Consider the following 144179-nt stretch of genomic DNA (forward strand, 5'->3'; position numbering starts at 1 on the left):
CCCAGAGCTCGCCGTGCGAGAAGACGCTGGCCGAGGCGGGGGCGTGGACCCTAGAGATGACAGCTGACTTGCGGGCACTTGGCCAGATTGACCGGCTGAGACGCGCCGAGGGGGGCGGTCCGCTGCTGCGGCGGCTGAAGAGCCACCACCACTCGCGCATGGGGCGCATGCTGATGCTCTACGAGGAGGTGGTGGGCCCCGTGGACGCGGGACCTCGTGGCCCCGCTCCTGCTCTGGCAGCTGACGTGCGGCTGGACCTTCCGGGGCTGCACAGCAAGCGGCGGACGCCCCACTGCGGGCAACTGCAGCTGGCCCGGGGTGTCGTCTGGGGCGACCTAGACGGCCACGCCCTAGTATACACAGATGGCTCGGTGCGGGAGCAGCAGGGGTCAGCCGCAGCGGCCGCCGTGCTGGGAGAGGTCACCCGACAGGCGCGGCTGTCCTATGCCTCTTCCTCGGCCACGGCTGAGCTTGTGGGGGTCGGACTGGGCCTGGACCTGCTGCTGGAAATGGAGCCCTTGCCCGAGCGCTGCGCCCTGCTGTGCGACTCCCGAGTGGCCCTGGTGCGTCTTCAGGACGGAGACTCGCACTCCCTGTTGGTGCGTGGCATCCGGGAGAAGGCGGCACAGCTGGCGGACCGGGGCACTCAACTGTGCCTGCAGTGGGTCCCCGCCCACATTGGTCTGGATGGCAACGAGCGGGCGGACGAGCTGGCCGCCGGGGCACACGCGCTGCCTCCGTCGGACATGGTGGCTCAGGCGGCAGCGGACGACGCCCGCCTGCTCATCCAGCGACACATCCGGACCAAGCATCCGGACCCGCGGCTGCGTGTCGGAGGGGGCCTACCGCCTGTGCGGGCCTCACGCCTGCCTCGACGACTGCGCTCGGCCATCCTGCGCCTCCGAGTGGGGGACGTGTGGACGGCGGAGCGGAAGCACCGTCTGGGGCGGGCGACCAGCCCCTCCTGCACCCATTGCCGAGCGCCCGTGCAGTCACTGCCGCACGTGCTATACGAGTGCCCCAAGTTTGCGGCAGGGCGGGCAGAGCTGCTGGTCGTGCTTCACGGAGCGCGGCCACTTGAGGATCTGCTTTGGCCCCCGGGCAGTGCTAGGGAGCGAGACAAAGTGCTCGAGGCCCTGGGTACATACCTGCGGGCCTCGGGGCTGCACAGCGCACTCCACTACAACTCTGCCTAGCTGCCCAGATTGTGGAGCAGTGCTGCTGCTGAAGCAGCTTCTGTACTTGTGTGTGTGCGTGTGTGACCCCTTTTACAAGTGTGCTGTGTCCTTTGTAGATTCATGTGTTGTCTATATCTGTAGTGTTTCTCTGTAATGTTAATTTTCCCAGTGTGTAACCCTTTTTTTCTCTTCTGTGTTTTATATTTACCCTTATTCCCCTTTTTCCTTTTTTTTCTCTTTTGTGTTTTATATTTACCCTTGCGCGAGTTACATGCATTGTAATGTCAACCTTCTCCCCTATCCTCCTATTTCTATGTATTCTTTTCTCCCTATCCTCCCTCTCCCCCCCTACACCAGCAGGCGTTCCGGTGTCCGCCCCCTAGGCGAGACAAATTACGCCTGTTGGTGGCTTTTCCTTTTCCCAAGTACAATAAATACATACATACATAATCGCCTGCATTGCGTCGGTGCGTCTAACACCCTACAATCAATCAAACCCTATTCTAATTTCGTCCAAGATTTCGGTCGATTCCAGCTTCTCTTCTTCCGGTTGAACGTTATTCTCACGGAGAATAAATGTAGCTGAGCGACTAGTTTCAAAGTTACGCTCGGGAAGAGCTGTATAACAATTTCTGGCCAAATGGAAAAACGATGGTGAGGCCTCGGGAAGCTTGATGAAGGAAAGCAAAGCGCAAGCAAGTATAATTCAAGGAAAAGCAGGCGAAAATGCGTTGGGGAACAACGAAATTGAAAATCACTACGCAAGAGAGACAGTAAGTGATCACGGCGATTCGTGGTGACAGAGAAATGGCTCTTACCCAATCAGGGGATTGGCCAAGAAAATGGTGTTTAGTGAGATAAACTAGACTAGGCTTTTAGGAAGAGGAGGAAGAAGAGGAAGAGGAGTAAACTTTATTGAGCGGACAAACACAAAATAAAATAAAATTAGGTGGCCTCTTCTTAACTAATGTTTTTAGGAAAAAGTAAAATATATATTTATTTGCATGAATGCATTGTTAAAAGTAGGTACGTATGGAGCCAGGAGTGAATAGGGTATGAACAGAAATAAAAATTAACTAACTTGCAAGAAAAGTAGTAAGGAGGAATGCATTTAGTATCAGGGGGGCATGAATGCTCTGTTGGGGAAGAAGAAGGAGATGAAGGAAGGGAGGAAATAATCGAAAAAAGAACACTGTTCAATGTTCGATCACTTGAAATGGTGGATGACATTTTAAAGTCCGTGAACATATAGTTCGAAAATTTCGTGAAGAGATAGGTGCGACGATTTTTGATAGGTATCGGTCCAGGTTATTACAGCAACTTGTAGAGACTACTGGTTAGTGAGTATTCAGTAACTTTCTCAGGCACTGAGGGGTCCTCTCGATAGCGTTGCAGATGCGCTTCTTCATCTGCGGATGGAGAACCGAGGTCCAATAGTGGCTCGCGACCGGTCTTGAAGTGCGCACAGTGCCATATCAAGTGGTACAGGTTAGGGATACACTTCTTGTAACAATACGGGCAGCGTTGGATGTGCGAGCTGGCTCCGTGGGTCCATTTATGTAGTACATGAGGGGTTAGGGCGGTGTTAGCGTAAATCTTATTAGCTACCACCTCGCCCGAGCATGTGAGCGTCTTGAGCGGGCCCAGCACGCCCACCGGGGTGGTATCTTGCAGCCTCTTGCGACTCTCTGCCTTGAATTCCCGCAGGTAAAGTTGCCAGTCTGGTCGTGGTAGGTGTTGCAATGGGGCACTGGAAACCACTGGAGGTGTGTCAAGTCTCTCCCGGGCGGCGGTGTGAGCAAATACAACGGAACGAGAATCTAATGCAGCCGAGGCAGTGAGCAAAAACGCGCGTAAGTTTAAAAGGGGAATCCGGCATAACCAAATGTAAGCTAGCACAGGAGCGGACCTGATTCCAGAATGTATGCGTGCACCGCGCTGCAAAGATCGCCGTGACAGAATTCCAATACATTCGCCCCGAAAGATAAAATTAGTGAAGTAGACAGAGGGAGGTTTAACCAATCGCATGTGCTGTTGTGCTTTCTGCATACATTTTGAAACGGTCCTCTTGCCTTCGCACAAGCACTGCGTGGTCACGAGGGACTGAAGGTTGAAAAACAACCTCACATAGTTCGAAATGACCCCGAATTCAACTGAGTTCTTGCCTAAACTTCCCCGGTGCGGTTGAGGTCCGAATACCCAAGTTCGACTCAGCAGGGGCTGAACACCATAGATGTCACTTCGAACTCAGTTCAAGAGTATTGCTTCGAGGCGTTTTCTAGTGAGAAGTTTGTTCTAATAAGCTTTCTTCGAAGACATAATGGACTTTCCACGGTGTGAAACTGAGGGCACATGTTCGGAAAGCGACGCGTTTTCCAGCATGTTTTTATCTCCTGTCCTAAACCCGTCGTGTAGCCAGTCTGCATACGTGCTCCTGGCCGCTTCTTCCTGGCCGCTGCTTCCACCGGTTTCTAGAGAGGGAAAACGCGTCGTTCTCCGCATATGTGTTAGGTCCTCTAAGGTCCGTTCACACTTGCGACTAAAGCGACCAGACGCAACAAAAGGGACGCGATTTTCGTCGCGCTTGTTGCCCGGCATCGCTTTCGTCGCGCGACAAGAGCGATCAGTTTCAATCTATTTTCGTCGCCGCCGTCGCCCTTGACGCGGAAGAAGGAGGCGAGAGTTTCTGACGTCATATCCTGCCATTGCACTTGGATACTGTGCTCACTGAGTTTCACGACTGTGCCATGTAGAAACCAAAACTCCTGTGAAGTCACTTTCCAAGCGAGAGACAATAACACGAGAAGCAAAAATATGTCATCGCTGTCACTCGTGTCGCGTGCAAATGTGAACATTGAGTGTGGCGGTCGCTCCAGTCGCATCGCTCTCTGTGGTCGCTTCTGTCGCAAGTGTGGTGGTGGTGGTTGTTGTTGTGTGGGATCAGGCGGGGTTAGCCTGACTGGATATTCCGGCAATTGCTCCGCCCAAGCTCCTCCTAATTAGTCCATGTCAGGGTCCTTTCACCACGAGTTCGCCAGTTCCGTCTCCTGAAGGAAGCTTAGTAGAAAGCGCGACACGTCTCTGCGCAGCATCCAATGACCCCTTGGAAAGACGATATTGTCCAGAGTGCTGTGTGGGCTGCCTTTATACTCAGAGAGCTTGGACTCCTGCCATGACCAGCCAATGGCCTCACTTTAGAGGTGCTTGTGCGAACCCTGGTTGCCCAGTCTGTCATCGCAACAATGCAGAGGCAGACCTCCACCACTTACTGTGATCCTGCCTCGCCTTGAGTGCGGTGTGAATCAGACATCTTGCCGCGACGGGACGCCGTGTAGACAACGCGTCCTCCCACAATGCGGGGATACGGGGGCCCCACCATCTTTACCCAATGGATTTAATTTTAACGACGATAATCTGTCATGGGCTACTCAAACCCAGAAATTTTTGTCTGTCTGTCTGTCTGTATGTCTGTCTGTGACTCGATTCAGCCACCCGGCCAAAGTGAAACAAAGTATGCGCAATAGTCTTATATACTCACATCTAAATCTAAACGCCTAAGGTTGGTGTCAATGTTCATACTTGTCAACATTGTTGAACAAGAACAAGACATTGCGCAAATATCAGGCATAAAATCAATACACACGGGATCTGTACTGTGCTCCTTTATTAAAATTCATGGATGCTTGGTTTTTGCGATAGCAAATGACATACTACATCTACTGCAGGAAGTCCGCGCTCCTGGCGGCATGTGAGAAATTACAAGGCAACAGCAACGAAATGTTCAATAGATAGGTTTCCCGTTCTGCTTGAAACGCACGTGGAGTAGGGCAACGAGGTTTTATAAACATTGAAGTAGGGCGCCTCGATTCACGCGCGTCTCCGGCGTATACTGCAGCGCTGGCATCGAGGAACGGGGCCTGTAACAGTGGAACACGGTAAATTTAAATTGATTTCAGCAAACCTTTAGTGTGTTTACTTCGGGAGGAGCGTGACGGAAGAGAAAAAGCACGACTGGTGGTGAGCGAGAAAGTAAAGGGAACGATTTACTTAGAAAATGTTAACAAAGACACACACATTCATATATGCCCTCCGGCGAAAATCGTTAAAAAACGAGCAGCAAAATGGGAAGAGTTTTCAATAAAAGATGGAAGAAAGCAATCTCCACCTGCGACATTATTTTTCAGATGAGTTGAGCCCGAACGAATAATGATTGCAATGATTAGACATAATGCAAATTACCAGAGCGGGTACGCCTAATGTAATTGAACAGGCTCGTTGAAAAGGTGTCTGTGCTCAAGAAATGTCTAAGATTTTTATTAAATGAAAACATACTGAATAATTCATACAGTTACGAAGGAAATGTCGCTATGTGGAGTTCATCAAATGAAAAGTTTGATTTCTGCAACTGGTTTTTATTTGAGATTACATCGAATATGATTATAGCAAAAATGCGAAAATTTCATTGGCAAGGTTGGTGTGCGGATAATACGCGGGGTTTTTCTTTAAGTGCAGCTTCACGGCAATGCGCGTTGTGCCGGGAAGCTCCTACGCAGTTATACTGACTAAGCCATCCATGTCAGCGGTTGCGCAAAACATACAAGGACAAGGAAGAAAAAACAAGGACGAGCGCACTCTAACAACTGAAATTTATTAGTGAATTGTGACTTTCGCATTGCAGTCAGTGTATTCTACTTGCTAAATATACGCTTTTTCTTTCTGTCTACATAGTATGCAATGTATTGCTTGAGCAGTAGCTTCGGTGCAGCCATTCCTGTATCAAATTTGCGGGCAATACGCGAAGATTTTTTTTCTTTTCCAGCGCGCTGAAAGGGGGGGGGGGGGGTGCGGATTATATGCAGGGGCGGGTTATACGCGCGAAAATACAGTCCGTGTTGGCTCATGTTGAAAGACACTAATGCAGTGTTTGCGATTGTGATAGAGGTAAGTACATGCTGTGGGAAATTAGGAGGGGTTTTAATGGTAACTCGCAGCCGAAATTGAGTTTTTCTTGACACAAATTGTGTACATAATTCCCATTGTAAATGTTTGTCCCTGAATCACCAAAAAGCCAAACAGATGCGCGGAGGACGGACGACACGCTTGCGCACGCATTTTCCCTCCGCGGAAAACGTTCCGGCAGCGGTGAGGAACAAACGTGAGGGCTGCAGGATAGCTTTTTAAAGCGAAAGCTTTCGTTGTGGATTGACGGTGGGCTGCCAAAGCGGAACTAACGCATTTGCCCATAGAGTGGTCGGCCGACCGATCAGCAGTAATAAAAAAAATACTGTGGATGATTCCTCGGTCATAGGAACTGGTAAAACACGAAAGTGAAATGTGGTCGGTGACTGTCTTGTGGGTGTGCTTGGCGAGCAACGTCCGGCTGGCGGGTCGCTTTGGCAAAGGTGTGGTGCCGTCAGTTCCACGACGAATATGACGTCAGTGAAATCTTGGTGTATCACCCGGCATAATACACTTTCGTGTGAAAATATAAAACTGGAAAACGAACAACCCAAAGTAAAAAGCATTCCTTAGTTTGTAAGGTTGCTTCCCCGCAAGAACTCCCTTTGTGCAGGGGTGCAGCCTTTACAGGCCGGTTGCTTCGTTCTACTGGCGTCACTTCCATGACGGATATGACGTAAGTGAAATCTTTGTTAATCTCTGAATATAACACACTCGTGTCCAAATTAGAACGGGGTGCTAGGACCTTCATATTTTCAAGACAAGATGGCTAAAAGTTTTTCTAAGAAAATGTTTTCCCAGCACTGCATTTGTGTTTAGAGGTGAAGCCGAATATAAAGGTATCGATGTGAGCTTGGTTTGTGGAAGCTGGCTTTCCCAGCTTGCCTGTAATGCAGTGAAGCATGACCACCTACGGAAGGCGTACGATTCCAGAAAACGGTTCAAATTCTTGTGTTATCAAAAGTATCTCGAAACAAATTATATGACAATCACAAATTACGACGACTCTACATGCGCGAAACGGGGCTTCGATTGTGTTAAAACGGCCAGTTAAAAATTGGAAAAAACGGAACGGCTATAGATAACAGCGCACACACATCGATTATGAAGAAGGAGTACAGTAGTATACCTTCATCTCATAAATTACGCATTGGTATACATTTAGATCGTTCGTATGGGCGCATACTCATTGCGCAAAAAAAAGTCGTCTCTTTAGCGCTTTTGTCAACTTTCTGGAGGCAGGGATGGTAGACTTTCCGGAAAGGAAAAAGAAAACGCGTACGGAAACGCGTCGCTCGCCGCACATGTGTCATTGTGCACATGCACAATATTGCAATGTTGCACTGTTGCACAATGTTCCAACATGCAAGTGTTGCAGGGTCCCTAAAAGGGACCCTGCAACACTTTTTTAACTTTTGAAATAATAAATAAACGTATTCACCCAACACACCCAGTACTTAGATTAATTTAAGGGGTCGCAAAGTAGCTCAGCCAGAAATTACTGCTCAATGCCCATCAGATAACTTGGAAACTCGCTCAAAAGATTTTTCTCTCTTTCCCGGCCTTAACGTTCTTCGACGGCCCGAATTACGTCACTGAGGCTATGTTAGCGGCTGTTGGCCGGTTTTCCTTCAGTTGCTGCAGCAATGAACGGTTTTCGACAGCAACTTTAAAAAAAGCCACAAAAAACAAAGCATAAATGGAAGGCGCATCTGGAGCGAGGAACAAATCACGCAGTGCCGTTCCGTGCTGGCGATAACTGTAGCTTTCGCAGTGCTTCCATACACCAAAGAAAGTGTGAAAGCGTTTATTGAAAGCTTTGCAGGGTCCCTTTAATTCGTGCTATTCAGGAGCCAGCGCATTCATCCGGCCCGTCCACCGCAGCCGAAACCACTCAAATCACAAAGCCAGGATCTGCCCGGTGCAGTCGGATGCAAAGCCGGAGGAGACGTTCGCTTCGAGCATCATAACACGCCTCTGGGTAAGGCTGCTGCAAGCGCGGAGCATAAATTTCCGCGGGGAGGGCTTAAAGGTAGGGCACAATCACCTCAATGGGTGGTGTATTAGCACGAACTGCGCTCGAGCTCACGGCCGAATTCCGTAACAATCGCGGCCGGGTCCGGCGAAGAAACAACAGAACGGCCGAAGGAGAAGACGGAGCATTGAGGGGGAGGAGCGGCGTGACCGGCGCGCGGCGGCGGCGGGGAAAGACATGCCGGAAAGACCGGCCCTGGCTGCCAGCGTCGGCGTCGGGCCGCTTTCTTCTTCTCGGGGCCGGCGCAGGTGGCTCTCGCCGCGGTTCCGCGGGGCCCATCGATCGGCCCACGACGCCGGGGGCCCACGCAGCGGCGCACTCGCCGTTGCCCCGGAAACGGCAAAAAGCAGCAGCGGGAAGAAGCAGCAGCGTGCGTGCCTAGTGTACGGGCTGCCGTGTCTGGCGGACGCCGCGTTCGGGGCCTTGGCGAGTGCCCGTGGCGGCAGCGAGGAGTGCTTTTGCGCCGGGGCCCCGTTGGATTAGGCCGCACAGAGGCGGCGGACGAGCGCGCGGCGAAACAGCGGCGGGCCCCAGAGGAGCCGGCGAGCAGCCATGCCGCGTCGCCTACGAGGCTCGCCTCCTCATCGACCGGCGAGACGGTGACCTGCCATCGGCGCCCCGTGTGAGTAGGCCGTACGCCCCCCCTTCTCGCCCCGGGAAGGGGGCCCGGAACCGTGGCCCGAGCCGCACGGCGAAAACAGCGGCCTCGGCCGCTTTCCAAAACAGTGCACAGCGCAATCGGGCTGCAGTGGAGGCGGGGGAGGAGGGCGTTTCGTTGCGGACTGTGCACCGGTCGGCAGTCCGGCCAGCCAGCAGCATAACGCGCAGTCAGCGAGAAACGAACTGCGTGTGTTCGTGAATATGCGTGCGATTATGCTCCGTATACGCTAAAGCTTGCATCGGTCAGCGACGGGAAAAAAAAGTTGGTTCCCGGTGATTCGCCATCGATCCCGTAGCCTCCTGGTAGGATTTTACCTCTGTGCGCGAGGGAAAAAAGGCTTTTAATGCGCTGTTCATATCTCACGGCTGTCGCTGATTGTAGGAAATCTATAAAACTATCAGGCAGTATGTGCAATGGGTCTGCATTTAATTGCTTCCTTGGCGGTCTTTAGTCACGTATGTGTCGCCAGGTGCAGCCTCTGGAACTCAGGCAGGCGGCTAGAAGACCTTCTTAATCTTGTCGCAGTATACCGCCACTAGGCCAAGCTTGACGGCGCTAACAGCAACGGTGTCAAGAAACTCAACATTTCTTCCGCCTTCCTTTATTTGCCCACCACAAGCCACTGAAACGAACAGGGCGGCTCCTATCGCATGTACCACAGGCGCCGAATGGCCGAGTGGCGCCGATGACCAGGCATCGGATAAGGATGGCCGTTCCCAGGTTTCCCTCTATGTGTTTAAGGGGTAAAAGAATTCCGCAGAGACGAGGAGTCACTGATTCTCTTTTGAGCCAACAGAAAATGTTCCACTTTAGAGGCTGCACTCGTTCAGAACGCGTGTGGCATTACATCATCGGGGTTTTTGATGACGAGGCCGTAATCGGGCGCCTTGTACCGTATATTCTATCGTTTAACGCGCTGCCACATATGACACGCCTTAAGTCACGCGCATTAGGTTAAAAAGAAAGAAAGAAAAAGTACATTTGGCTGAACTGGCGCATCACAACGGATGGTATCAAGAAATTAAAGGTTAATCCGTTTTTTAGCCCGTGGAATACGCTGTGAAACGCTTCTAGCACGTGCGGTTTCATGCTAAAGCACCGCGTCGAGCGTGAGGCATTCGAAATACTGGTACACATTCTCATACAGGTATTTACGTATTTTTGCTCACTGCGCATCCATATCCGCAATCTTTCGCTTGCCCGTGACGGTTGATATTGTGTTTGCGTTTATTTCATAGCTTAACGATTTTGTCGATCAGAAGCAAATTCGAGCTATGTACAGGAAGCTAGTTTAGCACCCAGAATATAGCCTGGCAAGGCACAGTAGGTAGGACTGTAGAGCCACAGGTGCTGCAAATCCAGGCCTGCCACTATGACGTGTTTTTTTCGAATGTCCTGGGTCCCCCGGTATATTACATGATAGATGGCGAAGGTCTGCCGCAGTGGTGGCATCGGAGCAGGTCGGGCATTTTACATGTCCGTGATAGTCGCCGTTCCATCCGTGCGTGCCAGCCGAATCTTTCGCAGGACAATTTCTTGCGTCCTGGGGAGGTCGAGCGGGAGGAGAACAGAACGCGGAGGTATAAGGGCACGCGTGGGTTTTGGAAGGTCCGCCTTTGCAGCAATTTGTGTTGGTGACGCGTCTCTTGGGAGAAGGGCGGGTGATGGCGGGCTGGGTGACAATTCTTTGATAGACTGAAGAGGTCAGCTCTGCATAATGCTGGGCTTGCCAATTCAGATGGTTGGTGAATATGTAGAGAGGGTAAATGCTAAAATGAATAGTAATAATAAAAAGAAAGGAAGAAAGAAAAAAAAGCCACCAGACGAACACATGCAACACTTGCACAGGACATAGTGAGAGAAGCAGCCACAAGCTGGCGTCTAGCCCAGAGTCTCTAAAGAAACGTACAAGAGCTTTAAAACCTCGCACCGCAGTGCCTTTGCTGTTACAGGGGCCTAAAAAGTTCATTATGCTTGATGCTAAAGGAAGTCAGCCCGTTCATTGCCTACAATGTTGCCGTTACTGGGTGTGTGAAAATTGCCAGTGTTGAAGGACAACGAGGCTGTGTCGCTGTTCCGACGAAATTTTGCTGCTCTTGGGACATGCGCTCTCTTGGTTGACTCTCGGCTTTCCTATACCACTGCCTATAGTTTACTTTAACACGAAGGTTTTTATCCCGGGATACACAAAGATTTTACAGACGTCATTTCCGTCACGGAAATGACGCCAGTACAACGGAGCAAGCGGCCCGTAAAGGGTGCACCCCTGCACACAGGGTCTTCTTGCGGGGAAGCAACCCTCAGTACTAAAGAGTACGTTATACTTACGGTTAGTTTTCGGGTTTTGTATTGTTACACGAAAGTGTTTTACACCGGGATACATCAATATTTCACTGACGTCATATCCGTCACGGAAATGACGCCAGTACACCTCTACCGAAGCGAACCGTCAGCAGGACATCGCTCGCCAAGCACACCCGCAAGACAGCCGCCGACCATCAAATCATGCTCAGCTGCAGATTTCGCTGCACATTTTACTTTCGTGTTTTACTGATGCCCATGACAGAAAAGTCAACCAGTTTTTGCACCCTTTGCTTGTGGGTCTGAAATGCACGAAAGTTACGGTACCTTATACGTAAAGCAAACGAGAAAAAAAGTCGGCAAAGGGCTCGGACGCACGGGCGAATATCGACGCACGGGCGTTTCCGCGTTTCGCCTCCATTAGCATGCGGCCGGGAATCGTACCCGCATCCTTGTGCTCAGCAGTACAACGCCTTCGCGGCGGGTGAGACCTCATTTCATCATCACAATCATAATCATCATCAGCATCGCCATCGCCACCATCATCATCATCACCGCCACAAATCATCATCATCATCGTCGTCGTCGACCTATCTACGCCCACTGCAGAGCAAAAACCTCGCCCATCGATCTCAAATTATCCCGGTCCTGTGCTAACTGCGACCGATTTATCCTTGCAAACTCCTTGATCTCATCTGCCCATGTAATCTTCTGCCGCCCCCTGCCACGCTTGCCTTCTCTAGGGATCCACTCTGTTACCCTTAATGACGAACGAGAGAGAATAACTTTAATGGATACCAGCGATGTTAGCCGAGTCGTCGGGCTGGCTTGCTACGCTAACTGAGAGATGCCTTCGCATTACATGCCCTGCCCACGTCCATTTCTTCTTCTTAATTTCTACTAATGTGCCCTTAACACGCCTTTGTTCCCTGACCCACTCCGCTCTCTCCTTGTCCCTTAACGTTACACCTATCATCTTCCGTTCCATTTCCCGTTGAGTCATCCTAAACTTAAGTTGAGCCCTCTTAGTGAGCCTCCCAGTTTCTGCCCCGTACGTGAGTACCGGGAAGATGCAGCTGTCGTACACTTTCTTCTTTAGGGACAATGGTAGGCTGCCATTCATTATCTGAGAATGCCTGCCGAAGAGACCTGCCTTTATTTCGGGCCATTTTCGTGTAGTTTGGTGTAGCATGAAGGGGCTGGTAGGGATATTCGAACATGAGAAACTTCAGGCGAAGTTTGCGTCTTTTCACTTGTGCCAGGAAGAACAAAGTCGAGCGCAATAGCCGCACCCGCCTAGAGATATAAATTTTCATAAACTTTTAAAGGGCCTGAAAAAAAACAGTTTTTCATGTTTTTCTTCCACAAAAATATCTTCCACTCTAGTTTGTTATCTGATCCAGGTAGCTCGTTGCCTGTTCCTGAGTGTTACTCTTAACATTATTCGCTCCATGGCCTGTTGAGCCGACCTAAATTTGCTGTCTATTTGTTTAGTAAGGCGCCAAGTCTCCGTTCCGTATGCAGTCTCCGTATGTCATCACTGGTTGCAGATTCTTTTTTTTTTGAGTGTCAGGGGTAGCTTTCTTTTCATTGTTTGGGAGTGCTTGCCGAGCGCTCCCCAGCCCGTACCTATTGTGCGCCTGAGTTGTTCCTGGTGGAAGGGACGCGAGTGTAACCGTCGACGGCGAGCCAATACTAATACGGCAGCCGACGAGCGTGCCCTCGAACCGGCACGTAAGCGACGGGCGAGAACCAACGATGCATATCACGAGTGAGAGAATGGCGTTGAGGTGTCAGCTCGGAAAGATTCCTCTGACATAGGAATCGGTAAAACACGAAAGTGAAATGTGCAGTGAAATCTGCAGCGAAATGAGCATGATTTGAGGGTCGGCGGCTGTCTTGTGGGTGTGCTTGGCGAGCGACGTCCTGCTGGCGGGTCACTTATACGAAGGTGTACTGGCGTCATTTCCGTGAGGGATATGAAGTCAGTGAAATCTTGGTGTATCGCGACAGAAAACACTTTCGTGTTAAAATATAAAACCCGAAAATGAGCAACCATAAGTATAACATACTCTTTAGTACTAAAGTTTGCTACCCCGCAAGAACACCCTGTGTGCAGGGGTGCACCCTTTACAGGCCGCTTGCGTCGTTGTACTGGCATCACTTCCGTGACGGATATGACGTCAAGTAAAACCTTTGTGTATCCAGGCATAAAACACTGTTGCGTTGAAAGGCTTTTTAGGTCGCCATTTAGGCTCGATCTGTGCGACGGGCTGTGGTCCCATAACGACCTGACCGCAGACAGGAAAGCCCGAAACGCGCTCCCCGGAGAAGGGCCGCGGTAACTCCCCCCCCCCCCCCCCCCAACGCATCGCTGGACAGCCACCGTCACGTAGAGGAATGCCCGTTGAAGACTTTTTTAAAGTGCAGAGCACTTTATAGGCTCGCCCTGTCGTCTTAGCTCGCTAATGGTCGATGCGACTGCCGGACTCAGGCGGCTCCGCGAGATAACGGACTCAAGTAGAGCCTTTTGTACCGGGGCCAGGGAGTCACGCTGAGCCTTCGAAAACCACGCGGTTTAAATAGTCATAACCGTTGAAACCCCGCAAACCGCTGGCGCTTGTCATACACCTCCCCGTTATTTAGAGCAATGAAAACTGCAGGTACATTTCAGGCAAAAATCTGTGTATATAACCGGCAGCCCCCGCGTTCATTTAGTTAGAAACGCTCGTTGGGTTGTTTTTTTACGATAGTAAGCGAAAAAAGCGGCCGCGCAAGAAAAACATGGCGCGTTCGAAATGACGCAGAAAGGTTCCAGCCACGCAAGAAAAAAAATGGCGCGTTCGACATGCTGCAGGAAGGCTCCAGCCGCGCAAGAGAAAAATTACGCGTTCGAAATGATGCAAAACAGCTTCAGCATACGAAATTAAAGCAAGCGCAAAAAAGAACAGAACTCCCGCTGGCGCAGTTTCAGGCAGGGGGAGCGCGAGAACTGCGAAGGCGGGAAATTTGAAATGCAGCAGTGAGCGGATAACGGCGCTGCAGCCAATTATGGCGAATCACTGCTCTGCACTTCCGACAGTGTTCACATTCAGTGGAACGGCTTTAATTTTTCTCCCGTGCATTCCTGTTGCGCTGGCTGTCTTTAGACTGTCCGCGATCATCCAGAATTATTCTGGACTGGTAAATCGGAGAGACAGATAATTTCATCTATAACTCGTGAGGCCATTGAGGCACCTTGCACAGCGCAGTAGATGTTCGTTTCAGTGTCCTCTGTTGCGGATGTTTTGATCTTGAGGTCTCGTTTGCTGCACTGATGACGACAGCGGCGACAGTTGAGTGACTTTTGAAACTGCACATTTACAGTGAATATATTGCGAGGAAGAAATAATTGCCCGACCCTTTTGGTTATGCAGGACATCGGTGCGCCTAAGCCATTTGCCGATGCGGAAAAACCTTGTGCTCAAACGATGTGGTTTATATCAGGCTGCATAGAGGCCGTCGGTAAGTTGGGAATTGTTCGTCGCTCTACCGACCTCCTCGTTCATTGCACGCAGGCTTTTCTATAGCATCCTACAAGTTTTGAGACACGGATGCAACTTCGAAACAATGGTTGCTGCGTGGTTTATTTATTTATTTATTTATTTATTTATTTATTTATTTATTTATTTATTTATTTATTTATTTAATCATTTATTTATTATTAATATAATTAATTAATTAATTAATTTTCAGAATACTGCAAGCCAGAGTGGCCCTAGCAGAATCGAGGGGCAAAAAAAAAAAATCATACGCATGAACATTGGTCGCTATCAGCAACCTAAAAAAACATTAAAAACTTACCCAGCAAAACTATCAGGAAAGCATAACATACTAAGCAAGACAGCACTAGGCAATTCTAATAACCAGGCCGAAGAGAGAGAGAGAGATAATAGTCTCTATTGATACTGGTGAGGTTATCCTGGCCAAGGCGCCTAGCGGGCTGCACCAGATGTATGAAAAAAGAGAAATAGATGAAGTGGTGATGATGATGATGAGTATGATGACGGTGATGCGCTGATTAATAGAGTCCTGTTAAGAGAGTCTGATTCAGTCATGTGCTTCACAGGAAAGACATTAGAGGTTTTGTCACTCAAGACCTCATAGAGTTAGACCAAGGGCCTAACACGTCACTTAGAGTTAGTCCTCTAGAAATCGGAAGGTTCAAGGATACTAAAAGGGACGTCCTAGCTGCTGTATACCGCATATATTCACACAATACGTGGTTCAAGTCCTTGCGCACGCCCCAAAGAGTGCAGAAGGGGGAAGCAGCCAGTTTCATCTTGAAGCGAAAGTAACTTGTGTGAGCGAGGTTAAACATCAATTGTACCGATAAACTATAACGCACTGATACGAGAACTAGATAACAAGCGCTGCATTGCAAAGTTCCATCAAATGTATTGGTTCAACTAGAGACCTGCTGTTCCAGGGCTCTAATAGGATTGTCAGCAGCTAGAATAGACTCGAGAAGTAAATCACAGTCTGCTGTGGTACGCGGCATGTCCCGTCGACGCCGCACCTTCGCCTAACTGAGGGCTTCCGTTTCGTGACAATTGGAGGTTTTTAAGTGCGAATGCACTTCTTAAGCGAGCCTGAATCGTCCGCCGCCGTAGTCCGCATAGCAACATGCGGGTGCGCGCGCTCCTCGTCTTCCCTAGCAACGGGGGGAGATGGGCGCGCGCTGCCTGGCCGCGTCCCCATGGCTCATTCTTGTTGTTGTTCCTGCTGACATGGCACATACCCACGTGGGGGATTGGCCAGGAATCGGGCGTGAGAAGGGCTAATGCACCCGCTTAAAGGAGTACTGACACGAAATTTCAAAGCTGAGATCCGCTCTAGCAATCAAGTACAACGACAACACAAATAGGTGTCTGTGAATAAATGCATCTTTCTTTCTTTGTAGTTGTGTGTGTGTGTGTGATCTCTCTTTCGCGAACATTACCGAACCGCGCAAATTCAACTCGTGCATTCGCACTTTCACATTCTTCCCCTCGGGGAAATGCGGGGAATTTTTTTCTCTCTGAAGGAGTCTCCCTTTGACACTGCGTCACTGCCGGGCCCATCAGTTCCACGTGAAGGCAGCGCACTGGTCATGAGGTCACTGAACGGGACGTACTCTTATGCGAACATCCCGCATAATCACTTTGTGACGTCACAGCTCCTGTCCCAAATTCGTACCGACACCCTCACCCATATATGAATGGGCGTTCCATGCGGGTGCAGCCTGTTCCAGTGGAAGATGATGGGGGACTACAGCGCAGCTTGCACACGGACACAAGGGAGAACTAGACACACACGAGCGCTGAGACCAGCAGTGTATCGAAAAAAACACACACACATACATCTGAGCAGTAGCCACGCTATACTGATTAAGAACGCACACGATTGGTGGGCTGAGACAATGACGTTTATTGGAGAACGGCTACGCCAATCACAGCTCAGGCTCTAGTGCGCGGCACAGGCGGCTGTCGAAGAGCGCGCGGCAATGAGCGATGTCAGGGGGAAGAGATACGGCGCGCGTGGCAAGGAGCATAAAGGATTAAAAAATTCTGCAGAAATTCAGAGAATCATCTACTAATGCGTAACATTCTTATGCCGCCTGTCTTGAGTGTCAGTTTTTACAGTCAAAGGTTTTGGCTTTTCTAAATCCTGTCCGACCAATTACCTTCATTTACGCCACTAGAACGATTCAAAGTGGAACATTCGCGAAATCTGTATTATTGTGGAAATGCAGGGCGTTATACGGATTGCCATTTTCGGTGATTGCTTAATATTTTCTTGTTCTTTATTTACAAAATTCCGTCCCACCAATTATCTCCATCTACGCTGTTATAACTACATTTGGAACTTTCGATAAATCTGCATTTTTGTGGAAATGCAGAGCTTTGCACGGTTAGCCTTTTTAGTACTTTTTCATTTATTTTTCTTTTTTCAGTGACTCAAAATTTCTTTGTGCCACTTATCTAATTTACGCTAATATAAAAATTATAAGTGGAACTTCCGCAAAATCTGGATTATTGTTGAAATGCAGGTCGTTATAGAAATCGCCCTTTCCGTATTTTTTCACATTTTTGTTATTTACTATTTTTTCAAAATTTCATTCGACCAATTATCTTCATTTACGCTATTATAACTACTACAAGTGAAATGAATTTTCTCGAACCTGCATTATTGCAAAAAAAGCGGGGCGTTACACGGTTCGCCATTTTCAGGAATTATTTATATTTTCCTTAATATTTACTTTTCTAAAATTTCTTTCGCTCAGTTATCTGCATTTCCGCTATTAGAACGACTACAAGGGAGACTTTCGCGAAATCTGCATCATTGTGAAAATGCCATGCGTTAAAAATTTTGCTATTTTTCGTAATTTTTTTAATATTTTCCTTATTTTTTAGTTTCTTAAAATTTCTCCGAACCACCCATTTCCATTTACGTGATTATAACGATTGAATATGGAACTTTCCCCAAATGTGCATTATTGTGAGAATGCAGGGCGTTACACGGTTCGCCAGTTATCGTAATTTTTTAAAATTTTCTTATTTTTTTAGTTTTAGAAATTTCGTTTGACCAATTTGCCAGCCGAAACCTTCTTATCAAATAATGTTCCTCAGTTGTTTAACCAGCTCGTAGAATAAAATGTAACGGTGCCATTATGCTGTGATTGGTTTTCCATATCTAGTTGTGTAAAATCTGAGCTACGCTACTGTGCATGATCATTGCTGCCTTGCTTCGCGTTTTTTTTTTTCTGCCTTGGTCCCTACCGTCTTATGTGCCATATGTCTGAAATATGTACTGATTAGCCCTCTCTTGTTCTCTGGTGTTTTCTTCGATTGTTCATTGCTTATTTCTTCGTGCTTGCAATTTATATTTCTTTTCTCTTCCTCTTTCTTTATCTTGTTTAAAACTGGTTTTCATCATTGATGTATAAACAAACCACTCCTTCTTGGGCCGCTCGAGGCCTGCAGTATTGTATAAATAAATAAATAAATAAATAATGAGAGACGATGGAAAGCGTGACCGGTTTATTCGGACACTCAGACGAAAAACCCAATTAAGTGGTGATGGTGATTATGTACAGGTGATTATGATGCCGGGGCCATGAGAGCTAGCACTGATGATAATGTACCGATTACGAGGAAATGTCCTTAACGTGTTGAAGAGCACAGAGTTGTGGTCGGGGTGTCTCACAATAAATAAATTATGTTCATTTACGCTATTACAACGATTACAGGTTGAGCTTTCGCGATATCTGCTTTATTGGGGAAAGGCCATGCGTTATACGTTTTGACATTTTCCGCAATTTTGAATGTTTTTCTTATTGTTTAGTTTTTCAAAACTTCGCCCTACCAATTATCTCCATTTACGCTATTACAACGATTGCAGGTGGAACTTCGGCGATATCTGCATTTTTGCAGAAATGGAGGGCGTTACACGGTCCTGGCTGTGGGGGCACTTGACAAAGAATGCGACGCATTAAAAAAGAGGCGGGGTGTTGGAGTAGCGTCTAAAGAGGGGCTGTTACGATACTCCCTCTGTAGATTTCCATGCTGCACTGCAGAACACAGATGTGGGAAAGCCAGCTGTCAAGGACAACGTTTACACCGATCCGCATAAAGTCGCCTTCACCTTCAAGCACAAAAATATCGATGAGAAGACATCTTTATAAGCCACCCTATATCATAATGTGGAGGTCGTAGTGCTTGTTTTTATTCCTAAGAATTTTTTTCCATAGGTTGAAAATTGTTGGTCTATGTTCGGTCTGTCACCGGAGATGATCTGCTGGGTCCTTGCTATAAACGACTTCATTGTGAAAATATGCGCAAACAAGTTTTGCGCTGATTCTAGAACGGACAGCCTTGGCAACCTGTTCGAACCTTTGCGGGGGAGCCCTGTTTGCGAGCGTTTACATGGAGGGAACCTGCGACACCTTCCCGTGTAGCGCGCCTAAGTGGACACGCCGTTTAGCCGGCGCTCAAGTGCAAAAGCCGGCAGGCACACATCCGAAGATTAGAGTGTCGTGAATAGAAACATACCGCTCGCGCCAGTTGCTTATTAAAGGGACCCTGCAACCCTTTTTGAATTTTTTTTTTTGAAATCTTAAATGCATGCAGAACTTAGTCACCCAACCCACCCAGTACTTACATGAGGGGTCCGCAAAGTACCTCAGCCAAAAATTACTGCTCTATGCTCATCAGATAACTTGTAAACTCTCTCAAAAGATTTTCGCTTTCTTTCCTGGTCTTGAAGTTCTTCGACGGCCCGAATTCCGGCACTGAGGCCAAGTAGGGGCTGTTGGTTGGTTTTCGTTCAGTTGCAGCAAAGAAGGCTTTTCGGTGGCAACTTTCAAAATAAAGCCACAAAAGCAGTTACGGAAGGCGTATCTGGTGTGAGAAGCAAATCACGCAGTGCCGCTCCGCGCTGGCGATAACTGTAGCTTTCACAGTGCTTCAGACGCGAAGTAATGAGTGAAAGTGTTTATCGAAAATGTTGCAGGATCCTTTTAACGCAGAAAATGCGAAAGGCGTAAAATTAGGCATCACGCCATCAATTCACTTTCCCCAACTAGTGACATCACGAATCGCGAATGCGTGGCGAAACGGGATTGGGGGAACTTGTCGACGCGTTCTTCTGAATCAAACACTGACGCAGTAGGAACGCTTAAACGGAAAATAAATGTATGCGGGAACTATTGCTTAATCCGCGTCTTTCAAAAGACACAGATCTAGGCTGGCAAACACAATAAGGTCAAGGATGTGACGGAAACCCGTCTGGTCTGGATGCATAGTCGAGAATAAAAGGCCAGTGCGCCGACCACGACTGGCTTTGTGGTAGTCGTGCCGGCCTTTTATTCTCGGAAATACATTATAAAATAGTATGCTTTATATGAAACACTCCAAGAAGTTCCCGCAGGTCTTCACCACAGCGTTCCCGAATTACCAATCGAGGTGATCAATTATGCAAATTCGTCGAATGACGAAGCCCAACATTATATTTGACTAAAAAATTGTATGTGCGCAGGGATAGCACGCAAGGCGTGAATGGCGTTTAGCATTGCGCAGTGTCCCAGCGCAGATGCCATTTTGTAGCGAAAGCTACACTACGCTACCTCGGGCAGTCTCCGCGGGGGTGACTATTGACCTTGACAGCTAGCGGTCAAACCACACCCCCTTCCGCAAGCATCCGGCACGGAGCAGCGGCCCCATGGCGGGGAGAGATAGGCGAGGAGGGAACGGAGACCTGCGTGGGACCCGTGTCGCCAGCTGGCAGACGAAGGCGAGGAGGCCGCCGCAACAGCGAGAAGCGCGCCACGAAGGAAGGCAAGGAGGCCACGTGCGACGCAGAGCCACGTGCGATGAATGAAGACGAATATCCATCTATACTCGGTGACAACTTAAGAACAGCACCAGAAATTGCCGCTGTGCCTTATCACCGTAGCCGGATGTTTCTCCGCGCGGCGCAAGTAGGGCGTTACTGGGAATATTTTGAACATGGCGTGAGCCGTTCCCGTGATTTTTTGGACTTAATATGCTTATAAACGACTCCAGTGACGACAAACAAACTGCGTGAGACAAGGCAGACGATATCACGCATTCATAGCAAACCCCTTTCAAAACGCGCGCGCACTCACGTCACGGGTCCGGCGCTTTGGCGGAGTGATACACTACATGAAGTGGTGCCGTTCTTGAGTTGTAACCTAGTATAGCTGTGGTCGCTCGTACAGCGGCGAGGACTAAACAACGCCGTGAGGCGAAATAAGATGATGATTAAACAGTGTATTCATTGCGAACATGTCTGTATATCATCGCGAAACCACACTTCGAATACACCCGACAATGGGCCTAGCTAGGACAGTGAAGCTTTCGCTATCAACTAGGGTTAACCAAAGTTAAACCACACCAATTTTTTCACTCAAAGTGAACGCTCGGCCCGTCATTCGCCGCATTTGCACACTAGGCAACTCGAGTCGGAAAGTATGAAGTATTGTGGTAAAGTCGCCCTCAGGGCACCACTCATAGTGTAGGCAGTGAGATATATTCGTCAGTTTTTATTTCGTTGAAATGTTACTTTTGCGTTATAAGAGCAGTCGGAATGTGCATGTCAGTAAACGTGAAAACCGCCTGAATACTACTTACCACCAACACATAAACGTACAACATCCAGCGGCAAAATATTTAAGGGCTAGCGGCTATACGCTGCCCGGTGGGACGGCCGTTAACTTTATTTATGGCCAATTGCGCGCGTGTTTTAGTCTTCGCCCAGGCCACAGTGGTGCTCTTCAATATGCGAGTCTCGGAATCACCGCTGATAGCCCGCGGGTAGTCCAAGGATTCTTCACACCATTGGAATATATGTGAAAAAAAAAGGCTGGATTGCTTTTCGGGGAGTCCGCAGTGAGACCGGAACTGATAATCGAAGCGCCCAATACCTCAAGCGAGGGCTTGCCCATGGGCGGCATGGAGCGCTGAAGCTTGATGACCGTATGGTCCGAGGAAGGACCGCCATAACCAAGATGGCGTCGAAGAGACTCTTTCTGATTGGCTTTCAATCACTGCGACGAAAGTGGAAGACAATCAGAAAGGGCCTCCAAGAAGACGGCGGTGATGGAGTGAAGTCGAAAACAGTGCCCTGACTGGCTGTGGGTCCTTTTTGACGTGCTTTTTAACGTCACGAAAACTGGGATGGAAACGGGAGAGGGAAATCACAGCCTAAATTATTTATTCCTTACCAAACAATGCATCGTAAGCCGTCGAATGAAAACCCCAGAGGGCTAGCGAAGCAATGTCTTGCACTTACAACAACAACAAAAAACATGACCTATTATTCTATGAGAAAGGGGATGACCAGCCAAGCTAAGCAGACGCAGAGTTCTTGAAAACAGGTACAATAACTCGGTACAGTGATAGATTTACCCCGCGCTACTAATGTTGTAGTCTTGGAACGACCGTGGGTGAAAGTTAGCGCCACAACAACGTCAACGGTGCGGCTCTGTTGTCGCGTCCTGGGCCGTGTTGTGCCAGAGAGCCCAGCCCAAATTCCCTTCATCTGGCGACGCACGACGGCGGGGCCGATTCTCTCCTCTGTCAAACGCCCGCGGCAGACGTTTCCCAACTCGCAGGCGCCGCAGAGTCGCCTCTCGTTTTCCCTTCTCAACGGCTGGGCCGCATCATGCCTCGGACGACCGGCCTGTGGCAGATGCGCAGTGGAATGTCTTCCCTTTCTCCGTCGTGGCGGCTCGGCTGACGCGATCGCTTCGCCTCCATTCGTCGGATTCAAACTTCGGCCAGCGAGAGTCCTGATTGGAATTCACACCGCTCGCGGCTCCAACGGACCCCCGGAGGTATAAACCCAGCTTGGAAGTAGCACTGCAGCAGTGAGCGAGGTACTTTTCGGAGGCACCGAGTGGAGAAGTGGTGTCGCCTTTGTGGGAGCCATGTAACGCAAAGGCTTTGTTATCCTTGTACATACAGTATATAAATGTTGCTTCAACTTTTAGTCGGCTCGAGAACTTCATCGCTCTTCTCTGCGCCGCGTCGATAGTGGACGGAGCAAGGCAACTTTTCTACACCGGTGACTGCGCTCGCAACTGCCAGTCGCAACATCCGGCAGAGGGGTGCCCCGGCGGACGCTTCCTTGGGCCGCGGCCGTCCAGTAAGCACACAAGCAACCATGCAGGCAAGAAAACAAACAAACAAACAAACAAACAAACAAACAAACAAACAAACAAACAAACAAACAAACAAACAAACAAACAAACAAACAAACAAACAAACAAACAAACAAACAAACAAACAAACAAACAAACAAACAAACAAACAAACAAACAAACAAACAAACAAACAAACAAACAAACAAACAAACAAACAAACAAACAAACAAACAAACAAACAAACAAACAAACAAACAAACAAACAAACAAACAAACAAACAAACAAACAAACAAACAAACAAACAAACAAACAAACAAACAAACAAACAAACAAACAAACAAACAAACAAACAAACAAACAAACAAACAAACAAACAAACAAACAAACAAACAAACAAACAAACAAACAAACAAACAAACAAACAAACAAACAAACAAACAAACAAACAAACAAACAAACAAACAAACAAACAAACAAACAAACAAACAAACAAACAAACAAACAAACAAACAAACAAACAAACAAACAAACAAACAAACAAACAAACGCTCACACACGTACACGCCTCGCGCTTCAAAGACACGTGGAGCCTCGGGATTGCGTTCCAGCGTGCATGACTGCCGCCACCTTGGGCGAGCCGGAGGATACTAGCCACGTTCGTGATTGGAGCGCGGAAAAGCAGGGGAATGCGTCTTTGTTGAAGCAGAACCGCGAGGCAAAATTATTAAAGCGAAAGCTTTCTTAGTGGGACTGACAGCGTCCTGTCAAAAAACTAATGCCTTCCCCATAGACCGGTTGGTCGACTGAAAAGCTCTGACAATACCTCCGGACACGCAGCACGTGTGTGAAACTGGTCTATCACTGTGTCGAAACGGTTACTTGAAAAAATGGCCGCGTATCTGCGCCTTTCGTTGCAAATGTCGCCGAAAGACGATAGTCGACTGGCGTGCCTGCCATGTAAAGGCCTCCTTTGCCTTTCCCGCTCACCTCTCATGCTGTTCCTTTCCCGTCTCGTTCCTCCCAAGATAAGACACTAGAGGTTTCATCAAGTCAATTTAAATTTACCGCGTTCTACCGCTCCAAGTCGGATGATGATCATGATTATTATTTGTAACGGGGTGGCGTTGCACTTCCCATTTGTAACGGGGTGGTGTTGCACAGCGGCCTTAGTAGCAACGCCACTGTACAATCACCTCGCAAAAAATACAAACAAAATAAATAAAAAAATATTATCAAAATAAAAAGAAAATACTTCTACGAAATTTTTGCGCTGGCATCGGGTGTATCGATGCCAGCGCTGCTGTACGGCGGAGACGCGCGTGAATTAAGGCACCCTACCACAACCTTTATAGAACCACGTCTCCCTACTCCACGAACATTCCAAGCGGAACGTGGATCCCATCTAGTGGGACCTTTCGTTGCTACTGCAGTTTGATTTCTTAAATACCACGTGGAGGTAGCGCTGGCAACAGCAGGCGACGATTTTCAGCCGTTGATGTAGTATTTTATTTACTATCGCAAAAACCAAGCACCCATAAACGTTTTTAAATAAAGGAACACTGCAAATATCCCTTATGTATTGATTTTCTGACTTATATTTGTGTAATGTCTTGCTCTTGTTCAACAATGTTGACAACTATGAACACTGACACCAAACTAATACCCCGGCTACACTAGGGTCTGAATGTCATTTGAACCAAATGTCATTTGACTCGACTGGGGTGCTTCGAGTGCCATTCAGAATCCGCAATGCTAGACTACAATTTCGATGGCATTTGAAAGCTTTCACAATTGCACGCCGTGCTGTAGTGGCGCTGTTGTCGCCCTGTTCCGTTTTCGTACAATAATGTATCATTCACACAGCCGTTTTTCACCCCGTAACGTCACCGTCACGTCACCGTCTTCCGTCATGGGCGACGGTTTCTCGGGCGATTTGTCGCCGAAAGCGGTGCGGCGGTGGCGGGAAGCCGAGCACTACGTTTCCGTTCCGTCAACGCGACGGGACCCCACCCCGCGGTAAACCAACCAATCAGAAAACAAATTTTTACGGCTAAATTTAGCGAAAAGGGAGCGCACGTAAAAATCTAAGCCATTTTCGTTACATTTCAGATTAAACACGCTCAATGCTAGGCTAAACTGATCACTAGGCAAACGACCCTGTACACTGATGGAGAGCTCCAGTACGAACGCTAATCCGTTGACGTCTCCGTCGCGGTTTCTTGACGTGAGGGTGTCGTGATGGAGAAGGTGACGGCTGTGTGAATGAGGGCTAATACAGCAACCAAATTTAGGAGCAGTCTAAGGCAGTAAAATGATATCAAATTAGAAGAGACACCAGTTTTGACTCTAATGTGGTGGCTGTTTGCGTATTATTATTATTTTTTTGCAACTGACCAGCTGGTTTTGACAGCATCAAAATTAAATATGTTGATTTCATATTTTAAGTAAATCAACAGTGAACGAAGTTCCACAAACAAAAATATGTTGTTTGTTTTACGTGCGGAGGTATTACAATTTTTATTGCCAATCGAAGACGCTGCGTGCGAGAGTGCTAGAAATGGCATTTGAAATCCCAAATGTCTCTCTAGGTGCTCATTTGGCTCGAATGTCATTTGAGCCGAATGGCATTTCAAAATCTAGTGTAGCAGCACAACTTGGCATTTGAGTCAAATGACATTCGGTTCAAATGACATTCGGACGCAAGTGTTGCAAGGGTATTAGACGTTTAGATTTGGCTGTGAGTATATAAGACTATTGTGCAGCTTTCGTTTCCCTTTGGCCGGATGGCTGAATCGAGTCACAGACAGACAGACAGACAGACATACATACAGACAGAGACAGACAGACAGACCAAAATTTCTGCGTTTAAGTAGCCCAAGAAAGGCTATCGTCTTTAAAATCACGAGAGCGGAACGGTTCTAGATGAGACAATACGCGCATCGATCATAAATGAGGAGTACAATAGTGTGCCTTTGTCTCATACACCACGGGTCGGTGTACATTTAGATCGTTTGTAGATGAAAGATCGTCGCATGGGTTCGCTCTTCGTTTGCGATTTGGGTATTTGATGGTTTGACGATCGATTAGACGTGCTTTCAGCGAAGGTTGGAAGCAGTTTTAGCTTTCGCAATTCTCTCAACTTTCTGAAAACACCGTGGGCGAAATTATTTGAAAGAAAATAATGGGAAGGGGGGGGGTAGGGCAGGGGGGAAAAGGGGAGGGAGTACGTTATGGAGAAAAGTGGAGTCACGAATTGAACCCTAGGGCCAGGTTCCAGCAGAACTGTTGACGCAAAACAAAACTTGACCAAGTTGGTAAGAAAAGTGACGTCTCGGGAGAAGCATTTCTTTATTTTTGACTTGGTCAGTGACCCGTGTGCCATCTTTTGCGTGAAACTATTCTGACCAGACGGTATGCCATCCAATCATATGTAATGTTACGTTTGCAAGGGAAAACCCTTAGGCCGGGTTCAGACTGTTGTCGCAACTGTCGTAATAACTGTAAAGAATGACGTCATTGCACGTCTGAGCCAACTGAACTGCATGACACGCCGTTTTTAACACGAAAGTGTTTTACTCCGGGATACGCGAATAGTTCAGTGACGTCATAACCGCCACGGAAATGACGCCAGTACAACGAAGCAAGCGGCCTGTAGAGGGTGCACCTCTGCACACGGGGTCTTCTTGCGGGGAAGCAACCTTCAGTACTAAAGAGTACGTTATACTTAGGGTTGTTCAATTTCGGTTTTTACATTTTAACACGAAACAGTTTTTTTGCCGGGATACACCAAGATTTCACTGACGTCATATCCGTCATGGAAATGATGCCAGTACACGTTTGCCGAAGCAACCCACCAGCAGGACGTCGCTCGCCAAGCACTCCCACGAGACAGCCGCCGACCCCCAAATCACGCTCAGCTGCAGGTTTCGCTGCACATTTCACTTTCGTGTTTTACCGATTCTTATGACAGATGAATCAACCACAGTTTTCTTACGTCCGTAGATCACGATATGGCTTTTGCTTCTGTGGTCTGAACATAGCTTTGCTAGCCACCAATTGTGTTTGGAAGTTTTGGCTCTTACAGTGCAGGAATATTTCCCGCTTACGATTTGCATAAGCTAATTGCGTGACCAACCTGACAACGGCATTCACCACTGTCGGTAAAGTTCGCCATTATCAAATAATCCAACTCCGAGCGTTAAAATTAGGGACATTGTAAACGTTTTGCTTCATTGATTTTAATGTTGTAACATTATGCATAAATTGTATTGAATTTGGGATTCTCAGTACTTATTTCTGAAGAGTAAAGATGCTTTCGCTCGGAGTTTCACGATCAGAATTCGTTCGATTTCAGTTCTATTTCCTCCGTAGAACATATTTCTCAGGAATCGATTAAGTGGGCATGCCCATCTATATGCCAGACCAGGGGTCTCGGGAGACCATCTACTGAGCTGTGCACTTTTTGTTCAGCACGATCGAAGAGCAAAGCCACCGGAGCCAGCGTTGCCCAAGACACAATTCAATAACTTTTTCGCGTGGTTCGTACACCAGCAAGCGCTCGTTTGCTGTTCATTCGGCAAAACAGAGCGACGTGTTTGAAAGTGCAAGGTAATTGGACGAAGCAAACAAGTAAAAATCGTTCTCCTTCCACGTCGTTGACTTTTTCGTGAGGATATACGCTAAGAATCTACGGCTATCGGCACACAAGTTAGCTCGGCCAGTTGCGAAACACGCCCGGGGTCAGAGAAGATTGTTCGCTGCGGGCAAACAGGGCGGTTACGAAAGCGTCCACCGCCCCTCCCCCATTATCTTGGCGGGGTGCGACGGCAGAGCAAACGAACGGCCCTCAGCCGCGTCACGTAAGCGACTTATTATCAAAGGCAGCGACTCAGGTTTCGCAACAAGGGGACCCGCAGCACACGGTGTGTCGTTCCGTCTGGGGCGGAGTTCTCGCGTTTGTCCGTTTTGAGAACGTCCGTTTAGTGTCCGTTTTATTGTGACGTACTTCCAGTTGTAGACGGGATGGGTTGACTTTTGCGCAACTGTTGTTGTAAACACATTTTAAAGGAATAAACACATTTTAAACTGTATTTTATGTGTTTATTGTTCCTCCAGTGAACCAACAACAAGACGACAAAAAATCGTCTGCTCCAAATCGTCTGCTCCGAGAAGCCGCGCCTCATAGCTCCGCCGTGCTTGCAAGGCGTCACATCCGGGTGTTCGATTTTAAGCCAATCAGGGCTTGCTCAAAATGGACACTTAAGAAACGGACACAAAACGGACAAAACATCAGAATACCGCCCGTGGGCTGACGCCGCCACGCCACCAGCAGCGCAATCGATTCGTCAGTGGCGGCGGCGCCAATCAATCATTCAGCTGGCGAGACGCGCGCTCCGCACTCTGCGTATCACGACGCTCGGAATCGCCGTGCCGCTTTCCCTCTAATTGGGCCAAACTGCGCCCCTGCTGCGGTGTTGGGGGAGCAGCGCCGCTGCAAATCGAATGGGCCGCGCCGCCTTCCCCTCGGCGATCGCAGCGTGCAATCCGCACGAACTCTCGGCGTTCCGCGTGGTGGCGTGGTATGCGCTGCCATTGTTGCCCGCGCCGGCATTCCGCGGCCGTCAAGCGAACTCAAGCTTTCGAGACGATAGGCACGAGCTCGTCGCCATTGTTTTGCCGTTGTAAAGTAGGGGAGCTGGTAGAGTGTACCGAGACGTGTTCCCTCAGAGTAGAAAACGCCTAGTTGCAGCCTCGAAGGAGCAGCGTGCTCAGGTGACCTCCTCGTTGACGGGTGCCGTGCTCGTGAGCGACGGTTTCTACTTCGCATTGGTGCAAAACAGCTATCGGTAGCGGGAACCCGACAAAAAAATTCACGCATCTCCACGAAGTGAATCATGATGAGCGGGCAAATCACTGGGGATAGTTCTTACCGTAAATCAGCCGTGAGTGCTTACTGCTCTAAAAAGATTTTAATCCAATCCAATCCAATCCAATCCTATACAATTTAATCAAATCCAATCCGATCCGTTTCAATCAAATCCAATCCAATCCAAATCAAATTCAATCCAATCTAATCCAATCCAGTCCATGCTTCTCGCGCATGCGCAGCACCGCTCTCCAGGAGCAGTCTCCTTCTCTCTCGCCCTCTCTCTAATTTTTTGTGAACGTTTTATTTTGTTCTTGTTTCCCTTTTGTGAAAGTTTTGTTCACAGATGTTTCGATTTACACGGTGCTGTGCGTCTCTCTCTCTCTCCCACTCTCTCTAACCTTTTGTGAACATTTTTTTGTTCTTGTTAACCTTTAGTCACAGATGTTTAGAGTGCGTCCCCCCCTCTCTCTCACCCTCCCTCCCCCCCCTCTCTCTCTCTCTCTCTCTCTCTCTCTCTCTCTCTCTCTCTCTCTCTCTCTCTCTCTCTCTCTCCCTATGGATTTACACGGTGCTGTGCCGTGAGCACGGACGCCGGACGCCGGGCGGTTAAGGTGCTTCGGCCCTAAAACATTCGATGGGCATTTAAGGTTTGGTCCGGATGGTTCATCCGGCACACGGATTCAATACGGAGTTGTCAGAAAGTGCTTGCAAAGTGCGCGGTTTTAAAGCGAAGCTGTCAATGTCTCACTGACGGAGTATGTCGCGTCGAAAACGCACTGTCGCACAGCCAACTTTCTCTGACGATGATGGTGATCGTGGGTGAAGTGAAAGAAAAACAAACGCTTCCGGTGGCTGGAATAGAACCTGCTTCCCTCGCGCAATGAAGCCGGCGTCTATCCGACAGCGCCATTCCTACTCGGCCAGAGTAGTTAGGTTTGATTTGGAAAGGGGTACATGAACATGCAAACATTGGACAGATTCCGTCTACCCTGACGCCTCTCAAATTTGCTACTACTTAAAGCATCCGCACCCTGCCATCTCGACAGGCGGAGCTCACAGCCATCCGGGATGGCCTACAAATACTAACGCCGGCCCTACAGCGTGCCCTCGTGGTTGCCATCCTACATCTTTATACGGACTCCATGGCGGCGATACGGGATTTACGCGGAGTATCCAACAATTGCACTATTTGAAGGGACATCCACGCCCTACTAGACACGTACCCTTGCCCTCTCAGGCTGTTGCGGGTTCGGCGGAATAAGCTCCCCACTCACATGGCCGCGGATAGGGCCTGTCACCCTACGTATATTCCTCGGCCGCTGCCAATGTTAACAACCGGTCCGATAGAAAACTTTCTCCAACGAAAGGACGATCTGCGTCGCGCCACACGTGCCCTTATCCCACCGTGTGGAACGGAGCTGGGAAGAGGGTTTGCTGCGCAGACTTCGTGTTAGAGTGGCGCTTACACCTGCTGTGACCCGGGCGTGCCCACCACGCTACCATTCCCCGTTCGATGACACCTGCCCCCTCTGCACAGCTCCTGCCGAACAAGCTGATGCGGACCATCTAATATGGGCGTGTCATTCACTGGACTCATCCAGAAAGCGACACCTGAGAGGCACAGGCCTCCATCCTGGAAGACCCCCCGACCTCGAGCGGTGGCTTTGGGAACCCCACCACCGCTCGCTTCTTGACTTCCTTCGAGAGACGGGTGCCCATATCTACTTGTAAATAGGTTATTTTTGTGCCAACAGGCATTCTATGGCAAAAAAAAATACGCACTCGCCATCAAACTACACTAATCTTTGAACTCCAATGTTTTTTCGCGCGAAACCAAGTTACCAATAAAAGGGTCAAAGTCAAAGCCGCTGCGATAAAAAGTCCACACTGCGTGCGAGATAAAGTTAAAGCTCGACGAGCCAATGTCAAACTCTGACGACAAACATTTAATCCCTCACGAGAAAGCTTAGAGTTCAACCATCGTCGTCGTTAGACGGACGGGTGCATGATTTTTTAGCAGCGAAGCTGTTGTAGCTGGCCGTAATGTGTGGCGTGTAACACGTTCAAAATACAAAAAAAAAAGACGAGCGCGGCGACCGCCGAGCATTCCCGGCTCGCGCAGTGGCGTTAGCAAAAAAAAAAAAAAAACTGTCGAAAACCCCAGGGAGCGCCTCGCGTGGCCTAGCAACCAACAACGCCACAGCTGGCGCAACACCCGCTCCACGGAACCTCGACGCGACTCCAGGAACGCCGCGCATGCGTCGTGATCTTACGCACCACCGCTGCGCCCCAGCTGTTGTCAAGCGCTACCGCGCATGCAGCGCTTGGCATGAGGAACATGACGATATCGATGCATATGACAATGACTGACTGCCACTGACACAGTTCAAAACGACGACGAAACATGTAAATAAACAATTTCAAAATTGTACAAATGCGTGGTCATTTTTCCTTCAGTGCTCACGTAGAAAGAAATCCTGAAGCTTGGCTATGGTTCAAGCCTTGCGCGACTTATTGCAAGCTTTGCCAGTTTTTTTTTTTTACCGCGTTTTTCTAATATGATGTAGTTAATCTCCCATTTGAATCAGCAGTGCGTACAAACGCCTGTACACAAAACCTAGATAGCTTCACCGAACAATGTTGGGTTCAGCTTTCTCTAACGAGCAAAGATGCGCTCTAACGGGAAATTTGTTGCATACTTTAGTATCCGCCCACTCCCGACTGCTTACCTCAAAACCCTCCTTTCATCACACGTTAGTCCGAAAGAAAAAGCCTCCGGCTGAATTCTCCTGACAAAGCGTCGTCGCAAGCCGCTAAAAGGTCGACGTCTGGAGCCCCGAAAAAGTGCTCGGAGACGCGGTGACGGGAATAGAAGCGATGGCTTCGCCCCAAAGCTGCCACTCGTGCTTGATACGAAATGACGCCCGCGTAACGTTACCACAGCCGAGGGAAGCTGCAGAAGAATGTAGCGAGACCCCCGTGGGAGCGTGACAATTTCCGCCGCTCCCGCCCCAGGTGACGCCGCGGGGGGGCGCAGCGCTCGGCTTCCTTTTCATTGAGTCGTTTCGCTGCTCGGAATGACTTTAGAATTCTGCGACGCTGGCTGGGGAGACACAGCAGAAAGAGGAGCGGGGGCGGCCGCAGCATTCCTTGGAAGATTGCCGGCAGGTTCGCGCTTTGCCACACGACTGGCGTGCCTCACAGCGGTGCACGCTTTACAGGGCAGCACCCGGTGCCCGCAATGCGGCTTTGGCGGCGCGCTTGTACAGATCTCGGTTGGAGAGTAAAAATATAATCCTGCGGATGCCAAGCATGAACTCCGTGAAGGGTTGTTTCCGAAATTTTTAAAGTAAAGCTTTACTATACTCATCGACCGGCTTCGCTGTCGCGGAGGATTTGGCCCTTTTTTGACCGCAGCTCCGTAGGTGAGTACCGGTAATATCACCTACGGGGAAGAAACTTGGAGGCTGGCCAAGAGGGTTCAACTTAAATTGAGGACGACTCAGCGAGAAATGGAGCGGAAGATGATAGGTGTAACGTTAAGGGACAAGAAGAGAGCGCAGGGGGTCAGGGAACAAACGCGTGTTAAGGACATATCGGTAGAAATTAAGAAGAAGAAATGGGCGTGGGCAGGGCATGTAATGCGAAGGCAAGATAACCGCTGGTCCTTAAGGGTAACAGAGTGGACCCCTAAAGAAGGCAAGCGTTGCAGGAGGTGGCAGAAAGTCAGATGGGCAGATGAGATCAAAAAGTTTGCCGGGATAAATTGGTCGCAGTTAGCACAGGACCGGGATAATTGGAAATAATGGGAGAGGCCTTTGCCCCGCAGTGGGCAAGCTAGGCTGATGATGATGATTATGATGATGATGATGATGCGCCGTACTCTCGGCAACGCATCACGTCACTCGCCGGCATAGAGTTTCTTACTAATATATACTAGAGGGAAATCTGGCGCTGCACTCGCGGGCCGCCGAGGGCGGCGCCATTGCAGCTAGCGACGTTCCTCGCCTCCTTGGCTTGGTTAGCCACATGGCTTCTTTTTCGTCTTGAAGCCAAAAGGGGTAACATTGTTTTTTTCTTCATCTTCCATGAAGCTTCTAAATAATCCCTGACAAATAAATCTTTCTGGAGCTTTAATTTTATAATAACAGAACAAATTCGATGAATCTTTTGCAGTGATATTGTTGCATTTTTGCAGCCAAAGCCAACTTCCCAGCCTGTTCGTGAGCCATGCCAAGGACAAGTGGAACGTGCCTGCCCGGTACATGACGGCACGCTCGCTGAAGCGCGGCTCCCCTAGACAGTGGCGCCAGATTTCCCTCTAGTGTATATTAGTATGAAACTCTATGCTCGCCGGGACGAGCTTCGCCGACGGCCGCGCTCGCCGCTGCTGCCGGCTTGGCGCATGCGCTCTCCGCAGCTGGTTCGCGCCTGACAACGTGACTCGCCGCTTGCATGCGAGCGTTGCCATGAATGACAGCGTGACAGGGCCGTCTTCTCTGAGCGTTGCGCGGGAGCTTAACCGTCGTCGGCAGGCGTGTGAACACCCCGCGGATATCGCCCGACGAACCGTTCGGCTCGAAAGACGCCGGAAGCGGGTGGACCACAATCGTAGACAAAGGCAGGCTTTGGGTGAATAGTGTAATAATTAGCAACAAAGTCAAAGGTTAACCAAGTGATACCAAGACTTAACGAAGCTAAGCCAAGCCTTCGCTTTGCATACCTAGTGTTAGCTGAGCTAAGCCACAGCCATTTTTTGGAGCTTCGCCACCCCCCAAAAAACATTCTTTTTTTCTTTTTTTGATCATTACGTGCAGAGCTATTCAACGCAGTTCCTGGATCGATAGCCAGTTGGCTAGTAGCGGGTTCAATACAAAATACGCGTTGTTTGCAGCGACAGAAACGAATACAATGGTTAGAAAATCAGCACGTTAATGAACATATGATACACAGTACAACCTAACCTATCGTTTGAAAAAAAAACATAATTCGTACAGGTTACATAACAAAAACAGGTGACACAGTCAATAGAGGTTCAAAAACTGCAATGTTGTGTGTTCCCTCCGGTGCCTCCTTTTGCCCGTGTGAGGCGGGGCGCGGTTTGCTCTTTCAAGAAATTAGTGGTTCAATTTTGCCCCCGTACCATTGGGCAATGCTGACGGGCCAGTGTCTCCACTGGTAGGTGGCTCAACTGCAACGTGGGGTGGCGAATTTGTTATACGAATAGGCGTTCGGCAAGAAAAGTTCGTAATTCGCGGACGGGGAAGTTTCTGTTGTCCAGTGGGCTGCGCTAGTACGTGTTCTTAGCCAACTGATTTAAAAGATCAAGTTATCACTCCCCCCTAGGTTACGTGGCATCTCGAATTGACCATTGCAGCAAGGTTTGTGTGCCATGTTGTCACACTGACATGTATAACGAATCTTTCATTCAAAACCAAGCGTAGAATGGAACCATCTCCCTCCCACCACGACTGCCAAAACTGATGCCACGCACATTAAAGCGGCCATTCCTAACCTTCTTTTTTGAACCAATCTTTTGTCATTTCTTCTCCTTGTCTGTTTGAATGCTCTTCTTGCAAAAACAACTGCACTTTATGCATTTCACCGCTCCTTTACGCTATGCCCCCATGTCCCTTGAAATATATTTTCAACAAATAAACAAATAAAGGCATAAATAAACTACGCGCTCGGCCATAACTGCATTAGTATTGTTCGGTATCGGGTCTATGCATTTCGCCGAGTTGGCGCCGTGAGCTGTAATGCTGCTGATGCCCGCCCAACAGCCTGCCTCTGCGTTGCGTCAGACCCCCTTGCCTACACACACGGCGCCCTCTGTGCGCAGCCCCAGCAGCCGAGTGGGCGGCGGCAGGGAGGATGGCGGCCAACGGGGTCCAGGACCGGCTACGCCTGCCTGTGGTGGTGCTGCTAGCGACCGCAGCAGCGTCCCTCGTCAGCGCCCAGGTAGGTCCCTCTCACCCGGAGTTTTTCAATATACACCCACTTGCGAAACTTCCCGCGTGCCCCATGCATGTATCACAAGCCGGTTCGCGGCTGTCCACCTGTGCTAGGGGCAAACAGAGGCAAGCATTGACGACGACGACGATGATGATGATGGTGATGGGGATAATGATGATGATGATAATGATTTGTGGCTCCCCCTTTGAATCTGGGCGTCAGTTGTCAGCAACCGACTTGCCTGTTTTATTCCACTTACTCGCCCTACTTCTAGCTAACCTAATAGATTTGCCTCCCCTCACCCCAGTTTTAAACTCCCATCGCTCCCTCTCTTTTTCGCGGTCTTCAAGTAACGGTTTAGTTTTCATGCATGTAGAGTCGTCTTAGCGGGTAATTGTCATATAAATTGTTTCAGGATACGTTTTATAACGCGAAAGTTTCGTAATCCGCTTTTCGTAATCATGCTCCCTCCGTAGATGGTCATGCTTCACTGCAGAACAGGTGAAGTGGGGAAACTAGCCTACAAAGACCAGGCTTACACCGATACACTGCAAGTCAGCTTCACCTCTAAACACAAAGCAATGCTGGGAAGACTTTTCTAAGGAGCAATTTAAGCCATCTCGTTTTGAAATATCAAGGCCCTGGGACCTCTTATTTTTTATGTGAGCTTTTCGGTCGGCCAACCGGTCTATGGGGAAGCACTAAGAGCTTTCGCTTTAATAAGCGCGGCGCGTGGTCGTCGCAGGGTCCTCCCCTGTCGGAGTCGGGGCCCCTGGGTCCGTCGGCCGTGCTGCTGGAGGGCTCGTCCAGCTCGTATGCACAGCTTCGGCGCTGGCAGGCCGGCCCGCAGGCGACGCTCAGCCTGGACTTCCAGACGCAGGAGCCCAGCGGGCTGCTCCTGTACACCGACGACGGAGGGCACGGGGACTTCGTCGAACTCAAGCTTGTCGAAGGGACGCTCAGGTACGCAGCTTCGATCCCCACCGAACGTCTCCGTCGCCCTTGCGTGGTTTTCCTTAAAAACACCAAACACATATCTCGTCGAATGGTTCGCTCCACCGTGCGCGCGTATTTCGTTCTGGGCAGTGTAAAATGATTTACACCCTTTTAGTCTCTAACTTCTTTGCGCCCTACCAAAAACATAGAAAAGCACCCTCTGGAAGGGTGTACTCAACGATAAAACGCCCTTTAAAAGGGTGTATTCTTTTGTCCTTATGCTAGGGCGTAAGTGTGTTATGGACGATTAACGCCCTTTAAAGGGTGTATTTCTGTGTCTTTACGCTAGGGTGTAGAGGTGTTATGAACGAAAAGCAGCTTAAAGGGAGTATTCTTTGCTTTTATGCTGGGGTGTAAAGGTGTTAGTTACCGACAGTGATTTACACCCTTAAAGTTGTGCGAATCATTTTACAGCATGGTCTCTTAGCCAGGTCAGCAAGAGTACCGAGGCCTGTTTCAATCGAAATATATTTGGATCCTGTGCCCCTCAGAAAAAATGATATCCCCAATGCTTGTCAGCGCCAGTACGTGGCCCCGCCTAGGAACAGTGTTCCTCCTGCCCCCTTGCTGGCATGCCGGGACTCTGAGCTCGGGGAGAGAGAGAGAGAGAGAGAGAGAGAGAGATAGAGAGAGAGAGAGAGAGAGAGAGAGAGAGAGAGAGAGAGAGAGAGAGAGAGAGAGAGAGAGAGAGAGAGAGAGAGAAAATAAACTTTAATTAAAACAAGGAAATGCTTCAGAGAGGAATGCGGACGCCTCTCTGAAGCATTTCCTTGATTTAATAAAAGTTTATTCTCTCTCTCTCTTTCTCCCCGAGCCACCGAGGAGGTTCGCCAAGAGCAGCAGGACAGCTGTCGCCGTGGTGATGAGGAAATTCCTCGGCTTCTGCGGACACCCCAAGGTGCACCCGTTGCCCCTACCGCAGCTGTACAGCCTGCGCTAGGGCAGATTGCGCGTCCCGATACCTTCCTGAAATTAACGGTGCCACCCCTTGCGTCGGGTGCCATGCCCAGATGCTGGAGTCGACTGCTGGCGTGCGGGGTACGTCGCCATGGTTCTGGAAAGCGCTAACCATCGACAGGGACAAGAAAAGGAAGACGGCGACACAAAGCGCTACTAACTAAATTTTTGCTTCGAGAAAAACGGGACGTATATATGCAATAACACGCTCACTAAACAAGAACAGTATCAGGAAGCCTTAAAAAATATTGTCGTCTGCAACACCGAGCCATGCCCTTCTCGATTAGCCATGAGGCGACAGAGACTGTAGTTCTTTTGGTGATAGGGACACTGCGTATGGAGCGCTGGCAGATGGTACGTCACACTGGCAACCTAAATTGCTCGTGCACCGTACTACTGTTTGTGGTCTGAAGGCCCGGCCTGAAACGCGACGCAGGCTGCGGCTGAGCCTGGCGTACGGCGGCGGCGGCGGCCAGGTGGGGGGGCCCCCCGAGGACGTGGCGCCCTTCCTGCTCAGCGCCGGCCGGAACCTGCACGATGGAGCCTGGCACCGCGCAGAGGTCGTCCGCAACGGGTGCGTATACGGCCCCCCGATTGCGCTTAACCGGTACGAGTGGGCACGGCGCGTTACCATAAAAGAGACCCTGCAACATATAAGCGCTGAGATAAGAGCTTTCACTCTTCCCTTCGCATCTGGAACCACTGCGAAAGCTGGAGTTATCGCCGGCACGGAGCGGCACTGCGGGAATTGCTCGTCGTACCAGATACGCTTTCCGTTCATGCTTTGTTTTTGAGGATTTATTTTTAAACTTGCAATCGAAAAGCGTTCATTGCTGCAACTGAAGGAAAGCCGGCCAACAGGTGCTACATGGCCTCAGTGACGTAATTCTGGCACTCGAAGAACGTCAAGACCAGGAAAGAGAGAAAAATCTTTTGAGCTAGTTTCCAAGCAGTAATTTTTGGCTGAAGTACCTTGCGACCCCCTAATCTAAGTACTGGGTGTGTTGAGTGACTACGTTCTGCAAGCAATTAAGATATAAAAAAAAAAGCTGAAAAGAGTGTTGCAGGGTCGCTTTAAGTTTTCATTCAGGGTGGTTCGTATAGGACCTCCTGCCGCCCACGTGAACATCCCATTTAGGCGTGGAGGGAACACCTTCTACAGGCAGGGGGGCTTTACTGGCGCGAACTTCCCCCCAATGCTGCCCACACCGTACTAACTCAGATCGTATCGCCGAGGTACGCTTGGCTCCATGCGAATAAGTCATCCATCAGATCGCCAAAAATCCATCCCGCTACTCGTGTCCACCGCGGTTGCATTGCGGTACCACATTTTTAAAAAAAAAAGTTCCCATGCAGACTCCTGTGGCGTTGTGCTCTAGCCTACCTAGCCTTGGAAGCAGAGTGGATGGACTTTCATCGCTTCGCTCGGTGTCACGCTATACACAAGCACCTATTTTCAGATACAAGCCCTTCATTCGAAATTAGAGTTAACGCGGATTTACCGATAGGACTTAGCTCCAGTTCTATCAATCGTTTTGTCTGTAAAGCTACGCTAACTTCAACTGCGAATGCTATGAACCAACTAACTTGTCAATAAGTTTTATTTAAGCCATCTTTTAATACAAAAGTGTTTTATTTCTGGATACACACCAAGATATCACTGACGTCATATCCGTCACGGAAATGACGCAAGAACAAAGCAAGCGGCTTGTAAGGGGTGCACCACTGCACACAGGGTCTTTTTGCGGGGAAGTAGCATTTAGTTCTAAAGAGTACGTTACACTTAGGGTTGCTCGTTTTCGGGTTTTATGTTTCAACACGAAAGTGTTTTATACCCGGATACGCTAACATATACCTGACGTCATATTCGTTACGGTAAGAACGCCAGTACACCTTTACCGAAGCGACCCGGCAGCAGGACGTCACTCGCCAAGCACACCCACAAGACAGCCGCCGACCCTCAAATCATGCTCAGCTTCACATTTCGCTTCACATTTCACTTTCATGTTTTACCGATTCCTATGAGAGAGGAATCAACCACAGTTTATTAACAAGCGCTTCAGTTTGCCAGCCCATCCGCGAGCACAAGTCATGACATTGCGTTTATAGGGACTCTGCATCACTTTCGATAAACGCTTTCACTCCTTCTTTCGCGGCTAGAAGCACTGCGAAAGCTGTAGTCATCGCCAGCGTAGACCGGCACTGCGTGATTTTTCCGTCGAAGCACATTCGCATTTCGTTTCTGCTTTGCATTGCAGCCATTTTTTAAAGTGGCTATCGAAAGCGTTCACTGCTGCAACTGAAGAAAAGTTGGCCAATAGTCGCTACACCGCTGTGATGACGTAATCCCAGCGCTTAAAGAAGGCCGAGACTGAGAAAGAGAGAAAAATCTTTTGATCAAGTTTCTAACTCATCTGATATGATAAAGCAGTAATTTTTGGCTGAGATACTTTGTGATCCCATAATTTAACTACTGGATGTGTTGATTGACTACGTTCTGCAAGGATGTCAGATTTCAAAAAAGTTGAAAAACTTGTTGCAGGGTCTCTTTAATTTGCTGCAGCTCATGGCGTTGTTTTAGCATTAGGTAGCCTGCACTCGCAAGTGCGCGCTTGTCGGTTCCCATTTGCCGATACCGAACCAGGCTTTCAGCAGCATTCTAAGTGACGTGATGACTTTGTCGGCCATACTGGTTCGGTTGGGTTAGGGTTAGGTTGCGCTAATTTAGGTTACGTTAGGTTAGGTTACGTAGCCTTGGTCAAGTTAGGTAAGGTTGAGTTACGTAGCTTAGGTTTGGTTAGGTTATGTTAGATTGGGTAAAGGTTAGGTTAGAAAATAAAGTGCGCGGATGCTGAAAAAAATGGCTGCGGCTTAGCTCAGCTTTCTTGGATATGCAATGCGAAAGATTATCTTAGCCTGCTTAAGTGTTGGTTTCATTTGGTTAACCTTTGATTTAGTTGTAATTATTATAGTATTCGTCCAAGGCCTGCCTTCGTCTACGCTTGTGGTTCCGCCTCCGGCGATTTACGAGCCGAACAGCTCGCCGGGCGATATCCGCGGGGTGGTCAGACGCCGCTTGACTACGACGGCTCAAAGCCCCCAGCTTCCGCGCTACGCCCAGGGAAGACAGCCCGGACTCGCTCTCATTTATGGCCAAGCTCGCAAGCACGCTGCGAGTAACGTGGTCAGGCGCGTACCAGCTGCGGAGAGCGCATGCGAAAGCGAGCAGCGGCGGAGTCACCGGCGAACGTGGCCGACGGCGGAGCTCGGCCCCACGAGTCACGTGCGTTGCCATGGGTACGACACAGCTGCGGTCAAATGAAGGTCAAATTTACCTAGACGGCAAAACCGATCGACCAGACTACTTGGCTTTAAAAGTCAAACGCTTACAGTATACGAGCTGACGAGAGAGAGAGAGAGAGAGAGAGAGAGAGAGAGAGAGAGAGAGAGAGAGAGAGAGAGAGAGAGAGAGAGAGAGAGAGAGAGAGAGAGAGAGAGAGAGAGAGATATTTTATTAAAGAAGCCCTCTAAGCGAGGGAGGTGGCCGGCAGCCGGAGCTGTGCAGCGACCTTGGTAGCCCGGGCTATGATGGTCTTCTGTCTCTCCGGGTCAGAACAGCTCAACACCGCCTCCCAGAGCTCCGAGGAATTGATTTGATGGAGGGGATCATATGGACAGGCCCACATGTGATGTTGCACCGTGACCTTGTCTCCGCATAGTGGACAAAAGAGAGAGGGATAAACTGAGGGGTGTATGTGGTGCGGGAGGGCCATATTGGGAAGGGATTCCGTCTGGGTGAGCCTCCATAATCGTTCTTCCATGTAAGTCAATGAGGGGTGGGCCGGTGGGCATTTGAGGCGAGAGAGGCGGTAATTAATAGTAGCTCAATAGGCTATCTCGAGCGGATCTGGCTCCGTGAGAGGCCACAGAAGTGGGGCACGCCCGGGAAGTGAGTGCTCGGGCTGTCGTGTGTGCCACCTCGTTGCCCTCAAGCCGAGTGTGGGCAGGTGTCCAAATCAGCTCAACTTGAGTAGTAGGTAGGTTTTGAAGGAGCAGTTTTAGGGCCTGGGGTGAGATGGTACCCGCAGCATAATTTCCAATTCCGAATGGTGTCGTGGCCTCTGCTGCAGGGCGGAGACGCGCCTGCGTGTGGACGACCAGGCGGACAGCGGCAGCGTCGACGAGTCGAGCGACGCGCACATGGGCAACGCGTCGAGCAACAGCTTCGTCTACCTGGGCGGAGTGCCGTCGTGGTACGGGGCCAAGCTGGCCGCCCTCTCGCTACCCACCGTCTTCTTCGAGCCCAGGCTGCGAGGGGCCGTGCGGAACGTGGTCTACGCCTCCGAGCAGGGACGCCCGCCCAAGAAGCAGGAGCCCATCGGTGAGCACTGGTGATCTGTGGATGCGCGTGTGGGATAATTTCAACCTCACGAGACAGCGAGATAGAGAGAGAGAGAGAGGAGCTCTTTATGTGAAAAAAAAAAAAAAACAGCTTATAGCTGGCGTACAAAGTAGCCTCGATGATAATATGTTTGGGGGGGGGGGGGGTGGAGGGGAAGAGAAGAAAGGCCCAAGAAATAGAGGAGGGCAGCAAATAGAAACAAGCTGAGAGGGAAGTCAACGAAACTCATGTAGAAACGGCAACCGCAAGAGTCTCAGAGTGTGTACAGTCCAGAGTTTTAAGAGCAGGTCTGTTATAGGTAGAGCCTTTTCCTCCGTCTGCCGAAGGTCGGTCGTCACGCAGGGGTAGGAGCAGGTACCCACATCCGCCGACAGAGGGCGCAGTGGTCCCGCAGGGCGGGGTTTCTCTCTTTCCCGCTGGGGGAGAGAACTTCCCGTCGCCGACGTTTTCACTGCTGACTCCTTCGCGCGAACCGTAGAATTCGCGCGGCGACGGCACTGCCGTCCTTGGATGAGCGCCCGTTGACGTTCAAGCCAATACAAGAGAAGCACAACTCCGCTGTTTCAGCAGATTTCACACTTCGTATAACTGGGTTTATTTTTAAGTTAACCTGACCTCGCGAAGCTATGCGGGTAGACAAAGGAAGAAGCAGAGCGCCTGCAGTGTGGCGCGCACGCAGGCTTCAAGGGCGTCCGGCTGCGCAGCGACGAGGCGTGCGAGCAGCGCGACCCGTGCCAGCACGGGGGGAGCTGCATCAGCACCGACTCGGGCGCTGTCTGCGACTGCCGGGGCCTGGACTACGAGGGCGCCTTCTGCGACCAGGGTGAGACCACCCGCTTCTTGGGCGGCCGGTGTCAGCCAAGTGATGTGCTAACGCTCTGCCGCCTTCTTTTTTTGCCTCCTTTGTGCAGACAAACAGCCCTCGGAGGCCACCTTCCGAGGCCACGAGTTCCTGTCCCTCGAGTCGAGCCGGGCCCCCGTGATCAGCGGCTCGGATCAGGTACACTGTCTTCACCTCCACACCACGAACTAGTTCACGCCGCCAGGCTCTTTTCCATGACACGTGGTGTACCACGAGCCACACAGTCGGAGCCTCCCTTTTACTCTATGGGTGGTATTCGTTGAAAAGTTTAGCTGTCAATTTCTTCGCTTGGCAACACTGTAAACGGCCACAGACATGGCCGATGCGCCACGGACCGCGCGGACATGGCGCGGCTTCGGCCACTGCGCCCGCACGCCGAAGAAAAAAAAAAAAAACACCGGCAAGCGTCGTCTGCTCCCCTTCAACCCGATTCTCAACGGTGATGCCAACAGAGATGTTATTAATCGCACTGGCAGTGGACTCGAGGCAATACTTTGCTTTGCGTTCGGTGAGGTAGAATTTGTAACGCACGACACAGTCATGTGCTCAGCGCGGACAAGTACCGCTAATGCGCAGAGCCCGATGTGACCAGTGACGCCGCACTCACACGGTTGCCTGCATGCGTGCCTCGCCAGTAAATACAAGCAATACCGTCGATGGGGACGAATATGCTTTATTGAAGCCATAAGATGACTTCGGGTGTTCATCCTGGGCTGGTCCCCTACGTCCGGGTTCCCTCCGGTCCTCCAGGCTTCATCCGAAAAGGATATCAGCCGGCGCTGACCCTCTGCGTCCGAGGTCCTGATGACCGTCTCCCAGGGGTTGGGGTGACTTGTCGTTTCCGATGGTTGGGTCAGGCGAGGGCCATCTGGCAGATGGTGCCGCGGACCTGTTGGCAGTTGGGACATGAGGGTGGGGTAGAGCTGGGGGTATAGCATCTCATACCGCTGTCAAATGGCAAATCTAATGTTACTCAAAGTGAATGACATTAGCGGTTAATATCATCCGGTTTGGCCGTGCGGGTGTACACGGCGAAAGAAACGTCATTTGAGAGTGATAGCAGTGACGATTAGCGGGCTCGCAAAACCGCAAAATTATATTTCAAGTGCATCTACAGTGTTTTCACACAGAATAACATTTTAAAACAGAACAAAAGATTATTTGTTAAATAAAAATAATACATTCACCGGTTTAGGGGTCAACAATAGACATCACAAGCTGAAACAAGTCCGCAAAAAATCTGTTTAGGGTAGCGCGCGCGTTGGGGACGAGATTTTCTTTTTTGTCAGTACTTGTTTGCCTTTCTTTGCTTGAAAAAAAAAGCATAAATGGGAAAAGATAACTTCAGTGACAGTTTTTAGAAACAGTCTTCCTTGGTTTATTACTGAGCTTTCTTCTCTAATGGCGCGCCACTGCTGTCGAGGCTACTCATTTGACTGCTGAATGAGCTACCGAAACTCTGCCAGCCGCTAAATGTCGCTCGCCTCAAATGTCTTTCGGTATTCTCGTGTAGCACAAAATTAATGACATTTGCCTTAAATGTCATTACTCATTAGATATGCCGGTTGACAGGGGTATCGGTCTGGAAGGTGTTCGGTAGGAATTCGCGTTGATTTACTACGACATAGACAATAGAGAGCTATACCAACGTGGAGAAGCGGTCCCGGTGCGGTACCCGGTACATCTGAGCATGCGCACAACTTGCTTTACCGCGTCTGCGCACGCGCAATGGCACAGGTCGCCTACTGGGTATCGTACCGGGAGCACTTCTCCGCTCTGCTATAACTCTCTACACTCAAACCTCGTTATAACGTTACGGGGTATAACGAAATAACCATTATAGCGAAGTAAATAAAATTTCCTTCGAAATATTCGTAAAGAACCGTGCGTTTGCAACCTCGTTGTAACGAAGTAATATTGACCTGTCAATGGATATAACGAACTGAATTAGTCTCACCCTGAAAAAAAACCCGACCGCAGTGCGTGAAGTTTCCCGCGGGGTTCGACACTCTTTCGTCGCGGCTGCTTTAAAACTCCCGCATCGACCTCACGGCCATGCGCAGCCACGCCACGTGCGGCCGAACGAGCCATCCCCACTGCTCAGCCAGCGGGGCGGAGCGGGAGGGCGGGCGGGCCGTGTGACTTCAGTGAGAAGCGGCGCAAGGTGGTTTCCCTCAATACGGCGTAGCCGACCGATGATATGGTTGCAGATGTCACAGGACAAACCGACACAAGCGACGACGAAAATGTCGTGGTCTTCCATGCACACACGTTCGACGTGCCACCGTCGACGCAAGAACTCGATGCGGTCGACCTTCTACACCGTTTCTTCGGCGCCCATGGCGACGGCGAAAAGGGCTGCAACCACTGAAAGGCCATCCCTAAAAAGGAATGGTTTCGCTTGCAGTGTCCGAAACAAACAAAAAAAACATCACGTACTTTTTAAATGCAGAGCATTTCAGTAACTCACAATGTCACCCGCGTTGACGTCCGTCGTAGTCCACACCGTCGTTGTCCGCACCCCTCCCCCTACACTACTTAAAAAAAATACTATCCGGCGCCTGGTTTCGATCCCTCGACCCTGCGGGCGGAACGCAACGTACATGGTGCTCTACCCACTGCGCCACAAAGGCGACACAGAATGGGAGGCTACGAACGCGCCTTATATCCTTGACTCATTCAAACTACGTCAAGAAGCTGCTGATACAACGCATTCACTACCACCAACTCCCCAAACACTAAACGTTAACGCAATACACCCACCCCCTATGCGACGCATTTACTCGAGTCCCCCTTGCGGGGAGATGGGCCCAATTTTTTTTCAGCCGTGTCTAGCTGGCAATAAAATAGGACATGTGCGCATTGAGCAAGCGGTATGTTGGTCTTCTATTCAATTTCCGGCCCATGCGTGGTCGCGTATACGGGTAGAGTGGGCCACCAGGCGGTTTCCTTCTTTGCATGTCCATAGTTGTGCATGCAACTGAGCACACATTACCGTAAACTGTTATAATTGATATAACGAAATAATGAATACAAAGAAACAATTACGCGTCCCCTTTAACATCGTTCTAACGAGCTTTGAGTGTAATTAGAGCGGGAGTAACGGCAGCTCACGCGTCTGTGTCGCCGGCTGTGCAGGTGTCACTGCTGTTCAAGACGCGCCAGGCGAGCGCACTTCTGTGGCACAGCGGCCGCGGCGGGGACTTCATGCAGCTCTCCCTGCGGGACGGCGGCCTGCAGCTGTCCGTCAGCCTGGGCGCCGGCGCCCTCGAGAAGAGTGTGCGGCCCGCGCGCGTGCGCTTCGACGACAACCAGTGGCACCGCGTCGTCGTGCACCGCAAGGTCCGCCATATGACCAAGACCACCAGCTTCTACCACGTGAGTGTCACACCGTCGACGCGCGAACGACGAGTTTATTCCATGCACGCGTCGCTGGTATACGTGTTCCGAAAAACATTGCATTTGTGCATCGTCGAGCCATCGCCTTCATACCATCCCGCAAGCTTCTTGATCCATGCATCGCCAGGAAAACCGCCATCTGTTGTGGTGCTGCCGTTCCGTCTAATGCCGTTCTTTTTAACGCGAATTTATTCCCGGATACACGAAGATTTCGCTGGCGTCATATCCGTCACGGAAGTGACGCCAGCACAACGAAGCCAGCGTCCTGTAAAGGTGCACCCCTGCACACAGGGTCTTCTTGCGGGGAAGCAACCTTTAGCACTATAGAGTACGTTATACTTAGGGTTGTTCGTGTTCGGGTTTTATATTTTAACACGAAATTGCTTTAGGCCGGGATACACCAAGATTTCACTGACGTCATATCCGTCACGGTAATGACGCCAGTACACCTTTGCCGAAGTGACCCGCCAGCAGGATGTCGCTCGCCAAGCACATCCGCAAGACAGCCGCTGACCTGCAAATGATGCTCCTTTCACTGCAGATTTCGTTGCACATATCACTTTCCTGTTTTACCGATTCCTATGACAGAAGAATCGACCACAGTTTTTTTTTTATCAGGGGCGAGCCCCTAGGGGCTAGGGCTGTTGGCGGCTCCAGTCATCGTCGTAGTAATCATAGTTCGTATCATGTAGTCACGGTAATAAAACACCGGGAAACTCCTTTACGCCTCGCGGTAGAACGTAATGCGTATAAAAAAGCACCGAGACACTCGTTTACGCCTCGCGCCGGCGCGCTTCGTAACGCGCACTAAAAAGCACCGCTACTCTCGTTTCCGCCTCGTGATAGAGAGCTTCGTGCTTCTAAGACAGGAGGCTTTTACAGTTATCTGCCTCTGCCTCCGAATGGTTTCAACTCCGTTGGAAAAAACGCCAAGGCGTCAAGAATACACTTATACGAAGCGTATAAGTGTATTCTTGGCGCCTTGGCGTTTTTGCTATGGAGATGCTTATACACTGCATGCTTCGCTACTCGCCTATTTTTCCTAGGGACCACTGGATTGTGCGAAGAGATGTGTCTCATCTCCTACTCGGATTCTTGAGTCCACAGGACTAAGTGAGGTGTGGTGACATAGCGGGTCTGTTATTTTAGGACTAAGTGATGTGTTATGACTTTGAGAGATTTGATATGGTATTGGGGAAGATTAGGCGGAGCAATTGCCGGCAGCTATGCAAGGCTAAGTCCGCCTTATTCAACAATACTTACTACTACTACTACCTAAAAGAAAGAAGCTGTCGTCAGCACTGACGCACCTGGACTCATGGCGGTCATTCTCGGAGGAGAAGATTCTGTGTCACTGGCCTTCTCTGTCATCCGCTCACAAGGCGAATAAGGAACTCTTCCGCTTTCTACGGGCAACGAACTTAAATACAGTAATACCTCGTTAACTCGAAGTAGTAAAAACCAGGAAATATTTCGAGATAAGCGGATTTTCGAGATAAGCAAAGTTACGCGAATTGCCATGAAATATCGAGTCCTCTGCAAGAAAGGCCTACTACTTACTAGCTTTTAAACAGCGGCCTCCAATCTTGCTTTTCGTGAAGGTTTGAAAGAGAGAAAAAAAACACGAGACGTTCACCGGCTGGGTTTTGTGGCACTGCAATTTTACTTAGCAGGAAATTACTGCGTAATGTTGGTCTGCTTTGCGGTCGCACTCGGGCAGTCCTCTAGCTGCTTGACGCATTGCTATAAGCCGATCTTCCCCGCCGCTGCTCGCCATTGGGTTTTTTCCGCACGACACACCTCTATCTTCTAGTACACTGCACCCAACGTTTTTAGATTAGGTCTAAAAACGTTGGCTGTATCTCTACGAATGTCTCTACCGTCACATGACGTGCCACAGGGTTGTTTGACGAAGTTGATATGCGTTTAGGCTCAGACCTCACGTTCGGGGAATACATCGGCTTTATGGCAGGCGCGGCTAAACGAGATCGAGGGACTCATCGGGCTAATCTCGTGAAACGATCTGCGGCGGCGGAATTTTTGTTCCACTCTCCGTCCAGATTTTGAGATATCCCCAGTTTGGCCCAAAACTACTTCGAAATAAAGGGCAACAAATACATGGGACATGTAGAAAATGGTTCGGTGCTGCGGAAAATTTCGACTTAGCCGATTTTTCGAGATATGCGAGTTCGAGTTAACGAGGTATTACTGTACCGGACTATAGACTGGAAGCCTTCAGTCGCAATCACTGAACTTGAACATTTAGTGCTTCAGCGCTGGGCATGCCTTTCTGCTCCAACTTTTCTCCGTTCTTTCCTTTCTCTTTCTTGCCTACTTTCCCTTTACCACGTGCAGGATAGCAAACTAGGCTCTAGCCAGGTTAACGTTCCTGCCTTTCTTCTACATCCTTTTTTCCTTCCTGCATGCTTCCACCCTCAACAGGTTTCACGCGTTAGTGGAGATTGCCCGGGGATTTTTAACACGAAAGTGTTTTATTCCTGGATGCACGAAGATTTCGCTGATGTCATATCCGTCGCGGAAGTGACGCCAGTAGAACGAAGCAACCGGCCTGTAAAGGGTGCACCCCTGCACACAGGGAGTTCTTGCGGGGAAGCAATCTTGTAAACTAAAGAATACTTTTTACTTTGGGTTGTTCGTTTTCCGGTTTTATATTTTGACACGAAAGTGTATGATGCCGGGTGATACACCAATATTTAACTGACGTCATATCCGTCGTGGAAATGACGGCAGCACACCTTTGCCAAAGCAACCCGCCAGCAGGACGTCGCTATCCAAGCACACCCACAAGACAGCCGCTGACCCGCAAATCATGCTCAGCTGCAGATTTCGCTGCACATTTCACTTTCCTGTTTTACCGATTCGTATGACAGAGGAATCAACCGCAGTTTTTTGTGTGTTTTCGGTTGCTGTCGGGCCTGAATACCGTCTAGAAAACGGCGCATGGTAGCCTCCGCAGCTGCAGCCCTCAAACATATCCCCGGTGTGCTCGCCCGCACAGCATGCGGGACGCACGAGGGATCCCTCGCCGTTATAACACGCTTTCCATAGGCGGTCTTAGTTCACATAACGTCGCTCTAAGCAGTGAAATAGTCAGACGCCAGCTGATGAGAATGGTGGGTCTGTTTTGTCGTGGACAGATTCGCAGTCGCTGTTGATTGTAGGCATGTGGGGCAAGTTATCGCTACCTGCTCCTGACTGTGGCAGGACCCAGCAGCGGTTACTTTGCGGTAAGAATTTTCTTCCGTCTACCAATGGCAGTCGTTTGCAGGTTTAAAATGAAGAAAGTCTCGTAACGAGACTTGGCCATGAAGAACTTAGAATGATAAACTACTTTTTTTGATTGGCTGTCACTATGTCTGGCATCGATTCTTGAAAACGTGCAACACCAGAAAGGGATAGTCGCGTGCAACTGGGGTACATTTTGTAGCGAGAGCTACATTGGCAGAGGTTGAGCAGTTTCGTGTGGCTCCTGGAGAGCCGTGCTGCGCATGGGCGAGGAGCAGTGCCGTCTCTTCGCGCACAGCTGGCCCGCCGAAGCCGCCGCTAAGGGGGCTAGCCACCTTACCGCCGCCGCTGCGACTAAATTGGATTCGATTGGATTGGATTGCATTGGATTAAATTGGATTGGATCGGAAATCGTTTTAGCAGCAGTAAGCATGATAATCAACTGGTCTATAGACAGCCAGGAAACCTAGGAATAACTGGCTGAACCTTAGCTCACGCTACGTATATCCTGGCATAGCCGAGCTAAGCAACTGCTAATTTTTTGAACAGAGGGCGCTTTAACTTTACGGGGACAAACAAACATTCGACGTACAGAACGAGCGAAGCGTAGCGTACGCGTTCCGCACATTGAATATTTGTGCGCTTGTCCTCTGTACGCAAATTTAAAGCGCTCTTCGTTCACGAACGTACACTTACTAGCCCAACATCAAGCCTTACCGAAGTTAGTGAACTAGTGGGTTTCCTTAACAGCCTTCTTGCTTTTTTTTTCAGTTACAAGGTGTGTAACAACGGAGGATCGGGGCCCTCCTTCTCATAGTAGTAGGAATTTCTCGATGGCGGCGGGGGTGGTTATCATCAGTGGGAATAGCGCGAGATGTCAGCTATGCGTATTTGTTTTGCGAAATACAAAAGCGTCCGTCTATTGATGTGGTCGTCGGACGCTCCGGCATAACCGTGAGAAGGCTAAGTTTGGGCCTTTACTCTGGATTTCAGTGACATTTGCTGATGGTAACGGTTGCTAAAATAGGTCAAAGGGCGAAACAAAAAAAATTATTTTGGCTGCGAGCACAGCCAGAGTACCAGAATTCGCTCTATGTTGATGATACGAGAAAAGGTTCAAGAAAGAATCGGCTTGCGGAGTGCGCCAGTGACACAAAAAATGAAAAAAAAAAAAAAAAAACATGCGAGGTGCGAAGCTTCTCGACCGGGTCACGCTTTCTCAGAGAAGGCCACCGCAAATGGACACGCTCCCACGGGAACAAAACCTGTCGCGGACGCCAGGTCGGCGGCTCAGGATAGTGCCTTCCTATACGGCCCGACCTTTGAGCACCACGCTTCAGCGCGCTTTGCCAAGCTTTGCGGCCTGGTGTCGGGTAGCCGGCGGGATGCTTTTGCATTTGTGCGAGTGAGTGAGTGAGTGAGTGAGTGAGTGAGTGAGTGAGTGAGTGAGTGAGTGAGTGAGTGAGTGAGTGAGTGAGTGAGTGAGTGAGTGAGTGAGTGAGTGAGTGAGTGAGTGAGTGAGTGAGTGAGGTGAGCTAGCTAGTTAGTTAATTAGTGATGTTGTTAGTTCATCATTGAACATTTTAAGCATGAACTGAAACAAGGACACAGGAATGTGATTGTGAACCGCGTTTTTACGAAACGGAAGTGCTTCTCAGATACCGTGATCGCACAAGAGAACTTGTCGAAGCGTTCCAAATTCAGATATATAGTTCGGGCAGCGTCAGCCAACCCTCTTTCAGCGTCTCTGGGAATGGAGTGTTACTTCTTAAAGAAAGAGGATAGATACGGGTGCGAGGGGTTTTCTTTGTCTTTTAACCTACGGACATGTGCAGCGGACACACGTGCCTGACATTTGAGGTCCGAGGGGGTATATATGTGTTTAATTTGAAAATAAAATTTTTAGTTTATAGTAAGCGCCGGTGTCATCCCTTTCAGTTGGAGCTTAAATTTTCGATGATGCATGTTGGCCAACTAGCTCGTCTCTCCATTTTATTTCAGTTACATAAAGAGAGGGAGGGAGAGAGGGAACGGCAGCTAAATAACCCTATACAACTTGATAGAAACGAAGTTAGTTTTATTTGTCGGCTGCAAAAAGCGACGCCGAAGTATTAGTTTTCCCGGTGACGCTGTCAAGAGTTTGGTGGGGCCTTCGGCGCTCGTTCTCATGTGTGCAAGTGCCCTTAACCATGTGAAGCGGTATACATCGGGGCGTCAGTGTCTTTCGTGTACTCAAGGGTATTCGCACTTCCCTCATGTGCCCATCGTCCCGATGAGGTGGAATAATAACTCCCAGGTGGTTCGCACTAGGTTGCACTGGGTCGTCGGTTATAGTGCGACGAATTGCCCTGCCAGGGGGGGGGGGGGGGTACCGTGTGAGTTAAATGGCTGCCAGGAGCAGAAGGAGCGATGTAGCGTCGTATCTCCTAGGGGCAGCCGGCCGCGCAAAGACGCGGTGTGCGGTATATATTGTCACGTAGACAAAGACGACACAACTGTCTTAAAGGGAAAAAAATAAGTTTACTGAACTTGTGCTCCCATAACAGCTCAAATATTACACAGGCGGCGAAGCAGCAGTGAACAAAGTGACGTGCGCAGGCGAGTGTCGGCGAATCGAAATACCACGGTGTCTGATCTGCGGGAATTTATCTATCGGCGCGAGTGTTTCTCGAACCGTCGAATTACATCCAGAACACTTTAGATCGAAGAAGATTATTCTAGGCTGGTGGCGTTAGTTCAAAACACTGTCCGGCGATAACACGCGCGGCATAAAGAATGAAACACCCGCTTCACTTGACCCAACACAGCCGTGCGCAGCCGGTCGGCAAAAACAAGACATAAATAAAGAAGCCCAATGCATTGTTCGCGACAATATATACAGGGTGTCCCAGCTATCATGCACCAAGATTTTTAAGAAGAGTAATGGCGCTGCTCGAAGAAAACCTAGCGCATAATGTTTCCAGTACAGTGGAGTAGCGGCCGGTAGTTTTTTCGTTAATGAGACTTAATTGTAATTAATTATGTAACTCGAGAAGTACTGGCCTAATCTTTAAAGTGTCGATGAGGCACTTGTAGGTACCCATGAGATGCATCTAACTGCGTTATTTTCAGTGGTGAACTAATTGCGTACTCATTTATTCTGACTGATAAAGAAACCCCGCGAAATATGAAAAATACCACGTGACGGCGTTTCCGCGCGCATCATAAAGCAGTGCCCTCGAACAGGCTGCCGGTGAATGACCCAGAATGAAATAAAGAAAAGCAAAACAAGAAATCGCGACCAGGTTTGTGCCTTATCTGCCACACGCGTCCCACAAAACTGGCTGTTGCTGCTGCTTCCATGCGTGCCACTATCAAGCTGATACTCTGTCTCTTCGGGAGTTCAACAGGCAAAGCAGTTGCTTTCAGTCAGATCATTTGAGCGCGCTGGTTTATGATGCGCGCGGGAGCGCCGTCACGTGGTATTTTTTTTATATTTCGCAGGGTTTCTTTATCAGCCAGAATAAATGAGTACGCAATTATTTCGTCGCTGAAAATACCGCAGTTAGATGCCTCATCGATAGATGCCTCATCAAGGGCCTCATGGATACTTTAATGATTAGGACAGTATTTCTCGAGTTAGATAATTGATTACAATCAATTAATTACATCTCATTCATGAAAATTTACTGGCCGCTACTACACTGTACTGGAAACACTATGCAGTAGGTTTTTTTTTTCGAGTAGTGCCATTGCTGTTTTTTTTTTTTGAAATCTTGGTGCATGATAACTGGGATACACTGTATATAGTCGCAGTAGGCGCGCTCAAGCCGGGATGATCTCCATAGTATGGCAAAGGCTGCCTACTCTTGTGAGGGATGCAACACGGCAGGCCTGATACGGCAGCCACACAGAACCACAGTACTCCAACTGGGGAAGCACAAGCGGGGTAAACAGCGTATATGTAGGACATCAGACCCGGCGCTGCAGGTGGCGTACTGACAGAAGGCAAGGAGACAGGGCGCCCGGGCAATGATGGCACCAGTGTGCGCAGTAAAGGTGACACGGCTGTCAGCGGCGACTCCTAGCAGCTTGGTCCTTCTCGCCGGCGCAAGCGTCTAGTCAAGTATCTTCAATGGAAGGAAGTCGGGGTTGGCTGGTCGGCGTGCTGTACAGTCTATAGTGCCATTAGAATGAATGAATGAATGAATGAATGAATGAATGAATGAATGAATGAATGAATGAATGAAATGTTTATTGAGAACAACAGGTGCAGTTGTTAGGGCACCCGCCCGGTGGAGGGGATCCTTAGTCCGGGATCTTAGGCCTGGGTGCGGCTGGTTGCGCGGGCCCTTTGCACCTGGTGAAGCTGGAACGTAGGGTCCTTGCTGGTCAACCGAGCCGTCCACTGTTGTATGGAGGGGTTGGGAATTGGTTGCAGGTCCGGTGTCTTTTGGCACTTCCACACCTGATGGTATAGGGTACCGGGCGCTGGGCAATAGTTGCAGGTGGCTTGATAGTCTGCTGGATAAATGGCATAAAGAAGGGTACGGTGTGGATACGTGTTAGTTTGAAGTCGTCTGAACGTTGTTGCTTCATCCGTTGTGAGTTGAAAGATGTACTGCGAGCCGATTACAATCATGCCAGGAAACAATTCTGTGCAATTAATTTTGCAAGGAACTTAAAGACAGTGAAGCGAAAATGTGATGTTCTCCACCAAATGACCCTGCCGTGCTTGTATTTTTTTCTGTCAGCATTTATTCCCTTCGTCACTTGCAATGACTATTCACTGTGCTCCCTCTCTTCCTGCCGCAGCTGTCCATCACGGCCGACAACGTGTACACGGAGCGCGGCTCGACGGCGGGCGCCTTCTCGTTCCTGGCCAGCAGCGAGCTGTTCGTGGGAGGCGCCGACGCGCCGCTTCCGGGACCCAAGAGGCCTAACTTCGTCGGGTGCCTGCGAAAGGTGCGCACTCCTCCGCTCCGCGATTGCACCCCTGCTATGCGCCTTCTGCGTGCCTTGGTCGCCGACAGCTGTACCTGCATGATGGAACCAAGCGCGTAAGATACGACGAAAACGAAGAGGTACAAAAAGTCCACTCAAAAAGGTCGCGGTACTTACTAACAGAACACTAACGAGTTACTTGTCCCAGTATAAACAAGGTACTTAGCGCCTTTACTAACTGGTCATGCATAACTTAGCGAAGAGCTACGCGTGACAATGTGTATCTTCTGAGCGCGCAGCACGGCATAGACACATTCAACACGCATATATCACAAGTAGACAACGAGCAAGAATTGAGCAAGAAAGCGAACGGGATGGACGAGGAGAGCGAGTATTACTTAGTTACCTTATAAATACATCTGATTTCTTGCTTTTATAGCCAGCAGCGAAAAGTCGTCTCATAGAGTCGGTGGGCTTGTCGCAAAAATGAAATATTTTAGCGATATCCTTAGAATTATGCATTTTAATCTGCGCGTATACAAGTCAGCATGTAGATTAGCGAAAACGTTTTAATCGTGATTTGGAGTGGGAAGAGTGCTGTAGTTATTATGTTCAATAATTCATAGAATTTTGTACTATCAGTGAATGTTAGGCAGCAGTTACTAAGTGCACGGTCTAGATTAGTAACGGTTGCACACTTAGTGGCAGTGCCTGCGTACCGTTCTGAGGGGGTAGTGAAGTTCGTATGGAGTTACTAAATACAGCCATTACTACCCTTTTACGAGATTTTTTGTTAAGAGTGGTATACACGACGACACACTGTCCTATCCTCTTTTTTCCTCTCTGTTTTTGACATCTCTTCCACGCTTCGTTCCATCACGCAACCATACTGTTTCGCCCATCTTTCCTTGTTATTGCTGTACCTGCAGCCATGCCGAGGAAGTTTTCTAAGCTTTAAGCCACTAGGCAGAAGTCATCGTAAAGACTTTTTCGGAGCGAATGTAAAATAGCGTGCAGGGTGGCGAGAACACCGCCATAAAGACCTGCGATTGTTCCAAGAGCAGCTTCGGAAGAAACAGCGCGTGTCCTGGTACACTCATTGACGAAGAGACGTGGTAACTCTACCTTTCCTTTAGGTTTCGGCCATTGGACAGCAGTCAGCGTATAGATGTTTGCGGCGGAGTGTGTTTGGGGAAGGACACCGCCGTCACGACCGACCACCCACCCGGAAGGAGGAAGGGCAAGTTGCCTGGTGCGCGCGTTGACAAAGAGACGTGCCGTGCGCAGGTGGAGCTGGTGGCGGACAGCCTGCAGCTGGACCTGATCGACCTGGCGCGGTCGGGCAACCGGTTGGTGCAGGCCCGTGGCAACATCCACTTCGTGTGCCAAGAGGTGGACGCCGCCGACCCGGTCACCTTCACCACCAGGGACTCCTTCCTGGTGCGTGCATACCTACCTCTCCCTTGTATACACGCGCCCCCCTGTGGCTCCTGCTGCTGCTGCTTCTGCTGCTGCTGCTGGGTTAGGCTGGGGGGTCTTACTGGAAATGAGCGGGAAGCACCTGTGAGGTACCTAAGCCATCTAGCTGTCTTACGGTGCACTTCGCACCGACTGAGAGCGGCGTCTTACAAAAATGAGACATTACTCATGCGGCAAGCGCTTTATTTATGACTCTGCAGGAGAATACCGCAGAACTCTCAGTAACGTTCGTGCAGGAAATTGTCAAGAATAGCCGTATCGTTGCAGTGCCTGGAATACACTACTTTTAGGCCATGTAGTACCATTGCACACACGGCGCCGCCGTCTCGCGTGCACAGTGACGTCTCGTACACCTGCCGATTTGCAGGCTTGGGCTACTTCCTGACTCCCACGAACTGATGCAACCATTCTTTGCCGTCTCCTGCTTAAAGTCACTTTCTCAAATGCTTACTCCTATTTGATTGGAATGGCAGACAGTGACGCGTGTGAAGTCTGTGACACACCAGAGACCATACGCCATGCTCTAAGCGAGTGTCCATGTTTTTCATCGGCAAGAAGGCAACTCTCCTCAACTTTACGGAAGCTGGATTCTGGGCGGTCGTTCTCTGAGGAGAAAATCCTGGGCCTCTGGCATTCTCCGTCATCTACGCACAAGGCGACAAAACTGCTCTTGTGCTTCCTAAAAACAACAAACTTGCACAGAAGACTGTAGCCCAAAAGCCTAATCTCTATGAAGTCGGTGAACTTTATCGTCTATAGTGTCGTAACGCTAGAAGCACCTCTTTACACTTTGTCCTTACCTTCCCGTTCTTTTACTGTTTTCATCTTTTTTTCCCATTGTTACCTTTCCCCACATGTATAGGATAGCAAACTAGGCCATAGCCAAGTTGACATCCTGCCTTTCCGTTGCCTTGATTCCTTCCTTCCTTCACAGGGCTTAAAGGCGCAAGAAAAAACGCGGACACTAGAAGAGAAAAAACAACCAAGAGAAACGAAGCGCCAATGAACGAGCGCGTGAGCACAATTGGGCTGTACAAAGCAAAGCTGGAGGACACTTGTCTGACCACTGTAAGCAATGCAAGTGTGTACCAAGGTTGGAGCAGACAAGATTTCTGCGCAGGGATAGCGATAGGCTTGAAAGGGAAATTATGGAAGCGTTCTTAATCGAAAAAGCGGGTAAGGAGTGCGTCAGCAAGCCATCTGTTGCCCTTTCAGCAACAGAGATTGAATTCCTAATAAGCGAATACAGTGGTGACGTCATGTTTGGATAACATATAAATGCCGGTTGTTTCTTTAATAAATTTTAGTTGGAAGTGGAGCTTCGTTTGTCTTGGTTGTTTTTCTCTTCTAGTGTCCACGTTTTTTCTTGCAGCTTTAAACCCTGTGACCATGTCGAACCAACTGGCCCACATTAAGCTATTGCTAGTTCCTTCCTTCCTTCTTCTTGGCGGCGTATGCGTGCAATGCTGCAGTGACGTTTCTTGGCTGGCACGTTCTACGCGCCCCTGGCTGACATCCTTTAAGTGGGAAAGTTATAGCCTAAGTCAAGCTGACCTACCTGGAATTGACCTTGTTTCTGGCCCGCGGTGCTGCGGAAATTCGGGTCGGATAAGCTGGATCCACTGTGGTTTAAAGCTACATTGAACACTGACAGTAAATCGGACGTGTGTGTCCACGAGGCTGCAGCAGGTCCCTTCTTCTCCTCTTGCGCGACGCAGGCGCTGCCGGGCTGGGAGGATCCGCGCACCGCGGGCGCTCTGTCTGTGCGGCTACGCACCGTCGAGCCGGACGGGCTGTTACTGTACGCCAGTGGCGCCCAGGGGGACCTGGTGGCGCTGGAGATGCTCGACGGTCGCCTCAGGCTCATCCTCGACCTGGGCTCGGGTCCAGTCAAGGTATGCCCCCTTCCCCTCTGAAGTAGGGTGATAAGGGGGGGGGGGCGGAGACGACAGCACTCTTCGCTCTTGGCAGCAACAAAATTCTGTGGCGCGTCCGTCGCCATTAGTTGGTTGCATCTCGGTAATATTCCAGCTATCCACGGTATGCTCCACAACAAGAATGCAGAGGTTTGATATCGCTGGTGCGGACAAGAACGAATCGAGTGGACACAAACAGGGCGCTGTTTGTGTCCACTCGCTTCGGTGGTGGTGGTGGTAAGAACATTTTTATTGTCACGGAAACAAAAAGAAGAGGCCGAGGTGAAAGCAGCCTATACGTCGTATGCCGTTGCTACCATTTTTTCCCAGTCCAAGACTTTGTCCTGGGTTGTAGACTTTGAGCTGCGCATGGCAGCCACCCACTGCTAACACATAGTTATTGGAGGGATTTAGAAGGGGGCAGTTTGGGGCACACCACTTCACGTGATTCAGGTCATCTCTTTCAAGGCAGAAGAGGCAGGGGGAGAGTAGGCTGTAGAGGGCAGAGAGGATGAGGTGCCTTAAGACTGGGGTGGGAAAGGTGCGGGTATGCCCCGAGGTGCGCATGTCAGAATTTCCGGTCCATTGTCGCGGTGTCGAATGAAAGATCGGGGCATTGCGTGCGACATGATGAGCAAGCCTGTCATTACGTTTCCTCCCCGCAGGTGACGAGCGAAAAGCGGTTGGACGATGGCCACTGGCACCACGTGCAGGTGGCGCGCACGGGCCGCGCCGGCACGCTCACCGTCGATGACGTCGTCACGGACTTCGTCGCGCCTGGTGAGCAGGGGGACACGGCCCGCTCTCGGAGTTCCTCATACAGCTACCACAGGGAACTATATAGAGTAACCGAGGCAAAACGGGTACAGTTCCTCTATACAGCTCCCTGCAGGAGTAGAATACATAGACTGAACCCGTTTTAGCCCTGTAGCACCCCGAGTAGCCACTTCCGGGTTTGCCCGATATGTGGAGTAACATCACCGCCGCCTTATTGGTACCATAGAGTTTAATGCTAATAGATCCCAGAGGAAAATCTGTCGCTGCAGTCGCGGGCCGCCGTGTGCGGCGGAATTGCCGCTAGCGACGTTCCTCGCCTACTTGGCTTAGCTTGCCATATGGCTTTTTTTTTGTCTCGAAGCCAAAATCAACAAAACGGGGTAACATTTTTTTCTTGTTCATCGCGCATGACGCTTCTACATGATCACTGAAAAATTAGTCTTTTTGGAGGTTCAATTTTGTAATATCAAAACAGATTTGATGAAACTTCTACAGTAATATTGTAGTTTTTTTTGCAGCCAGAGCCAACTTTTCAGCCTGTTCATGAGCAATGTCATGGACAAGTGGAAAGTTCCTTCCCGGTGCACGACGGAACGCTCGCTGAAGCGCGGCTACCCTGGACAGTGTCGCCCGATTTCCCTCTAGTATATATTAGTATGACACTCTATGATTGGTGCGTACTAATCGACTTTTAGAGGTAACAAGGATTGTCGTCGATGTCTAGAGAGAGAGAGAGAGAGAGAGAGAGAGAGAACAAATATTCATCGAGCAGAGGCTGATGTTATGGGCCTTGCCTCGTGCAAGGCATTCCCATCCCTGGATTCCTTGTCTTCCACTGGCTGTCCAAGCTCGTTCGGGTCACCATGTTCGATGCTCGGACATGTGCATCCATCGGTACACTCGTGGGCGAGCTCGTGGGTGAGCTTTACAACCTGTGCCCGGGTCACAAGAGATTGGGCCTTACTCGACGTGATGTTCCAGCACATGCTGTCGTCTGTGGTGGTTGACGAGTTACGTTTGTGTAGTAATCTAACAGCGGGCTCCTTGCGAAGCCCTTTAAAGTATTCCTACAACGAAAGTGTTTTATGCCTGGAAGCACTAAGATTTTAGTGACGTCACATCCGTCGCGGAAATGACGCCAGTACAACGAAGCAAGCTGCATGTAAAGGGTGCACCCCTGCACGCAGGGTCTTCTTGCGGAGAAGCACACTTTAGTTCTAAAGAGTACGTTATACTTAGGGTTGTTTGTTTTCGGGTTTTATATTTTAATACGAAAGTGTTTTATAGCTGCTGATCCAAACCATAAAAAGAAAATTACTCGCAGAATAACCATGGGCTGGGCTGCCTTTGGTAAGAATTGCGACCCCGATTCCTATGACAGAGGAATCAACCACAGTTTGTTACGTAATTGCTGTAGCCTGCACAGGCCAGAGGGAGCACCGCTGGCTCAACACACCCAAGGCCCATTGTTCCGGTGAGCTGGAATGTGACTAAACTCGAAGCACGGTTGAAAACCACTCTTAGTTGTTAATACAATGGTTCCCCTCGATTATCAGTCCCGGGACGTCCACGGACTACCCGGGAGGCGATCCGGCGGCGCTTGTTTTTCATGGGCATTCCGCAGGGACCACGGGTCCGATCGCAGTGCGCAGACTGCCTGTGGACTATTCAGGGCTAGAAAATTGAGAATGCCAAATGACAAACAGCACAGTGAGAGAACAGACATCCGGACCTCCTGCTTGCAAGTGCATCTTTCCTCCCGGAACCCTAGCTGAGCGCAGTTTTCGACAGTGAAGCGCTCCCCAGATTTTCCCTCCTCTTATATAAGTTATCAGTTCTGTTTATCATTGAAACTGCCATGTATATCCCGATTCTACTGATACTAAGTACCGTTCGTGTCTTGTAGTCACACAGAATACAACATGTAGTATACACCCGGCGTGCTGGCCTCGTCAGGAGTGAGTGAGTGAGTGAGTGAGTGAGTGAGTGAGTGAGTGAGTGAGTGAGTGAGTGAGTGAGTGAGTAAACTTCATTTAGACGAAATAAAAAAAAAAACCCCCGGGCCATCTCCACTAACGTGAAGCCTGGTGAGGGGTGAAGCATTCAGTGTGTAAGTGTATTCTTGACACCTTGGCGTTTTTGCCAACGGAAATGAAACCGTTGGGTGGTATAGGTATACAGAGTTGCTGTAAAAGTCTCTTGTCTTTGAAGCACGAAGATCTCCAGCGGGAGGCGTTAACGAGTGCCCCGGTGTTTTTGAGAACGTGTTACGAAGCGATCCAGCGCGAGGCGTGAACGAGTGCCCCGGTGTTTTTAAGTACGCGCTACGTTCTAGCGCGAGGCGTAAACGAGTTTCCCGATGTTTTACTACCGTGACTATATGAGACGATGATTACGACGACGACCACATCGACAGGAGACGCCAACAGCCCCATCCCCTTAGGGGTTCGCTTCTAAAAAAAATACTTCTTCAGCCGCATCTCCTGGACAATTTACGTCACTGTATTTATGTCCGAAATGTCGAATCTATCGGATATCTATCCTGCTCCGTGGGAGCGACACGGACACTGACGACCGTCCCGTTTTTCCTCCTGCGCGTGTTCAGGCAGCTCGAACCAGTTGGACGCCGAGGGCCCGCTGTTTGTGGGCGGCGTGGGCACGACGGCGCGCGGGGACGACGCCTCGCTGCTGCCCCCGGCCCTGTGGTCGGGCTCGCTGCGGCTGGGCTTCGTCGGCTGCCTGCGCGACCTGGTGGTGGGCGGCGCCGCCGTGGACCTGGCCTCGTACGCCCAGCGCCAGGACTCCGGCGCCGTGCGCGCCTCGTGCCACCGGGCCGCCTCGTCGGCCTCGGGCTCCGGCGGCATGTGCGCCTCGCAGCCCTGCCTGCACGGCGGCCGCTGCGTCGAGGGCTGGAACCGCTTCGTCTGCCACTGCGACCACACGCCCTTCACAGGACCCGTCTGCGCCAAGGGTGCGCCCCTCCCCTCGATCTCGCTGGTGCTTTGCCTCTGGGCTGGCGTATTTTTGCGCGTATAACACTCCCCTGCACACAATCCGCACCTCCACTTTCATCACGCCGGAAAAGAAAAAAAAATCCTCGCTGCCCGCACGTTTGATACAGGAAAGGCTGCACCAAAGCTACTGCTCAAGCAACACATCACATACTATGTAGACAAAAAAAGCGTGTATTTAGCGAGTAGAATACACTGCCTGCAACGCGAAAGTGACAATTCACTCAGTCTCACTGCGCTCGTCCTTGGTTTTTCTTCCTTTTCCTCGTATGTTTTGCGCAATCGATGACATGGATGGCTTAGTCAGTGTTACTGCATAGGAGCTTCGCGGCACAACGCACATTGCCATGAAGTTGCACTAGAGCAAACACTCGCGTATTATCCGCAGCCTACTTTGCCACAGAAATTTTCGCATTTTTGGTGCGGGTTATACGCGCGAAAATACGGTATTTCGCCCATATTTATGGTTGAGACTAGTGATGGCTAAGGGTAAGTCATAACTTCTGACTCAAACGATGAAAAGAAAATTACTCGCAGAATAAGCATGGGCTGGGCTGCTTTTAGTCAAATTGCGACACCCGGGCTGGTAAGCGTCCTCTGCCACTCCAAAAGCTCGTATTTAATAAATGCGTTCTTCCAGTAATGACGTACGGGGCAGAAACTTGGGGTCTCACTAAACGACTTTAAAAGAAAATTAGGTCGGCCCAACGGGCTATGGAAAGGAGAATGCTAGGGGTCACGCTGAGGGATAAGAAAACAGCCGGGTATATTAAGGAACAGACTCACGTGGAAGACGAAATGGGCATGGGCGGGTCAGGTCATGCGCGTGATGGACAACAGGTGGACCATCCGTTTAGCAGAGTGGCTGCCAATAGACCGTTAAGGCAGTATAGGTCGGCTGAAAACTCAATGAAGAGATTATGGATTGATTGATTGATTGATTGATTGATTGATTGATTGATTGATTGATTGATTGATTGATTGATTGATTGATTGATTGATTGATTGATTGTAGGGTTTTAACGCGCCGATGAAATGCAGGCGATGAGGCGCGCCTTAGTGGAGGGCTCCGGGTTAATTTTGACCACCTGAGGATCTTTAACATGCGCCGAAATCTCGTACATACGGGCGTTTTTGATTTTCGCCTCCATCAGAAAAGCGGCCGCCGCGGCCGGGAAGCGAACCCGTGACCTCGTGCTCAGGATGGGGAGATGAGCTGCGAAAAGTCTGGGGGAAAGCATGGGCTCAGCTAGCACTCCGTAGGCGTTGCTGGAGATCTTTGGGAGAGGCTTTCGTCCTGCAGGGGACACAGTCAGGTTGTTGTTGATGATGATGATTGGTAAATCCCTGTGAGGGTGCTGAAGGGATACCGCCGGAGAGAGAGAGCGGGAGAGAGAGCGAAACTGTCTTGTCTCTGAACGGGAGGCTTAGCGCAACAAAAAAAAAAAAAAAAAAAGACGAGGACGGAGGCAGACGGGACAGGCGCCTGTCTCGTCTGCCACCGTCCTCGGCTTTTTTTTTTTGCTCCAAGCCTCCGCTTCAGTATGTACCAACTCACCCAACAGCATGCTTTGTCCTGTCTCCATTGCAGAGGCCACCAGCGTGCGCTTCAACGGCGAGCAGTACGCACGCGTGCAGCTCTCCCGCGCGTCTCGGTCAGAGGCGGAGCGCCTTCGGCTCCGCTTCCGCTCGGGCCGCGGCCAGGGGCTGCTGCTGGCGGCCGCCGCCGACGCGCACGCCACGCACCACACGGCGCTCGTGCTCGCTCTGGAGAACGCGCGCCTCAAGGTCGCCTACAACTTGGGCGACGGCAACAAGGTAGTACTATGTCGCCCGAGCAAGCAGTCCGGTGCACAACCAACGCAAGCGTCGGCCCATACGCAGAAAACGTCGCCTTTTTAACACGAAAGTGTTTTATTCCCGGATACACGAAGGTTTCACATGCGTGATATCCATCAAGGAAGTGACGTCAGTACAACGAAGCAAGCGGCCTGTAAAGGGTGCACCCCTGCACACAGGGCTTCTGGAGGGGAAGCAACCTTTAGTAGTAAATAGTACGTTATACTTGGGGTTGTTCGTTTTCGGGTTTCATATTTCAACACGAAAGTGTTTTATGTCGGCATACACCAGGATTTCACTGACGTCATATCCGTTACGGAAATGACGCCAGTACACCTTTGCCGAAGTGACCGTCAGCAGGACGGCGCTCGCCAAGCACATCCATAAGGCAGCCGCCGACCAAATCATGCTCAGCTGCAGATTTCGCTGCACATTTCACTTCCTTGTTTTACCGAGTCCTATCACAGAGGAATCAACCACAATTTTTATGCGTATCAAGTTACGGCACGTCCCAGCAGTTTTGGCAAAATATGTGGATTTCGGTTCTGTACGAGGCTCTTCAGAGCTGAATTACTTCGGTGTACCCCCAAGGGAAAATAGGGGGATGGTGTCCTCACTGGAATATCACACATCACTTCTCACCGCCTGAGAACCACTGCATAGAAAAGAGTGTCAGTTTTTGGCTACGGGAACAAGCGTGAAACGCCTGTCTAGTTTCTTGACATTTTCCAAATGAAGCCGGTGCTGGCGTTTCACTAAATCTTCGCGTGCCTTTTAAGTGCTCTTTACTTCAGGGCTCCAATGTGAACCAATCCTTGTTTTTGCCATTCAGTAAAGACGGATTATGTTCTGTGCACTTGTTTGTAAGAAAGTTCCGAAAAACATTCACGCCTCCCCCCCCCTTGACAACCTTGACAACTACGGCCTTGACAACCATAGCTCATTACTAGTCGTTTTAACTTGTAGCAGTGAGAAACCACCATCTCCAAAATTATACATATATTGTAGACGCTGTTGTTGAGCGCGCTTCTCTCTTGAATACGTGTTCATATAATACGTCGTGCAGATCATCTCAGTGATGTTTTGGCTAATTCCCGAATTCCGCGAAAACAGTGCATCGACGTACGCACCTTTGCGTCGTCGTGAAGTGTACAGTGAGTGATCCAGAGTGGGTCGCGCGCAGATCTTCTACGTGGGCCAGGCGCTCGACGACGACCGCTGGCACAGCGTCCAGCTGGACCGGAGGGGACACCGGGTGCAGCTGAAGCTGGACGCTGACACCACCACCGGGGGTGAGAGAAAGAGAGAGAAACATTTTAAGGAGCATTAGAACTCATTCCTCTCCGAACCGTGGCAAGCTCGGTAACCGACCGTTGGTGCACAGGAAAGTGTCCGTTTTCGAACAAGTGCCTCATTTTTGAACAAGTTATAAGTGGCAGTCGTTATCTCATAATCTCCCATTATTACCCAATAAATATCGGCATGCAAAGATGTCTAAGAAACAAGAACTACGGAGCTTTTTCACTCAGTTGGATTGAAATTTCCAGTACATGGTTGCTATTTCGTGCTGTCGATGCTTTTGCTATGCTGTACTTGTAATTGTTACATTGTAATTTAGGTATATCTTGTGTGTTTTCTCATAGTTTTTATGTTCATATTTCATTTTTTTGGGAATGCTATAAGCGTCACTGCTGCTTGTTACTCCTTATATTGTACGTGTATGCAGAATGTAGATGCACTGTTTTCTATACACATTCTGTTTACTTGTATATTTTATGCTTCATTGTCCGTGGTACTTTCTTAAAGTTTGTATGATATGCTTCTTGTGTTAATCTACGTGAATAAGTAATCGGAATTTGATTACACTTTCATGTGCTTGCTGCTATTGCCTTGTATGTGATTTCCAGGGCTTTGACGAGCTGCTAAGGCAGCTTTTATCCCGGAAACCACATCAGTTTCTAGGAAATAACAACTCATGATGATGATGATGATGAAAATGCAGCTGGATTTGTGGAGCACGAACTCGAGCATCAATTGCCCTGCCTTTTGCTGCAGAGATCCGCGGCGAGCACGTGGTCCTGGAGGTGCGGACGGTGCACGTGGGCGGCGTGACCCGCGAGGGCCCGCACTTCCCGGCGCGAGACCTGCCGGGCTTCGTGGGCCACATGCAACAGCTGCAGCTGAACGGGCAGCCCCTGTTCGAGATGGCCCGACAGGGCCACATACCCAACCTGCAGGTCAGGAGATGGGTGGTGGTGGTGGTGGATTAAGAAAGCAGGGAAGAGAAAAGAACTGGGATACTGTTGAACTCAACGGGCAGTTCACCCTCATACAACCCAGTCCAGGGAAGGGGAGTGGGCGTTTCAGGATAGGGTGAGAGAAAGAGGAAGGAAGGAAGAGAGTGGGGCACAGTCTACGTCGCGTTCGTCTCGTAAAAGGCTCGACGGCTACAAACGATGCCATAGTCCTGTCACAACGAGGAGGTTGAGGAGGGGCTGGAAGACCTCTCGTCGGAAGGTGCCCGGACCCGTTGGGAACACGCGATGAATGGAGACAGCTAGGGGGCTCCTCCCATCTGCTCTGCTCTTCTGCACACAGCTGGAGTAATAGAAGAGCCTGCCCCTTATTTACGGAGCCACGAATGCAAAATACGACTGTATTCGATTAGAAGAACTGGTCTTTGGTAAATCCCTCAGCTCCATTCCAGACACGAACGATGTTTTTTTACCAGGATAAACTCCAGAAGCATTGGAAATTTTTCAAATTTCATCCCACGGTGACGTAATATGGGATGGCACTGAAAACACGGTGATCACTGTGTTAATTACACGTTAGCATTCAAGCGAAACGATCGAACGGAACTTGAGGTCTCTTTACAATCGCCCAATCTTGTTTCTTGGCGGTGATCGCCAATCACTCACGCAAATCCTGTGACGTCATAGAGAAATCTCCTGAATAAAGTAGCCGAGCAGTCGCCACCGCTTGATAGGTTTTCCATAATACATCGAATATTAAAGACAATAGTCTTTGTCGGTCTACTTGAACGGGAAGATTTTGGTCTGTCTGTCTGTCTGTCTGTCTGTCTGTCTGTCTGTCTGTCTGTCTGTCTGTCTGTCTGTCACTCGATTCAGCCAGCCGGCGAATCTCAAACAGACGCTGCGCAATTTTCTTATATACTCACAGCCAAATCTAAACATCTACAAGGCAGAAAATGAATACATAAGTGATATTTGCAGTGTTCCTCTATTAAAAAATTTGCGGATGCTTGGTTTTTGCGATAGCAAATAAAATACTGCATCAACTGCAGAAACCCGTCGCCTGCTGTTGCCCGCCCTACCTGGCGGTATTCGAAAAAAATCAAACGGCAACAGCAATGGAAGGTTCCACTAAGTGGGTTCCACGTTCCACTTGGAACGCTCGTAGCGCGACGTGTTTCCATAATCGTTGTAGTCGGGCGGCTCGATTCACGCGCGTCTCCGCCGTACGGCAGCGCTGGCATCGAGGCACCAGGCCTGGAGCAGTGGAACGCGGTAAATTTAAACTGACTTGAGCAAACTTCTAGCGTGTTATCATGGAAGGAAAGAGACGGGAATGAGAGGTGAGCGGGAAAGAAAAGGGATGCATTCACTAGCCAGGGGCACCAGTCCACTATCGCCTTACGGCGACATTTGCAACGAAAGGAGAAGATACGGGGCCAATGTTTTTTTTTTTTTTTTTGCCTTGAAATTTGCGATAAAATCGGGTAACTGCAGCAGTCTTAACTTCTTTTTGAATGAACTAAAGGCGTCTTCACTGGCCTTCGTCGCAGATGACGGCCCAGCTGGGTCCCCCCGGCGAGCCCCCGCAGCTGCACCAGCCGGTGACGTTCCGCTCGCGGCTGGCCTTCGTGGGGCTCCCGCAGCTCAAGGCCTACTCGTCCATGCACCTGCACTTCCAGTTCAAGACGCTCGAGCCCTCGGGCCTGCTGCTGTACAACGCGGGCAAGGGCCAGGACTTCGTGGCCGTCGAGCTCGTCGACGGACACCTGCACTACCAGTTCAACCTCGGCGACGGACCCAGAAAGGTGCCGCTCCCTCCTCGCTCTCTGGCTGGTCACGTGCAGTAAAGACGGAATAGCCAAATTCTCGTAGAAGTGAACGTTAACTTGGAGTGACTGGTGCTCCGCAATACACCTAAAGGGACTCTGCAACGCTCCCGATAAGCGCTTTTGCTTTTTCCTTCGCGTCTGGAAGCACTGCAAAAGCTACAGTTATCTCCGGTTCGGAGCGGAAACTGCGCGATTTGCTCGTCGCAGAAGGTACGCCTTCGGTTTCTGCTTAACTTCTGTGGGCTTTCTATCTGAAGGGGCTACCGAATGCGTTCATTGCTGGAACTGAATGAAAGCACGCCAGTGACCGCTACACCTTGGCAATGGCGTAAATCCAGCGGTTGAAGAACGCTAAGAACGGGAGAGATAAAATATTTTCAGGAAGTTTAGTAATTTTTGGATGAGGTAGTTGTGATCCCTTATTCTAAGCACTGAGTGTGTCTGTTGACTACCTTCTGAAAGCATTTAGGATATAATAAAAACTACCACCTCCCCTCGCGGGAACCCCTGCGTAGATGCGACGCATAGGGGGTTCACGTTGCAGCGTTGGACAGCGGAGTAACGGCGCTGGAACGATGGAGCGGAGCGGCGCAGGCACCGCGTTTTATTGCGCGCATAACGGTGAGGGGACGCGCCAGCGCCAGTGCGTCTGCCGCGGCTATGACGCAACACAATCCAACACAATCCACTTTAATCCAATCCAATCCAAGCCAAGCCAAGGCAATCCAAGCCAATCCAATCGAATTCAATCCTATGCCCCTCGCAAGAGAGTGCTCGCTATCGGAGAGGAGAGGGGGTGAGCGGTGGAGAGCGAAGCTGGCGCGGCGAGGAGAATGGGGGAGGGGCGGACGCCGACAACAACGACGCCGACGCCGGATGCAGGGACAAGGCGGGTGAATGAGATGCGTGGCATCTAAAAAAGTCGAAAGAAGTGTTGCAGGGTCCCTTTATAGAAAACACCAGTGGCCAAGAAGCAGTCAACAAAGTGACGAGCACAGACGAACGTCGACGAATTGGGTGCCGTGTCGTTCGCTTGCCGCGATTGTATCAACAGAGCTCTGGTAACTATAAACATAAATTTATATCGAGAACATTTTCGCCTAAATAAGAACACTTAAAGCAACACAGTTTCCCTGTTAAATAATATGAACTGTGTGGCGTACAAGGAAAGGGAGGGAAACACGCAATTCGCTTCGAACACAGATAAGACAGGCGGGCGCGGTCAGGCACGGCTAAGAAAAACACACATGTAAGCAAAACAGAAGGCACGGCCTTTCCGGCGGGCATAAAAATAGGTTACATAGCGGCTATGGAGTCCGCGTTTGGCGGCCTCTTTCGCGCCATTTCCGTTCAGCTCTTTTGAAGCGAAAGCTTTCTTAGTCGGACCGATGGCGTACTGTAAAAAAACTAGTGCATTTCCCCGTAGACCGGTTGGTCGAGCGAAACGCTCTGAAAATGTCTCTGGACACAGAGCACGTGCGGGAAACCGGTCTTCCATTGTGTCAAAACTGTTACTTGAACACCGCGGAGACAATACTCGCATGGATCATAAAGAAGGAGAAAGGGGCTGAGAATACATATACAATAAGCAGAAGGAACTTCGACGTGGTAAAAAGCGCCAAAAGACTTGGACACAATTAAGCAACAACACTTACACAAGACGGGCGCGAAAGTCCGTCCTGTGTGGGTGTTGTTCACTAAACCATTGGAAAGCAAACATAGATTGGCTCAACGTGTCGTGGAATTGATAATAATAGGAGTAACACTTTGCGGCAGGAAACGAGTTTCCTGGATCAGGGAAAAAAATTCGAGTAGATGATATATAGTTCAAGTAAAGAAAACGAAATGGACTTGGGCTGGCCATGTCTTGATAGGAACCGACAACCGGTGGACAATTAAAGTAACTGAGTGGATACCAAGAGATGTGTCTAGAAGAATGGGAAGGCCATTAACCAATTAACCAGATGGAGGGATGAAATAATAAATTCAATAGTAAAATGTGGTCTTGAGTACCGCAGGTCAAGAGCGACGGGAGGTCAGTGGGAGAAGCCTTCGTCCTGCAGTGGACCTGAGTAGGCTGTTAATGATGATGATGATGATGATGATGATTTTGGAAATAATATATGCATTAGTTACGCCTTGGTGTGTTATATTCCGTATGAATTCCGTATTCCCATAATTCCGCACGTACAGAAGGTTTCACCAGGCAACTACTACTGCTGCTACCCCAGGTCCGCTCGAACACGGCGCGTCCGCTGAACGACAACCGCTGGCACGCCGTGACGCTGGGCCGCAGCTCCCTGCGGCAGCACAGCCTGGTGGTGGACGACCGCGTGGCCAGCGTCACCAGCCCGGGCGCCAACGTGCACCTGGACCTCGAGGGCCTGCTGTACCTGGGCGGCGTACGCCGAGGGGGCTACTCGGCGCTGCCCAAGACGCTCGCATCACGCACGGGCTTCCTCGGCTGCCTCGCCTCCCTGGACCTCAACGGCGAGGCGCTGCACCCGCTCGACGACGCGCTGCTGCCCAGCCCGCTCGTGTCCAGGGGATGCCACGGTATACTTCTTTATTAAACGGGCTCATGAACTGAAACCCTTCCCGTTCCACCGAGGTATAACGGGTAAATTAAATACATTGAAAATGGTTGTTTGGATTTTAACTTAAGAAAAAATGTAAAAAGGTAATTAGACAAGATGATTACGCAGAAAATGACTCACTACAGATATACTGCAGCACCCTTAGCTGCTGCCGATTCAGTGCATCCAACGAGTCAGTACGTCCATCTGTGCATGTACTGGCTCGTTGGATCTAGGCGCGCCTTGGATCTAGGGACTCGGGTGGATTTACTGACCCGTTGCAACTACAGACTCGGGCGGATTTACTGACTCGTTAGGTCTAGGAACTCGGGGGGATGTACTGACTTGTTGGATGAATTGATACGTTGGATCTACACTGTAAAGCGCCTTACAGCCTCCTTGTCTGTAAACACTTTTACACGTCACTGTCAAAAAAACGAATAGAAACATCATTTTGAAAGGGTGTAATTAACAATAAGACGCAAGCACTTTACAAGGGTGTTTCCATGCGGTTTTGATAGGGCATAAGGGTGCTATAAACGACAACACATTCAAAAGTGTTTTCATTTACTTTTTTGCTCGGGTGTAAGAGTGTTAGTTATAGACAGTGATTTAGTGACTCGGATAGGTGTCTTGGCTAGTTATATGTTCTGACTCGGGCATCCCGTCACCTAGTGGATGTCCTGACTCATTCGATATAATCCATCGTAGAATGTAGTGATCATAAGTGCGAGTCCGATCCAACGAGTCAGAACACCCATTGTGGATGCACTGACTCGTTGTTGGATATTGTGATGCGTCGGATGCGATGACTCGGATGGATGTTGTAACGCGTTAGATGTAGTAACTCAGATGGTTTGCCTTGAATCGTTGGATGTTCTGACTCGAGCATTGCGTGAGCTAGCGTATGTCCTGACTCGTCGGATGTCAAGACCATTAGCGCTAGAACCTCCTCGATTTTCCCCTGGTACTAATCACGATTTCTTCCCCCTCTGGCAGCCACGTGGGCCCCATGCGGCGACAGTGCGTGCAGTAACGGAGGCATCTGCGTGCCCGGCTGGAACGAACAGCAGTCGTGCGACTGCGACGCCACTTCCTTCAGCGGACCTACGTGCTCGGACGGTGCGTTTCTCGGCCACCGGCTGCTGTCCACTGGTGACTCACCCCGCTACTCTCCCCGCAGAGAGCATCGCGTACAAGTTCGGTCCCCGGCCCGGACTGGTGCGCTTCACGCCCAGCGGGGGTCCTCGGGCAATGGCGGCCGCGCGCACCGACCTGCTGGCGCTGGCGTTCCTTACGACGGCCGACGACGCCGTGCTCGTGCACGTCTCGGGACCCGACCAGCACTTCCTGCTCCTGCACATTGTGAGTGCCCCGCAGCGCCCCCATGATGGCTGCTTAATTTCTTCGTCCAACAGCGTTTCTTGGTGGATGTGTCGATGTCTTCACTGAATACAATGTCACATAAAAGGGAAGCTCGTGGAGGATTGTTTGTATTTATCTACTCCCCTCTGCCCCTTACGTGGATTCGGAGCTACCGTTAAGCATGTGAATGTGAGGACGAGCATACCGTCCGCATGTGACCAAACGTCAATCCGTCAAATCACGCGATTGCCGCCTGGCCTCGCTCTCCGCCCTGTACGCTTCATCGAAGGGTGACTGAACGTTCAAACTTCACACACCTGTTGTACCCTGCGGACAATAACGTGCCCCTTCTGCCCCAGAGTTGCTCAATATCACCAGTGGCAAAACTCTCCATACGCTCCATGTATCAAAAACCGGCCGCCAGTCACCCCCTTGCGCTGGGAGTAAACATGTTCAACCATGAAGCAAGTTGACTAGCCTGCCATCTGTAGGCAGAAAGTTGAAGTATAGCACCCAACTGCTTGCGGCTGCTGCTGTATGTCATAAAAGGAAAACCCATGAGTTCAGAAGTAGGCATTACCTAATTTAATGTTTCCTAGTTTGAAAAGTACGCTTTATTTTATTGTGGTATAGAGCAAATGTTTAGCAAAGCTCACTTCCTGTCCCTAGCTACAGGAGCCGATACCCGTCAGCTTCAACCAATCAGGGGTGCTCGCACGGCCCGTGTTCGGAAGCGGAGTTCTCAACTGGTTTACATACTATATATGGAAGAACTCTGTCCTCCCTTTCTTGCGCAGGAGGGCGGCAAGCTGATGGTCACGTACAGCGCCGGGAGCGCGGGCGACCTTACGGCCAGCGACCCGGGTCTTCGTGTAAACGACGGCCGCTACCACGTGGCCCGCGTGACCAGGAACGGTGCCAACGTCACCCTCGCCGTCGACGACAGAACCGCCTACGCACGCAGCATCAAGGGTACGTTCGCCCTCCTCATGTATAGGTGGTATTCACTGAAAAAGTTCTTCGCTTGGCAGCACTGGAACCGGCCATGAGCATTTCGCGGCTTGTGCCACTGCGCCCGCACGCCGCAAAAAAAAAAAAAAAAAAAAAAAAAAAACACCGGCGTGCATCGTCTGCTCCCTTTCACCCCGATTCTCAACGGTGGTGTCAACAGACATGTTATTAATCGCGCTCACATTGGATTCGAGGCATTAATTTGTGTTCGGTGGGGTAGAGTTTGGAACGTCCAACACACATGTGGTTAGCACGGACAAGTGCCGCCATCCCGCGGGGCCCGACGTAATTAGTGACGGCGCACTCACATGGTTGCCTGCATGCGTGCGCGCATCGGCAGTGAATACAACCTATACGACAGCCTTCTACGAGCAACAGCGCTCACCACCGCCAAGAACTGTACACCCACAGCTGACTTGGTTCTCTGCCGGCTTTCACACCAACTTTACTTGTGTGGTGACGGTAATTGTTTTAGCAATACCAACGAAAACTTTCTCGTGATGACCGTCAAAACACGTTCACTTGTAAATGATAATTTTGACCACCGGGAATTCACCGATCGCACGTAATCTTTATGTAAGTTCGAAAGAATTACAGATATCAAGAGGCGAAAGGCCCGACATTGTCCACATTGGATGGCTACATTTTCCGGCGCAATCAAATCTCCATAGGCAATCTTAAGGTGAAAACTATATGGTTTCCTTGACGACGCTTCTTAAAGATTCATTTGCTGCCACATCGTGTTTGTCGTTATATGCTGTGGGGTTCACTGGAACGACAACAAGCACACCGAAGAAAACAGGGAGACGTGCACTTATAACGCCGAAATATTAATTACACCAGCTGTAGAGGACGAAGAAGTCCCGTAGCATTGTTAAAGCGTCATCGAAACTTACAGAGGAACTAGGCGAACTGGACATGAAGACAGACATAAGTAAATTAGGCAAATACAGCATTTAATTCGAATTATATACACCGTTTCTTGGTTTGAGGTTATTCTGTTTATTCTACTTTAACCTGAATCGTCAGGAAGTGCTTAATAGCGTGTGTCGAAGTAATTTGGCCGCGTTTTTGTGACGTCGGTCCAAAACCACAATGACGTAGACGTAACACGTGCTTCCGAAGTCGTCTTAAAAGAACTTTTCCGGAAAGTACTTGTTCTCGCTGTTATTTGTGATGACTGGCGTGTCCACTTTTTTGACGGTGGCATTGTGTGTCATTCGCCATGTACCTGAGCTGTTCGTTTTTTATGGCGAAGGGTATTTTGCGATTGGGGGAACCATGCTTCGTTCTCATTCAAGTGAGCTCTTTTATTCGTTGATCGACAGCTTTAACGGAAATACCCAAGGTGGAGTAGTATTCTACGTAGGGGATTTCCCCTAAACTTGTCGGTTAACACCTGGCCCTCACGTCGAGTTGATCAATTCGCGCTCACACTATACGAACGGCTGGCCTCGTGGTTAGCTCAGTTGGTACAGCGACTGCCCCAGGTAGGCGGGGTGGTCCCATGTCCGAATCGTGCATTAGTACCAATTCTTCCTCGACATCGAAATGTCTAATAAAACTGTATAGCTTTCCTTTTGAAGCCGTACTGCTGCATTTCAGGCGGATGTCGAACACAATTAGTCCGATGACAGCCGACTCGGTACACGAAGATCTTTATGTTTCAACGACACGTTGGGGTGTTCTCGCTGGCGGCGGTGCGTGCAGGTCGCGGTCCGGGCGTGCTGTCCCGCTACTGGTCGGTGGAGGCCGGCGGCTTCCAGCAGCAGCACCAGGCGGGCAGCGCCGTGCAGCGGCCGCTCGAGGGCGTCGTGGCGGGGCTCGTGTTCGACGGCGTGCGCCTGCTCGACCTGGCCGCCGAGAACGAGCCGCGCGTGCGCATCCAGGGAGACGTCCAGCTCCTCCTCTCCATCCCGTACGAGCCGCCCAACGGGGCGCCTCGCATGCAGCAGGTGGGGCCATGCGTCGACGCCGCCACGTCGTTGCGTACATTGCCGTGTGTAACGTCCGATGCGCTTTTCCGAACACCGCGTTGGGGAACGAGCAAAAGTGTCGGGCGTCTTGTATGTAAGAAAATATAGAAGAAGCGAGGGAAGACGCTGCCTATCCGTTAAACGCGTACTCACTAGTGTGTACGGCGCTCTAGTCGAACTCACCCAGCCCACGTGTTCAAACAATTCACTCGGGTACAGACACCTCGATCGTTTAGGGGTTCCCGAAGAATGTAGTCAATAAAGAAGCGCGTTTTCTGAGCGACGAGCATGATACCATGTCAAACCCCCCTGTGGGCCTTCTTTGCACCGTCTGACATCAGCTCGCGAGCGAAGTGACTCCGAATGCGAGACTGAGTAGCCTTTTTGTCATGGTTCCATGGCGTGGTTCCACGGTCCTCTAAGTAGTGCTACGCCTGCCTGATGGTGACTCTCAGATCAGGTTGACCGCGAGTGTTTTCGGTTCAGACGGCGTGACGGTTAACCGCCCCTATGCGATTGCAGCAACCGCGAGCCTCTCCGGGATCCTACGAAGGCGATGACTTGGTGTTCTCAGAAGGCTCCGGCTGCTTCGACAGCGACGACGATGACTGCGGCACCGACGGCTTCGGATCGGGTAAGAGCACGCGTCAGCAGAGCCCTACTGCATTGTTCAGGCCAGCGGTTGTCAAACGGGGTACGCGAGGGAATACGTTCGTTGTACTTCGCGCAGAATAAACTATAAAGCTGGATTTTAGCGCTGTAATGCAGCTGTGCAGAGAAGCCAGACTTACAAAAGGCGGGCATAAAATAGGTGTGGACTAAATTGGACGCTAGAGCGAATAGTTTGATAATGTGAGACGTATGTAGGATATCCCATCACTTTTGGTAGCCCGCAAGAGACGCTCATGGTTGAGAAACACTGGCTTAGGAGACTTGCGGGCTTTATATGTATGGGCTCTGAGGCGCCGCTCCGTTTATCGTGCAGGCGACGACCTGATTACCGCCGTGTTCGTCCAGCCCACGGCACGGCCTGCGCCCTCCCCGCCGCCCGTAGTCGCAACGCAGGGTGTCCCCACAGACTGCGATGACGAAGACTGCCTCGACGGCGGATCGGGCGCGCCCACAGAAGAAGACGACGACGACGACGCCGAGGACGCCGTCTCGACGCCGCCTTCGACGACAACGACGTCGACGACTTCGTCGACGAGCACGGCGGCGAGCGCGATCACGAGCACGACGCGCCACTCACAGCACGAGTGGAGCATCGTGCGCACGTTCGCCGTGACGCGCGCCCCCTGGCAGCCGCGCAGCACGCAGGGGGCGCCACCCGCGGTCATCAGCGTCCCCATCCCGGAACTGACCGTGCCGGACCAGGAGCGGCAGCGGCCCGCGCCCAAGCTCAAGAGCTCGGCCGACAGCACCGCGCTGGTGATCGGCGTCATCGCGGGCATACTCATCAGCATCGTGATCGTGGCGCTACTGGTCTACCAATTCCGCAGCCGGCCCGCCGGCGCCTACAAGCTCGACCCGGCGACCGGCGCCGCCGCTGCCGCCGCCGCAGCGCCGGCGAAGGGCCCGGGCGGGCAGCAGGCCGAGCCGTACCAGCCCGTGGCCACCGCGCAGCAGCTGAACGGCGCCGTGCAGCCGCAGCCGGCGAAGGCCAACGGCGGCACCAAGAGGAAGAGCTCCAAGGACCTCAGGGAGTGGTACGTGTGAGGAGGGCCCGTCGGGTGCGTCGATTCGAACACCGCGTCTTTCAGCTACCCCTTCCTCTTCTACTTCTTCCGGCGGACGTGCAATACGGGGGGGAGACTCTGCGCACACCCGTGCGCCTCTGACAGCTTCTTTCGCAAGCCGAACGGGATACCCGCAGCATCCCGCTCTCAGCTCCACCGCCAAGCTTAGGGCCGCACTCAGTGATGCACTCAGAGACGCAGTGACGTGAGGAGGAAGCCCGGACAGTGCCCCGACGTCACTCGCTGGAGGCTTGCATATCACGCGGACGGTGCTAGCCGCCCGGACGTCGTCACTCAGACGCCTTTCCTTTTTGTGATTCCGCCGCCTTTTGGTGCCACCTTTTCGTGATCCAGCCGTGGGCACAGAGAGCAACCAGCAATAATTCTAGACGACAGAGACTGCCACCGGTGCCGCCGCCAATAAAACGGGGACTCGAACACTGCGTCCATTTCTCGGCCACCGGTGCAGCGAACTTGCGTGTGGGCAGGACGGTGCACGGAGCCTTTGTTTCTTTCCTGGTCACAAAACAAACCGGGGGAAGATTAAGTGCTACGGGCCAGCTAAACTGGTCCTGCTTCCCGCCAAAAAATTCCCACTTTTAGAGCCATTAAAAATACGGGTGGTCTTTTTGGTATTCTTCTTATAGAGGCTAAAGTAAAGCGAAATCAACACGCAACAAAACGACATAGCACATGCTTCATTTCACAGGTTCCTTCGCGCCGTTGGAAAAAGAACGGACGGTGTTTGAAACGTTCGGTGTTCCAGTACATTTGTCATATTAATAAGCCAGAAAAGGATGGTGGCTTAAAGGAGCCATGAAGACAAAACACACGTTTGTGTTATTCGAAAGATTTCGTGTTTTATGGTGCCCCCAGTGCTTGTCCGAATGAAAATGATGCTTTATTCACTGAGAAATGAATTATTTTAAGTTAAAATTTTGAATTTCCCGCTAAATCGTGCGTTTTCGTGGTCTGCAATGACATCACAGGGCCTTGTTCACCGTTATTGAACCTAGATGGCGCCACCACACCGCGGCAAGCCGTTTTGTGCCTGTGGTTTGTTTGTGAACATATTTGTACCTGGCTCGTTTTGCTCTTGGAGACAATCGTTTCGTGAAATATGGTGCTCGCTCGGCAAATACGGTCACGTAAGACGCCGTTGCTTGCATCAATCGGCCAGTGTCGTCTGAAGCAACCCCAGAGCACCGCAATCCTGTGCAGCTAAACCAAGCATAGTGCGCGCAGTACCAACAGCAGTACGCATTGGCACTTCTATGTTTACGTGTGCTTTCGTAACTTCCACTGTTTGTCCCACCATTCTTGGGGCTTTCAAAAGAATGTGCCCGAAATTTAAGCGCAAATACCTCGTTCGGCAATGAGAACAGAAAAATAAAACAAAGTACAACTTACAAAAAGAAACAACTACATCTTACAATTCCAATAAGTCACAAGTATAGGCTCCGGACAGCGAAGTTTGCTGGGCGAGCGCAGCGCCAGCCGCGGCAGACCCGCTCAGCTCTGGGTCGGTCCCGCCGCGCACACAGCCTTTAGCGCCCGTGAACGCAACTTTGCAAAACGCGTGTCATGACGCTATTTGCGTATATATCTACTGCGTACTGCAACAAAGTCATGCAGAAATTTATTATAGTAGGGGGAAGCCTCCAAACAAAACGGGGCGCCGATAAAATGCTGTCGCCTTGCTGCCGAGCCGTAGGTTGATGCATCTGGGATGCGTGTGTTCAAGGTTTTGCATTATCCCGTGGGTTCTTCTTCTCTCTTTTTTTTAGACGCAACGCATCTCTTTAACTCGCCTTGTCCCGCATCGTTGTAGCGGCGTAGTCCGCAGCCCTCCCCCATTCTCCTCGCCGCGGCAGCTGCGCGCTCCCCCGCTCTCACCGCAGCGCCATCTGTGCGTCAGCGCGGTCAGCGCGCAGCTTGCGCTCGGCTGCGCTCGTTCCGTCGCCGTGCCAGCTCTGCGTTAGCGCGCAGCTTGCGCTCGGTTAAAAAATTTACACCATCTTCCCGCGAGGGGAACCATGGGGTAGATGCGACGCATCGGGGGTGAACATGCTGCGTAAATAGGATACACAACAACAGCAATCCACACGCTGACATCGCTAACATAACGGAAACGCAACGGCAACCCCCGATGCGTCGCATCTACCCCATGGTTCCCATCGCGGGAAGATGGTGTAAATTTTTTTTCGCACATACGAAGTGTGGTTACGGAATCTTGAAAAGCGCACACTAAGCGAGCGGATTACATGCTGCCGTGGTGTACGAGCAGCTTGGTTAGCAGGTGGTAAATACACATAGGTGCGCATTAAATTTGGTAACAAAGAGGGCCCCCAAACACAGTTATAGCAGCGTAGGTTATCACCCAGCGGGTCTACCCTGCGTCATCTAATATTTCACGTGTTTACATCGCCGTATTAAATACATTTAAACACATATGGGGCGGACACTTATTTGCGTTAACGTTCTCCAATGGTTCGCAAGCTATTGTCTAGCATAAATAATCACCGCCTTTTCTTCCAAAAGAAACAATGAAATTGTTGTCTAAGGCCCTGAAACGCAAAGAAAAATAGAGATAAGACGTTCCGATATAAAAGTTGGAAATATATGAACGTAGGACAAAATTTTCGCGTTCGGGGGGGGGGGGGGGGGAAGAGGAGGACAAACTTTATTTATCCCATCCGTTGTGATTGCGGCTACTCCGGACCAGTGGGGAGTGTCCTCAGGGAACTAAATTTTTCGTTCTTGAATTTTGCTGCAATGGTGCTGACGGTAATTAAAGCGCTACTACTTCTTTCTTACATGCCACACGCCGGATCCGTTGGCGTGGAGAGAAAAAAAAAACGAATATGAATATTCCTGAATTTATTCCGATACGCCTATTAAACGTTCCGCCCCCCCCCCCTTTCTACCCCAATTGAATTACTTGTAATAGCCTTCTCGTGAAGTGTTTCTTTTAGGGGGCGTGTTTTTTATGCAGCCGGCGTACTCTGCTACACCTGGAAGCCCAAAAGTTTCTTGGCGGAGGGCACTATTAGCGGCAGAACTTTCGCTATACACAAACAAATGTGAATTTCATACTGTTACATGTATGGAGCAGTACATTCGGATAAAGAGCAATATGTAGCACCCATGAGATCCAGTTAGTTGTTCTGCAGTCTCATATGCACTCACATGGATAGATGGATAGAATACCTCGCGCGGAAACATCGCGCAACGTCTGATATATTTGCAGACAAAGCCTCCTAGTTTGTGGATTTAACAATTTCTTTTGAAGGGTACATGGTGATCTCGAGAAAGTTTTGCTCGCAGGCAGGCTGTACAAGCGTTTCTCCTCTGGGCATCACGCCTATGCGACCTTTATATGCCTTCCCATACGCGAATTCAACCGAATAAATCCTTATTCATTCACCTGCACTATGTGGCAGGATTACTGTACAATCTCTTACTTCGTTTTAAACCCAAAAGGGGAAACTAATATGCTTCATCCGCGCTGCAAAAAGAGAGGCGCTCCCCAGTGAGGAACATAACGGCTTGCGGGGACCGACCCAGTGTTGCGCATATCTGCCGAAGGGGGCGCTGGGTGTCGCCGACTCCGTGTCGCCCTCTGGGCGCTGTCCGGCGCCTATAAATACTGTGGATTACACGGCGTAATATCAACAAAAAACTGACAGAAACATTGTAAACTATTATTTCTGACAATGAAGGAAAGTGGCGATAAAATTCTGTTGAGGAACATGAGCTTATATTAATGTTTTCAGAAACACAACTGTTCGGTAGCCGCGGTAAGCAGGACCGCAACAACTGCATGCCATAGTTGGTTCTAGGCTGCGCTACATTCCAGTGCTAAGGTGTACGAGCACAGTAGTGCACAATGTTACGCTTTAATTTCCCCAATGAACGAAGAAAATGACTCCCAGATCTTTGTTGTTTGCGATAACTAGTTGCCAGCCAGTAATTTAGCAGGTTAGGAATCTTTAAGTGCCGACTCATTGGCAAAAATGGTTCAGTATGGGCATTTAACGAACGATTAAAAAGAGCGCGAAGGAACTGTTTCTGCAAGAGATAGATTCGGTTGATATTGGTGACCGTAGTAGCACTCCACACCATACTATAGTAGTTTAGGTGCCTAGCGAACACTGCATTGTACATTAGCAGTTTAATAACATACGGTATGTGAGAGAGAGCGTAAATAATATCAGAGATTCTCGAAAGTTTGCTTACAAGGATGTCAACATGATTAGACCGGACATGTGTTTATCGAAGAATATACCCAGTGTTTTCATTGAATCTAAAAGTCAATGGTGGTAACCAACTTTAATATCGCTTTGCAAAAAAACATTTCTTTTTCTTGGGATGAAACAGTATTTGGGATGAAACAGTATTGGGATGAAACAGTGGGATGAAACAGTAGCCTTTCTTTCTTTTTTGGCGTTAATGGTCAGACCGTTTGCCTCAGACCACTTCTGCCATTTTGCAAGTGCAGTATTTGCGAGAGACGCTAATTTGTCAGCGTTATCAGAAGAAAATAGTAGAGTGGTATTATCAGGAACTTGGTATTACAGTCAATATCAACAAGGTCTTTCACATGTATGCGAAAAAGAAGGAGACCTAATACGCTACCCTGAGGACCACCAGCTACTATTCTACGTGGTTAAGAAAATGCTCTATTTACTTCGACAAACTGGATTCCATTTTGCAGATACGATTTGAAGAGGTCATGGGCAATGCCACGGATACCATAATGGTCAAGTTTTTGAACAGCGAATGATTGATGGAGTCGAAAGCCTTACTAAAATCCCCAAACACACCGAGTGTCAACAAACGACGTTCGAAGTTGTTCAGAATGAATTGTTTTTGTTCGAGTATAGAGCAAGCTGAGTGGACATATGTTTACGAAAAGCAAACTGGCATTCGTTGATTAGTCTCCTATGATCCAGAAAGTCTGAGATACGGTTGAGGATTATTTTCCTAAGTATTTAGAAAAAAATTGGCAGTATGAATATTGGCCTGTAATTTGACACGTCTGCACTACAACCTTTCTTAAAAAGAGCAAGTACTTTCGCTATCTGCATTTTGAATAATAAGTGGAGGCAGAAACCTGCGCCTGTGAGTTTTTCTCCTCATATTTGCTTGACTTGTCTTTCTCTCGCGTGTCCTAATTCAATAGTTAGCAGTAGCTTAAACTGTGCCCTTCACTTTTACGCAAGTATAAACTGCTTCTTACTAACTTCCTCCAAAGTTCAATACTATTCGTGTCCCATAAGGTGGTGCGAAAGTCGATGAAGCCATGCAGCCTCTTCGCTATCTATTATCACTACCAACCGTACATCCTTCTACTATCATCGTTATCTCTGGTGTGTTCAATTACTGACTGACATGACGTGATCGCGTATTCCTGCCTCAGCTACCTCTTCGGAAAGTTTTACTGCCTCGATAAGCCGTTAGGCCTCCTTGGTCGCAATTTCGCACTAATGGAATAGTAATCCCTGGCATATTCGTTACATTATTGCAGACGACGCCAGCATCCCCAAGAGAGAGGAGAAGCAAACTTTATTGAGCAAACCGTGTGACGGTTACGGCCGTTTCACTTGCCGGTGGAGTACCTCGGTTAAAGTACCCTTGGAACCTGGTTGGAGATATCAGAGTGTTCTGGTTCCAGCCGGCAGCTAGGCAGTGCTCCTCCCTTTGCTGAACGGTAGGGGAAGAGCTTTAGGGTTAGTTAGCGGCAGGAATAACCTGCATAAGTGTGAACAGTGCACATTTTTTGGCAGTGAAGCTGTTTAGCAAATCGTAATTTTTCCTGTCCGCGGTTAAAAATACAAAAAAAAAATGCCGAGCTCACGTGAGCGTGTGCCTCGCGGCGACCGCACTGCAGTTAAAAAACCAAGAAAATGCCGAATGCTCGTGTGTGAGCTCCCCCCCAGCGTCCCCTGCGCACGTTTGTCAAGCCAAGCGTGCTCACTTAAGGATATTGACCAAGATTGGCAAAAAAAAAAAAAAAACTCTGGTGTTCGGCGTAATCGTGGCAACACTGGCTCGGAACGAGAAAGACACGACATAGCGTACGCCCCTGCAAGGTGGTGTTCAATGATTATCACTTCCAAAAAATTAGGGAAGCGCACACAATGATGCAGTAAAGGTCGTTGCGGCAGCGAAGAAGAAGCGAATCGGCCGCAATCGTGGACTTAAACCTTCGTGATGGTCGTGAAGATTGCGTGCAGCTTCTATACCTTCAAGTCTTGTTCGTTAGCGTGAGATTCCTTGACTTTTTTTTCTTCAATTTCTCGGCCGCAGGTTGAGGGGGTTGACCTATACTTCGAATCGACCTATATTCTGAATTTTACGGTAGTTATAATGCTTTGTCTGTACTCGCTTGCGTGAGGAATGTGCGCCATTTCGAGGACACGTTTTTTTACGGGCTGTTCTCCTCCATAAGAGGAAACGGGCTCTTTTTCTAATTTACCACTTGAAGTGACTCACCACGGTGGCTCAGTAGTTATGGTGTTGTGTGATGAACCCAAGGACGGGGATTCGAGCCCGGCCGCTGTGAAAAGCGAAAACGCCCATTTGTCGAGGTTTTAGCGCACGTTAAAGATCCCCAGGTGGTCCGAGATATTCCGGCGGAGCCATAAACTATAGCCCGCCTCATACTTGAACCTCACAATCAATCAATCAATCAATCAATCAATCAATCAATCAATCAATCAATCAATCAATCAATCAATCAATCAATCAATCAATCAATCAATCAATCAATCAATCAATCAATCAATCAATCAATCAATCAATCATTAACTCAAAGTGGGTAGTGATTGCCGCCTGTGCAACTGGTGTTTTCGTGAATAAAGCGCTTTGGGTGATTTTGGTGCAGCGTAGCATTTTCAAATTATTTGAAAGTTCTTCAGAAAGGGACGTGTTGTTTTCAGCCAAATACCCGGGCGCTTAGTACGGGTGGAGACAGAATGAAAAAATTGCCCGCGTATATCTGCTCCTTTCGTTGCAAATGTCGACGAAAGACCAGAGTCTTTCATCGACATTTGCCAAGTAAATGCCTCCGTTCGCTTTCCCGCTCACCTCGCATGTTGTTCCTCTCCCGTCGCACTCCTCTCATGATAAAAACGCTAGAGTTTTGCTCAAGTCAATTTAAATTTACCGCGTTCTATTGCTCCAAGTCGGGTGCCTCTATGCCAGCGCCGTCGTACGGCGAGGACACGTGTAAATCGAGGCCCCTTCCTTCAACGTTTATAGAACGACATCTCCTTACTTCACTTGAGTTCCAAGCGGAACGTGGAACCTATCTAGTGGAACCTTTCGTAACTGTTGCCGTTTGATTTCTTAAAATTCCACCGCCGGAAGCCATAGTGGCACGGGCGACAGCAGTCGACGGAGTAACTTTTTTTTTCTGCAGTGGACATAGTATTTCATTTAATATCGCAAAAAATCAAGCATCCATGAAAGAACACTGCTAATAACCCTTGTGTATTAATTTTGTGCCTCATATTGTGCCTCGTATTTGCGCAGTGTTTTGTTCTTGTTCAACAATGTTGACAATTATGAACATTGCCACCGGCCTTAGACGTTTAGATTCGACTGTGGTATACCCACAGTCGAATTTAAATCTCTAAGGCCGATGACTATTGCGCAGCATCTGTTTCACTTTGGCCAGCTGGCTGAATCGAGTCCCAGACACAGACAGACAGACAGACAGACCAAAATTTTCCCGATCAAGTAGCCGAAGAAAGACTAGCGTCTTTAAAAATGCAGGCTCTTCGCTAAGCTTCTTGGTTGCATAGAGTTTTTCACTAGCTATGCTTGCTGTTGGACCCCGTAACCGGGCATGACCGGAGAGGTAGCCAAGATGATTGAGCGCGCGTGCAAGTTGGTGGCTTCGAGTATTGGTAAGCTGAATTTTTTTCATGAAAAATTCTTTTTTTCACTCGCCTCTTCTGTACCGCGAAAGAAATTTAAAGGTCGTACCAGATAACGCTTAGAAGGGGAGCTTAGAGCGGTCAAAGTTACACGTGCAAGTGAATGAGATTTTAACTACCGTTTAATATGATAGTGAGGAAGGTCAAAGCATGCCCTTATCCCTTCGCTAAACACTTTTCGCTTCTCCAGTGCAGTTTCGGGGGTTAAACCGCTTTTTGATGATGATGATGATGATGATGATGATGATGATCTCAAATATTTTGGCACGCACCCACAAAGGCGCATTGACCAGGGCTAAATCGGTTGTTGAAATACGCGGGGACCTCAAAATACCAAATTATTTCCGGAAAGAGGCCGAATAAACTAAGTCTATTTCAACGTTACTTTGAGTCTGCAGCTGATGATGATAAGGAGCACGCATCCCTCCCTCATAGACATTGGTCATAGCCAAGTCGGCAACTTAGATTAAGCGGTAGGTGAAAATAACACGACCAAAGATAATTCGAATTGTAGCCAAGTTTCCCATTGTCTTGTTGTCGGCTGGAAATCGAAGAAGTTAGAACAAGAACTCCGAACCCTAATAGTATGATCACTATGTTCCAGAATTGTGAGAACTCCGAACCCTAATAGTATGATCACTATGTTCCAGAATTGTGAAATTCTAGTTTTGGCACTGCAATGTTCAACCTTAATCAGGTCCGTAAAATCATTGTACGCATTCCATGCACCTGATTCTTGAGCGTGATAGTAACGCCGTGCTTACAAGCGCGTTTGTACCTCACACTCAGCTGAAACATCGTCGTTTTTTGAGAAAAAGAAGAAGACAGCGGCGCTCGTGGCGTGAGTGCCGCGAGCTCCGAGATCCTCGTTTCGAACGGTGGCACCCTCGGTACGAAGGCTGCGTCCACTCTGCCTTTTGCATCCATTCGCACCGCTATACGACCCCAGGCACGCCCCTCGGAACTGTAAGTAAAGCTTCATAATGTTAACCGAATCTGCCAAGCTGATATTTAGTGATGGGAATCTGCTTTTCCTTTAAAGCGCTCTTGTTGCCTGCTCACGCCATAAGAGGCATAAGAATTACCACGGAACCCCGAGGCACGCTGAGCTAATGAGATTCGGGATTTATTATACTAGCTCCAATTTTAAAGAATATGATGCGGATATATTGCCGGCACCCGGAACATATTTTGCCGGCATTGTCTTCTGATTGGTTGTTCAAGCTGACTTCATTGCGCCTGTGTGTCTGCCTCTGCAGGGCGCGGTATCCGCCGTTGCATGCTGGCGCAGTGGTGGCGCCTCTGCTATATGATCGCGAAGTCGCTCGTTCGTTCCAACCTCCTTCCTTATTTCGTTTTAGGGGCGAAGCCCCTCAGGGGGTGGGGCTATTGGAGTCTCCTGCCGTCGTCATCGTCGTAATCTTCGTCTCATGTAGTCACGGCACTAAAATACCGGGACACTCCTTTACGCCTCTCGCTGGATCGCTTCGTTACGCGTATTATAAAATACCAGGACACTCGTTTCCGTCTCGCGCTAGAACACTTCGTGCTTCAAAGACCCGAGGCTTTTTACAGAAAAGCTGTATGCCTCTACCCCAACGGTTTCATCTCCATTGGCAAACACGCCAAGGCGCCAAGGATACACTTACACACTGCATGCTTGACCCCTCGCCAGGTTTCGCGTCAGTGGAGATATCCCGGGATTTTTATATTTTTTATTTCGAGCATTATGGTTTTCTCGCCTTATTCGCGGCGTTTATATGTTCAGGAACTCGGTGCTGGGTAATGCAGATCCGCTGGGTTCTTTTGCGGCATCCCGTCGCTATTGTTTATTCGAGACCTGCCTTTATGCGTTGGGTTGGGTTAGGTCAGGTTAGGCCGTGCCTTTATGGGTCGGGGTTACGATAGGATTGCTTAGATTTGATGTTTGCTTAAAATACATATGCAAATAAAGCACCCTCGAGAAAAATGCATCTCTGCGGTAGATAGTAAAATACCGACTGCGGGCAAAAAGATTCCGGCAGGAAAGTCACATGGTGGCGTCCAGCCCTTGATGGCGCAGTACCGGCAACTAAAAAATATCGTATTTTGTTGATATAGTAAAATAACGACTGCCGGCAAAAAAAAAAAAAACAACCCGCCGCGGTGGCTCAGTGGCTAAGGCGTTACGGTGCTGAGCACAAGGTCACGGGTGCGATTCCCGGCCGCGGCGGCCGCTTTTCTGATGGAGGCGAAAAGCAAAAACGCCCGTGTGTACTAGATTTCGGTGCACGTTAAAGATCCCCAGGTGGTCAAATCTAATGCGGAGCCCTCCACTACGGCGCGCCTCATCGCCTGCGTTGCATCGGCGCGTTAAACCCTACAATCGATCAATCAATCAATGCCGGCAAAAAGATTCCGGCAGGAAGGTCACTTGATCGAGACCAGCCAATGGTGGCGCAGTGCCGGCAACAACAAGTAATACAGACGGCACAATATCTGGCACATGTAAATTGCCGTCTACTGGTACACTATCTGGTATAGGTAAAATGCCGGCTGCCGGCACTATATCAGTGACCCATAAAATGCCGGGAGCCCGCACAATACCCACACCCTAAAGAATCCTCTCACCCGAATATCACAAGCTGAATCAACAGGTACATTCATGGACCGATGAAACGCAATCATGAAAATATGACCCAAAACACAACACATAGCGCGATTTCTTTCTATGCAAGTCAGATTGGCGCGTGACTTAATCAATGTGGGTTTGAAAATATACCAATAGCGCGCCATTATTTGACCTCCATAAATAGTGCTTTTAATTTTGCGTGCTTTGGTTCACAGGCAGTCACAGACAGACAGACATACAGGCAGGCATACAGACAGACCAAAATTTCTGCGTTGAAGCGGCCCAAGAAAGACCATCGTCTTTAAAAAACTAGGCCACGCCTGTAGCGCCTAATAGATAGCTCGTCGCGATTCAGAGGCTTGAGAAACCCGCGGTGCCCATATGGCTCACTAGTGAGTAACGACGAAATACGGTTCTAGTGTCTGAGTCCTTTCTAGGCGAAGGGACGACGAAGGGCTCACTTGCAAATTGCATTGGCAAAGTCGCCCTTCCGTAAAATTAGAGGGTGACGTCATAGAGAAATTGTCGCAAAACAGCTAGGGGGCTCCCACTGGTTCATACGTTTTCCCAAACATCTCCATTATTTTTTCGAAGGTTGCGAGAAAATTAGTATCTCTTTTATCGGGACAGAGCGGTGTTTTTCATGTAGCAAACTTTTGATTTGGCTTTGAGGCCCGTTTAAGGTTTCTTTAACGGTTGAACAAATGAAATCCACATGGTGACACATCAGTGCAGTAAGCTGGATGGAGCAGAAACTCTTACCCTTGTATTCTGAATCCTTCCTCCACGCGACCCTCCACTGGAGCAGATCCTTGAAATCGATTTCCCCATGCACAAGCATTGCGGAATCTTCTTCTCAGCCGAGTGGAGGGAGCAAATGGAGTGGAGGAGGGACTCGGAGTACGGCCCTTAGACTGTGCTGCAACGCACCCTCCCCAATGGTCACAAAATGTGGGCCAGCATTTTAATGCAACAGAGTCACGCGACACTCTGAGTTACTCCGGGTTATTTCTCATGGCTCTATTATATGAAGCCTCTTCTACGTGTCCTTTCAGCGGTCTGCTTTTTCTTTGTCAGCTAAAGGGAGAGAGGGAGGCAATAAAGTTTATTCTAAATGCCTTCAGTGAACTCCACACTGGACGAGGTGGTTCCCTATTTACGGGAATCCATATGCTGCTCTCGCCTCGCCGCCTGGACCCTAATGATTAACAATAGCTGAATCTCGAGGGCTGGGCTGCATAGCAAGATCCACCATGTTCCGTTAAATGTTAGGACGTAGGTGCTGGGGCGAGGGACCGGTAATGGTTGATGAAAATGCGGTAATGATTACTTAACCGGCGGCTGCCATGACCTGATTGTTCGTGTGATCCGGGATGTCTTTTTCGTGTGCTGGTTGTTTTTTGGAGGGCTCAAAGTGATGACACCGGGTTTCATCGCCTTTCATGATGCGTGACGGAAATGCATCATACGCGGCGTCGTACTGTCAAGTGCTCTAAGCTCCCGCAGACATGTTCTTCCTGAAGGTCCATGGTCTTGCCCCACGAGATCAATGGACCTTTTTTCCAGTAGCGATCTGCGCATGCGCGGGCTGCCGGTCCGCGCCCATTTTTGGCATGCGCCTCGGGCAAAATAAACAAAACGGCGCCCCCTCAACTTCCCACTTAGGGAGCAGCTATGATTTCTAGCGCTGCACGTTTTATTTCCCCTTTTTTGACAGCTCGTGGAGTTCGAATGGCACACAAAAGCTTTCAAATGAAAGGGGCAGAGCCTTTTGGGGCTGACCACGCTGCGGGTACGTGGCTACCAGTGAGGGAGTAGCAAAAATGGAAAAACTGTGGTTGATTTCTCTGTCATAGGAATCGGTAAAACACGAAAGTGAAATGTGCAGAAAAATCTGCAGCCGAGTATGATTTGCGGGTAGGCGGCTGTCTTGTCGGTGTGCTTGGCGAGCGACGTCCTTCTGCCGGGTCGCTTCTGCAAAGGTGTACCGGCGTCATTTCCGTGACGGATATGACGTCAGTGAAATCTTAGTGTATACCGGCATAAAACACTTTCGTATCAAAATATAAAACCCGAAAACGAACAACCTTACATATAACGCACTCTTTAGTACTAACGGTTGCCTCCCCGCGAGCAGACCCTGTGTGCAGGGGTGCACCCTTTACAGGCCGCTTGCTCCGTTGTATTGGCGTCACTGCCGTGACGGATATGACGCCAGCGAAATCTTTGTGTATCCGGGAATGAAACATTTCGTGTTAAAAAGAGAGGGCAACTGGGCGCTTCGACCGTGACATTCATGAGGAAGGTACGGGGGACGGGTGGGTGCGGGAGGGACTCTAGGACTGGGATATTTTTGTGCACGTGTTCTCCGAAAGCAGGACTTTTTCGGGGGCGTGCCTTACTGCCATTTTTAGTTCGCCGTGGCTGCCGCTAGGAGGACCGGTTCTGAAAAAAGGTTCATTGTGAAATGACCCTCCGAGACATCATTCATGCCTTAGCCACCTTTCGAATATTTCTAAACGACATAGCTAACTATCGCTCTAGCCAGCGGGAACTCCGAGGACTGTCAATTTTTCATTGCTGCCTGAAGAAAATGGCCCCGTCCATCGCGACGACTTGCGCCTGGCTCGGTGATGGTGGGGTTTTCGTTTCTCCCCGTTCTTCCCAAATATTCCAGCCATTCATGTCCTGCAACATCAACACAAATTTTTCATCGCAGACAGCCTGCACTTTGCAATGAATTCTGGCTGGATACACCCCCTTCAACTGTCAGGAACCTGAACACAACTTTCCTGTATTCACCATGGGCGGCTTTCCATCACACGAGGCATGCTGCCAGTGGTGCCCAACACAAACATTAAATTTTTTTTCTTGATTACATGGGAGATTTAGGTTTTTTATCTTCATTAAAATATTGTAGCGTGAGCTACACTGGCCGAGGTTGAGCAGTTTCGCGTGGCTCCCGGGGAGCCGTGCTGCGCATGCGCGAGGAGCAGTGACGTCACACGGCGCACAAAGCTTTGCTCGCTGCCTGGCGTCTCTCACACACCCCACGCGCCCAGCGCCTTCGCCGACCTCCGCTCCACACGTGGAGGCCCGGTCCACTCGATGATCATGCGAGGGGTGGCCGGGTGTGGAACCGATGGCTCGTGCGTCGCAGCAACAGCGGCGTGCGCCTGTGGAACCAGCTTAGCTCTGGGGCGATTGGTGACGCTGCGCCGGAGCCGCTTGATAAATATGCATGTGTCACATAATGCGTACACCGCGTGTGTGTCATCGAAGCAGCAGTAAGCATGATAATCAAGCTAATCCTAGACAACCATGAAAGCTAAGAATAATCAGCTGAACCTTAGCTTCCGCTACGTATATCCTGGCATAGCCGAGCTAAGCCACTGCTAATTTTTAAAAATATTTACACCGTTGTGATTGAATAGCCTTTGCTTGCTTGTACCGTGGCGTGAAATAAGTGCGACGCCATTAGATCTTCGGGCCCCGGTTTACGTTACGCTGCACAAACGGGTTGTCTTTGCCCCAGCCTTGCTTTTCCTGTTTTCAGTTGGGCCTGGAGCGTAGCAAACTCTTCAGCAAGTCATTCTTGGAAACTGGGAAGAGGGAGTCACTTTCCACTTAACGCTACTTTCGAACCTGTAAAGCTCAGAACACCTGGGGGGCTCTAGACCATCTCACACGACCGTGGCATTTAAATTAAGGCTAAATTGAGGCATTGGGATTCTTGCGACGTCATCTACGTAACGCACCTAGAAATGTAAAATTATTAGCTTACAAAAGCCTTGTAAGAACTAAACTGGAATATGCTTCCCCAATCCGGAGCCAGCAACAAGCCTATCTTCAAGACGCCCTTGAGTCTATTCAAAACCGTGCCGCTAGGTTTATCCACAGTTCGTACTCCCATGGCGTCAGCGTATCTTCGCTGAAGGCAGAAAGTGAACTACCCCCTCCTTTCCTTTCATCGCCGTGTCGCCAGTCTTTTTTTATTTCACAAGTTTTTTAACAGCTCGATGCGCCTGCCACCTTATTTTGTTGCCCCAACGCACATCTCTCAACGCACTGGTCATCCCCTTCATGTCGCACACCCACTTGCACGCACCGTTACTTTTTCTACATCATTTTTTCCTCGCACAGCAGCTGCCTCGAATGGGCTTTCCGGCGACATTCCTGCCATTACTTGTATTTCCGCCTTCACAAGCAGTATCACTGATCACCTTTCAACGTAGGACAAGCGACTGTTTTCTGCTCAGTTTTTCATGTACCCACCCCCTATGTAATCCCCCGCAAAAGGGTCTTTAATGAAATAAAAATTCACGCATCTCCACGAAGTGAATCATGACGAGTGGACGAAGCACTGGGGATCGTTCTTACCGTAAATCACCCGTGACATTGCCCACCCGCGCATGTAAATCAGTGATAACGCGTGTATGCAGTATATAAAATTCCAATCCAATTCAATACAATTCAATTTAATCCAATTTATTTCAATCCAATTCAATCCAATCCAAATCCAAATCCTATTCAATCCAAACCAATTGAGTGCTCCTCACGCATGCGCAGCACGGCTCTCCAGGAGCCACGCAAAACTGCTTAAGCTCTCTCTCTCTATCCTTTTGTGAAACTTTTATTTTGTTCTTGTTAACCTTTTGTGAACTTTTTGTTCAGATGTTTCGATTGACACGGTGCTGTGGGTCTCTCTCTCTCTCTCTCTCTCTCTCTCTCTCTCTCTCTCTCTCTCTCTCTCTCTCTCTAACCTTTTGTGAACCTTTTATTTTGTTCTTGTTAACCTTTTGTGAAGCTTTTGTTCCCAGACATTTCGATTTACACGGTTCTGCGCCGTGAGCACGGACGCCGGGCAAGCCTCGGCCCTAAGGTGGCTCGCCCCTCCAAAATGAAATAATCATTGCCAACTCCCAGTCCGCATGATGCAACCTCTGGGATGTGATGAAGTGGTAGGGGTGCAGCGTTTCCTCCCCTAAGCGTATACGTATAACGACATCTTAGAACTGACGACGGGACGTGCACTGAAGGACGACATTTGCTGTTCGGGCCAGCAGTCCCAGCTCGCCTTCAATTAAAGGAGCCATGAAGAGAAAATGCAACTTCGTTTAATCTGAAAGAACTAGGATTCAGTATCTCACTCAGCTCAATTACAGCCACAAAAGATGTTTTTTAAAAAAACTTTCAAATATTGCGCCACAGTGACGTGTTATGAGCAAGAATGACGTCATATGGGCCAAAAAGAAAACATAATTTTCAGTGCGTTAACTGCACGTTAGCATTCGTGATGCGGTCAAATGGAACTAGAGGCCCCATTACAGATGTCCAGTCATGTGTCGTCGCGGCAGGTCAGTTAGGCGGCCGCCAATCGCACAAACAAGGTTCCGTGACGTCATAGAAAAGTTGCGGGAAATTGGCTAGGGGGTCGCGACTGCTTCACACGTTTTCTTTAATATCTCCGTTATTCTTTCGAAGATTGCGATGATATTGGTATTATTGTTATCGGGGCTAAGCACTCTTTCTAATAAACCAAACTTGTATTTTGTCTTCATGGCTCCTTTAACTTGCACGGGGGCCGTCACACTTATCCCACGCGCTCGCTTTACGCGTCCGTCCTTCCGCAGATGGCCACCCCCAGCAGGCGCTCTGGGGCCAGCTCGCCCGATGGCCAGACGACGACGATGAGCCGGGGGGGGACGTCGGGGCACCAGACCTTGAGCGACCGGGAACGCGTGGTAGCGTATGCGAACCGCTTCTCCATAAAGCTCTTCAAGAACCTGGCCGCCCTGGACGCGCGCTCCACGGTGTGCGTGGGACCCTTCACCATCTTCAAGACGCTCTGCATGGCCTACGCCGGGGCCAAAGACAACACCGAGCACCAGATGGCCAAGGCCTTCAAGGCGAGTCGCCTGCTTCCATGCGCGATGCGCGAACATTAAGAATAGCGACTTTGTGCCGTGTGCTGAGCACGAGGTCGCGGGTTCGATTCCCGGCCGCGGCGGCCGCTTTTCTGATGGAGGCGAAAAGCAAAAACGCCCGTGTGTGCGAGATTTCGGCGCACGTTAAAGATCCCCAGGTGGTCAAAATTAATCCGGAGCCCTCCACTACGGTGCGCCTCATCACCTGCGTTGCGTCGGCGCGTTAAACCCTACAATCAATCAATCAACTTCGTGCCGTGTTATACTCGTCGAAAAGTTTAGCTGTCAATTTCTTCGCTTGGCAACACTGGAAACGGCCACAGACATGGCCGATGCGCCACGGACATGGCGCGGCTTCGGCCACTGCGCCTGCCCGCCGAAGAAAAGAACAACACCGGCGCGCGTCATATGCCCCGTTTCAACCCGATTCTCAACGGTGGTGTCAACATAGATGTTATTAATCGCATTCACATTGGACTCGAGGCATTAATTTGCGTTCGGTGGGGTAGAGTTTGGAACGTCCAACACACATCATGTGCTTAGCACGGACAAGTACCGCCATCCCGCGGAGCCCGACGTAACCAGTGACGGCGCACTCACACGGTTACCTGCATGCGCGCCTCGCCAGTGAATAGAAGCAATAGGTTAACTGACAGGCAAAGATTGTGTAATTAGCACAGTTCAAGCAATACAACAAGAAGCAGAAACACATTTATCTAGGAGCACAGTCAGTTCACGATGGCAGCCGCCGTTTTGGCGGCGACTGCGGCCGCCCGGGCGACCAGTGGAGCTTGAGCCTTCTGGTCTGGGCGGCGCAAAGCCGAGCCCGTAGTCTTGTAATAAACTACGGGTAATTACATACACAAGGCTTAGTAAATAAAGGAAGAGATTACTGGGAGTAGCGCTAAATCGGTGGGAAGGTTACAAGCGGCAAGCTTTCATGGGGTAATTAGGTAAGGCGGGTATGAAGTAACAACTGCGGAGTGATGACGGACGAGTTTGAGAGCGGAAATGAGGCGTCTAGCGGGCAGTCAGCGTTATCCGCATATCCGCTTGATATTACCTTGCACGGCTGGTGTGCCGTGGTAGTTGTGTGTGTGTGTGTGTGTGTGCGTGTGCGTGTGCGTGTGCGTGCGTGTGTGCGTGTGCGCGCGTGTGTGTGTGTGCGTGTGTGTGTAAGAGAGAGAGAGAGAGAGAGAGAGAAAATATTTTTTAGTTGTGACGATTACGAAACGTGGGAACGGAATGAGATTAGGACGATATTGAAATTGCGTAACTTATTCCAATGAAGCCTCCTGTAATTGTAAAATTATTCCAGTGGACCAAGAAGTTTAGAAAAGATGCAGGTACTACAGCTCGTTTTCCTAGGTTTTCACCGATTGCGTGGGGGTGGGGGGGGGGGGGGGGGCACAATAAAAGCAGGGTATCGTTTTAGTTGATAGGGTCCAAACTTTTACGCCAGATGTGCTGAATCAGTGCACATTATATGCGCCCTGTATCGCACAATTTGACTTTTTGACCGTACTTTTAGGGCATCTTGCGCATGTTGTGAGTCTTAAGATGTAGCGAAATGCACAAGTATGTCTACAAATTCTAATGTATGTCCACAAGCATGTGGGCAAATTTACGTCACAAAATAGAAAAAAATCGAGTAAAACTTGCAATTGCGTCAACAGGCGAGCATGATATGATGCCATCACTTCGAGCAACTATGATGGGGCACCCCAACGCCGGTATAGGCACGTTGCGCAGATGCTTTCCTCGCAAGCAGCTGCGCCGTTTTCTATATCCTGGTGGTTCTGGGGGTCATTTCTTGTAGGAAAGATGCCACGCATATCCCGGGCTCGGTTCGTAGCATTCATATTACGCAAGTGTCGGCGCTTTGTACCAGACACCAAGAGCCGGGATTATCACGAGTCAAGCACGGGCGCCCACACAAAGAAGGTATCTAAGGTAACGTCATGATAACAAGGCGAAGAATGAACAGCTTAAGTGGCACAGGCGCAAATACGTCAGTCGCTACTATTGTAGCCGACCAGTCAGATTGCAGATAATACAAATGTCAGGGAGGAACGGCCGTTTTTCTTTACGCCGTGTCTCGGGGTCAATTGCATAGATTGTTGGCACAGCATGCTGCAGGAAGTGGGTGATAACTGCTCGAGAAATCGCCGCTCCTTTATCGATGCCCTAGCGTGCGCTGCAGACAACTTTAGTGGGAACAGTGCTGCGCTCACAGCGGCCTCTGTGCGGTGCGCCGTACCTATTATAAACTCGGCATGCTTTATTCGTGGCGCGGAATCGTCTGCGGCCATCCTTGGCACTTCCATGACCTCCGTGTCATCGTTGCCCTGCAGGTGAACAAGCGCTTCGACATGTCCGGCGCCTTCCAGAAGCTGCTCGAAGCCCTGAACAAGCCGGTGCCCAACGTTCGCCAGGAGACGTACACGCGCGTGTTCTTCGAGCGAAGCCTCGAAGTCACCAAGGGGTTCCGCTCGGTGATGGATCGCAACTTCAACGCCGAGCTTGACACGGTCGACATGCGGGTGCGCATTCCACGTTTTATGCGCGTGCCTTCTCTAGTTTCTTGTTGGTTTTTTAAAGTCAAAACTTTCTTAGTGGGACCGGTGGCGTCCTGAAAAAAAAAATTACACCATCTTCCCGTAGGGAAACCCTGAGTAGTATGCGAAGCAGCCATGGGGTCGACTGAAGTTCCCATCAGTTTTCAGCTCTTCGTTTCGGTTGACGTTCAGCTTCGCGTACCTTCGTTGTATCAGCAGCTTCTTGACGTAGTTTGAATGAGTGAAGGACAAGGGCGCGTTCGTAGCACATGCTCCCGTCTCGGTTTGTAGCGCAGTGGGAAGAGCGCCACGTTCCTCCCGCTGCGGCCAGAGAGCCGTGCGATCGAAACCGGGCGCCGCCTAACTATTTCTTTTTATAGTGGTCTGCGCTGACGTCACCCCAAACGCTGATGGGGCTGAAGAGACGTGCACGCGCAGTAGAGTGCGGACAGCGGACAACGACAACGAGGGACGGAGGGACACAGCCCCGAGCATGAGCTGCTTCGCATCTAAAAAAAAGTGGTTGATTCCTCTGTCATGGAAATCAGTAAAACACGAAAGTGAAATGTGCAGCGAAATCTGCAGCGGAGCATGATTTGCGGGTCGGCCGCTGTCTTGTGGGTGTGCTTGGCGAGCGACGTCCTGCTGGCGGGTCACTTTGGCAAAGGTGTACTCGCGTCATTTCGGAGACGGATATGACGTCAGTGAAATCTTGGGGTATCGCGGCATAAAAGACTTTTGTGTTGAAGTATGAAATACAAAAACGAACAACAATAAGTATGACGTACTCTTCAGTACTAAAGGTTGCTTCCCCGCAAGAAAACCCTGTGTGCAGGGGTGCACCCTTAACAGGCCGCTTGCTTCTTTGTACTGACGTCACTTCCGTGACGGACATGACGTCAGCGAAATATTGGTGTATCCGGGTGTGATGCAGGTTGTTTTTACGATAAGGAGGTGTTAATCTCATCAGGCGGAGAAGGACGAGGCTGTTGGCTGCGGGCAAGGACAACGTGTATTTACGGGACAAATAACTGGAAAAATAGATAAATGAGCATTAACATAATCAAGTCACGAGAGTTAATGTCCTACGCAACAAAGTTCGCGTCCCAAAATAGTTCGCGCTCACGTGTGGAAGTCGCAGACGTCTGTGAGCTGGGTAGGTGCACTTGGCTCGGTGCGCTGGTCGGTATGCTTGAGCGGTGCGCTGACGCGAGGCCCTAGTCGGTAGCGCTGCTGCTGGTCGATGAAAAGAGCTGCTTGCATGAAAGATTCCAGAGCATTTCTGACGCTGCTACTCGGTGGCTCGAAGAGACCTGGTGTAGCTCGGCGCGGAGGTCTCCTGGGCGTTCACACCCAGCAGAGAGTTTCCAGGAGAAAGGCGCGGCTCGGAGCGGAGGTTCCCCGAACGTTAGCGTCCGGCAGGTCGCTCCCCGAACCTCGTTCTTCCTGCTTCCCCGTGCCACCACCGTCTTCTTCCTCACTCTCAAATGATGACACGGCGCTGTTGCCCGTGCGCTGCCAGTCCACAAGGCCAGGAGGGAAATGTGGCTCGGCTCTGAGTCTCCTGGGCGTTCGCGTCCAGCAGAGAACTCGCCGAGAGCCGCGTTCCTCCTGCCTTCAACTTGCTACCTCCGTTCCGCCTCCTGTTCCTCTTCTTTCTCCTCCTTCCCGGCGTGCTCTTTTTTCTCTCGAAGCGCCCCCAGCACGAGCGCTTCGTTGTCTTCACTTCTCACTCCGGCTCCTGGCTCTTAAACGCGCCTCCTCACACCGGGATTAAAACACTTTCATGTTTAAAAAAATCCCTAGCCATCTCCACTAAAGTGAAACCTTGGGAGTGGTGATGCATGCAGTATAAGTGTATTCTTGGCGCCTTGGCGTTTTTGCCAACGGTGATAAAACCGTTTGGGGTAGAGGTATGCAACTTTGCTCTAAAATCATGGTGAAAACAACGCATAAAACACAAAGACGGAGAAGGGAAATCACCACCACGGCTGGTCCCTTCTCTGTCTTCGTTTTTTATGCGCTGTTTTCACTATGGACATTCACCAACTTGCCAAGCTCGCCGCGCTCGTAAAAGTTTGCTGTAAAAGCCTCATCTTTGAAGCCCGAAGCTCTCTAGCGCGAGGCGTAAACCTGCGTCCCGGTGTTTTTTTTTTTTTTTTAAGTACGCCTCGCGTTCTGCCGCGAGGCGTAAACAAGTTTCCCGGTGTTTTAGTACCGTGACCACATGAGACGACGATTACGACGACGACGACGACAGGAGACACCAACAGCCCCAACCTCTGAGAGGCTTCGCCCCTAAAAATTTCCACAAAAGAACTTTGGAAATACGTATAAAATTAGGGCAAATGGGCCAACTCGGAGTACCCTTTGCTTCCTCGGACAAAATCAATAATTAGCGAAGTAAAAGCACTTCGTCGCTATAATGTACAATTAATTTACATCACTGGCGAAAAGAAACAAAAAAATCACGTCTTTCGCTACTCATAGCCATATCTGACTTCAAAGAAGTCGCACTCAAGACTTGCGAAATAAGAATGCTACCCATTAGTAGACAATTCTCTGAATTTGTGCGGACTTTTTTTTTTTACAACCTATTTTCAACCTGGGGACAAACGCGTAAGAAATGCACCGAGCCCCGTTCTCGCTACCAGATCGTTCGGCCAACCAGTCGCCCATTCGGACGTGCCGGCGGAACTGGTTCCCGCGTGCTGTGCACTGGTGCAGTGCGCGTAGCAGTGCATTGGCCGTACACAGGAATACGTCGATGTTAAGGCCAGAATACATGGGGCGAACTTTCATGACGAAATTCGCGAGGCGGAAAATCCGCCGCGGCATGAAGGCGTTTGTTCGTCGGCTGAACTACATGGAGCGAAGACACGGCTTACGCCGCCGCGTCGACGCTGGGTTGCCCGCATGCCCAGAATCAACGGCGCGCGCGTTCAGTAAACAGACCCAGTGAAGGAGCTTCCCGCTTGGGTTGTACGTCGTTTAACGATTCGGCGTGACTCGGGGGCGTTTATTCTGCTGAAATATGCGTTTTCAGTTCTCAAAATCATTAAACGCTGTTGAAAAAAAAGAACGAACGGTCCGCAAAATATTCGAACCAGTGACTCCAGGAACAAGGAACCGGCGTTCTACCTCCGCTCCATCTCGACATCAAGACGGCTCTAAATACATACGGCTGGCTGCCTCTAGTATTTTGCTGTATTTGAGAGACCCTCACAGCAATATCGCCTGTTTCTCGCACGCCGATCTTGCAGACGGGCCTTATGTTGCTGTGAATACAAGTTATGTAGACGGATCGCCTTTATTTAACCTAATAAAAGCTATCGTACACATGCCTATCTCGGCGATACAAGCCACGGTAGTTCGGGCGGGACCGTGTTGCGCTTGCGGCTTGAGCTATCAGAAAAGCGCGGGCTTCACTTTTTGCAACACCATTTTCGTCAATCGATTTCACATTTACAATCTCTCTTTTTTTTAGCTCGTGTAGGCGCGGAACAGGCGAACGTCTATCAAAGTTTTCCAAAGAGGCCGTCTGCAGGTGCCTGTACACGCCACACACCATGGAGGGGAAATCGGAAGACCTGATTGGTTCCTTCGGTTTGCCGCTCGACGCCGCTCCGCCGCCGCCGAACTTTTCTGACCCTGCTAGATTGTCGGCGGACGACGTTTTAAATGCTGAGCATTTCTTTAACTCACATGTAGCGTCCGCCGTCCGTCCGCAACAGCTCAGCGCGCAGGTGCGCCCTCTTCCCCAATCCTCCTCTCCCGCATCACGCTACCCTCCTCTCTCTCAAAAACAGGTCCGCACTCCTCCCCCTACACTATATAAAAAAATAATACTTATCGGCGCCTGGTTTCGATCCCACGACCCTGCGGGCGGAACGCAATGTACATGGTGCTCTTCCCACCGCGCCACAAAGCCGACACAGAATGGAGGGCTACGAACGCGCCTTATATCTTTGACTCATTCAAACTACGTCAAGAAGCTGCTGATACAACGCATTCACTACCTGTGGGCAGAACGCGAGGTAGATGGTGCTCTTCCCACTGCGCCACTAAACCGACAGAGAATCAAAGGCTACGAACGCGCCTTATATCCTTGACTCATTCAAACTACGTCAAGAAGCTGCTGATACAACGCATTCACTACCACCAACTCCCCAAACACTAAACGTTAACGCAATACACCCACCCCCTATGCGACGCATTTACTCGAGTCCCCCTCGCGGGGAGATGGGCCCAATTTTTTCTGCGCCGCCGAGCGTCGGGCGGGAGCGCGCCGCCGGACATTGTTCGCCGTCTTTTCGTCGCATATTCACTCCATGTATTCTGGCCTTTACGCGTCTGTGTGTAGTTGGGCGTGTGCTTCAGCTGGCCGTGCCAGGCGATCACCGCACCGTTCACAGTTGTAGCGCAACTGCGGCCCGTCGCAGGGGGAGCCGGACAGCGTCCGCGAGTGCGTGAACTCGTCGGTGGAGAAGGACACGGTGGGCGCCATACCGCAGCTTCTGGTGAGCGGAGTCACCGACGCGGACACGTGCGCTGTCTTCTACGACGCCGTCTACGTCAAGGCCAGCTGGGACAAGGCCTTCCCCGTGAGTGGTGAACGCACGATTGTTCATTTCCATTGTTCCACTGTGACACACGAAATGGTTCATGGAGTCACAAAATACGTCTTTTAGAGTAAAGCTTTACTAGTTTCGTCCAGCGGTTTCGCGGAGCATGCGCAAGTTAACCTTTTGACCGGAGACACACCCCAGGCGGCACACCACTCGAAGCGCATCGCGTGATTCGCAAGACAATAGTTGAGATAACGCCCTGCAAAATGTCTACGCAGATCGTAGTTCGTATCGAAAATGAGCTAGATCCTGCTGTTTCACGGATCAAAATGGGCCCAAATGCATTTGCCGAATTGGAGCTTGCTTTTGGTTTGACTGTTCCGACTTTTAAATGCAGAACATTTCAGTAACTCACGATGTCACCCGCGTTGACGTCCGTAGTCGTAGTCCGCACCCCTCCCCCTACACTATATAAAAAAATACTATCCGGCGCCCGGTTTCAATCCCTTGACCCTGCGGGCGGCACGCAATGTACATGGTGCTCTACCCACTGCGCCACAAAGCCGACACAGAATGGGAGGCTACGAACGCGCCTTATATCCCTGACTCATTCAAATTACTGCTGACGAGCGCTCTCTCGTCAGCAGTTGCCACAAGTGCAACAACATTAACGTAACGCAAACTACTTAACGTCGTGCGCCCCCGGAAATGCTCTGCATTTGATCGTGCCCCTCGCGAGGGGGATGTTTCACTGCGTCGCCATGCGAACAGTTTGCCATTATAGTTTCCGCCCGCTCCGGTCGGTGTCGCCACGGTTCAAACCACGGCAGGGGAGCTGCGCGGGCGTTCGTTGATCGGCGTGCGTTCCGGCGTGGTGGTTTGATGTTTCGCTTACTTTCGTAAGAACCAACCCAACGAGCGTTCCTAACTAAATGAACGCGGGTGCTGCCTTTACTACACATTTAAATATAAATTTTTTGGCTTTGAGAACGCAAACATTAAAAGTACATTCGTTTTTTTTTTTTTTTTTTTTTTTTTGCTTTTCGGAGCCGACCTATTGTGAATTCAGACGGCAAGTTGGAGATCGGCGAGAAATCTGTCCCAGGTGTCAAGAACGAAGTGAGCGGAAGAAGAGGTGAACGAAATGAAACTGAGAAATGTGAAGCGATGATTTCATTTCGTCTCACCCGTCCGTAGGGAATAACTGTGGTGGTGTTTATTTTTTACTCCCATATTTATCATTTTAGTACTTGTCTAAATAGCCGCCGCTTACAAGCCCTGGCAGATCTCCCCTCACCCCTTCCCCACCCCCCTCTGAGAGTACGAATTACTTCAGTAACGTGAATAAGACATAAGCAACTTTCTTGTGAAGTGTTTTGGAAATTAATGGCAAAGCAATGAAGAGCTTGCTTACTCCGTGAGTGCCTTCAGGCGTGCCCAAGAAAATTATCCTAGGGAAGAATTCAAAAAGATCTGCAAATGGTGCCAAGACGACTCACCTGCTCTCCATGTATAGTTATACTGTTCTTGAAGCCCTGTTGCAGATTTTCAATGCCTTTTACACCAAAACTCAATCGCACCGTGCTTGAAAGTCAATTTAAATAACGTTTTCGTAAAAATGCCGCGTCAACTGGAGTGTTTCAATCCAATATGAGCCAAATCCAAACTTTCGCCGCAGTATCGCTCAAATTCGCGGCATAATTTTTAATTACTTGAGGCCATAAACTTCCTCTAGCAGACATGTAAAATATATCGCATAGTAGCTTTGACGGCGTTGCATTTACGTCCGGTAACAAACTTCCGCTTCTTTCTCAAATTCGCATCAGGTGGATCTGGTTCATTTCGAAAAAAAAAAAATTGGCCGCGTATCTGCTCCTTTCGTTGCAAATATCGTCAAAAGACGATAGTCTTTGTAGACATTTGCCAAGGAAATGCCCCCTTTGCTTTCCCGCTCACTCCTCATGCTGTTCCTGTACCGTCGCGCTCATCCCAAGTTAAACACACGAAAGGTTTGTGCAAGGCGATTTGAATTTACCGCGTTCCACTGCTACAGGATTCAGCATGCAAAGTGCAGAAGTAGCAATTACTGGGGAGCAGCAAATATTGCCCCCGTTTGACGTCCTTTTCCTTTTTACTCGGCGACGAGGACTCGATGTATGCCCCAGGTAGTAGTAGCAGAGAGCAGAACAAGACGCAAGGGAAAATAAGTGGTGGTGAATACAGTGAACGGGTTGTTGCAGCCTCGAACGTCGGTTAAAGATGTGTACAAGAGGGCGAAGTGAGTAATTTGATGATGATTTTAGAAGGAGCGCTTAAGAGTGTAGCAAACGATGTCCTCGCTGAATGTTCTTTTTAAAGCAAAGCTTTTAACACGAAAGTGTTTTATTCCCGGGTACACCAAGATCTCAGTGACGTCATATGCGTCATGGAAGTGACGTCGCCATAAAAAGAGCAATTGACGCGGCGGCGCCAGGATTCGAGCCCACGAACTTTCTCGCTACTCGCCAAAACGGGAGGTATGTGGCGCTCTACCCATCGCGCGATGTAGAGAAACGTGAGTATCTCTAGGAACGTGCCCTTTGTCCTTCCCTATCACTCATTCAGATGGTGCTGCCGTCTGGGATAGGCGAAGCGAAGTAGCGCATCATGACGCTAATGAGTGCCGATAGTTGGCGCCTCGATGCCAGCGCCTTCGTGTACGGGGGACGCGCGTGAATTGAGGCTCCTCCGCGGTGCGTTGTTCCCATGACCGTTGTGTGTTTCAGCTGCTGTTTCTGTGCATGCTATTTTTGGTTTCGTTGTCCCGGAATACACCAGTTATTTTTTGTTTCTTGCGTGTCGGTGTCACTTCGTCTGACGCGATGAGGTTCGCGAACCCTTCGCACATGAAGAACGTTCCTTTAACATTCAACCGCTCCTGTGAAGGCCCCTTTCATTTCCGTGTTTTACCGGTTCCTATAAAGGAGGGATCAACTAAAATTTTTACCTTTACTAGCCAACGATTCTTTCGTGGCGTGCGGGACAAGAAACTCCCCAACGCGGCTGGGGAGGTGGAGGGCGCTTTTCACTCACGGAACAGAGTGTAGATGGCGCGGCGATAGAGCGCTATTACCCAGCGTTCCCCGCGCTCATCAGGTCGGGCGCATCGGCGGGACCCTTCCGACGGCTTTGCCGTCTGCTTTAGCGACGGTGTTGGGTCTGTTTTGGCGCAGCTTCGCGTCCATCGCGCGCTTTCTTCGCACGGCTTGATTAATTTTTCGACAGCACCTCCTGGGTAACCCGAACCCGACGGAATTAAGTGGTCCTACGGTGCAGATACGTTAACGATTGTTCTGCAGGACGGGAAAGCAAAATGTAGAGACCACTTACAGACATATGGCCGCTAGAAAAACGCTGCCTTTTGCGCACTGTTTGTCACGAATGGGGCTGCGTTTTCTAAATTGCTGAATACCAGTTCGGTTGTGTTTTAACAGGTATTACAAAAGATGAATGGAGCAACTAGTTCTGATAAGTAGCGATTATAAAAGCTCCGACAGCTTTCTCGCAATTCCTCAAACTTAAGAAACAATCAAGTTTCAGTGTGTATGAATGGGAATCACTGAGCTCGCATGCCGGATTGTTTCGGTGTTTGTGCTTGTGTCGCAGACAGCCCCGAGATAGCACATCAGGATGCCTAGTTTCCGCTGTATCACACTTCGAAAAACGGTCCTCTCCGTTTTCTTGCGATGCACGGCCGGGCTACAGCGGCGGCATCCGCCACTCGAGCCCGGCCGTAGCCGACGCTGCTGCGTTCGGGACGCCGCCCCGCGAATTCCAGGTAACGGCTGGCAGAATCTCTGGTTTCACTCTTTGTAGAGCCACGTGCGTGAATTCAAGTGACGTCGCATGTGGAATTGTTGTGGGGGTCGTTCAGAGCTTTGCTTTCCAACCACCTTCACTGCGTAGATTGGAGCCAATATTTTTTCTTAGCGACGTGAACTCACGTATGTCCGAAGTCCTAGTAGTGGACACAAGGATAGCAAGAGGCAACGGGAAAAGGATATATAGAGGTGCAACTAGCGATTGTGTTGCGGCCTTGGATCTAGAAACGTGTGTTAAAAAAGTACTGAGGCCTGTATAAGTAGTTTTCGTGCGTTGATTTGACAATCCGCAAATAACGGAAGAGCGAAATAACGTCCCCACTGAGAGAAAAGGGCGAAAAAGAAAGACAGCAACGATAATAAGTTATTTTACAATTTTCTGCAGAACCAAGAAGGCATTATATCAGGGGGGAACTCCGAAGTATTGATAATACCCGCAAATGGCCGGCTTTGAGCACATCCATAATGCGGTTGCACAAGTGCACACGCACACGCATGAAATTAAAAATTACAGGCCTTAAAGTGAAAAGCGCGTCCGAAGGACAGTGGACTAGAGCACTTGGCAGATTATTCCGCGTACTAATGGAGTGAGGAAAACACTCTGGTTGATTCATCTGTCATAAGAATAGATAAACCACGAAAGCGAAATGTGCAGCGAAATCTGCTGCTGGGCATGATGTGGGGGTCGACAGCTGTCTTGTGGGTGTGCTTGGCGAGCGACGTCATACTGGCGGGTTGCTTCGGCAAAGGTGTACTGGCGTCATTTCCGTGACGGATATGACGTCAGTGAAATATTGGTGAATCCCGGCATAAAACACCTTACTGTTAGAATACAAAACCCGAAAACAAACAACCCGAAGTATAACGTGCTCTTTAGTACTAAAGCTTTCTTCCCCGCAAGAAGACCCTGTGTGCAGGGGTACACCCTTTACAGGCAGCTTGCTTCGTTGTACTGACGTCACTTCCGTGGCGGATATGGCGTGAATGAAATCTTCGTGTACCCCGGAATAAATGTTAAAACGAATTTTTAAAAACGTTTGTACAGCAAGAGACACTCGACGATAGGATTCCAATGCTTTTACAATCACTGCACCATAGGGAGTGATGAGTGATTTGGTTCCCTCGTGATTTTTGTCCTTTTTTTTCTCTCTGAAAACAAGGCGGTGGCTGCTGCGACTGAGAAGCACCCGTTTACGGAGTGCACCGCTACCAGCCACTCTGGGGCCCTGGCTTCGGGCAGCGAGCGCGCTGCCGAGCTGGTGCGCATCACGGGTGTCTACCGACACTGTCGCGACGCCGAAAACAAGCTGCTCGCCGTTGAGGTGAGCCCGCAGAGCCTGAGCCACGGAGCAGGGTGGTGCGACGATAACTGGAACACTTTGAACTTTTTTCCTGAGCGAACCGCCGCTCTGTTCGCGCTCAGACTTCGCACGAAGGTCGCATTTTGCGGTTTTTTTTTGTTTGACACCGGGAACAACGACGGTCCTTACCTGTTTGTTCTGAAAATAACGATTTTCACCTATGGAAAAATGGCGGCAGATTCGGACGGGCGAGCCAACGCAAGTTGATGGTGGAACGATGGCGCCACCTTGGGTGTGCAGAGAGAAACGCACGTGTGGGATCACGGCCGGGCTGGAGGAGCGGCGGGCGCGCAGTTTCATACGGCCTGCGCTTCGGGTATAGTTCCCACCTTTCACCGCCGCTAGCTTGTGGCGCTTCGGACCAACCCTCGCCAGTTGACCCACAACACGGGCGGGGTAGAGGAGCGGTGCGCGCGGATTTGCCGCTGCCTTAGCACTGCCGTGGCTACAGGTGATACCTGCCAGTGTTAATTTACATGGGCGTTCTTAAAATAGTTGATTCCTTACCCCCTTCTGAATTTTCGGTCTATTAGGGTCAAACAGCCTAACATTATCATTCGGAAGCGCCGAATCAAACATTTGAAAGAAACATTTCAACGCGGGGCGCATGACGAAAAATATGCGAGGTATTCATATCTTATCAGCGACTGTATTATATGAAAATGGTGAGACAGGCAAATAAACACGGCACTTTCCGTGACTGAAATATCATTTCTTATTTTTTTATTTTTCCTTTCGGATGATGTCTTGGTTTGCACACGCACAGGGCACGACCAGTGACGCGAATGATTTCCTGTCGAGGGAGATGGGGTTATCGCTTCGCTAAACGTGATTCTGCTATTCACGCTCCGGTCGGGCTGAGCGGCCCGCCGGCAGCGAAGCGCACTGTCAAAAACACAAAGCTGCTCGGCCAGAGGCGATGCGTCGACTAACAGAAAGGCGGGTTGGAAGGGCAGAGGGTTGGTTCGAAGCGCCCCCACTGTAAAGAATCTGCTGTATGGGTTCCTTCTTGGGTGCGCAGGCCGTATGAAAGTGCGCGCTCGCCGCTGCTCCAGTCCGGCCGTGGTGGGATTCACGGTAGGAAGGAGCCAAGTGGTGCAGCAGACGATCAGGAAATGCACCTAGGAAGGAGCAAAATGAGCTGGCAGACGATCAGAAAACACGCTTTCACATGTTCTGATCGTCTGCTGCACCGTTTGGCCGCCGGTCGCCGGTGCGGCCGCTGGTGGGTCGTCTCAATTCGTTCGCTCAGTTGAAACTAAGCCACTACACGTTTGCGCCTAGAAGAATGTGCCTTTACTTTGTTAGTTTGTAGAATGTAGCACGCTCTAACTCCAAGTAGATCAACACAAGCGCACATGCCGCGCTTCGCTGACTGGTACGCTATAGAAAAATCTAAGCCCAATTGAAGGCAGCAGAGGAGTCAGCGAAGACATCAGTACTAAGGAATTAAAATCAACCGAAACTTTTATTGTACAATGTAAAGGTGCTGGAAGCACTTCTTTCGCCGGGTGAACTAGCACAGCGGTCAACAGCATGACCATACATTTGCGATCAATTTTCTGTCTAAAGAATGCAGTCGCTAGAGATGAGATATTTGTGGGAATTTGGAGAACGCTTACTGCATGAGCTTTATTTAAGAATAGTCATCTAAGCTGCTTGAATGCTAAAACTAAATAAAAATGTATAGATGCTATACGATATATACTTTATAATTCAGTTCCCATGCTGAGTTTGCTAATTGCCGATTGGTGTGGAACATTATGTGTGATTTCGCATGTTCGAATCCCCAATAGCGCACGTTTTTTGAAGTTGATTCATTTGTTTTGGAGTGATGTTTTCTGTACTGAATTCACAATTTTTGCGCTGTAGCGTTCGTTGCCCTCCGAGCGAGTTTGCAGGTCGCGTGCAGAGTGACACTGACGCGCTGGCGCGTTCTCGTTGGCGTGGCGTTGTCATAAGTACTGACTGCTTGCGGGCACAGTGCCGAATCAGCCGACACTTGAGCTGGTGCGAACACGCCTCTTGAAAAACAGGCACGAGCCAGGCAAGCTCCAAAGGCGGGGTAATACGCATCGCATTTGAGCGTCTCGGTGACGCGGGGGGCGTTCATCCACTGCGCACGCCTCTGCTAATGATTCTTACGATGTCAAGCCGTGCTGATTGGCGTATCTGGCGCATTTTACAGCCGACAACATGGCACAAGCACGGTATGCCAATTACTGAGATATCAGGAATGTCCAGCCAACGATAACGTCGGATGAGAAGCATGTTGCTTAACAGAAACGAAACCTAAACTGGCTTGAATTGTAATCAATTGGACATCGTCCAATCACAACTGCATCTCGTATAAGCGTCCCTGCGGTTAGTTGATGTGGCCACCGCAAAATTCGCATAATATTATGTCTTATTTCAGGATTTATAAATTAAATACTGTTTTATCCACCGAATAAACGATGAAAAGAGTGTTTTGTAGAGCCAGTCTATGCAATGCAAACAAAATCTGAAGTTCGCCAAATTGACTTAAGTGTCCCTTTAAGACCGAGATCCCCAATTGGTTGAAGTCACATAGAAAACTTACGAGTGGCTAGAGGGGTTTCCCTGAAAATTGACGACATCGGGACTACAAGCAGTTTGTGCTCGTCGATGTGAAGACGTGACAAAAAAAGCAAGGAACGTTACGTGCGCAAACCTGGTCCCATGGGATGAGCGTTAATTGTATTGATGACGTATCTTACTACTTAACCAGGCTGCGATCAAAGTACTAAAAGGCGTTAATACATGCGCGTTGAAAATGCCTGAAATAGCAGTCTGTAAACGATGAAACGTGCTCGAGAAAAGAGTAGATTCAACCGTAGAAGTGTGTTTGAACAAGACTTCGATAATTTTTGCTCAAAGTCACTTATTGCAAAATAAATATCGCTTTTCGCCAATAAAAGTAATCTATGATCCTGTAAAACACTTGCGAACGTTACAAATGTCCTCAGTCGCGGGTTTGAAAATTGTCCTTGTTCCGAGTTAGCCATGCGGGCTGGTGAGAGGGGATGTTTTTTACCAAAGGTCTTCAGGCAGAGCCCTGGTACGGTGAAGTTACACAGTCAGGAAACAGTGCTAGCTATTCTAAAAACATTGGGGTTTTTCGAAACAAGACCAAGTATCTGTTATGGTGAATCGTATGTTCGGTGATGAAACCAGTGTATGCCTCGCTTGACTTAAACAACACTCTCAGGGTGCTTAGTAAACCTCCCGCCAGAAACAAAAGCGGAGTTGCTCACTTTGAAAAACAAACACCAAGAGATTGGAGGCTCTAAGATCTTCGGTGCAGCAGAAGTCGAAGGCCAGGCCCGTAGCAAGGGGCTCGGCGCCGACCGCTGTGACATGGCCTGTCTTGTTACAGTTCTAAAGCAATAGGGTTACATTCGAAGGCAGGGTCAATTCCTTAGACATGTGCAGCCAAGTCTGATGGGATAAGGAACTCTGTGAGTGTGTTTTAAAATGTATGACGCAGTATTTCTGGGTGGTACTTCATCCCCTGGGATTCGTAGAGTTACCTCAATGTTTACGAAATTGACGAAATGTTATCGAGGCCATATAACGGCGAACCCGTTGAACGTGCATTCATTGTATGCCTCGAGAGCTGCCTAGAGGGGCGCCACTGAAGTCCCCCTAGCGGCCACTTTCGAAAGCAGCCGCGGCAGGCTCCGGCCGCTCCCCATAAAAGGCCCGTTATTTTCAGGTGCTGGGTAATCACATCACCGAAACATATTTTTCTACGACGTATACACTCGAAACGAAGCCGCATTCGTTAAGAACATACAAAACAGCGCAAAAAACGAGTACTATGAAAGAAGGGCACAGACAAGCGCTGCGCTCGTCTGGGCACAGCGCTCGTCTGTGCCCTTCTTTCTTAGTCCTTGTTTTTTTGCGCTGTTTTGTATGTGCAGAATGAACCAACTGGCCCCATTCGAGACGCTAATTCCGCATTCGTTGCTTGCGCTGCAAGACGAAACTAACATCTCATTGTGCCAGTATCACGTCTAAACGAGGCGACAATAGAATTCACTTGTGCCTGACGAGTTCGGAGGTGACAGTGGTGATATGCCGCTGCCGTCGCCTACGCCCGTAACAGCGGCGAAGAAGCGCGCAAAACAGCGTCCACGGATAGCTCTTGTTGGCGTTCGAGCACTCTACTAAGACGCAGCTGCTCTTGAAGTGCCCTAGACGTACTATTTGCTTACAGACGTCCTCACAACAACCTTTTTAGGGCGCGTAAAGGCAAAAAGCGAGAGAGAACCAAAAAACTGCATGAGCCTCAATCAGCCACGCAGCGATCATCCTGCAAACGCTGCGGAGAAGCGGCGGCAGGCGGCGCAGCGATCGTAAAGCTCAAGGCCTTAATGGACGCAAAGTTTGTAACACCTGTGCTTCACTACCGTTTCAAATTCTCTGGAACGAATTGTCCGTCTAGTGGCTCATTGAATATCTATTAGCCGCAATTGCAAGTCAGTGTCAGCTGTCAACTGAATGTTTCCGTGCAGCACAGGCGTATCCCTGAGCGTCATTTGTACATCCTGACAGTGGAAGTGTTTGCAGAAATGATCATGAATACATCTATCAGAAGTACAGCTTTCGTAGCATCACTGTAGTCTCCGCTATGCCATAGTAGGGACGTTCTTAGGTGATCAGTAAACAGTGCGGAATGAATGTACTGTCCGTATGGTCTAAAGACAAGAGGCCAGCTGCCCTCTTGCGGTTATGTTGGGGGGCACAAACTGACTGCAGCCAGTGTTTATAAAGACCCACTTAAACTGCATAGATGCTTACAGCTCGCTGATGGGGTTCTGTCATCTGGTCTCGCACTGCGGGCTTGGTATACATTATATTGCGTTGTTGGACGCTCCCGTGTGTGTCGAGCGTCGAACTCTCCTGTTATACCCCTGTCACACGGGCACTTTCAATCGCGATCGAAGTGAATCGCGATCGAGTTTTCGAGCGCGCTCGACGCACTGCCGCTGCTACACGGCCCGTTTCAATCCCGATCGAAAAGCTGCACCGGTTGCACTCGTGTACGCTGGATGGCGCTAATATTGTACTTGCTGCCGGCGTCTGGTAACTTCTCGCGGTCGTAGGTATACGTAACTATGTAAATGTTACCTCACGCTTATTTGGGTCAAGTTATTTGACACAAATTGTAGCGTTAGTTGAAGTTTTCACCTTCTGTGCCATTACTGAGCGGGGACGAGAGTATCGCCGCTTTCGTTCGATCGCGCTTGAGAAACCAGGAGTGAGTTCGAGCGGGATCGAGCTCGACCGCGATTGAAACTACCGTGTAGCATGCGCCCGATCCGGATTGAGCTCGATCCGGATCGACTCAATCGCGATTGAAAGTGCCCGTGTGACAGGGGTATTAAGAGTCCCAAAACCAGCAGCAACCATTTGCAATATAAAGTGACTTGTTCTGCGTTTGCTAACAAAATCCACAAACTGTAAGTATTCGGCGCCAGCATCTTCATATTTGGAAGCCGACGCTCCTTCTGCAGCCTTTAGCGAAGGATGCAGAATTGTAAATATACAGTTAAACCTGGATATAAGGAAGTTGACAAAAGTTCGTAATTTTTTGTTACATGCATGTTTTCGTTACATGCAGGTTTTGAGTGAAGCCTCCAGTGAATGAAGCAGAAATGAAACTAAAACGCTAGGAATCAGTGATGATTAACTCACCCTTTAAGGGGATTATTTCACGGTGAAAAACTGCGTGATTTCCGCCTGCTGCTTTCCCACGATACGACCTTAGTGATTACACGATTCTCCAAAGAACCAAGGTCACTTACCCCCGTATTCCCAAACGTAACTTAAGTATCACTTATGCTTTTTTCACTTCCCGGTGCCTTAAAGAGCCATAAAGAGAAAATACAACTACGTCTAATTTGAAAGAACTAGGATATAGTATCTCACTCAGCTCCATTACAGCCCCAAAAGATGCTTTTTAACGAAAAACAAGCAAGAAGTATTCAAAAACTTTCAAATATTGCGCCACAGTGACGTGTTATGAGCAAGAATGACGTCATACGGGCCAAAAATAAAACATAATTTTCAGTGCGTTAACTGCACGTTAGCATTCAAGTGATGCGGTCAAATGGAACTAGAGGCCCCATTACAGATGTCCAGTCATGTGTCGTCGCGGCAGGTCAGTTAGGCGGCCGCCAATCGCACAAACAAGGTTCCGTGACGTCATAGAAAAGTTGCGGGAAATTGGCTAGGGGGTCGCGACTGCTTCATACGTTTTCTTTAATATCTCCGTTATTTATTCGAAGATTGCGGTGATATTGGTATCGTTGTTATCTGGACTAAGTAGTCTTCCTAATAAACCCAACTTATATTTTGTCTTCACGGCTCCTTTAACCCATTTCAACGACCAAACGTAAGCTGAAAGGACGCCTTTTCGCGAAATTGATGCCCGTTGCCGTAGTCAGATTTCTTGAGAGGGTACTAGCGAGGATACGGTATCGGGCGGCGACGTTCTTCTTTCTCCACGGCCGAGATGGCATTGAAGAATGCTAGCTTGTCTTGTAAAGACATAATTTTTCGTTTTCTGGCAGCAGAACTCTTCACTGACGAACCGATACCACTGATGGCAGTGGGAACGCGCGACTACACACCGGCGGGCAAGCCTAGCACCTAACCGACACCGCACCCACACCGGAAACGCACGTTAGGTTGCGGTGCGGGCTAAGTTCGCTAATTAGTGCATTTCACGAACCGATTTTTTTTTTAGAAAAAGTGCAAAAAAATTTCGCTTATCACGCAGAGAATTCGTTACATCAAGGTTAAAGGAGCCATGAAGAGAAAACACAACTTTGTTTTATTTGAAAGAACTAGGATTCAGTATCTCACTCAGCTCGATTACAGCCACAAAGGATGTTTTTTAACGAAAAAAAAGCAAGAAGTATTTAAAAACTTTCAAATTTGGCGTCACAGTGACGTGTTATGAGCAAGAATGACGTCATACGGGCCAACAATAAAACATAATTTTCAGTGCGTTAACTGCACGTTAGCATTCAAGTGATGCGGTCAAATGGAACTAGAGGCCCCATTACAGACGTCCAGTCATCTGTCGTCCAGACAGGTCAGTTAGGCGGTCGCCAATCGCACAAACAAGGTTCCGTGACGCCATAGAAAAGTTGCGGAAAATTGGCTAGGGGGTCGCGACTGCTTCACACGTTTTCTTTAATATCTCCGTTATTTTTTCGAAGATTGCGATGATATTGGTATCATTGTTATTGGGACTAAGCAGTCTTTCTAATAAACCCCACTTGTATTTTGTCTTCATGGCTCCTTTAACGGTCGCAACACCTTCGTTATATAGAGGTCGGAAAAACATGAGTTTCAATGGTGTGACAACGGGGAATTGAAAAACTCCGTTAAATCCACGAATTCATTACATGCAGGTTTGTTACATCCAGGTTTAACTGTAACCCGCAGCGTCGCGTTAATTTAGATGTGGACGCTGTGGAACGAGTGGCGACTGCAAAACTGCAAAACAAGAGGAGAAAGCGGAGTAATTTTTATTTTAAAACCCGGGGTTGGTAATCAGGGTGTGCGTTCCATTGGGGGATAGGAATTCAGGTACAAAGTAAACGGTAGAAAAAATATGGCTGACAATTACAATGCTTCCAAATGCGGAATTTGAGCGCAGCGTCAACTGCGGAGTCTTCTCGGTGACGGCGTATAGCTGCTGCTTCAGCGGCGCGCTCCTCTCGATTTTGGCGTCGAACTTCTGCTCGGGCAGCACTCCCTTCGTGTCAGGAAGTGATCGTGTCATCAGCAAACGCACGACGGCGCGCGCTAATCTGGCGCCACCACGTAGCGCGTCGGAGCAGCAGAGCACGTCTTGCGTGGCCTCGGCATACCACCCTCCCCCTCACGCTTTCGCGCCACTTTCCTCATCCGCTTTCCTGCTCGCTCTATCTTGGGCTTGTCCGTTCTCTCTATTACAAGGCCGACGGACTACGCGAAACCACAGGAGAGGGCGCTTAAGAGCTCCGCTCTAAAAAAGGGAGATATAAGCACTGACACGTGTGCACTCATAGTCCTTCCGTCGGGTACCACTGTCGTTCGTGCGAGTCCGTATGGCTGAGGATATTGTCGCTTCTGTGAAAGGGATAATCAGGACCCATGTCCTTAAAGGAGCCATGAAGAGAAAACACAAGTTTGGTTCATTCGAAAGATTGCCTCGTTAGAACCATAACGACACCACTTATAACGCAAACTTCGCTCAAATAAGCTACATAATTAGGAAAAAAGGAAATGACCATGCGACCCACCAGCTCATTTTCCGCAACAGAACCTGTGATGTCACTTGGGAATGCTCTGCGATTGGCGGAGGCCGGCAAAAGCAAACGCATGTTAGGCAGGGCTTACAGCTTGCATAGCGAGCTAAATGCCCGTGAAACATACTGCACATTCTTTTTATGACAAAGAACGGTGGAGTAAACGGTTGAAGGTCCGAACGAACTCGCAAGCGTGTGCGCCAATGCGTACGAAACTGACGAAACTAGCGCCGGCCGAGCTCGACATCTCGCCGTCGCGCAGACGAATTTTCGGGTTCGAGGCTCTTCGGGGCCAACGAACCGTTCAAGCACGCACAGCCGCGACCTTGCTTCGTATCGTAATCCCTTCACAGGAGGTTGGCCGTCATATCGCCAACCAGCAAAGGTAAAAATAGAAACGAGGGGAGTAAGGAACAGCAAGAAGCGACGAGATAGTGCCAGTCGTCGCGTAAGTTTCGAATGGTGTTCGCTTGCTGCTGTCGTTACGAGCTCGTTTCCAGTTTACAACCACTGAAAACTTCAGTTTGTTCAGTTACGGCAGGGACCCTTACGTTAGCTCACTCCTGGGACATGCTGGCGCTCGTCGCCGACTTCGTCAAATCGCTCTGACCTTGGGGAAAAAAATGCCGTAATCACCGCGCATTGACGCTCGTATCTTTCTGGTCGAAGCAGAGAGCTCGCGCGAACGGCTTTCCATACACGACACCGGCCAACTGGCATAAGTGATACTGCTACTGAAATTTAACTATTATTAACCGTAATCAAAATACGGCACATACGTACCAGTCTATATTCGTCCGTCGCGACGGGGCTGACGAGGCAGCGGTGCCGACGGCTGGGGCTGGGCGTTCGTCTGTTGTGGCTATCGCGGAATGGTCGCTTTCCCGTCCACCGCGTATCCCACAACTCTTGCCGCTCGTGCACTTAGAAGCATTGAGCGTTTTTGTGGTGTGAGGTTGTTAAATGCAAGCCCGAGCTCCTCGGCGAGAGTTTTGTTCTCCGGATCAGGCGATTCCATGACTAGGGCTGCGGGTGCACTAGGTTTTACTAGTATTTTTAAAATGGCCGCCGTCTCGATCGACTCCCGCGTGTGGGTGCTATATGGAGTCGACATACTAAGTATCTGTTTCATGGACCGGCTCTATGACGCCATTGTACACGTCACGGAATGTTCAATTTTAGCGGGAGATTTAAAATTTTGGCTTAAATTGCCTTATTTCTCAGTGAATAAAGCATCATTTGCTTCCGGGAAAGCGCTTGGGGTACTATGAAACACCTAATCTTTCGAATAAAACAAACTTTTGTTTTCTCTTCATGGCTCCTTTAAGTGGCGTCTGTCGTGCATGGCCGATCGTGATTGCCCTCCCTCGTTAAAACCGAGTGCGGGGGAAAATTTATGGATATTAGTGACTCTTTGCCAACAGAAACTGTGCCAGTGTATACTGCAGACTGTGTGGGTAGGTTTCCGGCCACACCTAGGGTTATTCTAGCGTCACTAAATAAAGGCTTTTAGAGTATCGGCACTATTTTCTCTCATTGTTGTGTGCCGCCAGGATTTTGATTGGTCGGTCGGCACCACGCGATATTTCTTTACATATGAGCGCAGTCATTTTGTTTCTGGGCGCCATTCCTCTCTCTCTCTCTCTATGCTGCGTGGACGCTAGAGCGGCCGGTCGCACTCTGCCCGTCACAACCGGCTGCGGTTTCGTTGGGAGAGATGGCAACACTGCAAGCCAGAAACAAAATGGCCCCCAGCCGCTTCCGGGTGCACGAAGTGGCGGCACTCTTAAGCGTAGCATATTTAGTGACGCTAGGTGGTTCGAAAGCTCGACATGCGCGCCAGCTGCCGCACCGGAAGGAGAGAGTCCGGGAGCTTCAGACTTCGCCCAAAACACTCGCGGCTTACGCTGTTCCTCGGACCACGCAGGTCCCGCTCAGCTCGGACAAGCTGAGCATGGTGCTGTTCATGGCGGACAACACGCCGAGCCTGCGCCGCTTCCACAAGCACCTGTCGCTGGAGCAGTATGAGCGGGTGCTGGACAAGCTGGAGGCCACCGGCGAGCGCATATCGGTACGCGGAGACAGAGCGCACATGCGCTTGGCGGCAACACTGAGTGCACGCAGTCAGCAATGGTAGCTTGTGGTCGTCACGATCATCACGAGCTACATTACGCCCGCTGCAGGTTTCTCTGGTAGATGTGTCCACTTCAGCGAAGGACAATAGAGAGTTTTAGCAGTCCGTCTGTTCCGTTGGTTACGTTGTTACCGGGTTTACCGGGACCCGTTTGCGACTGCGCGCACGGAAGGGCGAGGAGGAACGGCGAGAAGGCGCGGACATGGCGACGGCAGGCCCGCGGAACTAATCCCCAGACCCCGACGAATACCCAAGTGCCCAGACAGGTCCCGGTCAAAACGGCAACTACGTACACGACGGAACGGACGGACTGCTAAAACTCTCTATTAGAGAGTTTTAGCAGTCTGTTTTGCTCCATTGTACTCGGGTCATTTCCGTGACGGATGTGACGTCGGTGAGATCTTTGTGTATCCGGGAATAAAACACTTTCGTGCTAAAAAAAGATGGACTTGGGCTGGCCATGCAGTTAGACGAACCGAGAACCGGGGGACAATTAGGGTAATGGAGTGGATACCAAGAGATGGGTCACTTCCATCCCTGTCTCTACCCCTGGCCTCACTGGCGCATAAGGGAGGGGCCACGACGGAGGGACGAAATAAGGAAATTCGGAGGAGAAGGGACTCGAGCAGCGCAGTACACGGGCGGGTGGAGGTCAATGGGAGAGGCCTTCGTCCTGCAGTGCACGTAAATAGGCTGCTGCTGATGATGCTGATCACTTAAGAGTGTGATGCTTGTGAGGAACAGGACTCATTTTTCATCAACTGCGAAGTTAAAAAAATGTTGCTTCCATTAGTTGGCATAGGCCGCATTTCTGGAGGATGCCAGTTCACCTTATGAATATAAACGGTATGCAATTTCGTCAGCATGAGTATGCTGCAGTAGCGCCATGCTTCATTGTGCGTTGCTTTTCGTAGTCGTGTTTGTCTTGATAGTCTACTCCCCTGCTCGACCCAAACAAACGGTAAAACCCCTTACTCCCCAAATATGCATCCTTATCAGTGAAGACACTTGACCAAAGGGGTTACAATTAAGTCTCCGGGCGCAGTTGAGCAAGGGTGTCATCACAAAAACCAACGAACTGGCAGACGCATTTTGATATTTACGAGTTATTTTGGAAATGTTTGTCCACACCTGAACATTTAAATACCGGAAAAGTACTGCTGAGAGCCAGCCCTACATGCTGCAGAATAAAAGCATTTCAAAAGAATTGGTAAGTGCTTAGGATATGATAAAGTGAGATGTGTTTAATCAAGCACGGGCAACACGCGTACACTCCCCAACTCGCTTCAAGTCTTAGTGAGGCATAAATAACACAGTTATACCTCGGTTTAGGTACAGGGGCCATTATTTCAGCTTTCATACCTCCGGGTGAGGCAGCAATGCGCCTCGGTGTGTCACGGTATTGTGCTGGTTGTTCATTGACAACATGACGGGAAAAGTAGAATTACGATAAACGTAACAATGATGACACTCACCATGGCGCATCTCCTAAATGAGATGGTTAGATCACACACTTTTTAGAGGACAGCTGGTCATATGGTGGTAACAGTGATAGCGGTAATGCTCTTGCGTAGGAAATGGGTGCTATTTTGCTTTGGGAAAATTGATGATGCTACGTTTTTGGGTTTTATTATTTTTGAAACTATGGAAAGGGATGAAATGGGGTCTGATTACGAGAGCTGCGAACCATGATAAAATTTGGGTTTTTATGTGTCTTTCCGAAATTGGGAATAAAATGCATATTAATAAAAATCAAAACATTCCATACCGCAGAAAATGGTAACAGGAGAACAGCTCTAGATACTATCGCGTTTTTTTACTTGCGTTCTGACTATTCTTTTGGAGCATGGCTTAATTTGAAGAAAGATTTTTTTTTATTTTACTATACATAGGAAATACTCTCAAAGGGATAACGAATCAGTACGTGACCAAAGGAGTGGTTAGGAATTACTCCCTACGTTTGCTTAAGATCTGTGGTACTTCGAATAAAAATGCAGTTTTATACAGCAGCCTTATTGTGTTACCGTAAATATGTTGATGGAAAGCGAATCTTCGGGAGAGCACCGCTTTTATTCAATTTTGTAAAACTTCCTTTAGGTTTAGGGCAGGGGCGCGTATTTCCAAACGCTTCGATGCACAGAGAACCCACGTGACATGTCCGTTCATGCTATGCAGAACAGTAATTAAATATCGTCATTGGCTGCGCCCCAAACCTTAAGCGGCCTAAAACATACCGAACCAATATTATTAACTAAAAAACACGTAGGTTTGTGTTTAGAAAACAAAAATTACATTTGGAGAAAACAGGTAAGCAATGAAAAAGGAAACTAAGATAAGGAACTCCTGGGGCTCGAACCCAAACCGTCAGATACTCAGTACTCTACATCGAGGCCACAGAGGCCGAACGCTAGGCTCCTTTTAGCAGGCGCTCAAAAGAATAGCGCGCAGTGACATCACACATGTCACGTGGGCGCTCTGTTCAGCGAAGCGTTTGGAAACACGCGGCGGGGGCATTCGACAATATGGAGGTGTTATCAAAAGCAGTTCCCTAATCATATTCCGTAAAAAAATCTTGAAAAACAGGAGGTTTCAAGACCAGATGTGCCACTGATCGTTGATGTTTATGATGGACACAGGAATACTAACAGGCGTGAAAAATCTCAACAACATCCACGTCTTTAAAGGGGGCTGTCCAAGTGTACAGAATTACAAAAAATTAAAGCAGAGGAAGCCTTCTCGCTGAGATCCCCTTGCATCATTCTGCTCGGTCGGTCGGTCGGTTGATCGCGTATTGGACGGATGGTCGACACTCACCCACACTTACTGGACCTGTCCCAGAGCCCACACACCGCAACGTCGCTCACTACCCAATCACCTTTCCTCCTGGGAGGCCTGGGTTGCCCACCTCGGCAAGACGACCTCTTCGCCGACAACTCTCCTTCAGCACCTGCTCACCATCAGGGGGGAGGTCGTTTGATCTCAACCCCTTAGAGCGCTGACCCGGACATGGGTCGTATTATTAAACGTTTACTCTCTCTCTCTCTCTCTCTCTTCGTTTGCGCAGGTGCTGGTGCCCAAGATGCACGTGGAAGAGTCTGTGCAGCCGTCCTACACGCTCAGGCACATGGGCTTCCTGGACCTGCTCGACGAGCACGCCATGCTGTCGGGCATCGCCTCGAACCTCTTCGTGTCCGACATAATCCACAAGGTGTCGTTCACCCTCGACACCACCGGCATCACCGCCGCCGCCGCCGTGTCCCTCTCGCTCACCAACTTCTACACCGAGGAGCTGCCCAAGGCGTACAGGGACTGTCAGAGCTCCAGGCCCTTCATCTACGTGGTGAAGAACAAGGAGACGGACCTGATACTCTTCATGGGCGCCGTGCAGGACATTTGACGGGCGGGCCGCCAAAGGAGGCCAACTGCGTGATGCACCGCGGTTTGGGTTATTTGGAAATGAAGTTTGGAGGCGCGTCACTGTACAGAGCTTAAAGTAATGAGCGCAACGTCACGCTGTCGGATCTGTTGCATTGTTGGAGCTTCCCACTCACACTCGGTGAAAACATTAGAAGGGCGCAAAGTCCGGCGTTAGGCCTTTTTCAGAGGAACAACGAGGTAATTCATGCCCTTACGAGCTGTAATTATTTGTGTTGATCAAGTGGTGATACATTGGTACGTCGGGAGGCCAGTGCGGTGTGCAAATAGTGGGGTTTGTTGAACGTTGTGTTTATTATTCGACTATCCGATTATCGTTACGATTTCAACATTGGTGATTTGGGCATGTATGCCGTTTGACTGTTGGCCGTAACCGTAGCACTGTCCGCTCATCACAGCTCGCCCGGTAGCATGGCGTAATACGGCGCACGTTCTCAGTGACAACAGACAACCGCAATCTATAGAGAATGAGACGCGATTGCAAAATTTTCGGCAGAAATACTCGACAGGAACTAGTCTTACATTTTATTTCCATTTTGTACCTCGCGAAAAATTTCCGGGATGAAGCTCACTACTAATGATGACAAGAATAATAATTTGATATGAACCCAAAAGTGTTGAAAATGCGACTATCGTGCCTGCTTATTCATGCCGACTCCGGACGAAGCGACGTAAAAGATCAGAAGCGTTAACTATGTAGTTTAAAACCTTGCAATAAACATCATTACACCCGGTACGCATCCCTATTCCTTTTTACGCGACATATTGAAGTTCTACTTTTTCGCCAAGAGTCAATCGATTGGATATATGCCCCCTGTGATGGCACGCAGCAAGTGCTAGCTAGCGCAACAACCTTGCAACCGCGACTGCGTCTTATCTCTGTGTGTATGTCCAGTCGCGGTGCCTTTTCAACAGATTCTGTGGGAGAATATTCAATACCTGAAGCGCATCCTGGCGGCGCGTCGCGTATGCGCAGTGCGAACAAGTTACGAGAGTTCGTGACCAACCGTGATATGCAAAGACCATCGTATTTCCATTGTCCGTTGGGTGCTCAGTACGAAATTAAAGAAATAAACAAATATAGCTGCGTGCGCTGTTTTCGCTCATCCCAGCAACAAAGCTAGATATGCTTGCGTGAGCGGGCTCGTGGTGCCAGAGTCCTTCAATGCTTCTCTGGTCATGAAACTCCCGGCCAAGTTTCGTACGGGGACAAAGGCTACCACGAGGGGCGCCACCGCAGATCGGAGGGCATCGGGCGGCCGCCGCTTCTCTGTAGCCCATTCTTTCCTCCATGCTGTAGCCAGACCGGCAGACACAAACGCAGTTTGAGCGGCCCACGACACGTAAAGTGAAAGCGCACTGCTGATAAGGCGGCGAGCGTCTGTTTTATCTTACTCCGTGGTCCGTTCCCTGCCAAACGCGCTGTGACCACGCCCCCGGCCGCCCTCCGATCAACACCAGCGCCGCGGCGCGGCAGCGTATGAAGCTCTCCCATTGCGTGACACCAAAGTTTCATGACCAGAAAGCCATTGAAGGACTCTGGTGGTGCGAAGATAAACCGAAACGCTCACACGCCGAACGACGCTGTTTCCGCATCAGCGTTGGACACAAACTCTCGTAACTTGCTCGCACTGCACATACGCGGCCCGTCGCCATGGGGATGCGCGGCATTGACTGAAAGCCACGCGCTCCGTTGTTCGCATTTAAATTTATCACAAAAGTACCTCAGCACGCCTTGTGCCATTACCTTCGCAAATTCGATAAAACCCCGCTGCCCACTGCCGCGGGATAATTTTTATGCCCTGCCTAACCCGTTCTGGGCAGCAAGTTAACATTACCGGCAAGGAGTGATCGGCAGCCAGCCGCTATAATTGGTCCGAGTCTCGGAATCTTCCTCTATGGAAATCTGGAAAGACAGTGGTTAGAACAAGTGGCGCCTTTTCTTTGTCTCTTTGGACTGCCCACGAGTGCTCCAAAGCAGCCCCGTATTTCATTCGGCCGTGGAGTTTCCATGTCGGGGCAGTTTTGAACTGCCCAGGAAGGACTGCTCGTAACTGTTCTGGACAGGCAAGTAAGCGCATTAATTAAATCGGTAGAACGAAAATCCGTCATCATCGTGGGAAAGAGATGGCACACAAAATGGCGGACGTACGGCACCAGTACTGACGTCACTGCATAGATGCCATGTAGCCATGTTGGCGCACCGCGTAGAATGTTGCGAACTTATCTGCCGCTCTTATCTATAGCATTGCGAAAGCTGTCAAAAGTGCATCAAAAAGGGAAGTTATGACGTCACGTGCAAGCCATTAACTATTGTTTGCACTATGCCATGGGGAAAGCAAGTTTAAGAAAGAGGGGTAGAGCGAGTGAACAAGTTTATTGCGGCGAATAATGGGGAGGACTAGTCCTCAGTCCAAGACCCCTTGAGCTCTTCCAGCCTCAACAGTCCTCAACCCCAGGGGGCGCTGAACAGACCTCTCTGTTCAAGGAAAGGCAATAAAAAATGAAGTGAAAGAATCAGAGACAACGACCTCGAAAAGGAGGATGGACGCGAACAAGTTCTTAGATATCTACAGGATGGGGAAGCAGGAGATCACAAGGGAAAAAATTTTTCGATAATACCAAAGGGAGGGCATTGCTTTTTGAAGCCCGGGCGGGTTACTTGCAGAGAAAAACGCTTATCAGCGAGCAGGTACAGGAAGAATTGTGCGCAGGCTGCGGCAGGAAGCCGGAAACCATGCGACATATTGTAACGGAGTGCAAAGGTATCTGTCCAGTCCTCAATGAGGGAGCCATCCAGCTTCCCGAAGTCCTTGGCTTTGAGGTTAACGGAAAAGTGAATTGTACAGTAGAGTTTATCGAGAGGAGGTTAGAATGTTGGTGGGACAAGAGCAGGGAACAATCTGGAAAGACATGCGAACAAAAGTCAGACTACCACAAAAATTTCATAAAGGTTGTTTTTTTGGCGAGGTGATTGTACATTGGCGTTACGACTAAGGTTCTGCGCAATGCCATCCCGTTAAAAAGAGGAAGCCGCTAACAATCATCATCATCACCATCATCATCATGTTTCAGTACCTGTATACGAGAGCATGGACACGCGATGGAGACGGAGGACCAGACAGTTGACCAAGCTGTACTGAAATTTGGTAGGGGAAGGTGGGGAATACACAACGGTCAAAAAGCAGGCAAAAGCAGCAGAGACGACGAATTGGGTGCAGAGAATGAAAGCGAAAAGGCTTTGGAGACTTACAGGAAAGAGAAGCTGGAAATCAGGAAGGAAAGTTTCTATGGCAACACGCGAGGCAGTGTATTGCTCTTCGAAGCACGGGCGAGGTGCCTGAGAACACGGGCACACACGGCTGACTACAGGCAACAGGACGAAATTTGTGTATGCTGCGGCTGGGATAGTGCAACCGTACAGCACATTGTCGTCGACTGCACAGAGATACGGCCACAACGGGGCGATGGGGAAACGACGTTGCGGGGCTTTGGGATTTGGTGTGAGGGGGAGCCTCAACTTCAGGTGACGAACAGGCGGCTGGAGTGGTGGTGGAAGAAAAGAAAAGTAGGGAAGAGAGTCGGACGTAGAAAAAGTACTATACCGAATTAGAATATGTAACAGAAGGTGGGGGGGGGGGGATAAACAGGTGTGCAAGGGCAAGAAGGGGGGGGGGGCAGCGATGGGAGTTTAAAACTGGGGGGAGGGCAGCGAACCCATTAGGTTAGTTGAGGGTAGGGCAAATAAGTAAAGTAACACACGCAAGTCGGTTGGTGACAACCGACGTCTCGATACAAAGGGAGGGTCTCTAATCATCATCATCATCATCATCATCCCAAAACTTCTAAGAATGCGAAGGATTGCACCAATTTGGGAAGGCATGGTCGCAGCTGCCCCTATCATATAAGACGCACCATATACGCAAAGAAGTGTGCGGGAGTTACGTAACTTTTCACGCTGAAAGGATGCCACTGGAAACGGCGTCGTAGCACTGTCAGCGAGAGGCCTGCCCACAGAGGGCCGCATCCCCGCTTAGCCCATCGCGATATCTAATGGCACTTTTAACTGAATAGCTCGTTCACAAGCCTTTGTCGGTCACCCTTCGTGGGTATGCGTCAACACCCTAACGCAGGAGAAGAAGATGGGAAGGAAAAGTAAAGGAATCAGAAGTGAAAGAAGGAGGAGAAGTGGAAGAAGAAGAATGCTTAGACATGTATTTTCATTATTTTACTTCTCAAACACATCGCTTACCGTGTCGTGATCAACGCACCGGCATGTTCAGCCTCTTTCCTGAACGGTCAGTTTAACCATATTCGTTTAAATATGATAGTTGCCTACCTTCACATCAGTATATCTCTCCTGCGTCCACAAAATATTTACATTCACTTCCCAAAAAGTATTCCCACTTGTTTTTTTCACGTATGATTGATAATGGTCCTAAATTTTTGCGGAATATTGAACGTTTGACCTTACAGTCGAAGTGTACGCGATTATTTTAGTGTCTTTATTGGCGTGGCGTAAAGAACGACGGATAAAACCAAGCGTCCTGTAGGTATCAGCTAAAATAAAGTCTACGTGCGTTTTCTAGGAAAGGTTGCTAGTAATGTGAACTCTTACGTATTTAAATGAATTTATAGGCTCAATATTTATGTGATGAAGAATATAGTCGAACAATATTATTTCACCTCGCATGATAAGGCGCGGAAGTTTAGTTTTTTTAGTATTCATGGACATTAACGAGTCGTCACATCACTTATCCAATTTAAATAGGTCATTTCGAACTTCAATACAACTAGATTGGTTGGTTAAAGGCCGGTGAAGTACGCAGTCGTCTTGGAATAACCTAACAGAAGGATTAATGTCAACAGCTATGTCATTATATAAATTAAACATAGTAGGACAAAGCACCGACCCTTGAGGAACCCCAGATTTTATTACTTTGAATGAAGACTGTACGTGATCTATAATAACAGCTTGGTGACTATTAAGTAGATATTGTTAACCCACCTGATAACATTCCATTATATTTTAAATTTTCTATTTTGCGTTTAAGGTGATTATGAGGTATGCGATCAAACGCTTTGGAAAAATCAATGAAAATAGTCTCAGTCTGGTGAAGCTTGTGCAGAGAGTCGTGAATATTAGTTGTTAGCTATAACAGCTTCGTCTCTCAGAGCACCCGCACTGAAATCCATGTTGATTTGGGCATAAACTTTCTCACTTGCTACGTATTTCATTATTTGTTATGACGGAATATGCTCAAAAAAGGTTACGTATGACGGAAGTTAGGGATACAGGTCTGTAGTTGCGGAACTTCTTTTAATCGCCTGTTTTGAATATCCGAACTACGTGGGCTAGTTTTCAATCATCAGGAATAACATTCGTGTCTAGTGATTGTTGGAAGATGAGTACAAAAATGAGTGAGTAAAAACTACTTTGTAATTTTTAGTAACTTTGTGGTGATGCCATCAGGACCTAGACTTGAGCCGGTGGGCAATCGCTCGATTGTTTTCATTATTCCCTCGGAGATTACCATCACACAAGGCATGTTGGAGACAGTAGTAAAAACGCTTGTAGATGGCATCGGAATCTCTTCTTCAAAAAACACTACAAAGATAAGAATATAAGGCGGCAGACGCTTCTCCGCGATTCGAACCCGACTCCAAGACAAGCTGAGGCATTTCCTTCATAGGCGACGGAGAAATAACGCTCCAAAACATTTCAGGGTTAGTTTTTATAAAATGTTAGTCTGTGTAGGCTAATCCCTCGGAATGGGAGTGCGCCGTTGTTACGTTGGCATCCACGAGACAACCAGCAGCGCCCACGCGTGCCAGGAGGACCGTGCAAGAGCTTCTTTCTTCCACGCGCCGGGAACAAGATCTGCGGAAGCCCAACGCTCCGCTGTTCGAGGACACGCTCTACAAAAGCCTGACTCGTCGCTTCTGTTTCACGTTCTTTTTTAAGGAAGACCTTCCAGCCCACCAGGGCGATGGGTAAGCCTTTTTCTTTTTTTTTTTTTTGCGGTTTCGGTTAGCCATGCTTCTCGCTCTTTCAAAGTCTGAAGCCAACCTTTGCTGCTCCGTCGTGACTGGCCACGAGCCGGCCGCACATTCAAATAGATAAAGTAGACGCGTATGGTTATTCGCTCCCCTCTGCCTGATTTTGTTAGTAACTGGCTAGCGAGATGCACACAGCTTCCTGACTCGGTAAAATACCCTTTTCAGATAGGCTGACATGCCCTCCTGCGAGCAGCCTCGGCAACGGGAAAAGTGTAGTATAGCATTCGCCGTCAAGGCTAGCGCGAGGCCTTGTAGGGAGATTAGTCGGGGGTGCACGTTGGGGGGTAGTCATGTGTAAAAGTTCCACTCGTCCCTTACCGCAAATACAATTGGCCAATTACGAAAAATGGCTCACGCCCACGGGCCGGTACGTCGGTGTTTCTCTAGTGTGCTTTTAAACCTGGTAGTGGGCATAGCATAGCGTCTTGTCGGTCGGTGTCGCTGGAAGGCGGGCAGTGGGGGCGCTTCCCCGGTGCACGGTAAAACGGATAGGTTCGTCAATTCCACATGCGGGGTCGTGAACAAGATTCCTCTCCCATGCGGACGGATGTATATCGGACAGTCCGGAGGTGTTTTAAGCAGAAGGTTGAGCGAACACCATGGTACATTCTGAAAAGAGTCGGCGTCAACTCCCACTTAGTCCCAATAAGAATGAGGGATGGATGGGTATCCCTCGCCTCCATCACCTCCTGGGAGCTCTGGTTGTCTCCCCCGCCGACAGTAAACATCCAGGCTGCCCAGGAAGCTCTCTACAAACACGTGCACCGGATCCGCACGGACATTCTGGAGTACTACGTGGATCCGGTGAATTGAACTTTGAAATTAGGACCTGGACTTAGGTCCTGCGGAAATAAAGTTTGTTCTCTCTCTCTCTCCCACTTAGTGGCGCACTGCAAGGATTGCGGGGACTGCGCATGTATCCCACCACTCGACCAGACAACCGTGCTGTTTGGAAACAGACACCTTGTCAGGCAAAATCATAGATGCATTTTACATGCACTAAGACCACGTGTAAGCCGTCCGCCCATTGCCCTTCACGAAAACGAAAGGGCACTTCGTGATTTTCGTTAAGCCTAAAAGGGGGTGGGGTGGGGGGGGGGGGGGTAGAAAAAGAGATTTTCCTCACGTGTCGAAGCACGATAGCTGTGTTGACCATAACCTTTTTAACTTTCTTTTTGATTTTAGTGTACAACGCGGTGACTGTGCGCGGGCGCGAAGATTTGACTGTTCTGAAAAATTACTTGTTTCCTGAATAAAATCAATTGTTTGTATGCGCGGTGATCTGTATCATATGTGCCTCTTTCTGTGTCCTCGTGTGACCCCGCAGCTATATTGTGAATCAGACTAACTCGCCCAATCCACTCTACTCTCCGGTTGGTCGCCCTGCCAGGCCTCGACAACTGGCGTATAGTGCCACCGCCGTATAGTGCGGCGTATAATGACGGGCGTATAGTGACGTCACAACGACACACTGGATTGCAACGCTCGTGACCACCACCGCGCTGCGCTCGCAGACAATCGGGTCCAGGAGACCGTATGGGAGTACAGAAGGCAGGCCCTCGGCGCGGACAAAAGGCCCCAGGGTCCCAGTACGAGCGTCAGGTGAGTCCATCATCTAACGTGACCGCTTGGCACACGTTTACAGGTGGAAGCAGCTTTCAAAATCATTGAGGCCGCCAAATAATATAATATGGCTTCAGTGTTTAATGTCACGAGAAAATTAAAACGAAAAGGAAACGGGTAAGAAATTTTGAGCCACTCACTGCCAGCTGTTTTCGGTTTGCGAATAGTATCAGGAGCATGTTGAGAGTTCGTTTCGATTCCTGGCTGCTGCAGCTCAAGGTTGTCAGCAAGGTTTGAATTGAGACCATTGATGCCGCGATGCATGATATTTAGGGCTATGTGATAAACCAGACTCGCGCTAACGAGCTTTGCGTGTTAAATTACGAATGCGCCGTATTTAGGAAAATTAGAAGTGACGTGGTCCTGCTGATGTCTTGAAGGGCATGCATTTATTGTTGTTGCAGCTCTTCTAGGCAGCTATGTTTGCAGAATGTTTATCATTACTCCCGAAACCTGTAATCAGTGGGCATGCGCGCCTTGCAGCCGAGGCCATTCTTTCATCAGAATTCAAGACAACGACCCAGAGGCTCAGTATGACGCGTGCGAATTCGGAAACAACAGCTCGCACGACATCGCCTTCAGGGTGAGTCTTTCATCATTTCATTCGTTCACGCCCGTTGCCTGAATTGATGCCTGATTTAACCGAACTTTTCACCACGCCACCCGATGCTTAACTGGGCTATTAAACGGAACATATTAAATGAGTGTGACGCGAAGAAATATTAGCTTCCAACGCTGCGTTGAGACCACGCCGGGGGTATTAGATTTCGTAGGCTGGCGTTTTTTTTTTTTCTATTCTGTTAACACACACGCGTCCTTCTGGCGTTCGCCTAATCAAAAAATCCCCGGCCACTTCCAGTAAAGTGAGCCCTGGGGAGGGGCGAAGCATGCAGTGTATAAGTGTAGTCAAAGATTGTAAGCCTCTCTTTGCCATACGGCGTGCGCTGATTGGTCACCGAAGAAGCGTCGGTGGGAGGAGCAATCACGCGCTTGCTGAGGCGATGGCGCCCTCTATTGCGTTGAAACAGATTAAAGCAATTAAATGGGACACAGACTAACCGTTAGTTGTCTTCGTGTCACACGCCGCAGCATGCTATGAAGTATGCGTTACAGAAGAAAACCTGTCGCTCGAAATCAATTTCGAGACGGAATTTAACGACGTTCTATTAATAATGCAATTAAATTCTGATTGTTCCTGTATTTTAAATTAGTTTAAATAACCGATTTTAACCATTATACACTTGCCTTTGACCATCTTTTGACAACTTGATTTACCGTGACGACATGAGACGATGACTACAGGAAACGCCGACAGCCCGAACCCCTAAGGTGCTTCGTCCCTTATAAACCTTTTGCGATTTTACAAAACAGTAAAAATGTAATAACTCAAGTGCATTGGAAAGGGGCTCCTGGAATAATTTCTTTTACTCATACTAAGCGTTGTGCGACCCTCCCCTCGAGTAAACACTCTCCCTGCCCTTTTAGTATCAACAAATTTCAACTTTTCGCGAAGCACTTTTCAACACAGTGATAGGTACAACTGTGAGATAGTCATGGCGGTGTAATAAAATTAATCAAAAGTTCCTATTCACGAGATGGGAACGGACAAATTTTCACGGCAGTTTTATGGCCGAGACTGTTTATTACTTGCGGATTGGTGGCTTCCTGACGTCTCGCACAGATTTTGTGTCTTGGGGAGAGTTCTACAAGACTACTTGCCAACTTGTGAGGGCGCTTTACATTCTAGCAGCCCAACAGCGATGCGATTAATACCTTAACATATGCAGCGGAGATGCAAGTAGAGGGGCCTATACTTTATCTGTAAACGGATGCGCTGTTCGAGCATTCGTTAAAGCGCTACAGTGCTAAAGTTACAGCGCTAAAGTTTTTAGCTAAAATGGCCCATGAAGACAACATACAACTTTGCCTTTGGTAAGAACTAGCCTTTGATAAATAACTCAGCTCCATTCCAGCCAGGAAACACGTTTTTAACCTGGAAAACGCAGGAAATTTAGAAAAACATTGAATTTTTCTCGCGCTCCAGTGACGCAATATGGGTAGGACTCCTCTACAGTTGGGCTAGCACTAAGAACATTGTTAATCGTGTGTTAACTGCACGTTCACTTCAAGTAATACCAGCAAACAGAAATAGAGGCCCCACTAGAAGCGCCCAGTAACGTTTCTTGGCGGTGAATTTGGCTTCGTGACGTAATAGAAAAATTCAGTGACGTCACAGAGAAACGACAGAAAGTGGCTGCGGGGTCCCCACTGCTTTCTATGTTCTCCTTAATATCTACGTTTATTTGTTTGAAGTTTGTCATAAAATTGGTGTGAATGTTGTCGGAACAAAGCAAGCTTTTCATTGAACCGAACTTGCATTTTGTCTTTGTGACCCCTTCAGCAAGCTACTCTGTATTTTTTTTTTCTACCTAGGTCACAAAGACCAGCGGACTGGTATTCGTTCCTAACCAGGGTGTTCTGAAGCCGGGGGAAAACGTGCCGCTGAGGTTCAAGTTGCCCACAGGTAGGTTCAAGTAGGACTTTGGTATGAGTTAGTTGGCTGGTGTTCTTAAACCACTCTCCAACAACGCGAGAGAAAAAAAACGATGCGAAAGACGAGGCAGGCCTTGGCAGCGCCCGTCTGTGTCGCTGCGTGCATCGTTGCGCCAAAGTACCTGGGTTACGTGCGAAGACCAAGTTCCTTAAAAACCATTTCATAAATACAGTGGACTCCGGTTAAGACGAATTCTCGCTTATGCCGAACAACATGGGAACGTTTGTTTGGTTTTCCATAGACCCAATGCAAAATAAGTCCGCTTAAGACGAACAGCCTGCCACGTACTCTTCGGTTAAGACGAACAACTTTTGGGGTGGCCACCACTGTTTGCGATTCTAGGTAGCGAACATGGCCGTCTTGGCGGGGTGCGGTGGGGCATTCACGTGACCAGAGGAAAGAAAGGTAAAAAAGAATCCCAGCGCGAAGCCAATTCGCGCAACGGAGGAAAAGGAGGAAGCGATAAAAAAATACGGGCGGATAAAGATACAATTTCTCCCACCCTTCAACCCGCGCAGCCAGCGCCAAAGAAACGAAAAGGAAACAGCGAGAGCAAGTTTTGTGGCCGCTCTGCTCTAAGGGGGAGAGACGCAATACTAAGAGGATAAAAAAAAGTAAAAAAAGCGACAACGGAGACCTTCCTGTTCGCGAACGTAGCAGCTCTCCTGACCAATGCCGTTTCTCGCCGGGAGCGTGTGAGTTCACGTCGGTACGCGTCGCGAGTCCCACCGCGTCACCGGCGACAAAGCGAGGAGTTCCCTCTCTGTCTCCGCTGCGTTGTCGCTTGAGGTAACGCGTGTACTTTCTTTGTCGCCGCTTGGACTGGATAAAACCAGGCAAAAGCACTTGAAGACAGCCTTTTATCAATTCGCGCACTCAAACCAATGTTTGTCTTTTTTCTCCAATGTAAGTCTACTTCATTAACCGTCTTAAAGCAAGATATTCGCATGCGCCTGGCCGTGTTGCCGATTTTTGGGGGGAGTGCTTCTGATGAGAGAAGAAATTATCATGGTCCCTTGGAGTTCGTCTTAGCGGGAGTTCAATGTTTTTCTGTCCCGTTTGAATCAGCGGCCAGCAAAAAAAAAATACCCAGTACCCCCTCGAGTGAAATCTGCTAAAACAGCGGAGCTGTGCTTTTCTTGTGTTGGCTGGAATTTCAATAGGCGCTCGCCCGAGAACAGCAGCGCCGTCACCGCGCAAACATTACGCTTCCCGCAAAGGAATCGCCAGCTAAACGTAAGTGGCGGGAGCCTCCCTCCTCTCTCCCTCCCATACCGCGAGGGAGAGGGACCGGTCACGGCGAGACCACTACGCCCTCTATCGGTGGGTCTGGGAACCTGCGCCTATCCCTGCGTGACGCATGACCTACAGCCGACGGACGAACAGGCCCGACCGATAACAGCTCCGATGTTGATTTTTGACTTCATACTTCGATGACGTTGGTGTTAAAAGCTACACAGCTACACAGCGATGACACTGAACTGGTTAAGCACCTATGTTTATGCTGCCGCAGGTTTTGCAGATGTGATATTCTCCCATTTCATCGGAAGGCGTAATGTCTAATTTTCTTTGTTCACGTGCGTATCGCGCACGTTATTAAGCGCTCAAGCCATCCGCTTGACTTCGCCTAGCGGACTTATAAGTGTTTCGTTACAGACGACACCACCAAACCGGAAGAGAAGAGAAAGCGGCGGTACCGCCACTCTCAATGAGCTTTTCTCGTTAATGAATGCCTGTACATTGGCTGTAAAAGCTCTCAACACGGCCTTCGGATTGTAAAACTCGAACTGAAGAAGTAATTAGATAGCGGATAATCTGGCAAACGACGACAAAAACTTAAATTCGTCTGTCCGTAAACCACGAAACGGTGGAGTGTACCAGATGCAACTTTAGATGGAACGGTCTTCAATGCAATCTATCGGAAGGACAAGGCCTTGGTTTCCCTCACAGTTTCCCTTTGAGCGAGGAGCTTTTAATAGTGAGCTTTCATTTAACTGCAGTGAATAAAAAATGAAGGATGATTGTTATTTTTATTGCCCGTTTGTATGTAGTGCGAACCCTTCTCTTTTCATGCGGGTCGGGGAGTAAGAAGAGACAGACAACGGGGGGTTGATTTGGAGTGGTTGTGTTCAAACGTGATGAAGACAGATTCCTGCGCACGCGAGCTGACGCCACAGCGTTTACTGCAGGCCGGAAGAGCCCCGCGTGTGCCGAGGTCGAGGTGCTAGCCATTCGCGTCAACGAATCCGACACCAGCCGCAAGATTGAGAACAAGTGGCAGCACGTCCCTTCTGACAAGATCTCGAGAACCCGGTGAGTGCAGCCAACCTCCTATGATGGCTGCAACCTGCCGTTGGGCGGGAGTTTTTGTAGCGAAAGCTACAGTACGCTACCTCGGGCAGTCTTCGCGGGGTGACCAGTTTTGACCTTGAGAGCTTGAGGTCAAACCACACCCCCTTCCTCAAGCTCCCGGATTGGAGCAGCGCACGATGGCGGGGAGAGCTGGCGAGGAGGGAACGGAGAAGCGCGCGGGACCCGTGCCGCCACCTGGCGGAGGAAGGCGAGGACGCCGCCACCGTAGCGATAAGTGCGCGCGACGAAGGAAGGCGACGTGCGCGCAGAGCCGTGTGCGATGGAGTAGGACGAACATCCAGCTGTGGTCGCTCGTACAGCGGCGACGCGTAATCAACGCCGTGAGGCGAAAAAGAGGAAACGCGCTACTGCTGCGTCCCGCTTCACTACCTTCAAGGCTTACGCGTTAGTGCGAGCTTTCTTTATTTTTGACATCAACCTCGGCAGGCGAGTCTGAGGTTTGATCGGAAGATCAGGTGGTGTAGAAGACCACCGCGCTTAGCTTAGTTTCAAACGTGGACAACCTTGAAACTTGCGGTGTACAATGAAAGAAAATTTACCTGAACGGATTTCGAGTTTATATGGCACATTTCCAATTATTTAGCTGCAGCACTTTAATCAACTACTATCTTCAACTCATGTGTGTTGCATACGCGAATGCCACACAATCACGCATACATTTTAAAACCCGTTTACAGCCAAGGTGTTCATTAGGATACGGCATGTGATGGTTAAACAAACCTCGGGACTAGCAACAAACGACCTCTAGTTCAAGAAAACACAGATAAGCTTAACGTCAGTTTTCTGTGACCAAAAACTCTAACATAATCGGGCGCTCTTGAACCCTGTGGGAAGGAGGCCGGTTGAATTCTCTTTCTGCCAGCGTGGTGCATTTTAAAATTCATTATCAAATACAGATGGTAATTCCTCTAATATTGCCCCCGTTCCTTAAACAAAACCGAGCGGCCCGAGTTGTTTCTGCGGTTCAGAAATAAGAAACCACTGAAAGAGAAAGCGAGAAAGCTATAAAAGACTTTTCACAGTTCTGCCCAGGCTATTATCATTAGCATCATCATGATCACAAGCCTAGAACGGTCAGCGCCTCTCCCGTAGACCTCTAACCTGCTCGCGTCCTGAGCGCTATCTTTGCCTCCGAATTTTAAAGACGATAGTCTTTCTTAGGCTACTTATTGGTCTGTCTGTATGTCTGTCCGTCTGTCTGTCTGTGACTCGATTTAGCCACCCGTCCAAAGAAAAATTGATATTGCGCAATAGTCTTATATACTCACAGCCACATGTAAACGTCTAAGCCCGGTTTATATGTTCATACTTGTCAAATTTGTTGAACAAGAACAAGACATTACGCAAATATAAGACAGGAAATTAGTACACAAGGGATATTTACAATGTTCCTTTATTTAAAAATTCACAGATGCTTGGGTTTTCGATTGCAAATGATGGTCTACATCTACTGCAGAAAACCGCCGCCTCCTGGCGGCATATAAAAAATCACGCGGCAACAGCAACGAAAGGTTCCACTAGCTAGGTTCCACGTTCTGCTTGGAACGCACCTGGAGCACGGCCACGCGGTTCTATAAACCTTGTAGTCGGCCGCCTCGATTCACGGGCGTCTCCGCCGTACTGCAGCGCCTGCATCGAGGAACCCGGCCTGCAGCAGTGGAACGCCGTAAATTGAAATCGCCTCTCGCAAACCTTTAGTGTGTTTACCTTGGGATGAGCACGACGGTACAGGAACAGCATGAGAGGTGAGCGGGAAAGCAAAGGGGGGCATTTCCTTTGAAAATGTCTACAAAGACTATCGTCTTTCTTTTACTATGCCCCTCCATCAACTTAATGGCCTTCCCTTTCTTCTAGACCCGCCAGTCGTAGCCACTGTGTTACTCTGGTGGTCCATTGGTTGTCTTTTCCTCACACTGCATTCCCGGCCCAAGTCAACTTCTTCGCTTTCATTTGGGGTATCGTATTTCCCGTACGAGATTGTACCATAATACAAGACGTTCGTTTCCCGCTCCCACTGCTTCTATTATGTGGTTGTTCCCAGCAAAACGGCAGGTTTATAGTTTGTTCGCGTGCTGGAGGGAGTAGTCTCGATTGGTTGCGTTTTTCTGGAATTGTAAATTGACGTGCTTAGTTTTTCTCGCTTTTGGTGGACATAAAAGTGCCCACTTCCAGCAGCGAAGTAAACCCAACTTGTGTGTTCTGCAACGGATTCAACGCACCTCCAGTGATCACCACGGATAAAGCTAGCAAGCGTGTTGCGCGGGCAAACGCAACTTCTTGCGATACGTTAAATGGAAGACTTTCTACTCAAAACAATTTTCACACACACGCTCACACGTACGAAGTAGAAACCGGCTAGTAATTCTCGCAAGTCGCATTCTTCCTTTATCTTTTCTTGGCAGGGACCTGACAGCAATCTTCTTGTTGCTATATAAATGTATTGAGAAACGATAATGATCGTATATGTATATAGTCTTTGTAAAAATTTTCTAGGCCAAGCCGAAGGTGCGCAGGCCGCAAAAAAAAATTCAATGTACGTACAAGCTTACGTCCCGAGCGAGGCTGAAATGTCTTATGTCGGAAAGCTAGAGACAACACCTTCCTTTATTACTGTCATAAAATAATGTTCCCACATTTAAAGTTAAAGCTTATTCTTTGAATTCTTTGAGGTCCAGAAGGCTTAGGATTGGCCTCAATTTTGACAAAAGTTTGACGTTCTAAGGCAATCCTTTAGTTACTGAACTGACCAACTCACGCCACAAACGAAGCGAATGCGGCGATTGCCAACGATGATCATACAATTTGGCTCAACAATGCGACTTGCGCTGTGGCACTGCTCGGTAGAAACATCATACTTGCATTGCGTGATGGCGGAGTACGATTACGGCTGCAAAATTGTATCCTCCCATGGGTTATCCAGCCATTCTAAAGAAGTTAAAGTGCAAACATCAATTATTTAAGCCCATTGATTTGCTATCGGCGGATAAGGTACATGAGATAGCAATATTACAGAATTAGCGGCCCATGAGAATCCCCTAAGACAGCTCTTCAGGCCCAAGCCATTTCTGCATGCCAATTACGATTGACTGTTATGTAGTTCATGAACACAATAACGACAGCGATTGTTGCTGAAGAACTTTATTGCAAATAAACGCCCAGAACAACGAAGCCAGAACATGGAGGGAGCGGGGGGGGGGGGGGGGGGGGGTCTGGGAGGTCGGGGGGAAGGAGGTGCGCAGCCTCCTCCCGCGAAACTTATTTGAAGCCGTTAGTGTGGACTGGTGTGGACTGGTTAGTGTGGTGTCACTGTTCAGATCGCTGAAAAAACCTTGATTGCATTTTGACTGCAGCCGTGACAAGCGGCACAACCGTGACTTCAGCAGGGAGCTGAAAGCAAAGAAGGCGTGCACGGTGCGTCGTATTGCGCATGCGCAGGCACACGGTGGAGCTGAAAGCGGCTGAGACGGGCAAGGGCGCAGGCCGACCCACCAACGCGGTCTCCGACTGGACGTCGCGGACAGCGGCTGCTGCCGGAGAGCCGGTAGTGGTAGCAAGGCAAGTGGGCGATCAGCCCGAGCCCCGGGCCGACGTGTCCGGGCCAGAGACGCAGGTCTCGGGTGGCGTCTCCACTGCACGACGCAGTTATGAAGGGGTACGCTGTGACTAAGAACCTGACCACTGCCCCCGCTCATTGCGGTTGCAGCTACGCCAAAAATTCGACGCTCATTTCTACTTGGTATTAGGAGCGGGGTGTCGGTTTCGCTCATTTAAGGGGCCATGATGACAAAATGTAAATTCGGTTTGTAAAACAGATAAATAGAGTTTATTTCAAACTTGAGTACAGTGCAAAAATCCCGGACCATCACCACTAACGTGAAACCTGAGGAGGAGCGAAGCCTGCAATGTATAAGCGTCTTCAAAGATTGTAAGTCTCTCCCTTGCCACACGGCGCGCACGTATTGGGCGCCGGAGAAGCGCCGGTGGGAGGAGCAATCCGCGCTTGATGAGGCAATGGCGCCCTCTCTTGCGTTGAACCAGATTTAAGCAAGTAAATGACAAACAGACTGACCGTAAGTTGTCTTCGTGTCACACGCCACAGCATGTTAAGAAGTATGCTTTTACAGAAGAAAACCTGGTGTTTGAAACCAATTTCGAGGCAGAATTTAACAAATTTGTTTTAATAATGCAACTAAATCCTGATTTTACCTGTATTTTAAATTAGTTTACTTCATGTTAGTGTTTTTTAACCAGTTTTATCCTATACACTTGTTTTATGACCATCATTTAGCAACTTGATTTACTGTGACGACATTAGACGACGACAGGAAACGCCGACAGCCCGAGCTCCTGAAGTGCTTCGCCCCTAACAAACGGTCCACTAGATGCGGCTAAAGGAGACTTCTTTATCCCCTGACGAGGCCAGCACCCCAGGTGTATACAACAGGAAGCATGGCTGCATGACTACAAGTAATGCAAGTCATTACGATACTTAGCACAAGCAGACTCCAGTTATATGCATGGCATTTTTAATTATAAACTAGAACTCGTAACAAAGAGCGAAAAGAACACCACATTTACGGAAACAGTAATGTGAGGAGCAAGAAGGAAAAACAATTGCGTTGTACAGATGCCACGTAGACTCTTATTATGACAATCTTTGAGCAGTCCCGGAAATAACTAAAATTGCACAGGTAAAGCAGAGAAAAAGAAAAGAGAGGAAATACAATACGAATATCGCCAAAAGGTCGTAAATTTCGTAAGATCACCGCGTACGTCAAAATAAGAACTGTGCTAAATTCTACACAGACTTCTGGCAATTTCCTGTGTAATAAGGAAACCGTGACACCGTATATAAGCAAAACAAATGCATAATTACTGAAATTAACACGTGTAATTGCTATAATACTGCAAATCGGCATGCAGTGTACCTTTAAAATGGATAACAATAAAAAAAGAACACCTGACACATTTAGCTAGCAACACATTCTTGTATATCAGTGAAGTCGACTTTGCAGGGTGTCGCGTTCCTGAGGGATACGAGGGAGTTTCAAAATCTGGTATGGTTGTGAAGCTGTTCGATGTATAGCAGAGCGGCTGGAAAAAAATGTTTACGCAGTCTTTCTATGATATGTCTGTGTTGTTTTCGTATGTTATTACAATGATTCTATGTTATTTCTGTGTTATTTTCTGTTATTTGTATGGATCTATATGTTCTTTTTCTCCGAGTCCCCCTTCCCGCGAGCGCAATCGGATTTAGAAAGCTTCTTTTGAGCATTGTGTCACAGCAAGTGCAGCAACTTTTTAGGAAATTCGATTAATTATCTTCATACGCATCCGAATGTCGCTTATGCCGCAGCTGTAAACGATTATTCTGAGCGCCCTTCTTGTGCTGCTGTATAGTTTTCGCACTGGGAGACCCTCCTTTATAGCGGGGAACAAAAACAACTAGATCAGGTTTCAGAGTATTGGCACTCTTTTCTCTCATTGTTGGATGCCGCCGCCAGCGGCCATTGGTCGAACCGCGTCACGTGACATTTGTTTCCCCCGAAAGGCCCATGGAGGCAGACTTGTTGGTGCCGCTGTGTTGCCGCGTGTGTGTGTTCTTCGATAAATCGTGGTTCTCGGAACGCAGTGCGGCTGTTTGACCCGTTGAGAGCGAGTTTCCAAGCCCAAGACAGAGTAGCGATGTCGTGCTGCTCTGTACTGGGCTGCTTCAACCGGCCGGAAGGTGTAAAATACCTGCTTCGCTTGGCCTAGCGTAACCTACAGCCACTAGAAAAGCGTAGCTTATTTCGAGGCTTTAGCGTAACCTAAAGCCACTAAATAAGGTACGTTAGCGTAAGCGAGCCTGACCCTGTCGCGCCGGCGCGCTGTCGCGAAATTTTCGTAAACACAGCTGTCATGGTTGCCAAGCGGCACCCGGACCGATTTCGCCCGTCAAGGCGGTCAAGGTCGGCCGCCATCGGGTGCATAAAGCTGGCCACCCTGGCGACAGGCACAAAAATGGCTATCGGCATGCATCAGTGTCGTTACTCTTAATTAGTGGCTCTACGGGGAACCATCCCCAAAGGCGCGCGTGTTTGCAACGGCTTTCATGTTGTGCCCTGAGGAGGTGTTTTGACGTCTTCTGCAGTTGACTGAATCCAGGTGGATGCAGATGGCCGTGTTCGGGCTGGCCGTTCTCATGGTCGGCGTGGCCTACTGGCTGCACTCGCTCGATCGGCGCCTCAAGGACATCGAGGAACACTGCAAGGGAATTTTCTACTGGTTCTCTCCCTTCTGCCACCAAGACTAGCATCTGCACACCCTCGAGACACGAACAGCCCCGAACACTAGTCATTTAACGAATATCGGAGCGCCGGCTGCGTGCAAGAAATTCGACGCCCTCTTCGCGGATGTGCGGTGGTTTCGTTTCGTCGCTGCGTTGTCCTCCCCGCGTAGACCGAGACACGAGACCCAGCTGTCACTTTCACTGTCGGATCCAGAGGAGGAGTGTCCGGATGTCCTGACCCCCTCCTTAATTTTGGAATTTATACCCCCAAGAATATTTTTATAAGAATTTATACCCCCTCAGGTCGCAGAAAAAGTCTAGTCGATAATGTTTTTTTTTTTCTATTTCTTGTATCGTTGATTTTCGAATTTTCGGTGAATAAAAAAATGCTACTATCCTCTTCCTCGTCCTTCTCATCACCATCAACATCGTCATCAACTGATAGAAGTCGACCCCCTTTCAGAAAAAACCTAAATCCGCCCCTGGTAACTTTACTGCGATAACTGCGAGTAAAAAGAGATGTCATTCGGTCATCCCGCGTTCTTCGTGAACGCGAGTAGGGCGTCGGAACAATTGACGCGTACAGGCCGACCATCGCTAGTGCGGCAATTCCAAAACAGACGAAGCGCCCGTGTACGAGCAGCACCCAAAAAAGGTAGCGCATTACCCCCTGCATTATGGGGGAAGTTGAGGTGACAAGAATATGGTGTGGGCCATGTGGCAGGGTAATTTACTGTAGTACCGCGCTGTCTCGGTAACTGGATGAAGGTCCCATGTGAAGCGGATCAGAAATGGTTAGAGTGCGCAAAATTCCTTACGGCGAGGTGACGGGTTTTATAAAAAAAAAGTGATAACTCCGCAATTTCTAAGCGCTGTCTAGCTCGCATTCTCGTGTGTCCGACGTGGGCGGGTTCATTATTGCAATGTAGTTATAACACAGCAGTTTTGTAGTGCGATTTACCCGGTGCCGAAATTAAGCGCACGAGCGACGCTGGAAAAAAATCCCGCCATCTCCACGAAGTGAACGATGATGAGTGGGGCGAAGCTCCAATGCTTATCGGTAAAACCGTGAAACATTCGCCCACACATCATATAAAAACTCGACCCGTTGTTAAAGGGGTGATTGTATATACACTTATATGTGCAGCGGAGCAGCGGAGACAGAGGAGTACAGGTGTGTGCCGCGCCGCCTTGAGCGGCGGTGCGCCATCTAGCGAGCGACCTATGAACTATTGCACAGCTGCGCCTCTAGCGGTCGCCTCGAGAACTAGTGGACACGGCGCGCCAAGGGAGTTGCCCCGAGCAAGAGGAGCTTCGCCCCTAAAAGTGTTGGTGGTGGAAGCATTGAGCACCTCTCCGCTTGTGCTGGAATAAACAAATTTGCTCTCTCTCTCTCTCTGAGGATGGTCCTTCAGTCCAGTGATCCATGTAACAACCGAGCGGTTTGCCCCCTCAGTGTTCAGCTCAACGGGAAGGAAGGGACAAGCACGCGCGCTAGAATGTGTACAACCTCGGCCCGCATTTTGCGGGGAACTCCGGTAATATGGCCCCCATCACGCGGAGACTCGGATTCAGCAATGGAGCAGTTGTTCACTGACCGCATTTCCCCAGACATGCGGGCGCCAATTCACGCCTGACTGATTACGACGAGTTACAGCTGCAGCTTCCGCAGGTGTCGCAGTGCAGACCTACTATCTAGCAACCGACTCGGCACCGAGTTCCATCCCGAGGCAAGGGCAACGAGCCTTAAAGGGGCCATGCAGACAAAATACAAGTTTACTTTACTCGAAATATTTGGTGTTTTACGGTGCCCCAAGCGCCTGTCCGGCAGCAAACGATACTTCATTCACAGAGAAATTATATATTTTAGGCGCAGTTTTTTTTTTTTTCAGTCCCGCAAAATCGCGTGTTTCGTGACGTCTGCGATGACATAACCGGGACAGCTCTTCAAGATGCGTTAGCACGCTGTTTAGGCTGCAGCCGACGACGGAACGCCTTGCTTACCTTAAGTCCTCCTAGGTGGCGCCACCATATTGCGCAGGACCGCTGCTCGGCCTCGCTTTATTTCTGACTCTATTTGCACTTGGCTTGTATTTGTTACGGTAGGTAGTAATCGTTCCATAAAAAGTGGGGTATGCTGGACAAACAGGGTCACGTAAAATAATGTCGCTTATGCCAATCGATCAGAGTCGTGTGAGACAACTCCAAAGCACCGGCCGGACTGCTGTACAGCTATAACAAGCATTGTATGTGCAGTACCAACTACGCACTGGTGCTTCTATGTTTACGTGTACTTTCGTAACTGCCATTGTTTACCCTACGATTCTTAGTGCTATAAAGTGAATGTGCACTACTGTTAAGCGAAAATAGCTCGTTCTGCAAGCTTATAAGCCTGCGACGAAAGCTAACCTGCGTTTGCCTTCGTCGGTCTCAGCCAATCGCACAGCTGCCCATAATACGTCATAGGTTCTAGTGAGGGAAATGAGCTAGTCGGTCTCTTTCTCTTTTTATAGCTCATTTGAGTGAATTTTGTGTTTAAAGTTGTACCAGTGTTATTCCAACGAGGCAATCTTTCGAATCAACCAAACTGGCATTTTTTTTTTCTGCATGGATGTTTGAACGTCAACGCCTGGTCCCCGCCCGGGCCTGTAAAATAGGCCTCTGCATTCCGATCCTTTTATTCGCTGGAGAGTGGCTGCGTCTAGAGGGCTGACCGGCGGTACTATAAGCACCCGATTAAAACGACGTCCAGCGGCGCTCCGTCCAAAAATGCCGTGTACGACATTGCTTAGTTTTCCCTAACATAACGTAACGTAATGCAACCTACCGCAACATAAAATCGAGCGAACAGGAATCAGTCGTGTAAAGCTGCTAAACTTTGTTCTTGGCTAACAATGTAGGCTGTACCACCCCCCTCTTATTGGCCCATAGAATCAGAATCAGAAAAGGATTTTATTCGGCAATCGATAGATTACAAAATTTTTGCATACAGAAGGAGGTCCCATAGTCGGGGACTGAAACGGCACCTCCTATATTAGTGAACATAAGAAATATATTTGAAGCAGCAAACAGTAGTAGCGAAAAACAAATAAAATACATCGCAGGCAACACAAGATATTCCACAACACAACAGCAAAAAAAAAAAAAAAGAAAAGAAAGCAAGAATTATACTAGAAAAAAAAACAAGGGTAATTCAACATTCCAAATTGTGAGATCGATACACACAACAGAACAGCAAAAGAAAAGAAAGAAAGCAAAAATTATTCAGCAAAAAAACAAGAGTAATTCAACATTCCAATTGTGATAGTGACACAAGTTGGAAAATAGCAAAAGTGATTGCGCAAAAACAAACCACATTTATTCGCAGCGATATAAAACAACCACCAATGAGGTGATTCATCGGCAGAAGGTTGTGGAAAAGGTTGCCATAAAAAAGAGAGGGACAGAAAGTAGAAACGTAAAGAACACGAAGAAAAGTAAAAACTATTTAGAATTATGGTGATTGTGGCATGGACGTGAGAAACGCTTTAAGATCTTTTCTGAATTTTCCAATTGATTGGGAAATTTTTATTTCCGGTGGTATGGTGTTCCATAGCCGGATACCGGTGAAAAGAGCTGTTTGTTTGCCGTAGTTGGAATGAACTAGAGGTAAAATGAAATTGTGATACTACGTTGCTAGACCTTCGTGCTTCACTTCCAGCGTGTTCAGACGATCTTCTATCCTTCCTAACGCTGCCAGAATGGCCGTCAGTGCATCCCCTTGAGGTAATTGCGTTTGCTCCCCCGCTTTCGGTGTTGCAACGGCCGCCTTGCTAACCGGGGCCTCTTCGGCGTCCATCGCCTCTTGGGTGCTTTTCTGTTCTTGGGTGCTTTTCGGGCCCTCTTGTGGTCTCGCTTCGGTCGAGCCTGAGCTGCCCGCCAACTTCTCTATCTTGGACATAAGTGCCCTGATTTGGGCATTCTGCTCCTGAATGTGTGCGTTCTGGCGCTCGATAATTTTCTTTAGTTCTGTTACCTCGCCACCCTCCTTTTGCGGGCTCGGGGTCGATTTGGGAGGGGGAAGGGCGGTGATTCGGAGTCGGAGACTCGAGCCCCGGGAGACCCGCTAGCCCAGCTCACCTTGTTGCCGGTGTTCCCTCGCTGGTCTCCGGGTCCGTCCCTCGATCTCGAACAGCCACCCGGACTCGAACGGGTCCCGGACTCCGGCCCATTCCCGCCGGCTCGCCGTCTCCAACCACTCCCCTCCTTCGACGTCGCTCTGCCCGCTGTCTCCCAGCGCCGGTTGCCGCCAGCACCACCGCCGCCGCCGCCGCTCCTTGCGGGCTTCGACTGGGAGCGGCCTTGACAGCCACGTGTGCAGCCCCGCAGCCGATATTGCGACCGGGAGCGGCTTTGATGGCGGCCGTCGCCGCTCCGGGCCGGCGTCTGCGAACTTCCTCGGCGCCGCGACGAGCTGCTACGGTGGGGTCCGCCTGCAGGTCCTCTCTTGTCGCGGCTTCTTCCTCTTTCGTAGTCTCCTTGATCGGAATGCTTCTTCTCCCACCGGCGTAGACGAACGACGTAGGGGGTCTTAAATCTTGCCTTGCAGGGTTTGTCTGCCGTGAGGTGATTGCCTCCACATAGGCTACACTTAGGGTCGCACGTGTGGTCGGCCGTCGGCCCGGGGGTTCCACAACCCCGGCAGATCGTGCTCGAAGGGTCTGGGCACACGTCCATGCGGTGGCCCAGTCGCCCGCATGCGTAGCCCACGTGTCTGTTTTCTGTGCAACGTACACTCCATCGGTAGGTTGCCGTACCTGATGAAACGAGGCACCTTCCTTCCTGCGAAGGCAATTACCACCGACCGGGTCTTGCCAATGCGGTTAACCTGCAGCGCCGTCGGGTTGAATTCGTGGACAATGTTCTCTTGGATTTCTTAAGGTGTGTCCTCTAGGGGGATATCTCTTATCCCCCCTTCGCAGTGCTATGGGGGGCTGCTTCGTAGGTACTGACCTCGTGGGTCGTGCCACGTACATCGATCCTCTCCACGGCAGCATACCGGTCGGCGTTCTCCCTCTTGGAAGTGCTCACCACCACGATGTTCTGCTGCGGGTTCAGACAAACGACGTCTTTTCTCGATTCGATTGCGGGGATCTGGGCCGCCGCCGTTAGAGCTCGGCTGAGTTCCACTCGTGTAACGTCGCTGACGCGGAGACCTCCGCGCGGGCGCACGATGATCTTCATATCTTCGCGTGGCAGGTCTGGCATGCGCGCGCCTTTCAACAGCTCGTGTCCCACCGTCGCGGGCGCCCGCTCCCGAGCCGCGTTTGCCGCTATTGCTCAGGCTGGTGACGTCATCCGTGTCCTTAGTCCTTAGCGCCTTCTGGACTGTTGCGAAGTGCGGGCGTAAGGCTGAGCTTGCATTGGCCCGCCCGCCGGATTCTTTCACCAGCAGCCTTCCAGCTTTGCGATCGCGTGCACTGGGCCGGCAGAATTTCGATGCCGTCCACTTCCACTCGCATGGCGGTAGCCATTTTAGGTCAATGTCCGCACACGTGAACACCGAAAAGCACTCGATATCCCGCCGGCGAACTTCTCGATATCGGGCTAGGCCTAGCGCCACCCCGGCCGAGGCCGTAGTCGTGGTTAGGCTTAGCGGCGTGCTCTCCTCGTGGGTGCGAAAAAGTCTATCAAAATCGCCAAAAATTGGCCCCTACCTCAACATTTGGGTTCCCGATGATCCTCGCAACTTCATGTATCGCGTCGATACACTCTCATAAGCGTGCGACTCAATTAACCGCCACAATGGGTGAGAAAAGAGCTGAGCGATGCGAACATGACAAATGGCGCTCGCCTAGGTTTAGAGGGACCATTTTAGTTCGTTTCCACTAATTTTTAAAGCCCTGGCGTTAACGTTTCGCTACTTTCTTTGGTTGGATGAGAAAATGTTGGTGTTAGTTCTGGTAAAAGAGGCACTCGCGGCAATCAGCTGTCCCACAAACGTGTCCTACAAGCGTTTTCTTAAGCTATTTTATTTTATTTTCTTTCTGTATTGTAAAAAGCAACATTTGATTAAAACATTGAGAAGAGCCGCAAATATTTCTTGAGAAAAGATTGTGTGAAGGCTATAAATAGCTTTTAAAGTGATTTAATTGCAACGAGTGTCAGTAAAACCACCGGCGCACCTGTCTGGGCTCCATCTGGTGGCGTCAGAAAGGCGGGTTATCTTAGGCATACTTACCTGGTGTCGGAGCTGCGCTGGTCATGATGGGCGCGCTCCCAGGGCGAGGCGCGTGCATTGCACTCCGCTCGCGTTGACCCCTGCCACTTCCCCAAACTGGGGTAGATGGGGCATGCAATTTTTGGTAGTGGGGGGACTGCGTGCGCGCTCTCCCCCCTTCCCTATGCAATCCCAAAATCAGAAGTTGCGGCAGCGTTATGCGCGAAATAATGCTGCACGGAACACGCCACCCAGCGCTATGAACTGGCGCTGTTAACTGAAACTGTCAAGAAGCAACGCGCATCACGCTGGTTGCGAAATCGTTAGCAGACTACCACCGACTGAGGGCGCCGAACTCACCGTGGAGGAAAGTGCCGAAGTGAGCACACGGGGCGCATAAAAGCTTAAATGCAGCCGAGCGAAGAGGCAAGAGACGTTCTCCCAGTAACTAATGCTTATTCGAAACATCGAAAGAAAGGAAGGAGTAGGTTGTTCAGACATGACTACAACAGTGTCATTGCTGGCCAACTTACGAAGGTTCAAGCAAGCATCTCGGAAAATCTGTTTCCTTCAGCATCTCGAGCGCTTTTTTTTTTTTTTTTTTGCGATAGTATGCCCTTTGGCATAAAGTCTTAGAGGTACAAGTTGGCACCCGTTTCCCGGAGGAAATCCAGAAGACAGCGGTGGTGGGGCCCCCACAGCCATCGTTGCAGATCAGGAGGTCTCCCAGGATGCAGGCCTGTGCCGCGAAGGTGTCTGGATCTCGCTGCACTCAGGGAAGGGCACGTCCATAGTAGGTGTTTGGTGTCGGCGTCTTCGGCAGGAACCGTACAGAAGGGGCAGGTGTTGGTAAACGGGGCATGGTATCGTGGTGGCCACGCCCGGGTTACCGCAGGAGATAGGGCCACCCCAACTCGGAAGTCTACGCAGCAGGACCACCTCCCAGCGAGCGAGCCCACTGGGAAGGTCTGTTCCACACGGTGGGATGAGAGCGCGTATGGCGCGAGCGCGACGCAGATCTTCCTTTAGTTGGATAAATTGTTCATGTGGGTCCGTTGTCAGCAAGGGCAGCGGTCGTGGAACTGAGGAGAGGTGACAGGAAGTATCCGCCGCAATATGCGCGGTGATAGTATTACGCCGGATCCACGACAGTCGGAGAGGGCAGG

At 49.5% G+C, this 144179-nt stretch overlaps 2 protein-coding genes and 1 non-coding gene across 3 annotated transcripts; all 3 read left to right on the forward strand.

Moving 5' to 3' along the window:
* Positions 1-8655: 8655 nt before the first annotated feature.
* On the forward strand, positions 8656-75926 carry Nrx-1 (Neurexin 1). The gene is made up of 24 exons (XM_077682136.1): positions 8656-8794; positions 34533-34651; positions 35391-35608; positions 37035-37172; positions 40729-40979; positions 41680-41823; positions 41912-42000; positions 45001-45240; positions 53302-53451; positions 54718-54870; positions 56628-56804; positions 57491-57605; positions 60208-60573; positions 62205-62431; positions 63636-63744; positions 64508-64689; positions 66261-66515; positions 68771-69095; positions 70115-70237; positions 70299-70480; positions 71278-71452; positions 73202-73446; positions 73990-74101; positions 74453-75926. The coding sequence occupies exons 2-24, from the start codon at positions 34565-34567 to the stop codon at positions 75181-75183; spliced, it is 4794 nt and encodes a 1597-aa protein (XP_077538262.1). The 5' UTR covers positions 8656-8794; positions 34533-34564; the 3' UTR covers positions 75184-75926.
* A 17909-nt stretch (positions 75927-93835) lies between these two features.
* Positions 93836-118663, forward strand: LOC144148757 (iris-like). Its single transcript, XM_077680272.1, has 5 exons — positions 93836-94230; positions 98688-98849; positions 103834-103995; positions 114292-114435; positions 117563-118663. Exons 1-5 carry the CDS (start codon positions 93964-93966, stop codon positions 117893-117895), a joined length of 1068 nt encoding a protein of 355 aa, XP_077536398.1. The 5' UTR covers positions 93836-93963; the 3' UTR covers positions 117896-118663.
* A 24363-nt stretch (positions 118664-143026) lies between these two features.
* On the forward strand, positions 143027-143191 carry LOC144150389 (U1 spliceosomal RNA). Its single transcript, XR_013318539.1, has one exon. It is a non-coding gene; the product is annotated as a U1 spliceosomal RNA (small nuclear RNA).
* Positions 143192-144179: the final 988 nt, after the last annotated feature.

Source organism: Haemaphysalis longicornis, unplaced genomic scaffold (genome assembly GCF_048455015.1).
Source record: "Haemaphysalis longicornis isolate Haplotype H1 unplaced genomic scaffold, Haemaphysalis longicornis Haplotype H1 scaffold_8, whole genome shotgun sequence".
In the NCBI taxonomy this organism is placed as follows: Eukaryota; Metazoa; Arthropoda; class Arachnida; order Ixodida; family Ixodidae; genus Haemaphysalis; species Haemaphysalis longicornis.

Excerpts from the sequence above, each read along its gene's own strand:
- Nrx-1 (XM_077682136.1), top strand. The coding sequence starts at position 34,565 with ATGGCGGCCAACGGGGTCCAGGACCGGCTACGCCTGCCTGTGGTGGTG. Across the intron at positions 69,096-70,114 it reads CGTGTCCAGGGGATGCCACG|CCACGTGGGCCCCATGCGGC; the intron begins GTATACTTCTTT and ends CCCCTCTGGCAG. Across the intron at positions 73,447-73,989 it reads GGGCGCCTCGCATGCAGCAG|CAACCGCGAGCCTCTCCGGG; the intron begins GTGGGGCCATGC and ends ATGCGATTGCAG.
- LOC144148757 (XM_077680272.1), top strand. The coding sequence starts at position 93,964 with ATGCTTTATTCGTGGCGCGGAATCGTCTGCGGCCATCCTTGGCACTTC. Across the intron at positions 94,231-98,687 it reads TTGACACGGTCGACATGCGG|GGGGAGCCGGACAGCGTCCG; the intron begins GTGCGCATTCCA and ends GGCCCGTCGCAG. Across the intron at positions 98,850-103,833 it reads GCTGGGACAAGGCCTTCCCC|GCGGTGGCTGCTGCGACTGA; the intron begins GTGAGTGGTGAA and ends TCTGAAAACAAG.